This window comes from Oryza brachyantha, chromosome 4 (assembly GCF_000231095.2).
Source record: "Oryza brachyantha chromosome 4, ObraRS2, whole genome shotgun sequence".
NCBI classification, from domain to species: domain Eukaryota; kingdom Viridiplantae; phylum Streptophyta; class Magnoliopsida; order Poales; family Poaceae; genus Oryza; species Oryza brachyantha.
The window spans coordinates 13,183,430-13,313,267 of record NC_023166.2 but is presented as its reverse complement, the minus strand read 5'-3'; the positions used below and the strand labels follow the sequence as shown (position 1 = coordinate 13,313,267).

The following is a 129,838-nucleotide window of genomic DNA, read 5'->3' as shown; positions in this document are numbered from 1 at the left end:
TGTCAGTGGATTGTCTTCGCCTATGATGGCCTATGAGAGCCGATGACTTAGAACAAAACAATATAAGATGATGATGAGGATGTTACACATGTATGAGTTCTCCTTTTACCATGTAGCCTCATGTAGTTAACACATATATATGCACGTAATCAAAGGCACTCATGTTTTCAAAAAAAATATACATATTTTCAGTGCCTCTTAAGTGAATTTCATATTTATTAATAATATAAAAAGAAACCATGCGAAAAAATGATGTCCTTTATATTTTATAACATATACGGTAGGTCTGCACCCTAGCACTAATGAACTAGGGCGCTAAGGTACCAACCTCCACGCCATGGGGACTGGCACAAAGGTGTTGGCACTACTACTAGCAGTCAACTAGCTTGTGTGTTCATGCTCCAGGCTGGCCCACTTGGGGAGTCGAGGTGGCTAAGCTCAACGTCAGGCTTTGCATGAGAATATCCCAGCAATGGAACAACCAATAGTTCTGCCTATCCACGCCCCAAGTTGACCCTCCTAGAGCGTTGAGTTGCCCTACTTCCGCACTAGGGGCTCTGCCGCAGAGGTAGGAGACTTGGTCACTAGGCTACACCCACTCATTAGGGCGCCAACATGGTTATGTATGGGGCCTAAGCCTGGCGTTGAGGTGCCTAACCTCTGCAACATAGAGATTGGCATGAAGACAATGGACTTAACCGCTAGGCCAGGCGCACCCACCAGCGCGCAACATATTATGTACGGGGCATAGGCCTGGCACAACACTGAGCACTATTAGTTGTGGATATTACATGCTGTTCGATTTAGGAAGTTCCACGATAAATGTTCAAAGTTAACACTATTACATCAAGTGCCAAATATAGAGGGATACATTTCGGACAAAGGCAACTATTGGGTGCATCGAGGCCACTTTCCCTTACAGAAGCCCTCGTAGCCGGCTTGCTTCCATGTTTTGCCCTCTCTCTTTATCTCTCTTTCCACCTCTCAAGCTTCCTTCTCCTCCTCCTTAGCCTCTGTCCTAACCCACAATTTTTCGGCCCTTTCTTGCACCCTCCAAATGCAGTCGTGTAACTCTCTCCTCTGATCTTTTTTCCCTGATAAGATTGGCATAGTCCTTAGAGAGTACTTTTGTGTTTATCCACAACACAAAGTCGAAGACTTTCAGGTCATCCAATGTCTAGGGCACCAACAGGTTATGGTCATTGTTCTTGTTCTTTTTTGTTGGGAAGGTTCTTCTTGCATGCATTTCTCACGGTTCCTGGAGTGTTCTTGTTAGGGATGAGGGGTGGAATAGGGAATACAACCGTGCCCTAGGCCACACATGAGGCCACAACTTGCCCAACACTCGAAGCTAACTTCGTAATTGTTGCTTATTTAGACGACCACAATATGACATAAGAATGAGCCATAATTCTTTATGACTAGCAATACATATTGTGAAACTTGACCATAAGACAATAATTACAAAAGATAGCCTTAAGCTTAGAGCTTAAACTTAAGAAATGATATAATAGAATAAACAAATACACAGACAACTAATTTATTTGCCAGAGATAAAAATAAGATTTGGTACATAGATGTGTGATCCAACTTAACATCTTATGTTGCTTTAATCATCGTGTCTCCAACAATATCTTCATTTTCGTTCACCACTTGTCTATTTAGCCAATTAGACAAAAATATCACTGTCCATATTGACTACACATTCTAATATAATCTCTATTTACAACCTTCTATCTATCTGTACTACTATAAAGATGAGTAGCGGTGGTGGTGGGTGGTGGTGAATATCATATAATATTTTTACTATTTTCTACCGTTGCTATAATGTTTTACTGTGTATAATACTGTAAACCAAGACTTATTTTATTGATCATTCATGTAACTTTTGTGAACAAAGTTAGAGAATCCGGATTGACGCCCCAAGCATGACTGCTGAGTGACCGGTGACGTGAGACCATTCAAAACCCATAACACTAGATATGGTTTCCATAAACTCTCCATCATCAAGAAAATAGTACTAGACACTACTCTTCCAATGCAAACACTACTATTCTATACTTCAATTTAATATTACTTATCTCACATGATTTGTTAGATGTTGTGTAGAAACCATGTCTCATGATTTCACTCTCTTTTCTCATTTATTCATTTGATAACAACTTATTTAATATTATGAACATGATCTTAATCATTCGGTTGGAAATAGTCTGAGGCCGTTGAGTTGGCTGATCCGGTCCAGGCGGTGGCGACACCTCACCGCGCTGATCCATACCCAACGGACGCTGACGCGCGTGGACGGACGGAACAACAGATCGGATAACTGCTGAGGCACAGTCAGTCGGGGCGTCGATCGATGGGCGGCGGAGATGTCTTCATCTGAGCATCTGACTGCCCGGGGGCGGCGACAAGTGTCTGTCTGAGGGCAACGCTTTCTCGTCGGTTTCGAAGGGCGGGCCCATGCATCGTGGCCCATCTCGCGGTTCCGTCCAGACATTTTCTCCACGCGCCCCCCAAACGGAACGCAGTTATAATTGCTCTCCTCGATAAAACGGTACCGCTACAGCCAATTTGTAGCTTCTTTCGCTGCCTCCCTTTGGTTTGTAAAATTTCTCTATTTGCAAGTCCACGATCTCTTCTAATCCGTGTGCATAAAGATTATGGAAGTACGTTATGACTTGCATCTGTTCATTCCCATTTTGCATTCTATTTTGGATCATTTCGTTCCCTCCATTTCGTCCACTCGGTATACGGATAAATTTGTCACTTGAATTGTTCTGGTTATACAGGTAATATCACTTAAATTATTATTTAATTATATTTTTTATAATATAAAAACACTATCGGCACATCTGTATGAAATGCTCATGTAGGCGTGTTCTCAAGAGCTCGTTCGGTCTGATCTCTATCTCTTTTTTCACGTACAAGCTTTCCAAACCACTAAATAATACGTCTCTAGATAAAAAAGTTTATATAAAATCTGTTCTAAAAAATCAGATTAATCTATTTTGAAGTTTAAATTTATTAATATTTAATTAATCATATTCTAATGATAATTCTTGTTTTATGTGAGCCATTAATTCCAACCTCAAACCATTCTTGCAAACGCAAACTTCTCGAAGTGTATCAAGGCCGGTGACGCTTCTTTCTATCATCAAACTGTGAAGCAGAGGAGCGATGAACGGTTTCGAGCTTTGACCACGGCGGTGATCTCTCTCACGGAGTCACGGGCTAGTCATGTAGTAGTATGCCTCGTGCGGTTGTGCTGCCCCTCTCCCCTTCCAAATTCCGAATTCCCCGATCCCCACGGTGGCGTCTCCATTTCTTTCGTCCGCCCGGCAAAAGGGAACTCGATGCGTGCCGGCTTCATCATTCGATCGATCATTTCCCCCCAAACAAAAACTCTCCCTTCCAAACTCGCAAGAAGCTCTCTCCACCAGCTCTATCCGATCATTTGCCCACCCCCCCCCCCCCCCCACCAGCCGTGCGTGCAGCCGCAGCTTTCCTATTTAAGCAGCGCCTCGCTGCCGCTGCCTCCCGAACGCCGGTCACTCCTCGTCCTCGCCCCGTCCCCTCGAATCTCTCCCCTTCTATCTTGTCCTGGACCGGCTCCTGAAATCTCTCTCTGTCTCTAGAAATTTCTGCGCGTGTCTTTTGTTGCTCTCCCGGTTTGGTTGGTTCCTGAGCCTGTGTTCCTCGAGGGGTGGTCAAAAGGTTGGATTTTTGGGAGCAGACATACTCGCATCTGGGCAAAGATTGGGTTTTTTGAGCGATTTTGGAGTCCTCGTTTGCCCGGGCATCTATTAAGCTGAAGGCTGGATTCTGGGAGAAGTTTTGGCGGTTCTCTGAGATTTGGTGGCAGCGGAGGACATGACGATCGATTTGTCCATGCCCGGGAGCTCCGGGCTGCTGGACGCCGTAGGGGAGAAGAAGCACATGAAGTTCTTCAGCAACCGGTACGTGCTCGCGCTCACGGGAGCCGCAGGAATCGGCGGGTTCCTCTTTGGCTACGACACAGGTATATGAATTATCTTTGAACCTTTTGCTTGAACATTTGATGATGTTTAGTTATTGTCGATAAAATCCCCCTCCTAGTAAGCGACAAATAATTGGTTGCTTTGGACTTTGCTTTTGGGGGTTTTATACGGCAACATTCGCATGAATTTTGTTCATTTTCTTTTCGGGGATTGTTCAATTTGACTATTTGACAGGATGTTCTGGGTGCTTCTGGCTTGTTCATAAATGATACAAACACGCAAATTGTGCAGTGAAATTTTGAATTAACTTTATGAATAGCGGACGTGATCAGAAATTCAGAATTATTACTACATGACTTCTTTTGTTGTTCTTATTTGCACTATCCCCATAGACTAGTCCATAATGTTTCATAAAAATATCAATTTGGCAGTGCAGCTGAAGCTAATGCTTCCATCATGTTTTTCGAGTTTCTTACAAAAGTTTGGAGCGGGTAACTTTAGTTGAATGCTGTACTCTATAATTTCGCCAGAAAAAAACAGTATGATATATATGTGCTGTTAGCTAAGAAATTTATTCTATCAGGTGTCATATCCGGAGCCCTTCTTTATATTCGGGATGACTTTCCAGCAGTCAAAGACAATTACTTCTTACAGGTTCAATCTAATATACCAATTACTGGTCATTAACCATATAGCACCCCCGCAGCAACTGATTTCAGTTCATCCTTAGGAGACAATCGTTAGCATGGCATTGGTTGGAGCCATGCTTGGAGCAGCTGGGGGTGGCTGGATCAATGATACATATGGCCGTAGAAAGTCTACTCTTGTCGCTGACATGCTGTTTGCACTTGGCTCACTTGTTATGTGTGCTGCTCCTGGTCCTTACATTCTGATTCTGGGAAGGCTTCTTGTTGGATTGGGCGTGGGTATAGCGTCAGTCACAGCACCAGTCTACATTGCTGAAGCTGCTCCTTCAGAAATTAGGGGAGGCTTGGTGTCGACTAATGTACTCATGATTACTGGTGGCCAATTCTTTTCCTACCTTATCAATCTTGGCTTTACTGAGGTAAACATTCAGCCTCTTCTTAATTAGCATACTTTATTCCATTATTCCTACGCATTAGCAATTTTCAGCTTAAGATCTTTCCACATTCAGCTCAAATGAATCGAGTTCAAGCTGAATAGTGTTGCAGTTGAAAAAAAATTATTGAGCTAACTGTTAACTGCAACTAGGGGCGCATATATGAGCTTGCATCATATCTTTGAGGAAAAAAAAGACAAGTTCGTGGGCAATGCTTGTGCACAAGAACCATGAAAAAAGCTGCACCTGTCATTATTCAAGATGAACTCCCTTGAGAAAGGATTTCAACATTAATGCGAAGTTTATCCTACCATATTCTATTTTTCATATATTTTACTTTTATGGTATTAACATTCCTGTTGGTGTTAGTTTATTGTGTAACTCTTGATTAGCAATGAACAAGAGTCAGCCTTCCTTGCCAGCAGCAATGGATGCATTACCAAGTACCAACAAGGTGTTGTTTGGTGCATAGTAACTTTAGTGTTGTTTAAATGCTCCATCTTTATGCTTTAGAAATTCATGTAGTACATCACTCTGATTTTTTAAAAAATGATTTTCCTGTATTTATCTGGAATGCATATTTTACCATCGTTTGGCATGCCATATGAGTTTTTCTACATTTTGTAGCCTATTCACTGTTTGCTTGAATTATTGTACTTTATTCACCTTATGATGAAAAATGATGAGACATCTGAATCAAAAAGTTTAGCCAAGTAAAAACTTCTCAACAAATGGTTAACAGTGTTACAATTGTTATCGTGTGGCTCCTTATAATTTGCACTTGGGGGTCTCATATACTTGATGTCTAACAAATCCTGCATTAAGGGAAAACACTATAGATTATTTTATAAGCAAAAAGGGAGGATATATAACCATCCTTCTTAGAGAGTTGTAGTGGAGATATTTGTAAGTTGGTAATACATTAGTACTAGTTGCAAACTTGCAATGATATGCATGCTACATGTTATAGGTTCCTGGAACATGGCGATGGATGCTCGGAGTTGCTGCTGTGCCTGCAGTTTTACAGTTTGTTCTGATGCTCTTTCTGCCAGAATCTCCCCGCTGGCTTTTCTGGAAGGTTACTATTTTTTGAAGCTTTGATTCAGTCATGTATTATCTCCTTTGATCTGCATTTTGTTCTTACAGTAATTTTCCTTTACAGGATGAGAAGGCAAAAGCTATTGCTGTGCTAGAGAAGATTTATGACTCTGACCGTTTAGAGGAAGAGGTAGAGCTTCTTGCTTCATCCTCAATGCATGAATTTCAGTCCGACTCTACTGGGAGCTATTTGGATATTTTCAAGTCGAAGGAACTAAGGCTAGCATTTTTTGCTGGAGCTGGTCTTCAGGTATGTTCATCATCAAGCCCAGTCACAATTCAGTCTGTCTTAGCTATCAGTGAGACAGATGGTCTACTGTGCTGTGCATCCTGCATGCCGAGTTGGCAATTTCATAGAGTTTTTCCCCCCCTAAGATGTGTTAATCTGTTCAGGCGTTCCAACAATTTACTGGCATCAACACCGTCATGTACTACAGCCCCACAATCGTCCAGATGGCCGGGTTTACCTCCAACAAGTTGGCGTTGCTCCTTTCCCTCATTGTCGCTGGCATGAACGCTTCTGGGACCATAGTTGGAATCTACCTTATTGACCGCTGTGGCCGGCGTCGCTTGGCCCTTACAAGCTTGGCTGGCGTTGTGCTCTCCCTCGTCATTCTCGCAATGGCCTTCATACTACAGTCATCATCAGGTCTCTGTTTGAGCGCACTTGATGGTGCCTGCCAAGGCGCATTGGGATGGTTCGCGGTGGCAGGACTCGCTCTATACATCGCTTTCTTCTCCCCAGGCATGGGACCAGTCCCATGGGCTGTGAACTCCGAGATCTACCCTGAGGCATACCGTGGAATGTGCGGTGGCATGTCAGCCACTGTCAACTGGGTGTCTAACTTGATTGTGGCGCAAACATTCCTCTCAATCGTCGGGTGGGTTGGGACCGGCCCGACCTTCCTGATCATCGCTGGGATAGCGGTGTTGGCCTTCATCTTTGTAGCTATGTACGTGCCAGAGACAAAGGGCCTAAGCTTTGAACAGGTTGAGCTGCTGTGGAAGGAGAGAGCATGGGGAAACCAGGGCAACCGCCAGAGCCTCTTGGGTGCTGCACCGTAGACCATGTGGCAGCTCCCATCCTGCTCGCCGGCAAAGTGGCAAGATGCGGTGGCTCCCTTTTTATGATGGCTGCGCCGCTCTGGTTTCTATCGGTTCTCTAGCTTGTAAGGTTAAAGAAGATCTGGATGCAGATCAAACGTTATTATGTGGTAGTGTCTAGATCACTGGTCTGTCACCTGGTTGCGAGCATTGTGATGGACTGATGGTGGAAAGCTCAGTGTTGAGTGAAGAATCAGGCTATGTGTTGAAGCTTGTACTTACATGCCAAGGGCTATAACCAGCTGCTATACGGGTTGTGCATTGTCGGCGCAAGTGTACAGTTTCTGGGGCTAGATGTTTCGAAGAGAAAGAATTAAATTGTTATGGGAGGTAAAACTTGATTCTTGGAACAGACATTATTGCTTCATATTCTTGTGCAAAGTGAATTTGCTTTATTGCCCTGCCACCAAGAGAATAGAAATGGCACTAATCTATTGCTATTACTCCATGAGGAGTTGTGTTTCCGAGTTCCGACTTGGCAGACCTTCAGGTTTATTAGTACTGACGAGCTGAGCTTCAGACACAAAAGCATCATTAGTTGTGTAAATCTCAAGGTGATGTCACATTGTCACCCGGCTTGTAGTTACATTATCATGGATCTGTTAGTAATGAACGTTTTTATTTGTTTGGACTCTGGAGGCCTTCTAGAGCTCAAGAACTGTTGACAGGAAATGGCCTGTTAAGCAGACCAGGACATTACATAGAACATGATGATAAATTATTCTAGCTAAGAGGCTTTTTGGTGTTACTATGTGCACTAGGATTTTCCAGCTTCAGTAAATAAGTAGCAGTCACCACTGCTGATTCAGACGAAGCACACAACTAGGCCTAGATTGGAACAACATTCAGAATTTCAGACGATATATATTATTGGAATATATAGTGGTCCAAATCAGGAGCATTTCTGTAAAATTTTAGGGCTACTATCCATGTATGGACATATAGGAGTAGTAGACAAATTAGCGGTCCAAATAAGGGTCGATTAAATGGGTGAATGTTCGTGCATCCATTAACCCGCGTGAACATCTTTATATGACTGCAAAATTTATACGTATAAACTTTTTACACTTTGTGTTTGTATATATAAATTTCTTTCTTATATAGAAAGTTTTTATATAGAAAATTTATATATAGAAAAAGAATTTTACTATATAAAGTATAGAAATATCTACCATGAAAAATATCATCTTATAAAAGGGTATCTACAAGGATATACACTAACAAAGTTGTATTCCATCCGCTCCAAATTTAAGCATTTATATTATTTAAATCTTGCACGAAATATAATTATTTATAGTATTATTCATGAAACTTATTATCCTACCAATCGCTTCTCATTCAATTTTTTCTTACTTTATCCCCACTTATCCTCTTACTTTCGTTCATTCCCCATTTATTAAATGACAATGTAGCCTTTTCGTCTGAACCAACACTTATATTTTAGAACCAAAGTAGCATATATAGAGTTCATATATACATAATCTATATATAGAAAATTGTTTGTGTGGAATAACGCGAGCGGGAGCACACGTCCTTCAGACTTTTTGTCCGAATCAGGGGCTAGATTGGAAAAGAAATCGTCACGTCGGTGGGACCGTGGGTACCCCGGCCCGTTCCTCGGACAAACTGGTGGGCCGGCACATTCTCGGGAATCCCGTTCCAGCCCAATCCAGCGGGCCGGCGCGTCTGGAGGCAACGCCTGGACAAATTCGTGAAGACGCTTTCGTGTCCAGCCTTTCCCGGCCCAGCTTGTGCAACCGAGGCCCAGCCGATCACCCCCCCACTTCCCGGAGGCCGGAGCGACGGCGAGCGGCGAGCCTCAAGGGGAGGGAGAGGAGAAGCGATCTCCAGCCAGCTTCCATGGAGAAGGGAAGGGAGCGCGCGCGGCGAGCGGTGCGGTGGCCACCCAGCCACAGCCCCTCACGCTTCCCCGGGCGGCTGCAGGCGCTGTCGCACTGAAACGACCAACCGCGTGCGGAGCGAGTCGCAGACAGGCAGTGCTGCAACTTTGCCCGTGCCCGGCCCTTCTTCCACGGCGAGGAGCAGAGGCAGGGGCGCGTCTCTCTAGTCCTGTGCATGTCAATGGGAGATCATGGCCCCTTGCTTCTTCCGTCGTGCGCTGATGAGCGTGTGCGTGTCAACCCCAACATTCGGGGTTGGTTTGCTGGGTGGGAAGAAACGCACTTTAGGTGTTCGACGAAATGCTTCGCCAGTAGCCTCCTGCCTGGCACCTTTCGAGGCGACATTTCCTGAGAGGAGGAGAAATTTGGGGTCACCGCATGAGAACCATGTCTTCTTTATAGTGCACTCTTGGCAGTTGGGCTGCGGTGTGTAGACTCATGGATGGCAACTAGGGGTGCTTTTAGTTGATAGTCAAGTTGGGATGAGATATGGCCATCATATTTTTAGGATATTATGATCTATGTTTGGTTAGATGGATGTGATGATTTAATTTTTTGTTTGGTTAGATGGATAAGGATGGATGTGATAGACATATTGAATTACTAATAAATAATAATATAAATTAATCATAATAGATTTTATCGTAATTAATATAAATTATCAAGTAAATATATCTATCATCATTAATTAACATTAATTTAAACTTGGTAATTACTAATTAATGTAAAACAAGCTAATTATCACTAAATAATCACTAATGATCATGGTCCACGAAGGTCCGGTCAATTTGGCCGGATGCACCATCCACCATCCAGCATCTTCATAGAATATTCCTTTTCTAGATCATCATATCCAGTTTTACGCACGAATCAAACGCGTCAAAAACCTGGATGGCCATCTCCCATCTAGTCATATCCCACCAACCAAATACACCCTAGGCAGACGGGACGTGGGGTCCTGACCGCGTAGGCTAACTGTTGAAATTACCGCACGGGTATTTCCTTTACGCTGCCCACTGTTGACATTCACTTTGCTTTGTAACAGGAAGCTGATTTGATGCTGAATAAAGTCAAAGCAGCATGGAGGTTAGCAAATGCTAGCATCGGTGGTTGCGAGAGAAGCTGGATTGCTGGCAAGTATGTTATCAGGGCTGTTCACCTGCTGAAAGAAGATCGGTAATTGTTTAAATTGAGAATACCTAACCCAAGGCTTATGCTTCTTCTTGGGCTAGAGGAGGACCAAAAATGTGGTTGAAATCAGACTGATAAGGGTAGCTGATGGGTGAGACAAATAGAACATTTTAATATCAGCATCGCTTCTTACTGTGAGAAAATTCTGTGTTATCATGTTGTTTTTGTCTTTCCATGCTAAGCCTTTTGTCTGATCTCCCCTACCGTAAATAATTTTTTTCATGATGAACTTATTCTAGGTGTGAAAGTTTAATCCTTCTGACTCACTTCTTGAAATGAAGTGTCCTGTCCTGTATCTGTAATACATAATAGTTGGATGCGTTAAGACTTGCATCGAGTGTCATGATGCCAGTGTTTACTGCAAAAGGGGCATAATTAGCAAGGCTAAACATATCACTACCTAAACTGCAGTTACAGAGAACATCTGTCCAAGCTAGTATAGATTCTCCGGCATGTTTGTTTCCATAAAATTTATTGAATTTCTATGTTTGTTTTTGTTTCTTGGGTGCTTTCAGTTTGTCACTATTTGACTGTGGAATGAGAAAGTTAACTTTGCAGAAGACTTTCTATGTAAAAAAACAGAAAAGCAATTAAAAAAAAGAATCTTAGAGTTCTGTTATAATTTATGGCAGTCCATTTAAGAATTGCTAGCATGTTGGCTGTGTATTGCGACAAGGTTTTAATTAAAGAAAATGATCATTAACCCTTTATTACCATCGTTTTTCATATAATATCTATTAATTAATGTATATATTGCCTCCAAAATATTTTTTTCTTAGTATATAAAGTAAAGAGTTGGTGGAGGACGGCTGACATGTGGGTCCTCTGCCACCTTTTTAAAAAAGATGAGAGTTGGTTGTGGGGGTGACAGATTTATTATCACCACTGCTCTATTTTAAAGGAGTATGGACAGTGTGCTAATAACACCGCTTCTGTTTTCTACTTGCAGATTTCCTTTCATCGTACATGTTCTGAGCTGTTCACGTTTCTATAAATAAAGTATAATACCCATTAAGTCAGTTTTTAGTAGGTACATTATAAGTCAACAATTGTCTGTTGTTGGTACTGTTGGGACAATATCTATTGCATAAAATAGATTATTATGTTTCACTTATCATATTTCTTTATTTTCTGATAGAAGCTATCAAGCTATGATGTTAACACTGCTTTGAATTCGGATGTTTCTCCTCTTCAATAGAATGGAGCCCAGTTTAGCTGGGGCCACTGCGAAAAAAAAGGATACTTATATGTCTATATATACCTCCTATGATTGAAGTATACAATGAACAGGTAGTAGTAAAGTGTGGGAAGACGTTCATTAGTAGCTGATGGCAGTTGTAGGCTTTGTGGACTGGAGGGGAAACCCGATAGACAGAAAGGTTCATGGAGGAGTCAGAGCGGCATGTTTTATGTTCTGTAAGTTTCTCTACCGAGTCCATTGATTGATATATTGTTCCTGGCTTCCCCTGTTATTTGGGTAATTACTCATTAACAGTATGTCTGCGTATTGACATCAAAAGCGTTTTTTATGCCTGTTCTCTCTTACAGTTCTGTCAGTGATGACGAACATGGTGAATGTTCCAAACATATTGAATTTGGTTACATATCTCCATGGAACCATGCATATGGGAGTCTCAAGCTCTGCAACCACGGCTACTAACTTCTTTGGCGCCACATCTGCATTTGCTTTATTAGGAGCTTTCCTCTCAGACTCTTACATTACTCGCTCTAGAACCATACTCCTCTTTGGTCCCTTGGAGTTTCTGGTAATTTTCCTCATGGCCTATTTAATGGTCTAAATATATTGTGTATTATCCAAGGAAGTTCTTGATTGCACTTTCTTTTTATATTTAGTAGTGACAGCCTTCCAAGGAAAGAAAAAACCATAACACTCATCACAGTATTTTAGTCACAGCGTCACAGTTAATGAATGCAAAAGTATAACTAAGAGCATCATATAGGTTGAAACCCCATCAAAATTATTTCACATGTTTCCTTTGTTCCTTTTATTTTTTTCTAACATTACTCTCATCTGTGATGACACCAATATTGAAAAGTTTGCAGATTGTCTAAAATTTCAAAGCTGACTGCCCAACCTCAAAGTAGCTGGGAGTTTAGGATACATGCTATCGTACAAAACAATATTCTTACAATTTGCCAAGGAAAACAATGTTTAATATTTATGTCGCTTTCAGGATTAGTTAGATGTGAATTATGCCATGCATTCCTAACAGAAACAGCGACATGCTTCTAAAATATTTGAAAAACCACATTAATTCAAAACTCCAGACTATATTCTCTCTTTTTTTTTCCCAACTATGATTGATTATCACAAGGAAAGCAACTACCTACTGTGGGTCTGTGTCATAACCTTGAACTGATGTCCACTGATAAAGATATTAAAGGACCTCTATGTAAAAGTGTACATTGGCATCTTCTTGTTTGCTTGTGGTTAAATTAACATTGATGTTCTTCATGTTATTTACTTATAGATGCCTTCACTATTTTAAAACATAATATCTGGACATAAATTTCCATGTTTGCCACAAGCCATAAAATAAGTAGTTTCTGCTCTGTAGTGGTTTAAGTTCCAAGGTAACATTCTACTTGTGCAGAGTATTGGATTGCTCGCTCTGCAAGCCTACCTTCCCTCTCTTCATCCACCGCCTTGCAATACTGAAGCAGATCTAAGCAACTGCGAAGAGGTTCATGGCTTGAACTCTGTCATATTGCACATAGGCTTGTATGCCTGGGCATTCAGTGAAGGCTGTATCCGTGCTTGCATGCCATCACTTGGAGCAGACCAGTTCGACCATGAAGATTCCTCTGAATCCCGTCAACAATCCAGTTTCTTCAACTGGTTCACCTTTGGAATCTCCTTTGGAAGTTTTATAGGATTGATTCTAATAGTGTGGCTTCAGAACTACAAGGGGTGGGACATTGGACTTGGTGTGTGTGCACTCCTAATTCTTCTTGGATTGCTCCTAGTTGCTGCTGGTCTCCCTTTCTACCGCAACCAAATACCAGAAGGGAGCCCTCTAACTCGGATACTGCAGGTTATAAACTTAAATTGCCATCTCTTGGAAGAAAATCGTTTTTCAATATCTGCTATTTATCTGAAAGCTTGCATTTTTCAGGTTCTTGTGGCTGCATTCAGGAACAGGAACTATGAACTTCCCGAGAAACTTGAGGAAGCACAAGAAAACAGTAATGGACTGAATTCTATTGAAGTACCCTGTAATACAGATTGTCTGAAGTAAGCTCCAGTGAAATATACATCCCTCTTTTGTTAAGGGTATTTGGCATAAAGTTTAAGAGAGTATGATCCTTTAATAAATGTTATAATATCTTCTATGAACTTGGTTGCCAGATTTCTTGACAAGGCCTCCATCAACCATGGCGAAGATGGAGCCTGGTCAGTTTGCAGCACAATGAAGGTGGAGGAGACAAAGGTTGTTCTTCGAATGCTCCCCCTCTTCATCAGCTCCATGGTCGGCTATATCTCAAACCCTCTCCTCCTCACATTCACGGTGCAACAAGGCAGCATGACGAACACAAGGCTGGGCAAGATACATATCCCCCCCGCAACGCTCTTTGTGATCCCCATCACGTTCCAGATGCTAATGCTCGCCGTCTACGACCGCTTCCTTGTCCCTTTCCTCCGCAAGCGCACGGGGTATGCCTCCGGCATCACTCACCTGCAGCGCGTTGGCCTGGGCTTTGGCTGCATGATCGTCGCGTCGGTCGTCGCGGGGGTCGTCGAGAGGAAGAGGAAAGCAGCAGCCGTGCAGATGTCCCTCTTCTGGCTCGCCCCTCAGTTCTTCCTGCTCGGCGTGTCGGACGTGACGTCGTTCGTGGGCCTGCTCGAGTTCTTCAACAGCGAGGCGCCGAAGGACATGAAGTCGATCGGCACGGCGCTGTTCTGGTGCGAGCTGGGCCTCGCTTCATGGATGGGCACGTTCCTGGTGCAGCTGGTGAACAGGGCCACACGGCATGGGCACCGTGCAGGGTGGCTCGAGGGTGCAAGCTTGAACAGCAGCCGCCTCGACCTGTTTTACTGGGTGGTTGCTGTCGTCGGGCTGGTTGGCTTCTTGAATTTCCTCTACTGGGCGAAGAAGTACGTGTACCGCCATGATCCGCGCATGGTCACCCCATCAGTTGATCAGGATTCACCATGATAGGTTGCACTTGAAGCACCATTTAGGTACAGTACTCCACAGAAAATAAAACCTGCGGGTTTACAAATCAAAAGCGTAACCATGTACTGATGTAAGTTGCACTATTAATATGTTATTTGTGTTGAGATGATTGGCTGGATTTGATCATTGATCATTCCGATCTCAATTTACATTTAGATTAATTGCTTATCCTGAAAGAAGCTATTACCTCCGTTTTATATTGTAAGACTTTTTAGTCTTATCTAAATTCATCAATTGATGAGTGTATATAATTTTATATATGTTTAGATTTATTAGCATCTATATGAATGTATGTAACACTGAAAGTTAAGTCTTACATTGTAAATTTACAAAGAGTAATTAAGTATTATAGGTCATGTAAAATGGTGGCTTTCGGTGGCAAAGTATCTCTCATCCAGAGACAACTCGAATACAACTGAATGTCTAGGACCGTACGGAACATGTCCACTTACATCTCTTTCCATTTTTCTGGCATCTCTTCGAATTAATCGTGCATGGGTATATCTTGCTGCCCGCGATACAAGAAACTAGCAAGAGCAGTATTAATTCGATCAGAGGATCTTCCGAATCACAGTCACAACGAAAGCAGTACTGCACTGCCTTTTATAATCGCTACAAATAGAAGCAACCAGCACATAAAGATATACTATTATATACTTAAACAAGGTATTGTTATGGTATCTTCCGTAGAAAGGGTAGTAGTATAGTAAAATTTAAATCTAACCATATATTTTTATAAGTATATTAAATAATTTATTTGAAATTTTGTTAAGATATACTTAGCAATTTATCTATTTTAATATGAAATATTATACACAAATTTATTGCAATGTTATATATTTTAGTTCTAATTTACCTCTATAAAATTTTTACTATACTACTACACACCGTAGTATAAGAAAATCAGATCCGTTAGACCTAAAAACAAAGGACCACGTGCCAAGGACGGAATATCAATTTGTCAAAGCAGCATGTGAATCACAATTTTTATAAAGCCATTTCAGTCTAGAGCTTGACTGCATTACTTTCTACGGGTAACATTGTACTATCATTATTATCATCGATATAAGAATATTAACGTTGATTTAAAGTTCAACTACCAATAAAAAAATCTATTATTTGTAATTGTTGTGGTAATATAAATAAATCCGATATATTGTATTAGAAAAAATAAAAGGTCTAGATTAATTCCGAACACATATTCAGTTTATTGACACTCTCCTAGAAGTAATTCTGTACCTCACCACCTCCTTCCAACAACCTCGATCCTTCTCTTTTCAATCTGCACAGGAAGTGCGCACGAGATGTGTGCGGCGACCGTCCTGTGCAGCAGGAGATGTGTGTGGCGACCACTCCAAGGTCCAAATTATTCGGACAGATCTGCAGCGGTAGCTGACAAATCCACGTAGCAACGCGCGCGCATGGAGAGATGCGAGATCTTTGGCCGCCACGCGCATCACGTCACCTGGAGAAATGCGAGGCATGCATCAGGCCACGTGAGTATCATCAAGCTAAGACCTCACATTTGCCATCGATCCCATCATCATCATCGCGTCGCCTATATGTAACCTCTCTCCCAGCAGTCTCCAGGCTGCTTCTCTCTAGCTCGATCGTCAGGCTCAAGAACACGTACTACTCAAAATATATAGGAACAGGAGAAGCCTGTTTAACTGTTCCGTATGTCCAATGGGAGTGACATGATGCTGTAATTACTTACAATAGAGCATATATCGCCTGAGAAGATCAGTGTGCATATATATGCTTGTGTACTGGAGAGGTTTAAGTCTGGAGAAGCATAAATAGATGGCACCTGATGAAGGCCATGTAGATTGGAGAGGGAATGCGGTGGACGCAGGGACGCATGGAGGCACCAAGGCAGCACTCTTTCTGTATGGTAAGCCACACTGCACTAATTAAGTACTCCATTTGTTTCACGATATAAGACTTTTTAACCTCATCTAGGTTTATATGGATGCTAATGAATCTAGACATATATATAAGTTCTATACATTCATCAATTAATAAATTTAGACAAGGCTAGAAAGCCTTACAGTATGAAACGGAGGTAGTACTGTTTATATTGTTGTGAAAGGTAGTGAAACACGGGACAGGGACAGCGATACTAAATGCATCTCAACAGTGCAGAAGAACATGCAACTTAAGCAATGCAAAACACGAAGAAATGGAGAGTTGTCATCATATCTTCAGTGAGTGTGCATACACAGTGCACGTCTGGGCGGAAGCAAAAGGAAGAATGGGCATAAACCAGCCGGCTCCGGACAGGGACCTTCAAGAATGGTGGATTGCTGCTCGCCATCGGGTCGTTAAAAAGGACAGAAAAACCTTCGACGCCGGAGTAATCTTGATCACCTGGCTCATCTGGAAGGAGCGTAATGCACGGATCTTCGAAGACAAGGAAGTAACCGTGCGAAACCTGAGCGCGGCAATAGAAGGAGAGTGGAGAACCTGGGCAGCAGCAGGCTTGCTCACGTTGCCAAGCGATTTTGCCGGACCGCCTACAGTAGCCTTTCTCTGTGTTCCGCAGCCCGCCCCGGAGTCCGGGCGGCTGTGCTTGTACAGTCTCTCCCCCTTCCTGTAAAATTTTGTACCCCTTCCTAAGTCTTAATAAAATCTTGGACGGCATTCAAGCCGTCCCCGCGAAAAAAAAACACGAATGGCTAAGTATATATTAGTACAAACTAGTGGGCGGGAAATTATGAGTTTGTTGTATATTAATGTGTCCTTGAAACCTTTTCAGTTTTTCTATGTTTCTTTTGTAATGTTGCTTACCCTGATCAGCTCCATAGAACAAGAGGTATCTTGAGTAATAACTTTGTAGGCTCCATTATGCTGGATGTGGAGTAACCATTTTCAATCTTAAAAAGCCGGAAAATTTTATCCATTTCAGCATTAGTTGGGGGAAAAAATGCTGCTATTGCTCATTAACTTGAGCATCGAATGGAGCAATTTTATTACTCCCTCCTCGACATGAAGATTTTATTTCTACCGATTCTTAGACACATTAGTAGCGAGAAAAAATTACTATGATACTCTCACTAATACTCTTTGGTTGTGCATTCTTACTATGATTGGTCATAGCACTAGAGATCAAATCATTGTGGGACAAATTTTGAACGCTAGTGCCAATGTTATCATTTTTTTGCTACTTGATTTTTTGAATCAGTAAGCTACCCGTGCTTGCAACGGGAGATTGAATTATAATATAGTATTGATTACTTTATAGGTTCATTAAAATTGGACAGACATATCAAATAGAAAAATAAAAGTACGTTGTTTATTTGTTGTGTTTTTTTTTATGAACGTGATGCACTGCTGGTGGGGAAGCGGTTGATTCTTTTTCAGTTTCTTAAGGTGGGGGAGCGGTTTTTTTTTTTTTTTTTTTGGAGAGAGGAGAGTGGGACAGACAACTGTATACTCCGTACTTTTTAGCAGGAGAGATATCAAGGAGACCTCTCCTACTTAAACATTATCTTTTTGCTACTTGAACATTATCTTTATTACTGCTTATGTGGTGTTTTGAGGCGCCATTGCAAGATGCATGGGTTACGAACATGCTAACCATTTTTAAAAGAACCCAATGACAACAACCAGAACATATATTTAACTGCATCCCCACAGCAGCACGAAGCGCTAGTACATCCAAAACCTGCTGCTCTCTTTGACACACGAAAAATCAGCTAAAAAGACCTGTGCTGAAAACAAGAAACTTGCGAAAGGGTTACAAATGCCTCAGTAGCACCTGAGGTCCTGGGTTCGACTCTTCATTGAAGCGAATTTTCCAGGATTTTCTAATGGCTTTGTGTTTTCAGTGGGAGTTGAATGGGCACATCAAGCGGGGATGCAGAAGGTGTGTGTGGAGACTGACTGCCAGACAGTGGTTTCAGCATGGCAGGAGGAGAAGGAACAGCGGTCAGCTGTGTTCCAGATTGTGCAAGAAATGAAGCAGTTATGCTCCGTGTTCCAGGGTTTTGAATTTCTTTTTGTTCGAAGAGAAGCAAACAGAGCGGCACATGTGTGTGCACGCCATGCTCTTAGCTCTAGTATCACTGAACTTTGCTTCGATGTAAGCCTATGTCTGACTAGGTCGCAGGCAGAACTTTTTCAGGATTTTCTAATGGCTTTGTGCTTTCAGTGGGAGTCGACATGCTCGTGATTTGAGATTCTCTAGATTTACCGGTCAGTCTTCGGAGGTGCTCATAGAGAGGGTATTCTTAGGGGAGAGTGTGCCTTGGATGGATGTGTCCTGAAAAGCGGGAGTAAGTCATGCAGAAAGATCTTAAGATCATGGATATCATACCAAAAAAAAGGGATACGGAGTAGCAGTTTCGCAGCAATAATAATATAATGTCACAAAATGTTTGTCATGATTTACACGCCGGCCGAATACGGAACAGCTGCAAAATATAAAATATAAGTGTAATACTTAGAACGTGCAGTGGTTGATCTGATGCTAACTGTATTAAAATTGAATAATAGCGGGAGTGCAGGACACATCCAATACATCAACATCTGGGAGTCAGTATAGCAGTAGGATTATATTCCAATCTTCCACATGGCAAATGAGTAAAGTATTAATACACGTTGGGCAAATTGATACTACACGTATATGGCTGAAAGTTAAAGAACCTACAAAGTTCTTCCTTTATTACGCACCCATCTAATAAAAATCTGACGAAAATCTCATCTTCAGAAAAAAAAAATTCCTTCTGTCTCCTTCCGGTTGGACCAAAATATATCTTTCACTTATTTGGTGCGTGCAACGCAGCTACTGAAGGCAACGCCTAAAAGAATATATACTGAAGGCAACAACAGAAGTAAACGGAAACGACATCACAACTGACAAAGTATTAGATACAGACCATAGCTGCAACTGCAACCAGTGCAACATTGACCATCTCTACTTAAGTAAATTCTTTCCCGAAGATGTACAAGTAGGATGACAGGATCCTACTCTAAATTTTGACCCCACGGCACACAAACAAGTGGTAATTAAAGTTGTAGAGAAGCGATAGAAAATCACCTGCTGCACAGAATATTGAGTCCAGAAGATTTCGATCAGAATTCAGAAGCAGAACTCACACTTTATAGCCTCAAATTCAGAAAGAAATGAGTAAATTCGAGCAAGTTAGGTAAGCCCGCACACACTTATCTTCAGAAACTGACGGCTGGCGTTAGCTAGGCATGCAGGAGTGATATACTTGCATTTGTGACCATGTGGACTGAATCCTATTTTCTGATGGACTTTCATACATGATGCATTCTTGAGCTGAATCCTTTGTCCACAATATATTACTCCTGTTTCGCAGTTTTGATGGCGCTGCGCAGCTGTCCCAGCGGCGCAAACTTCAGCTTGGTGGCCTACTTCCATGGGACCTTGCATCTAGATATCGTCACCTCGTCGTCAGTGATCACCTATCTCGCCGGCGCCGTGTCATTCTTCGCTGCACTGATGAACATCCTCTCGACTGCACATATCAAGCCAACCGCTGCTATCTTTGTGTCTGGCCCCTTCCCAGTCATGGTAATTTCTCTTTCCCAGCTTGATTTAGAGAATTATAATTTCTTTCAATAGTTACTTGCATGTATGTCACTGGAAATGGCCAATTTTAGTTATTCCTTCTGTTTCGTATCGAAAGGTTTTCTCACCTAGATTCATCCACAGAGGAATACATATGTTATGTCTAATTTATTAGCATCTATAAAAATTTAAATAGGGCTATGAGATCTTACAATATTACAACAGGGAACATATAGAATATAAATTTTTAGTTGAGAATAATAAGTTACAGCATGCGAAAAGTTCAAATTAATCAAGTTTCACCGGTAAGGCTCTATTTATTAGTTGGCTAGCTAATCAATTCAAGTTAGAAATTTTGATTTGAATATTAAAGTTAGTATTTCAAATTCACACATAAAGCTAAACTCTATATTATTTGTTGAAAGTATCTTCTTTTTAAGTTTCAGTTGTGATTTTGATTCGTTAGTTAGCTACAGCTCACATTTATAGTTAATTGTTCTTTTAAGTACTACTGCCGCCTGCCTTTCTAAGTACTGCTACTCACTCTCCATTCTAAAATATAATTATTTTTAAAATAGTTACCAGTTAAATATTTTAAACTTTAACCATCGATAAAAAAACAAGAAGATAGTAAGAATGATGCTATTAGATTTATCATTAAACACTATGACATGCAACTTTGTTTTATAAATATTATTGGGTCAAACTAATCTCAAAACCACGTCAAAATTTAAAATTAATTATATTTACAAAGGATTAAAGTACCTCTAATTTTTGTATTTGATACCATTAAATTTGCATCTATGCATGACCAATTATCTTCAAAATTTATATAATGTTTAATTATTTTTTGTGGTTTATTTTATCTTAAAAATACATTAAACATAATTTATAATATCATGCATATGTATTTATTAAGATAATAAATAATTAAACATACGTTCCTCCGTCTCGATAAAATAAGGGTGGATAAGCGAACTGAGTATGGAGTATTGATTATCTACCACTCTTATACGTGTAATTAATCTTCGGACTCATATGTCATATAGACATGATAGCAAATAGTTGGGTCCTTCCGTCCCATCTCTTCATCTCCGTCAACTTCCGTGGAGATGGGAGGGAGTTTGGGCCGGTCGCCGGATTTCTCAGAGCTCTTGCCGGTCGCTGCCACCGAGCCTCATCTTCACCGCGACGTGGGCTGCCCTGCCCTGGGAGCCAACCTACCGTTGCCACCTCGGTCCAGATCTGCCTTCGCTGACCCGGAGGAATAGGATCAAGTGAGAGTGTAGCAGAAGGGCGATCGCTGGTGCTCACGAGAAGAGTTCGCCCTTCGCCGGAGGAGGAGCCAGTTGGGAGCGGCAGCGGCCACACCGTCATCGCCACATGGATGGGCAGGGAGATGGTCGAGTTTCGGGGCAATGGGAGGGAAGGTGGAGGAGGGCTCCCCGGAGGTGGAGCAGGTGGGAGCGGTCATGCCGCCACTACGGCTCGCTGGAGGAGGTGCAGGAGGAGAGTTCGTGCCACTGCAAGGAAGAGTTCGCCGGAGGGTGTGGATGAGGGGTAAGTGAGGACGAGACGGCGAGGATAAGGAAGACGGGAAAAGGCAGAATTGGGGGAAATTTCGTACTAGAACGGAGGTGAGTTTACGAATACGATGCGATGTTAGATTAGAGCATATTATTCTTGTCACTTTGGATTCGGTAATTCTGTTCCAATGATCAATCCATTCGAAGCTTTCAGGAAATTTAAGCTTCAAAGATGAGGAAGTAGAGGCAAAATGCTGAGTTATAACCATTTTGTGTTTGAAATGCAGGGCTATATGTTGCTACCATTGCAGGCACACCTGCCTTCATTACATCCTCCGATTTGTGAGATAAGCAAAGATCCAAGCAAATGCGAGCCAGCTCAAGTTTGGAGCTTAACATTGCTCTACTTGAGCTTGTTAGTGTTTGCCATTGGGGAGGGCTGCATGCGCGCTTGCGTACCGATCCTTGGTGAGGATCAGTTCGGCAATGATGGTCCACAGGAATCACATCTCAGGAGTAAATTCTTGAGCTGGCTCAACCTTGCAAACTCTCTTGGAGCACTTATTGGATTGGTATTCCTAGTGTGGATCGAGAATAATTTGGGTTGGGACATTGGCTTTATGCTGTGTGCCGTTACTGTTCTTGTAGGTCTGCTAATCACAGCCGGTGGACTGCCTTTCTATGGAATGCGCAAGCCCAACGGAAGTCCTCTAACTAGAATATTGCAGGTAAATATTCATATGCCACGATTATGTATGTCTATCAGTATAATTTGGTAGCATGATAATTATAATGAATTCATGTATGATCTCCTGCTTTATATTATCCATGCTTTTTTCTGGATAAAGATAGGTTGAGACCTCCCCCATTTCATTAACAAAATGAGAATAGAGTATCTGGCAAGACAATAGCAAGCAGACCTGCTACAGCACTACAGCAGATAAAGGAAAACACAATCAGCAGGAAAAAGAAAGAAAAAAAAACTGGCTCTCCTCCTACATAATGGAGTTTTCTCAGATACTACTAAAGACCACCAAGACACAGAAAACATCCAGTTTTTTTTTTTCGCATCAACATAACTGTCTTCCATCCTCCTGTACCTCCACTTTCAATTCTTCATTTCAGCCTCTTGATGTGAGGTCTACATCCATGACTGGAGCTATAGATCTCAGCAGCTACTTTCCTTAACATCATCATGCCCCACTGTAGCTTTGTTCTATCTTCCTCCGTTGTCTACAGAATAGACCACATTAGCAATTGTATCCAATGACACAAATTAGCAATTAGCTCAATTGGGTCATCTGACATTTTAATTTTAAAGCAAGCTTCATTTCTTGTTTTCCAAATCATCCATATTACTGCTGAATAAGAGAAGATTTCTTTGGTGGTTGGCTGAGTGGTATTCATGATTAATTATGTGGAAGTCAAATCTATACAAGAAGGATATTGTTATCCAAACACTATTGCTTGGTAGCATTACATTGCATTATTCTACCTTCAATGCTTATGTCTATAAAGTCACCATGCCTATATTTATAAATTTCAGACAGCAGATTAATTACACATCAACAAATAAAGAAATAGAACACTCCTTTCCGCTCATTAACCTAAAACAAAGTCGAATGTATCAAGATAAAACAAGAAAAACAGAAGATCATATGGTTCTCAAGGTGTATTGCTGATACCTCTCCAGGTTTTTGTCACTTCATCAAAGAAGAGGCATGCTGCCATTTTTGATGTTGTTGAGCTGCAAGAGATCAGCACATCAGATCATGTAGATGGTGACGGGGACAACAAATCTGACAGCAACAATATTTGGTAAGTTCTCTGATAATAAAAAATTCCCAGAAAACTTGCTTATAGCACACTGTTGCACATGTATTTCTTGTTAACTTTTAAATAAAATGAAGGGCGAACAATATAATTCTTAATCATAGCAATACCATAAAACAGATTTTTGGATAAATCCTGGGGGCTTGCTTGGCAAATGGGTTTGGGAAAAGATATTCCAACCATTATTTTCATCTTATTTAATCCTAGTCATCCACTCAATTCCATTTCTTGTAACTTTTCTTCCTATCTTAATTACATTGAATGACCTCCTTCGGTCATTCCGGCATACAAACAGGGCCTGAATGCATGATGGGAATAAATCAATGACAATTCGTCTTTTGTGCAGCACCACTCGAGTTGATCAGGGAACTGGGGTTATGACCCAGATGCTTCCAATCTTCATCAGCTGCGTACTCATCTACTTGCCTTTTACGTTGCTCATGACATTAACCATACAAGTTGGCAGCACGATGGACACAGGGATAGGAATGATCAAGATACCATCTGCCTCTCTCATCGCGATCCCAACAGCATTTCACATGCTGATGCAACCATGCTACAGGCAAATCTTGACACCGCTGCTGAGATTCACAGGCCACACCAATGGTATTGCCCCTCTGCAGCACATTGGTGTTGGCTCTGCATTTGGGGCAGTGGCAGCGTGCATTGCCACGTTGGTGGAGGCAAAGAGGCTGATGGTGGTGGAGCAGAAAGGGCTAACGTTAGCAGCAGCCGGCGTCCCGATGTCCATCTTCTGGCTGGTGATGCAGTTCTTCCTCCTAAGCATCATGGATATAGCATGTATTGGTGGTCTGGTTGAGTTCATAAAGAGCGAGGCACCTGATCCAAAAGCAAAACATATCGCACAAGCAGTGCAGTCTCTTCTTGTTGGAATAGCAACCTGGTCAGGATGTGCCTTTGTCCAGTTCGTCAATAGAGTGACAAGGCACGGAGACAACGGAAGAGGATGGTTAGATGGAACAAACTTCAACAGGACACACCTTGATCGCTTCTTCTTTTTATTGGCAACCCTCGAGCTTGTGGCATTTATCAATTATGCATTCTGGGCAAGGAGATATGCCAACAAGAAAGGAGTCAGTACCATTAGATTAGATAGCAATAATTTGGGAGCTTAAATATCCAAACAGTATGCAATAGATAGGTGAGAGAAAACAAAGACTTGTGATTAAATTTCTCCTAGAATCTCCATTGGTTTATGGCGGCTTGACAGAACTTGCAATCAATACAGAGTAGCACACAGTTTTTCTATCTGTCGCTATCTTGACAGGCAGAAAATAACTTTCCAATCGTGCCTTTGAATCCAGTAACTTACATTGAAAGTAGATGTGTAAACTGTCTTAGGAAGAACATCAATATCCAGTGTACCAGAAGTTATATACTGATGACTGACACGTCTTGTAGAAATAGTATAGCTTACGGTTATTTAAGAATGAGAGTATGTGCTGTATTGAGTATTGACATAAAACGCATCATTTCTGCCTGGCTTTCAAGCTTCAGTTAGCTCATGTCATAAGCAAATGCAATTTTATACTAAGAACTGTATTTGTTTCTTTCAAATTAAAACCAAGTACTGTTGAAACCAAGTTCCGCTTGATAAAATTTAATTGCTTCTGAAACCATTTGCAAACGGACAAGCAAATCATTGTTTAGTATGGTTAATTGTGATGATTGAATTTCAAACCTTTTCTTTTTACTACTTGGTGCATTTTAAACAAGTTATATAATTGTGTTGGTCAATGATTAAACTTAATAGTTAGCAAATATGTTTTATTTTTTTCATAAAAAATTTTATAGCTTTAGGTTTCAGTTTTCCAATGTATACTTTTCATATGTGTATCAGGACTGAGTTGACGTCATCTCCATGAAGCGCTTTGTAGAGGCTTACAAACACAACTAGGTTTTTTCCATGATGGTTAATATGTGGGAAATCAATTGTAAGTTACCATCTCCATTTCATAATGTAAAACTTTTTAGCATTATCTAGATTTATATGGATGCTAATGAATCTAGACATATATACAAACAATATACATTGATCTATAGATAAATCTAGACATAACTAAATGTCTTACCATATGAAATAGGGGAGTACAAAACTTACTTTTGGAGTGATAATCAAGAGACTCTTAAATCACTAAAAGTTTAACCTAATTGGTAGAGTTTATTATGTTTCTTATGCATAAGAATTTCTTACTCATAATTTGAACATCAATGCTTATCTTATCTTAAAACTTCTGCTCAAACAACTATTAAATTAAGAGCTTAGTTCCAAAATATCATCCACAATTGTTGACTTCTAATACTCCATGAATCTTTATATATATACTATCTAAATATCCGTACTTTGCTAGGAAGAAATATGAATCATACACGAGTTATTATTGTTTGAAACTTGTTTTTTAAAAATAAAAATAGAGTCAATACATATTTTAAAATATTTTATACATAAAGGAATAGTTATTAAGGCTATATATATATATATATATATATATATATATATATATATATATATATATATATATAGTTAGTGGATAATCGATTCGTTGCGGCCACCACTATCTTATTTTATATTTTATAGTAGTATAGAGTATAGATCTGTACGTCAGTTTCGATGGAGGCCAGTGATAGATTGCTTCCCTGCTTCGAAAAAAAACTCGGTGCTTAGCCGCCATAATTTGACCAGCTGGGAATAGGAACTCTCAATTTGAAAGTCAACGTTGGACTGTTAGTAGCTGATACGGTTTGTTCTCGCCATCTGCAAATTGCAATAGCGACAGCATATATACTAGTCAGGACTCCCTTTAGGAAAAACTATAGGTTTTTAGTTTCTATGTTTATTTTTTCTTTATAAATATTACCAATAGCATATCAGTTAGTACCAACCGAGTATTAGTTGTGTCACCCGAATACTAGTTGAATACTAGTTGATACCAACTAAATATCTTCTGATACCCCATAGATATCTGTTCGTACGAACGCAATATCAAAACTGGTAATACCAGTGAAGTATCAGGTATTACCAGTGAAGCATCATGTTTGTTAACTCGTAGAAATCATTCCGTTTCACAACGAGATACCATATAATAATAGCAGCTTCTTTTTTATTTGATTTCGTTGTTTTGACATCTGCAAATTTGACTTATCCATCTATGATTAATACACATGGGCCCTGACTTCGACTACCCATATGTGATTTATACCCCCTCGACGCTGCAATGGATGCAATGGGTAGGCACTAATCAAGAGGGAGAGACTTGCAAACGCATCAGCAAAAACCATGGCAGTCGGAGGCTTTGTGGACTGGAGGGGAAATCCAATCAACAGAAAGGTGCATGGAGGGGTCAGAGCAGCATGGTTTGTATACTGTAAGTGATTGCCTGTTGAATTGCTTTATCTATGTTTCCTGAATTACTATGTAATTATGCCTAGTTAGTAGTATCATGTCAGACATGTCAGGCATGCGACGATTTACTGTTTCCATCTCAAGCTTATTTTTCTTATTTTAAATCACTGAAGCATGTTATACATGTTTCTCTTGCAGTTCTGACTGTGGTAACAAGCATAGTCAATGTCCCAAACATGCTGAATATGGTTACCTATCTCCATGGAACAATGCATATGGGAGTCTCAAGCTCCTCCACTACGGTCACTAACGTTCTTGGCGCCACATCTGGGTTTGCTCTGTTAGGAGCTTTCCTCTCAGACTCTTACATAACTCGAGCTAGAACAATACTCCTCTTTGGTCCATTGGAATTTCTGGTAATTTGCTTCTTGCCTCTTGGTCTATTCAACTATCTGCATAAAGCATAATATGATCAAAAGAAACTAATATATTTTTTATTTTCTGTTGCTAATTATTGAGCAAAAATCTACCAATAACAGAGAAGTTAGCAATGTTTCTGGCAATTTTGTCAATGAAAGAACTAAACAAAAATCATCAAGATTGCACTAATAAACACTGAAAACTGCTTTACTCCTTGCATAATCCAGTCTCATCAAGATTTGAAGAGATCTGCTAAAAATGTGCTGTGCCCAAGCTGAAGTTCCTGGAATAATTCTACAAAGCTCACATGCATTTGGAATATGTGCAAAAAGTTTAGGTTTATACAATTTCAAGAGTAACAAACAAGAATCACATACCTGAGAAAAGCAGCGATCTGGTCTTTTTTAAAGATTTTTAAACAACTGTGGATATTTAAAACTCTGGCTTTTAAACTTGCAAAATCTTACTTGATTCAGTTACAGAAGGATTTTCTCCCATCTCAGGTGTAAAAGGTCTATCATCAGGAGCTTTTCCTTTGTTGGACTATTCATTCCGAGAGAATATAATTATATCCTGTTTAGGCTGCACATTCTTTTAACCATCGTCTTTTCACTTATGCTTACGCTTATAAGCTAACATTTGAATTTTTAACTATAAATTTAGAGTTTATCTTAAGAGGGTTTTTCACCGAAGTTTATTTTTCAGCCTAGACTTTAAGATCACTAAGAATAAGTATATAGAAGTTTTCTTCACAAATTATTTTCCATTTACAAAATTACCTTCAATCATGTATGCAGGGGTACGGCCTGCTCGCGCTGCAAGCACACCTTCCCTCGCTCCGTCCACCGCCCTGCGACGCCGAAGCGGAGGCAAGCAGCTGCGAAGAGATCCATGGCAGGAACGCCGTCCTGCTGTACGCAGCCCTGTACGTAGGCGCCTTCGGCGATGGCTTCATGCGCGCCTGCATGCCGCCGCTGGGAGCAGACCAGTTCGACCGCGGGGACCCCTCCGAGTCCCGGCAGCAGTCGAGCTTCTTCAACTGGTACACCTTCGGGATCTCCTTGGGGGGTTCCGTTGGGCTGGTCCTCGTAGTCTGGCTCGAGAACAGCGAAGGGTGGGACATTGGGTTTGGGGCGTGCGCGCTCCTGATTTTGCTTGGGCTGCTCGTGGTTGCGGCTGGTCTCCCTCTGTACCGCAACCATGTACCGGAAGGGAGCCCGCTGACTCGCATACTGCAGGTTGTTGTTCTTCCCTTTTCTTGAGTCCAAATATGATGGTAACATTAGTTCTCGGGAGAAGGATTCTTGTTCATTTTAGTTGACTGCGATCTTATCTTATCTGTATGTCCCAGGTTCTTGTGGTTGCATTCAAGAACAGGAAGCTTCAGCATCCTGAGAAGCTGGAAGAAGCGCGGGAAGGAAGCGTCACTGAACAAGTCTTAACTGAGGCACCTTCTCAAACAAGTAGTAGTCTCAAGTATGTTTCAGCAAAATACAGAGTAGACACTATTGAGCATTTCAGCATGAACCTCTTAGTAGAGTTGAATACTAAAAAAATCTTATCTTTGGGTGCATCTTGCCAGATTCCTCGACAAAGCTTGCATCAATGGAGGCAGAGATGGGGCCTGGTCAGTCTGCAGCAGGAAGAAGGTGGAGGAGACGAAGGCCGTGCTCCGCGTGCTCCCCGTCTTCATCAGCTCCCTGATCGGCTACATGTCGAACCCCCTCCTCTTCACCTTCACCGTACAGCAGGGCGGCATGATGAACACCCGGCTGGGCAAGATCCACGTGTCGCCGGCGACGCTCTTCATCATCCCGAGCGCGTTCCAGATGGCGCTGCTCCCGGTCTACGATCGCTTCCTCGTGCCGCTCCTGCGGCGGCGCACGGGATACGCCAGCGGCGTCACCCACCTGCAGCGCGTCGGCGCCGGGTTCGCCGCCGTGGTCCTGGCCTCGGCCATCGCGGCCATCGTCGAGAGGAAGAGGAAGGCCGACCCGGAGCAGATGTCGCTGTTCTGGCTGGCGCCGCAGTTCTTCCTGCTCGGCGTCTCCGACGTGACGTCGTTCCCGGGGCTCCTCGAGCTCTTCAGCAGCGAGGCGCCCCGCGGCATGAAGTCCATCGCGTCGGCGCTCTTCTGGTGCGAGCTCGGCCTCTCGTCGTGGCTGGCCACGCTGCTGGTGCAGGTGGTGAACAGGGCCACGAGGCGGCGGGGCGGCGGCGGCCGCGGCGGGTGGCTCGAGGGCGCCACCCTCAACAGCAGCCGCCTCGACCTCTTCTACTGGGTCGTCGCCGCCGTCGGCTTGCTCGGCTTCCTCAACTACCTCTTCTGGGCGAGCAGGTACAAATACCGGCAAGATCCACGGCTCGTTGATGAGCCATCGGCGGATCAGGATTCACCTTGAAAATCACGGCGGCAGCCGTGGCATGGACTAGTCAAGTTTGGGGTTTGGATCCTCTGCCATTCTATACTAAGGTTTGCATCGTTGTGATGTCGCGTAGTGATAATTTGTCGGACTTCCATCCATTACTCCTAGTAATGTGTACATGCTATAGCTCTAGTGTGTATTTTGTGTTGTATGCATAAGGAAAGTCATGTAGTAGTGATACCTGATTTTGAAACAGTGGTGTATCTGTGGGGAGTTTTGCTTAACATAGTCGGCAAAGACAAGTTTTACTCCCTTTTGAGAAAATATTTAGAAGTGTCAAATTTAAGCGTAAAATTTTGATAGCGTAAATTTAAGTCTAAAATTTTGATAGCGTGTAACATGTGTAGCATGCTAAGGAAAAGTTAGGTAGCTATAACAGATTTAGCTCGAATACGCATCGTTGTAGTTGTTGAGAGCTTAATATTTAGAAGTATTAAATTTCAATATAAAAATTTGGTATTCTTAGATATTTAATATCTCAGTGCATCTAGTTTTTATACTATAAATATAATAATTTCAGATATTATGTAAAACAGTAAAAGGATGGTAAAATATCACGGCAATAAAATGATTTCTCTTTACACAAAACTTGCCAACGATGGCACGCAATCTAGCTGCAACTACGGCCTTGCCGGATGCCCCTCTTCTCGCGACCGGCGGCATCGTCAAAATCGAGCATGTGATCGCCAAATATGTGGCTCCTTCCCGCTTGGCTTGAAAGCGCATCCTGGTGCAGCAAGTCGAGCTCAAATCATCTTAAAAAACATAGCGAAAATTTAACTCAAATCTTAATTTAGCCAGTTATATAAAAAGACTTTATCTTTAAATTGAAGTGTACTCCAATAAACTTTTCATTTTCACTCTCCAAATTCTACGGTTAGAGCATCTAGACTACCTATTTGACTTGTCATACCAAATTTAGCAATTATATTAAAAAATTATTCAATAAACATGTTATTTAAATGACTAAACGTGCATCCTTAATACCTAAATCTAACAAATCATCCTCCCAAACAACATGATTGTTATTCGTAGATACCACATGGCTCTAGGTTGGACTGTCTGTGCAGAACATGAACAAAATTTTTGTTGTCATTGTGTGATTCTGGATGTAGCTCTTGCTATTCTGGTGCTAGTGGTAGTCGAGAGAATTATTGACAATGGGTTTGCAATATTGTGATTATCATTGCAATAATCGGCCATACCGACATGGCACGATAGCGATAAACCACAGTCTGATTTGATAAATATTGTGAGAATTCAAAAATTTTGAAACAATTTAGAAGAAAAATCTAAAAAAATCATGATGATATATTACGATAATTGTGACATATATCATGATAATCACAACATATCGTGTGGTTTACATATAAAAACCGTGATTACTGATATTGCAAAAATCGCTAAGATTATCGTCTCCGAAACGTGATTATCATTTCCACTATAACTGTAGTGATAATCACCCCTACCACAAATTTGATCCCAAAACCACAACAGTTTTATTTATAAAATTTGAATTCAAATTGTGTCGTTTTTACGTGATTATCGCTGACAATCGTGGCATCGCTAGCGCTTGGTTTTGACCAGTGAAATGATAAATGATAAGTGAAACCCTGGTTACCTCTGGCTGTTCCACCACCGCATCACAGAGATATAGAGAGGTGGTGTGTGGGAACGATGCCATGCCATGGACGTTCATGGCTCTCCTACATCTCCTGGAATTTTGGATAGATTTGCTTTCATCCAGTAGGTAGGCCTGGGCACAAAAAGATCGACACCGAGAGACCGAACCGAATAGATTGAGACCGAGACCGAGAAATTCGGTCCCAGTCTCAGGTGGAGGAGGTGAAAGACCAAAAAATTCGGTCCGGTCTTCGGGTACCGGTCTCGGGAACCCGAAATACCTGAACAGACCGAATTTCGTTGCCTCCCCTCCGTCGCCTCCTCCCGCCCGCCTCCCCGCCTCCTCCTGCCGGCCTCCGGGTAACCGAAATTTCGGGCACTTCGGTCAGGACTGAGACCAAACAAGACCGAGACCGAATTTCTCGGTCTTGCGTTTTTTTCAAGACCAATTGGGCTCGAGTTTTAAAAGACCGAATTTTCTCTAGAGACTGAACACCGAGACCGAGATCGAACCGAAGATCGAATGTCCAGGCCTACCAGTAGGTAGCCTGGTATATGATTATGATCCCAATACCAAATCTTGGCTCTTCATTCTACCCGGTAAGACAGTGGGCATGATGCAGTACCTCCAGGCATATATTTGCCCATGAGATGGTACCGACAGTGTTAACGGTGGTAGAAGGATAATTGTATTTTCGTGTAGTCCCCACGTGTCGAGGAGAATCGTAGTCCCCACGGGCCGAGGCGTTGTCACGATGGATGGACGGATTTGTTTCCATGTAGTGGGGCATTTAATTTTTTGACACTCTTAGAATAAGATGATAACAAATTTGTTACCCGTTTCATATAACATATGCGACCTCATATGTCTATAACACGTGGGTTTGATAACAAATCTATTATGATAAAATATAAAAGTGATAAAAAGTTAATTATTTGGACACTCCGGACGGAAGTAAATCTCAATTTTGGATGTTTGGATTGAGCCATCGAGACGATCAGACGAGGTGGGACAAACGATGGGCTGGGCCTCCTCATCAGTCGTCACCTCGTGCTATATTCGGCCTTCAGTTTGGCATCAACGCGCTCCGAAGTTTGAAAACGAGTCGAGACGAACAGTGTCATCCGCAAAGACTGAAGTATTGAACGAGTTGCTAGCATCTTTACTGTTCCCATTTGTGAATTCTAGGAGTAGATAACTTCCCTCCGTCCCAAAATAAGTTTATTTTTTAATTTGTTGGATATAATTTTTGACTATTTATCTTATTTAAATTTTTTATTTTTATTGTTATTGTTATTATATAATAAAACATGAATATTGACTAATTTTTGAGTTTTTTATAAGTTCTCTAAATAAGACGGATGGTCAAACGTTTGACACATAAATCAAAAAATAAAATCTTTTTGGAACGGATGCAGCCATAGGTAGAAAACTATTACAACCTTGTTCTTTATCCTGGTTAAATAACCCAGATTCTCTTGTTTTCACACACACAATTTTCAAACGTTGTATTTTTTGCGAAAATTTTATATAAAAAAGTTGATTTAAAAAATCATAACCATCGAAGAACACGGGCTACCTCTGTCTCAGGATACCTCTGTTGTAATCTCAAGATATTTCCATAGTTGTACTTCATATCTTTCATGTTATCGTATCCTTATTAATATGAGAAAATCAAACTATCTTATAACTTATTATAAGTTAAAACAGAGGTAATAAGTAATATTCTACAGAAGTATTTTAATAGTATTCCATTTCTACTCCCTACAGTAACACCGGTGGCTAGCCCGGTTAATTATTTATGGATAATTATTTGGACGAATGACAGTTGTACGATCATATTTGTGATGTTTCATATTACGATAGTATATACGGAGTATTTATTTTTTTAGTTTTCTATAAATTTTCATTTTACAATACAATGATAGAAGTATTTTCAATAGTATTCCATTTCTACTCCCTACAGTAACACCGGTGGCTAGCCCGTCTCACTTTAACCGTAAATTATTTATGGATAATTATAATACGATGGACAAACGGCAGTTGTACGATCATATTTGTGAGGTTTCATATTACGATAGTATATACGAAGTATGTTTTTAGTTTTCTATAAATTTTCAGTAAAAAGAAACTCTTGTACTGTAGGAGTTAAATGCTTAAAGTTTACGCTTGAATAGTGCTAGTGTCAATTATTTCAAAAGGGGAGTACAGGATTTGCTCCAAGTTAGCGCTCGCGTTCAATTTGAATGAACCATCAGCACGTCCAGCAGAGCGGGTTGTGCGCCTTGAACGCCTCCACGACGCCGGCGATGGAGCCGGCCGAGGCGGCGACGGACACGACGAGGCACCCGGCGCTGAGCGCCTGGAGCGACACCCACTGCGCGCTCCCCCGCGGCACCCGGCGCTGCGCGATGAACATCTCGACGGGGAAGTAGACGGTGAGCGGCCAGAACGAGGCCGCCCCGATGAGCCCCACCATGGAGCCGAAGAACGGCAGCAGCGTGGACGCCGCGGTGGTCACGCACACGAACGCCGTCCGCCACACCAGCCGGAACGGGCTCACCGTGAGCGACAGGGAGCCCACGCGCACCACCCGCTTCCGGCCGAGCGCCGTGCTCCCCGGCCACGCGGCGGCGGCGGCGCGCCGGTCGAGGAAGGCGAAGACCGGCTGCGCCACCACCTGGTACGTGCCGACGAGGTGCACCACGACGCCGGCGTTGGCCAGGTCGAGCAGCCAGAAGGGCTCGAAGAACCCGAAGCCCGTGAGGAGGTTGTCCGGCGACTCGCTGCCGAACGCCGCGTACCCCACGCACCCGCACATCAGGTAGACCACTGTCGTCGTGGCCACGCTCACCGCCACCGCCTTCCTCATCACCTTCGTCTCCGTCGACGGCGGCGGCACCGCCTTCACCGTGTCCTAATGGAACATGGCGAAACAGAAAATACACGTGCAGACAGTAAGCAAAACCCAAGAAGGCAAGAAGCATCGCAAGATCAAACAGGCGAGTGATCCGGATGGGTGGCGATCGACTTGCCTGGATCTCGAGGAGGATGAACGAGAAGCCGTATGCAAAAGCGATGTTCCCGAAGGCCTGGAAGCTACGCCAAACCTTCTGCATCGAGGTGACGCCGGCGCCGGCGCCGACGAAGACGCCCGTGAGGGTGCCCCTGACTTCCCCGTTCGCTGCAGCCCGATCTCACAAATACGTAAGCACTTCAAATCTTCCACAAAATTCTGGCGCGCCCTTCACGCGCTTCTTCAGACGAGTCCTCGCTTGGCTTACCTACGATCTGCGCGACGCCGAGGGCGATGCCAATGGCGGAGTAGGACAGCGACATGATGGAGGCGAGGGTGGAGAGCCACGACATGTCGTGGATGTCGGGGATCTGCGAGAACACGACCTGCAACCCGCCGTAGATGAGCATGTACGGCCGGCTCGAGCCGCCGCACGCCTCCCTCTGGTCGTGCCCTCTCACGTGGAAGCACCCCGCCCTCCTGACCGCCCTGCTCGCCGCCGCCGCCGCGCGCACAAAAGCAAAAACAAGAAGCAGAAGAGAGCGTAAAGATTCACACACGGCGGAGCGCACGGGCGGGCGCGGCGGGAGGGGAGAAGGGCTCGATCGGTTTACTATACAGCATGCTGACGGAGGAGGCGATGGTGATGCCGACGCAGACGCCGAAGAAGTTGGCGAACTGCAGCACGCCGCAGAGCCTCACCTTGAACCCGCCGAGGCTGGCGCGGACGGCGTCCATGTAGGTCCGGTTGCGCGGGCCGGTGGCCGGGTCGCCGGACCGGTAGCACTCGACGAGGAGCACGGAGCAGCAGTAGATGACGGCGCCGAACAGCACCATCACGGCGGGGCCGCCCACCCACCCCAGCTGCGCCACCCCCCACGCCAACGACAGCACCCCGGACCCGATCACCGCCGTGATGATGTGCGCGCTCGCCGTCCACATGGTCCCCGTGCGCCGCGGCTGCCCGTCCTCGCCGCCTCCCACCTTGAGCACCTGATCCATCTCTGGCGGCGGCGGTGGCATGCACTTCGCCGCCGGCGCCGGAGATCGAGGAAATGAGACCAGGTGGATTAACTTCAAAGCGTGGCCAAGCCTGGGGATTTAAGAGAGTGGAGATTTGAAGGCTGAATGAGATTGGTCCTAGGTGGAAGCATTTATGGAGCAATAATAACCAGCCATATTGCCATACTTGGAATCTTGGACAGTGGATGATCATCCACGATTAAGGTGAAACAAGGGGTCATCATTTCGATCTTTAAATAAAAAAAATTCAAATGAAATATTTACAAACTTGCAAATAAAAAATAATTTATGAGTAAAATTTTTATATATATGTGTTCGTGGCGATTTAAAAGTCAATGCTGAAAAATATACTATGATAAAAAAACTATAAAATTAACTTTAAAATTAAGGCTGAAATTTAAATTTTGGCATAAGATCGTAAGGGAAAGTGAAAAAAATAGGGTGTAAATAAGTCACCAGACTTGACTGATATTGACATTATAAGAGTAAAACAGTGTGTGAGGAGACAAACCGATACATGTACCACTCATCTTTATCAGCAACTACCCTAGTATTCTTTTTCCTCGCATATATGCATCTATACCTCCATAATTCACACAAAAAAAGGGTAGTTTGATTTTATCGGTTTTCTTAATCCTAGTGTCAGGTGTTTTTTTAAGAGAATGGAATTGATTCAAGGCTTCAGCGTGAAGCTTCTAGCCATAACTTATTACAAAAGATCAGCATTCAAGTTGTACAATCGTATATTACCTACATATATAAGTTTTAGTGGAGAGTCGTCGAAAAGTAAAAACAGCATCATTCACACGCGCTATAGCTCAAGCTAAAAATTCATGTTACTCCATTTATGAGAAGCACCTCACATAACCAGAAAAGGAAGTTTGACATCAATTATATATAGTTTAATGTCCTATCACTTCTGAAGTCGATCAAATACTCCCTCTACTTAAATATATAACGATGGTCGCTTTGAATATGACGTTGAACAATCCATTTTATCAGAAATTTAGTGTAAATATAAAAGAAATAAGTCACGCTGAAAGTATACAATAATAAAACTAGCCACGTACAACAAAATCAATAATATCCATATTATTTTTAAAATAAGACAAAGGATAATCGCTATATTTAAAAGTCTATAGCGTCGTACCTTTGAAAACAGAGATGGTGTACGTTTTCGTCGAAAGAAAAGTTGGACTGTTGTCCACTAGCCAGCACAGCCATATATTACTATAATTAATACTGGAGCAATAAAACGAGCTAGCGATAAAGCACGCCGAGTATTAGAGGTCAAACCAACACTTTTGCTCCTGACCTTTCTTTCAAAAAGGAAAAACTTTTGCTCCCAACCACTGAAACTCATGAGTATATATATTAAACAAAACAACAACAGCATGCAATATCGATCATTAAGTAATGTATATGATATATTTACCGACAAAAGTGGGGCATCTTACAAAGGCTGAAAAATGACACAGGCGCACAGCGTATAGCAACTTTGAAAATTACAACATGAATGTTATGGGGATCAAGAAGAGTAAAACAAATGGAGAATTGATGTAACTGGTGAAGATCAGGAAATATGTGGAAAAGTTAAATAAGCGGTGGCTGTAATAGTTTGAGTTGAATTAATGGTATAGGTAAATAAATTGCTATACTCTAAACCAAAATTTGAATGCTATATGTTATAAAATATTTGGAGTGATCTCATCCATACAGGAGGGTACCCGAAGGAGAGCATGATTCACGAGTATATTTCTCTAATAAGCGTCTCTCTGGAATAAGTACGATGTTTCTCAAATGCCATACTTCACGGTTCACACAGTATCCCCTATATATATTGAATTGATGATGAACGAGAAGATTGACATATTCCTTTTCCTCTGTCATACTTTTTCATCTAAACACGTACAACATACAGGGGGATTTTAAATTGGATATTATTTGTATATCCATTTAAACTAGTATACTCAATTTAAAACATCTAGTAAAAAGGCTCATAGAATTGAAGTAACTATAGATACAGAGAAAAAATCTACTTAACTGCGTGGACTGCTAGGGTTGGTTCGCTTAACCCCTGAAATATAAAACTTGTTATTCAACCCCATAGATCAAATCGGTTCAAATAATCCCCTAGAATGGTTTATATTGGACCTGTGAATAATAATGTGGCAATGAAGTGTGCTAATTATTTTTGAAATAAGCAGAAAGGTTTGGAAAGTAAGCACATTAATGATAATATACAATTCTTGGGCTAGTCGATCAATGAAAATAATGCATCGATTGGATAGATTCGGGCCAAATTAACTAATGTACGTATATGTCACAAAGCAATACCACTTGCCTGAAGAACTGATATCATATCATCGTCCACATGGACAAAACCACTTACAAAATCATTTTAGATGGTTGTTTGATCTGGTTTGAATACTTCATGATATATAATTTCGGTTTCATACTTCAGGGTTTAGATCAACCCCTATAATTCAGGGGTTTATGTATACTTTTTTCTATATAAAAATAGGAGTAAGCTAGCCTCCGTATCATCAAAAATAACTATATTATGGAAGAGTAAAAACAATTAACCGGTGAAGGAAATTCACAAGTAAAATTTAGTAATCATTATATTATTTTGTAAGAAAAGTTGTTTCACGTCATATGGCAAGTAACTCTAAGATATGAAAAATAGCTATTCATGTTATTAGAAGTAACAATACTGGTAGAAGGAAAAGGAGAAGTAACTCTAAAAAATATAAGTAACTTGTTATAATATTAGAAGTTACGAGTCTGCTAGAAAAAATAGAAACAATAATAAATTTAAATAATTTATGGATGTGGTAAAACTTCAGGCAAGAAACATAACCCTTGGGATTAAAGAGATGGATATTGATTTGATAATTTTACGGTGCGGTTTGTTCTGTTTTGTTGTGTTTACTTATGTCGTTTTACATGAGTTGGCATAGACTTAAGGGAAATGATATCTTTTTCTGATGTAACATACATAATACTTAGATGTAATCATATGTACTTGTTACTTGAAAAACTAATATTTTGATGCAAGATATCGATGTGACCAGCTTTGCATTGCATGCACAAAAAACACACGTGGCCACACAGCGGAAGCGATACATGCACGCTGCTTTATTATATGTTGGAACGGTCCCGTTTTATATTATATTGATATTTTAATAATATTTATATTTATCTATATATTAATATATATCTTTTACATATGTCTCGATTTATTAGTATTTATATAAATTTAGAAACAATCAAAACATATTATAATATGTATAAATGCAGCGTGTAGTTATAACCGAAAAATAATTTATGAATACAATTTTTATATACGTATTCTTAGTGATATAAAAGCCAATTCTAGAATATAAAATTTGATGAAAAAACTTCAAAATTATTTAAATTTTGGTTTAAAAACATAATTAGAAGTAAAAAAAATGAGGGTGCCAGTATCGTACGAAAATTAAACTAGTCAAAGGGAGCACCGGGTATAGAAGGGTTAGTACGAGAACCACACAGAGAAAGCTTGAAAAAACAAAATGGAGTGCAAATCAAATACTATATTGTTACTTCTATATAGAACAAACAGAGCGTATTATATGATCCTGTAAATTCCGTGCCTTCAACTTACTCACATAACTACTCTTTATATTCCTACACAGATTACTCAATTCTTTACTGTTATTTAAACTTTGAGCGCTAATAGTAATTTGGAAAGTGTTGGCTTCTAAGAGCGTCCCCAACAGCTTATCTAAATTTAGTCATTTATATCTTTATTTGGATGATCATCTAAAACACTTTCATCCTTCATATCCCTTTGTACTCTAGCAGATCATCTATATATGGTATCATTTATATCTATTTGGAGGATTGGAGAGAGAACATCTAAATATAGAGTTTCTCTCTCCTAATATGGATGACATCCAAAAATAGATGATAAGATAGATGATCTGCTGGAGCTCAACTTTTACTCTTCATCCTCTATTTCTAGGATGGGATGGATGAGCTGTTGGGATGCTCTAATAAACGAAATCTCAGTGCTTATATTTAACATATAATACACTTCAAAAATATTGAACGTTTATTTTTTAAAAAAAACATGACAGTCAAGTTTAATACGAATAGTGGCTGTTATCATCTATAATTCAACCAATGGAGCCAGGGGACAAACTGACAATCCAACCTGAATCCAACCCAACCAAAATAAGACAGTGGCAAAAATATCTACCAATCCAATCCATGAAATTCTCTTGGCTAACCAAACGCCAACCCAATCCACGGTGCACCTCAAACCAAATTCAGTCCAATCCATGGTTGTACCCATTTCCCAACCCTAAGCCAATCCATGGACAAAGTTCAACCCTTGTCACACCTAGCACCCATGGTTTGTCGGTGAGGAGCTCGATCCATGAGTCTATTCTGCATGCGAAGCTCGTGGTGATGACGATTTTTTAGGTTGTTCTTGCATCCTCTATCTCTCGATTAGTTCAATTAGTCACTACAACTTCTTAGGAGCCAATCGATCAGTTGAATCGATAGAGAATTGCTGACATTTTTTTTTGAAACAATTTCCACGCAACCAAACTAAATCCATTTGATCCATTTCCACCCACTCTATTAGCGCACTCTTAGATTTAGTGAGTACATATAGGCTGCGTTTGCAAGTGCTAGCAGAGTAAAACTTTTACATCGTTTTCCGTGCATGCGTTTTTCCTAAACAGTTAAACGAGATATTTTTTATAAAAAAATATATGAAAGTTGTTTAAAAAATCAGATTAATCCAATTTTCAAGTTTGCAAAAGTTAATATTCAATTAATCATATATTAATAACTTTTCTCGTTTTACGTGCTTTGATTTGACTAGTGGCCGCTACATAATCATATACTAATGATTTTTCTCATTCCACGTGCTTTCATTTAACTAGCGGTCCCTGCCAACCTCGAACTCGGCCATAACCTGGCACAACTCTCCGACCAAAATTCCCCTATTTGAAACTGGCCACGAAACTAAACCACCCAAAACCTTCACGGAAATTACACTCATATGCCCAAGACTTTTGTGCCAATCCACCGTGTTCCTCCTCCCACCGACCTGAGCCTCACAAACCGCCCGTGCCAACGTGCCATTTGTTTCCCTTCCCAACTCGGAACACCAGCCCACAACCCCAAATCCCTAATCCCCTCTTCTCTCTCTTCCCAGCCACAAATCGTCTCACAACACAAAGCAGCAGCAGCAGCACTACACATACATGGCACAGTAGGCGTGCCGTTGCAATTGCGGGAAACCGAAACGCCACCAACCAACCAAACAAACAAACGCCACCGGATAAAGGAAAAAAAAAAAGTAAGCGATGCTCCTGACGCGCGCCTCCCCCACCTTCCTCCCCTCCACCTCCGCCGCCTCGCCCTCGCCGCAGGCGCCCCCGGCGCCGATCTTCGGGAGGAGCCACCGCCGTGGCGTCGTCCAGCTGGTGTCCTCTTGTTCTCCGGTGGCCGGGCAGCGCAGTGGCAGTGCGGCCAGGAGGTCCGTGATGGCGGCGGCCGGAGCGGTCCCGGCGGCGAAGCTGGAGGACGCCGACGCGCTCATCGACTCCGTCGAGACGTTCATATTCGACTGCGACGGTGAGATTATGCCTGATCGATGATCGCTCGACGGTTCAATGCTCGTGATTTTGTGATGAATTGGAGCGTTCTTTTTTTTGTTTTTTGGCGTACGTAGGTGTGATTTGGAAGGGCGACAAGCTGATCGATGGAGTGCCAGAGACGCTCGACATGCTCAGATCAAAGGTTTGTTGCCAAACTGCAATGATGTTTTCGAGCTCCCATGGCATCTTGTCAATCTGTTGAAGTTGCTGGGATTGTGGTGTTGCAGGGCAAGAGGCTGGTGTTTGTGACGAACAACTCGACCAAGTCGAGGAAGCAGTACGGGAAGAAGTTTGAGACGCTTGGACTAAACGTCAATGAGGTAGGGTTCTTGGACATGGACTGACAGTTTCTCTTATCCAGATAATTTGGCCTGATGATCCTGGAATGCCCTATTTATGCAGGAAGAGATCTTTGCCTCCTCGTTCGCAGCTGCTGCATACCTGCAGTCCATCGATTTCCCCAAAGACAAGAAGGTATCCAATTTATATCGTCATCATCTTTGGAAAATTTAACATGGTTTGGTACAAATATACGTGAGCAAAGTTAACATGTTTTAGTGTTCATGTTTAGTGACTTTGGTAGATAATATGTGCTCGAAGTGAACATTTGCTATTGTTCAGGTTTATGTGATTGGAGAGGACGGGATTCTGAAGGAGCTGGAGCTGGCTGGATTTCAGTACCTCGGCGGGCCAGTAAGTTAAAAAAGACGCTCTTTTTTATGTGGAAATCCTGATTAGTTAACAACTCTGAACCAATGTTCAGTGCTGCATTCCTGGCACAGACTAACACACATAACAATGTCTTGGCAGTCCGATGGGGACAAGAAGATAGAGCTGAAGCCTGGATTTTACATGGAGCATGACAAAGATGTAACTACGATCCCTATTCTAGTTTACAGTACGATACGATCAGTGCACTGAGAGCCATTTGGATTTTTGTCACAGGTTGGAGCAGTTGTTGTCGGATTTGATCGCTATTTTAACTACTACAAAGTACAGTAAGTTTCTGGTTCCTCCTTTCCTCCATTATTAGAAACATATACTAACCTTTCCTATAAGGCAATTAGGTTTACTGTCTGTAAGTTGGAGTATTGCAGAATCATATAGTAATTCTGTCATAACCATGCACCCAGTTGGTCATTGATAAATGCAAGAAATCTCAGATGATGACTGCAGTTCTTTTATACCAAATGATGACTACTGTTGTCTGCCTGTGTTTCAAAATTACATTTTTAGTTCTGATTAAAATAGTCATACAAATTAAGTTTGGTACGAATACAAGAGATTTGTTAACTTTCTTCTAATCACCTTATGAAGGTACGGGACTCTCTGCATTCGTGAGAATCCAGGTTGCCTTTTCATTGCAACTAACCGGGATGCAGTTACCCATCTTACTGATGCCCAAGAGTGGGCAGGTTAGTCAGGAATTCCAGCACTTCCTATATATACATATTAGAATATGGTGAATGAACGCATACCAGATATGCTTAAAATCATGAATATTTTGTCTTCACCAGGTGGAGGATCAATGGTTGGTGCAATCCTTGGTTCAACTAAACAAGAACCACTCGTCGTCGGAAAGCCGTCAACATTCATGATGGACTACCTGGCAAAGAAGTGAGGGACTTCCATCCATCAGTATCGGAAATGTGACTGGATTAATCATTGATGGTTGCAAATTGTTACCTTTTTCTTGTTTACTCTGTGTCAGGTTTGGAATCACCACATCTCAGATATGCATGGTTGGTGACCGTTTGGATACCGACATCTTGTTTGGCCAAAACGGAGGCTGCAAAACTCTTCTGGTTCTTTCAGGTCCCTTGATCATTCTCTTCTCAACCATAAATGCTTTGCTGATTCTATGTTAGTACAATCACCAAGTGTTGGATGCATTTTGCAGGTGTCACTTCTGTGCAGATGCTTCAGAGCCCCGACAACTCGATCCAGCCAGATTTCTACACAAACCAAATATCTGATTTTCTCACCCTCAAAGCAGCAACTGTCTGAAGAAATGGGAAGGAGCTGTGTTTTAGATGGGCAAGGCCCCTTACTTTTGTTTTAGGCGGCATCCGACAATTTTTAGCAACCAACACCAAAGGTGCTTTTCTTTGCACATTGTTTTGTAACCGCGAGACATATGCTTTATACTATTATATGTAACACAAGTGCATATCAATGTCAATAATGAGCAAACATAATTGTTTCTGATAAAGAGAATGGCAATCAAGTACATACATAAGCTTTAAGTCAACACGGAGTGAGCAAAAGAAAGGGGCAAGCAGAGATATGCTGTTATTCACGAGACTGATTACCAGGCATGGGAAAATATGAACACAAATAGAACAGCCAACACAATCTGATTCTTCTTTTCCGTGCGGAACAAACAAATTTCTTAAAGAGAAGCATTACTGCCCAACCTCTGAGCTTTGGTAGCATTTCTAGGTGGTATGTATTTCACGTAGACCTTTACAGGTAACCGTGCCCAACCTCTGAACTTTGACAGTATTTCCACGTGGTATATATTTCACTTTGACCTTCCCAGATAAATGTTTCATATTCTTATTGGTATGGACACAGACTAAGGAATTACTGAATAAACATGTCGGAGAGAGAACATTAGAGATACCAATTAAGCATATCTTGAATATATGTATGTACAGAGGAGGTGGGTTAATACTTAATATGGATAAGTGGTCCGAATGCTGGTAGAACTGCCCAAAACACATTTTGGGAATTCCATTATATCAGTAAAAGCAAGAAGAATGCACTGTACAGAAGGTAACAAAAAACGCTATCTAACAACAAAATTGCATGATGAAAATCTATACAGTCTCAGTTATACTTTGGTGTGCCTTTATTTTGCTTTCTTTAAGTTACTCATCAACCCTCCCAAAGCTTCCTTCACATGTTGGCCCCTTGTTTGCCTCACTTCCTGGGATGTGAGGCGTAGGCTCTCAAGACCACGTCCCAGAGTAGCAATCATGGGAACGGACGGTGCGGCCTCAGCAGCACATTCAATCCCATCTCCATGCATCAGGAGACCAGCACATGCAGCCATGCTGCAACCGAATGTTGCCCAAGGAGTGATCCTGAAAGGTTGCTTTTGCCTCTTCTGCATTATTTCATAGAATGAAGTTCGCATAGCCATCAAGCTAGTTCTCTTCGCTGATGAAATTACAGTGTGCGTAACTGCTCGAATTTTCTCTGATGAAGCTGTCAGTTGTAAAACTGATGCCTTCGAACTAGCACCAAAAACACCATTTGACAGGACCTTGCTTAACACAATGGCAGCATGCCTTTGCAGCTGTATCAAGCCATACTTCAAGATCATCGGTGTTTTATATGGAGCCAACTTAAGAAAAGCAGATGCATGCACAGTTTTTGACAAAGATGAAAATCCCAGAAGAGCTGTTCCTCCTGCACCAACTACGACCACAGGTTTATCAGCTACCCACCTCTTTTTATCTGTGTTGTCAACTGATAGAACCTCATTCTCCTCACTATCATTTCCATTGCTGTAATGCTTGAAGCAACTGCTGGCTAACTGTGCAATCTCTGGAGGAACAGGGGTGTCCCAGTGTCTCCTTATTCCAGCTAAGCAACTAGCATCGACTATAGCAACCACAGAACCAGACTCCCTTAGCTGGCTTCTGAGGGCTTGCACAAGAAGGATATGGCACTTCTCCTCAGAACTGAGTTCTGAAAAATCTAATGCTTTTGAACCATGATTGTCTCTGGTGTCAATGTGGCTTCTTCCAGCGTTGTTTAAACCTATCCTGAGGGCTTCTATTGCGATTCTAAATACATACACATCAGACAGCATTTCACTGGTAATTGGCTTCCCATCATGAACTTGTTTGAGCAATTCCTGAGCAGAAGCCATAGCTTTCCCAATTGATGGGATGTCCACAAATATATCATAAAGATCAGCAAGCAAAGGATAAACAGACTCTGCAAAAGGTGGAACCTTGTATCTGTTTGCTGGCATGCATTCAGTCCGTTTGCACTCTGAAACACCATCAGAAGAGATAGCTTCAGACATCAACAGATTAACGCTAGGCACTAGCGACTTCACGAGTTGTCCCCCAATGTCATCCATAAGGCATATCTTTCTAACGCGTGAGCTTACAATTGAAGTGGTACTCTGGGCAAGCAAGCAGCTACCCTGTACCTGTCCACATGTGTCACAATCTGTGGCACTTTGAGAGAGCGAGCAGCTGCTCGCCAATTGCTGACCTGAGCTTTCTTCCATAGTAGTTTGGCTACCCGATGCACCGCCATTGCAACTCCTTTCATAAGGAGACTCGAGCAAAAGAAAACATGACCCAGCCTCCTCGGCGGCTCTCTTTGCAGCCAAGAGATGGCCGTAGAACCCGACCCCGAAAATCTCCTGCAAGACCTGGCACGCCGCGGCCTTGACGTACTGATCCTTGCTCCTCTTCTCCGTGACGCACCTCTTGATCACCTGGAACGGGGAAGCCGGCACGCCGGCGGCCCCGCCTCCTTCCAGGCAATCCTCCTCGACCCGGACGTCGTCGGCCGCCGTGTGTGCCACCTGGGTGACCACGACCCTGGGGCGCACCTGCCTGATCAAGCTGTCGGCGTCGGAGGCCGACCGCTCGGACAGGTTCTGCGCCGCGAGGATGTATATCACGCCCCGCGAGTCGGGCTCGCGGAGCGCGAGCACGAACTGCTTCGTCTCCTCCGGCACGGGGAGGCCCCGCATCAGCCGCGCGGACGCGCGCAGGTCGTCCTCCTTCAGGAGGGCGGAGATCGGCCACACGCTCCGCAGGTAGGAGAGCACCCCCGCGGCCATGGGCGCCGCATCAGCGGTCGCGCCGCCGCCGGCGACGAGGCCGATCAGAGAGAGAGAGGCCTGAATCGCGGGACCGAGAGTAATGCCTCGCCTGCTCGAACCGCCGGCCCGCCGCCGCCGCGGGGCGGCGCCGAGGAAGTCGAGAGAGGAAGCTACGGGAAATTGGGAATTTTGGGTGGCGTGCGTGAGCGGAGACGACTTGCCCTAGGATTTCCTTTTCCTTTCTTTTTTTTTTCCCCTCCTCTTTTCGGCTTTTCTCCGGACGCGCCGGACGGATTCCAGAGTCCAGACTCGGTTCGTCTCGGGCTCACCAGGTGGCCCGTCGACGTGACCAGGTGGAACTTCGGTCGGTGGAGCACGGAAAGATTGCATGCAGAGCCACGTCGGCAACCTTCCGGACTTCGAATAAACAAAATCACATTATTTTGGCTAAATTATTACTTATTCAGTTTCTTATTGGATGTCGTTGGCTTTTAGATTTACGTTTTACTGATTATTTTATTTAAAATTTTTGTGTAAATATACTAGAGTATAAGTCATACATAAAATGTCTTTACTAATAAATCAAATCACAATTAAATAATAATTATGATTTTTTAATAAAACGAATGGTCTAAGTAAACAAAAAACAACGTCATATTAAAAATAGTGAAAGGAGTACAAAATATATATTTAAGACATTGGCTCATAAAACTATGGATTTATAATTAAATATAAATTAAATGTCAAATAACACCAAGTTACAGATCTAATATTGAAGGTATCATAAAGTTATAGATTTTATAATTTAAATACCTATAGTACTATTAGAGATATAAAACATTATGATTTTGGGATAATTTTGTGATGCTTCAGCTTAAGTCTATAATTTTGAAATAATTTTGGTGCTAAATACATAGTTCTGGGATATAACGGCTTAAATGTATCTTTGTATAGTTTGGTTGAAATATATAGATTTGATGTAATTTATACCTAAAATTTATAGTAATATGTTGTTACAATGAGGAGGAACATTGACATAGTACTACTACCTCCATCCATAAATATTAGAAATTCCAGAGATAAATATAGACATGCATTTGACCATATTGATGCTCAGTAATGTACAATGGGAGTAGCTAGGGGCGACATGAAATCAACCAGGGCAGTGGCAACATGATACGATGGACTAACAATAGGTGCCAACTCCCTCTATTTCCTATTATGGTTAGTTTAAGTCAAAGTTCTTTGAATTTGATCATTTTTATAGAAAAGTGTAGCATTTTTAACCTAAAACAATACTACGAAAATATATTTAATGCAGGATTTAGTTATACTAATTTGATGCTATAGATGTTACATTTATATGTAAACTTGATCTAATTTATAAAAAAGTTTGACTTACGATAAACCAAAAGATAGAGTATGTTAGAGGCAACGCGACAAGTTAAAGCTATTCTTAAGCGTTGTTTGGTAAGATAGAGATTTTGATAAACAACTATTGAATCTGAGAAGTCTAGGTTTCTCATATAGCTACTTTCTTAAAACCTATGCAAGAATCTAGATTTTGAAGGAACTCTGAGATTCTAGCAGAAGCTGCAATTGCCACTTAGCCACAAAGTCCTCAAAGTGGGTCTCATTGTCTCTATTGTTTGAGTTATATACAACCAGAAATTAAAAAATAAGATACTATTACTGCCCTCTCGGATGCCAAATATAAAGGATAAAAACACTTAAAACTTGTCCTAAAATATAACCTATATTGGAGTATTATTGTCTCACAATCATTTCCAAGTCAATTACTCTCTAAATTACCCATATGTCCTTCCATTCTCTGCATACCATCATTTAATGAGCATTATAATATATTCCTTTCTTCCTTAATTTCTTCAAAACTATCTAGAATACTCTATTATTGGGACAGATAGAGTGGTTGTTAAGAAGAAACCAAATGACATTACTCATGATCATATACGTGACAAGGATCTGATTTTGCTATATGAAATTTTGTTTGACTCTGAAAAAAATATCTTAAAAGAAAATTTCTTGGCTTTTGTATGTGGAGAGGCTAGACTGATACTCTATATCAAGCTCGGAGTGAAAAACACAACAATGCATTCATCTTTATAAAATATGTGAAAGAATAATATAAGAGCAAATGCAAATAATTGGAAAATTGTTGTGTGCACTCTTGCCCAACCTACACCCCACTTCAAACAAAGACATGCCATCTAAAACTTTATTAGGATTACCTTTATCCACTTATAAAAAGTTTACCTATGCCTTTGAATTTGTATCTTTCTATAGTTGGTATATGGGTTCACCAAAAGGGAAGGGAAATAACATTGGTCGGATGGACCACATTTGAACACATGACATGACTGACATGACATGTTGGTTGATATTATGTAAAAATTCCATCAAAAATTCCAATCAATTATTGGACAACATAGATTTCACCAATTTTTTTGAATCTTGTATTTTTCCTATCATTCCCTCCACCATCTCCCAACGACAACCATATGCTTGGCCTATGGGCCGCCGCACTCCTTTCCACAACCACGCGTCAATAGCGTTAGTGAGCCTCATCCGATTAGCCACCTTCCTCCCCCTTCCCTCCTCTCTTCGTTGTTTTTCTCCCCTGACTTCAGCAACGTGAGGCCTCTCGCCCTGCTAACCCTTCCTCGTCTCGAGTGACTTGCACATCCGGATCCTCCTTCTAACCACTCACGTGGATTCATAGTTTTTGTCCCCGCCGAACCCTACCCACGATCGACCCCAACTTTGCAGACTTGTCATGCACCGCTAGTCTTTCGATCTTCTTCTTAGTCCATGCAAATTGTTAGCTTATCCTCTCCAACCCTAACTCTAAAAACATAAGCCTAACCTATAGGTTGCCAAAGTAGGATGTTGTTAGCAATACAGAAGATGAAGGTATTATCAAGAAGTTCACCTATGTTGTCATTAATAAGCCATGGCTTTCTCTTATATTATTGTCTCCCTTGATCTAGGGGTTCAAGATGATACGCGAATCCTAGCATTTTTCTATAGAGTTCATTGAATATAATACTAGGATTAATTCTTAATATATCTTTTCTAGACACATAAAAAATAACCACGGTCGAACTCCACTTTGTTTTCGTACCAGAATGATATTTTATACGATATAAAAATGATAAAGGGAATAGGGCTAGCAGTACATCAATAAATCGCACACTAGTACATAACAATCTCCTTTGGTACTCACTAATGAAAATATTAGTGGACAGTGGTCCAAGCAAATTGCACATGAGCACTCGAAGAAAGGCAAGGCCGAAGGTTCAATTCGACGAGCTTTTAAGAGTTACAACGCCGCTGTTAACGATTGTTAGCTGGTGTGGCTGTGTCAGCCGCTCATGCTTGCAAAAAAAGAAAAAAAAGGAATCAAAACTAGAATATCCCCTAGTATTTGCAACTTGCCATTTGTGTTTGGACCTGGACCAAACATGCGAGGAAACATTCGAATATGCGTGCTGGCAACGTGCTGCAATAGGAGGCGAGGAAATAATGTCATAGAAAAATGTTAGAGAGAGTGAAAGGCTACTAGCAAGTAGCAACCCCCAAATCGCATGGAGAGAAGAAATAACGCGTCAAAAATTATCACAAACAAACTATTCTGGGTACCTCTCCCATGTACGTATTCCACCCGTTAATTTCCCTTTTTTTTCCTACAAAGAATAAATCACGATATATACAAAACCATCGTATGTCCAGATTCATCCTTATATATAGGTTCTTTTAGACATAGAAAGTAGGTGTATTACGTACCATTTAAATATAATTTGTATATCCATAATTTATGGGGCAAAATTTAGTATGGGTCGTCTTTTATTATCATTGTTTCGCTTTGAAACTTTATTTAACCAATGTTTTTACTTTAGACCCAATGATTTTACCTTTGTTACACTTTTTTATCAAGCTTAATATTTTATCTATATCCTTGTCATATTCAGAAATACCCAACAAACATCCGTAGGGGTTTATTAATAAGTACGAGCCGATGTTCTTGAGATAGTTATATGTCTAATAAGAGAGTCGGATAGTCTAATAGGTAACAAATATAATATTACCCTGTCCAAAATAAAAATATTAGTTAAAGATAATCCAAAATGAAACATTAGCAGGTCAAAGTAAAATTTACTATAACTTATATAACCACTCGCAAATATCTTTAGAACATACCAGCGAGTTCTCCTATAAATACCGACCTTTAGTGTTTTTATTTGCAACCAAAAACACTATCCAAACTCCTAACTCATACTATATCAGATCGACCGTAGTGTGGTGGTGTAGTTAAATTCTTGTTTAGATTTATATGTATATCATTGTCCCAGTCTCAAAAGTAATTCGATTTTAGCTCATGTTGCTCTCACAAAAACTTTATTTTTATCTATTGAAGTTTGGTAAAATAAGAGATAAATATATCTAGTTTGAAAAGGTAGGATATATATGCATTAAGGTTTAAAAAAGTGAAAAATATTAGTCTTTGTACAGATGTACGTGAGTTAGACTAAAAATAAAGTATTGAGGATTGATAGAGTACGAAATCTATATATACCATATATTATATATGGTTAGTAGATAAATCTAGTTAAAATCAGAAAGTTGTAATATAAAATAGAGGCAATATCTCTATTATAAAAATATTTTCTCCTTCCCATATTATAAGATGGTCCGGTCATGTTTAGTTTTTTTATAGGTGATAATGAATTTAGACACGTATATAAAATAAGTACATTAATATATGGATGAATCTAAATAAATTTAGAAAGTCTTTTAATATGAAACGGAGAAAAACATGTATTTTTTTACTGATCCAGACATATTCTATACTCCTATAAAAAAGAAAAAGAAAGAGTACCATCACTATATTTCTACAATTTAGCCCTTAAATTTAAATTAAGATGATTATTTCATATAAGAAAGTTAATAACGCATCATAAAATTAGTAGCAAAACACAGATATCTAACTAGTATTACGTAGATTTATAATTTAAAATGAGTTTTCGAACCAAGAGACGAGAGACGGTGTGAAGTTGAAATACTGGACATTTTCATTACAAACAACCGGAGAACATGGCACAGATACAAATGTCAACAGGACAAATCACGAATATCTTGGAACAACAAAAAAATAAATAAATCATGAATAAATACACGCGAAGCGCCCCCGCCTTCCTTCTGCTGCTCCTCTCCCTCCCACCTCCCTCCCCTTCCCCCTCCTCGCCGGAGCTCGACGAAATCTTCGCGGCGAGCCAGGGAGAGGGGAGGCCCTGCGCCACCGCCCGATCTCCGCGTTGGCGGTGCCGGGGGGGGGGGGTGCCGAGCGGAACCCGACCGCGGCCGATCCGGACAGGGCCCAGATTCGCCGCGCGGCCGGTCTCCCCAGGCGGCGCAGATCCCGCGACCCGGCCCCAACTTTCGCCCGTGGTACAGTACCGGATACGAGGTCCTCGGATCTCTCCACCGTTCAGCTCACCTTTGATTTTGTACTTTTTTGTGTGCGTGTGTGGTGTTGATTGGGTGTATCTGGGTCGAAGCACGCGTTTGCTGCATTTGATCGTGATTTAGTTATCTGCATGGTCTAACTATTTTTTGTGTTTTTATTGGCGAGGTTAGCTTCCAGTGATCTGATATGTATTATCTAGATGATTTGGTTGATTGGGCGATTTGAGGTTTACTTCGGTCGATGCTGTCGGCCATGGTGTTTTTGGTGAACTGGGTAGCTCGCAGCGGTGGTACACAGGAACTTGCGAGATTATGTGAATTTGGGGAGAAATATATTCAGTGTCTGTTTGTGCTGTGTTTTCATCGATTGGTTTGCTTAGTTCAAGTGTGTTTTTTTTGCTGCAGGCATGCAAAGGGATCAGAAGCCACGGCTATAGAGTGATATAGATATCTTGCTGCTGCAGTGCTGCAATTTTGGGCCTCTGGTCCTGCATATTTAGAGGAGATGCAGAGGAACGGAGGGATGGAGTGCAGCGTATGCCACTCCAAGGTGGTGGCCCCAAGCCCCCGGAGTGTGTCAAGGGCATATGACAAGCACCGCAGCAAGATATCATCCAAGTACCGCGCGCTTCACTTCCTTCTTGTGTCAGGGGACTGCATTTTGGTTGGTCTCCAGGTAGTTCACTCTATTAAAGACTTTTGACTTCAATGTGGATATGTTACTGCCAAACTATAGGATATACCTGATTGCCAACTTATTTGAACCTAGCTAATTTTTACTTTGTGTCTGCAGCCTATTCTAGTCTTCATGTCCAAGGTTGATGGGAAATTTCAGTTCAGTCCTATCAGTGTCAACTTTCTGACGGAAGTTACAAAAGTTATTTTTGCCATCGTAATGCTAATAATCCAGGTTAGTTCTTGCTGTTGATGATCCATGCTTTCTACAACTGTTATTGTGTGTTTCACCTCTTGTGAGCATGCAAAATCCTTCTGTGTAATGTCAATATTTTTCATGCATATTTTCTGGAATGGCCAATCAAGGTATTGTTAAGAATTCATCATCATCAGTAGACCAGCAGTGCAATCATGGCTTTACTATTGGCAACCTTTCTGCCTCTTGTTATGTTAAGTATTTTCCACTAAAGTTGTTATTTTTGTTTGACAGTCCAGAAAGCAAAAGGTTGGGGAGAAGCCACTTCTGTCTCTTTCAACCTTTGTACAGGTGATTTATCTTGTCCATGCTAGCACAGAATGCACTCTTTGTTGACTGTGGCCAACATGGGCACAGATTGGATATATGACTCAATGTCATTTTCACAATGTTAACCACGAACTGTATTTGTCTATTTGTTTTTAATTCCTTAGAAGAAGTGTTGTTTCTCTTATTTGTAGTTTTTATTCCTTAATGACTTGCTTCCAGCTTTCCTGTAATTAATTATTTATTTATAGCTTTATGCATCAAATTGCTCTAAATTCCACCTTTTAAGATATGACAACTAATTATTTGATTCTCGAATACTTCTCCTTTTTAGGCAGCCCGTAATAATGTACTCTTAGCTGTGCCTGCTCTCCTATATGCCATCAACAACTACCTAAAGTTCATCATGCAGGTAAAGGAGTATATATATATGAATGCAAAAGACATGGCCTTTCTTAAGTGTTTCTCAAGACCTCTTGAGCTATTAATTACATTTGCAACTTGTCCAATCACTTGATTAGCTAATATAAAATTTAATACTTATCAATGCTTCCAAGCTGTTGCACTAGGATACCTATCTAATGAGAGACCAAATGGTTTTTAAGAAATTATTTCCTAGAGTTCATACTTAGTCTTCCTATCTGATCTAGATTTTGGTCTTGGTTTTAATTTAATTTGTTGTACTGCACATGCAGTTATACTTCAACCCTGCAACTGTGAAGATGCTAAGCAACCTGAAGGTACCCTCTTTTGCTATTTTCCCATGCTTTATTCATGTGGTTTGGGCAAGATGTGAATGTGTATTTTCTCTATTTTTGACAAGAAGCAAGATTACTAATATCATATTCTTTTCCTGATCAAGGTACTTGTCATAGCTATCCTCCTAAAATTCATAATGAGAAGGAAATTCTCTATAATTCAGGTGAGACTGAGGTTGGCGTTGGGGGAAAATATTGCATCTAGTCATTGCATGCTAGAATGCAGCAGCACACAGCAAAGAAATTCTCTCATTTAGATGGTTTTTCTGAAGAGGCTATTTTGTTTGTTATTGTGAATATAATGCATGCAGTTTCCATGTTTTTCTACTGCTAAGATTTCAGAAATCAATAGACAATTTGCTTCTTTTCTCAAGATTCCCCCCTTCCCCTTTTGCTGACTATATTTTTTACTAACTCTGTTAGTACTATTACAAAATTGTAGGTAGCAATACTGGTTAACAGTTTTAGATGCAATGTAAAAAATGTAAATTATGAAAAATGGACTTGAAATCCAGAATTGGTTCTACAACTTAAAACTGAATCAAATCCTAGGAAAAATATAGAGCATTATGTGTTCTGGAAATGTTTTCAACAATGCTGACCTATGACCCTGTTCTTTTCTGGTGGCTATCAGTGGGAAGCCCTTGCTCTGTTGCTTATTGGAATCAGTGTCAATCAACTAAGCTCCATACCTGATGGAACCAAATCTTTTGGTCTTGCAGTCACCACTATTGCATACATATATACATTTATTTTTGTAAGTTTCTATTCAACTACATGTATGTTGATCTTTATATTTTTTTACTATTTTCTCAACCATCTGAACAAATTTTGGATCCAGAAGCTCATATTCTATATACATGTGAGATTGTAGGTTACTGTCCCATCACTTGCCTCAGTCTACAATGAGTATGCTTTGAAAAGCCAGTTTGACACTAGCATCTATCTACAGGTACTGATGTGCACTAAAAAAGTTTGCCTTACAGCTCGTTGAAACTATTATAACACATGCACATAATGCTTAAAACAATAAGCTGGAAAGATCTAGTCCCTTATATTTATCTGCCACATATTCACATATTTTTCCTTTACTGTTTTCTCCCTTCATTCACACTAACTCTAGGAACAACGTGCAGAATTTGTTTCTATATGGTTATGGTGCAATTTTCAACTTCCTTGGCATCCTGGGGACTGTCATATTTCAAGGTAGGCAAAAGGCAACTTAATGAGGTGATGAATAAAGCTGTTATGCATGATATTGTTTTTCAAAGTCTGCATGTGGGGTGGCTGAGGCCTGATGGAAAAATGGCATGGCTGTGTTCTTTTGGGGGATTATTCCTCATCTTTGCGTGCACGCTTCTCAAACTGCTAAATGGTGCATTTTTTTTTGCAAAAAGTTTCCATATAGAAATTCACCATCTCACCTTTATAGAGTAGATTTTTAATTTTATAGTAGTTAATTTCATTGTTTATACTATTAGTATTAAATAGCTATAAAAATATCATATAATCTTTATCTTTCATCAACAAAAAGAACACAATTTCTCAATATTCTCCTTAGTTTTCAAGTGTAGCAAACCACAGATGTGTTACCCAAGAGGACTCGTGCGTCTTTTGTGTTACAAAGTAAAGGAAATTGGATGTTCGTTAAGAGCTTATAGTTTACAGATGATGAGATGAATGTGTAGGCCAGTGAAACCAGTGCATCTCGTCATCCCGTAATTTTGCAATGCTATTAGTCGGAAACTGAAAATCATTTTCTGTATCATGTTTTGTTATTATATTTAAAGCATCATTCAACAGTGGTGTTCAAGCTGGTTTTCCAATCTGCTGGAACCCATAAATCCTGTTCATGCATCATCTTCTTCCATGCACCCAGACAGACATTGCTTTGCAAGTGCATGTTAATGTTCTGGGTTTTCTAAACTATTGAGTTGGCCAAACCATTGATGAACAACCGTACTACCTTCCATCAGTGTCTTACTGTGTCTTACGCTTTCTTTCTGACTGTTAGCTATTTCAGCATAATGTCTATGATATAACTTTACCCCATCTGTAGGGCCAGAGAGTTTTGACATCCTTCGAGGGCATTCAAGAGCCACAATGTTTCTCATTTGTAACAATGCTGCACAAGGCATTCTCTCTTCGTTCTTCTTTAAGTATGCAGGTAAAGGATGGCTCTGTGTTTCAGTTACATGATGGTTGATTTCCCATGCTTTAGCAACAATTGACTAAAATCATAATGCAGACACAATTTTGAAGAAGTATTCATCAACCGTGGCCACAATATTTACTGGTCTAGCATCTGCTGCATTTTTGGGACATACCTTAACAATTAACTTTCTCCTAGGCATCTCCATAGTGTTTATTTCAATGCACCAGGTATTTGTTATTGTCCATTCTTTTGCTTTCTACTTATTGTGCAAAGTCATATTCAGTCTCAGGACTGTCAGCTGAGCATATATAAGTGGCTTAAGTGCAGCTTTTCTTTTCAGTTTTTCTCCCCACTGGCAAAGGTCAAAGATGACAAACCGGCTGGAACATTAGAGCCAGAAGATGCACAGAATCACAAGTAAACATCCCTTCTCCCTTTCATTTCTACTACATTTTTATGATATCTCAGTGAAAGTGTCACAATCTTATGAAATATTCTTTTTTTTTTGTGATTTTTGGTTGATGTTCTGATGCTACCAGAAGTGTAGGAGGTTTTAGGAGCAAATGTTATTAACTGGTGTTAGTATGCATAGTTGGTGTCCATAATACTTCAGAACATCTAGTCTCATAAGACAGTTTCTGTTTGGCAGGTTATCTGACTCTTCTTTTGTAAATATGACTGCCAGTGCTGCTGCTGATGTAAGTGGCATATTGTTTTGTTAAATAAAATCAAGAACTACAATTTTTTTTCTGATGGACTTATTTCCTGTGTTGACTGTTTTTTCAGGCCAGCCATCTTGACGCAACTGATGAGAGAAAACCATTGTTGCCAATTTAATATTCTGTTTGAGGTAATTTTGTACTTTTGACCTTTTTTTATTCAGAGATGCCATTGTTTTACTTTGTAAATGTTGCAATTGATTGCTGTGATAATTCAAACCTTGAATGGAATGGTTTGAAGTTGTTCATATGTTGCTGCGTCATTTTGGCTGTTGTATGAAACAAACACTCTGCTGCAACTGAAGTTAAGCCAGTTTTTCCAGTGAACTGCTTTCGCAAGGAACTGCTTAGGATCAGTTTGTATATTAATGTTAACGTTAAGTTCAAAACATGAGTTTCTTGGGTGGGTGAAGGGTCACTGATTAGAAAGTTAGAATATGGTATGAGGTGATTCTACAGACCTGGTTGCTGCAACCTGCAGCTGCCATAATTGAGACTGATAAGTCATAGAGACAGGTGATGATGTGATGTTGGGATATTTAATCACTTGTAGTGTATGCAATATTATCAGTAGCTTCTCGTTTGTTTAGAGTAGAGATGGATGCTACAAGAGATGCTTGTGCTTGGAAGGCAGGAGTGGAGAATCTGTTGAATGTAATATAGTTGCAATTGGAGTTGTACATCATATGACAGTAAGATTGGTATATAGCACAACAACTTAGCCAGTATTATTCAGGGTGTAAAGCAACAGGTACCTAATGGAATACAAGTCCTTAGCACCAAATAAACCTAAAACTTTTGAGAACCAAATAGTTTACAGCAATGGAAAAATATTTATTGTTGTTGCAAATAATTTATATTTCTGTTAATTGACATACATCAACAGGTAGCTGTGTAAGACATGCATCGTCAGTAGCTCTGATAAATTCTTCCATTTGATTCTGCAGGTAGGTATAGAAGACATTCTTTTTGCCATGAATCATACAGAACTTATGTAGCATGATGAGTACAATAAACACTTGTAAACTATAGAAGGAAACGATATATTCATAGCTTCGTTTCAGGTCATCCTATTCTTTTTCTTTTTTTTTTTCACCCCAACATTTTTGGGGCAAACATTCGGATGGCAAGACTTCCGATCCTATACAAATTCACTGATATTATACGAAAGTTCTATCTGTTCTTTTGTCAAAATCGATGTACTCACAATTGTTAACGGGGCACATATTCGTGCTGAGCATACTACTGAACTGCTTTTTCCTGATAAGCTCAGTCTTCTGCTCAGTATACATTTTTATTCCCTGTATGGTGCATCCTCAGTAAAAACAAAAGAGAATTCCGTCCTAAAATGAGCGATTTACCCATACTAGCATGTACTACTAGTACAGATGTGTGCGTTTTCACATATGGCCTTAAGGGGTTCTGTTCTGTTTCTTCCCTACTTTTATATCAACCAGAGGAGCTTTTTGGATATTATCTCTCTCTAATCTCTTCACAGTTCCACTGTTACGGTGCATCTCTTACATAGTTACATATCTAACTAGCTTGCACAACAGGATTGATTTAGCAGGAACGAATCAAATGGACAAGGGCAAAAATCCTCGTGTCAACCGTACACGATTCAGACGACGCCTTGCTGGTCTCGCACGACGGCGTAGTTGATGACGCGGGCGACGGTGCCCATCGACGGCCGGAATGTGGGGTCGTACTGCAGGCACTGCACCGCAATCCTCCCCAGCTGCAGGTGAGGTGACAATGCCACATCTTGACGGTTAGAACTATTGCTTGCAATGCAATGCAGATGCGTTAGCCGAAATGGTTAGGGAGAGAGACCTTGAGAGCTCCGGTTGGAGGATACTGGTCGCCAAGCTTGGGGTCGATGCAGTCCTGGACTCTGTCTTCGGTCAGCATTGGAGTTGCCTGGCACATCAAAATATCGATCGAATGGAGCAGGGGATATGTGCGTCAAGTCAGACTGCCAGTTGATTTCGTCAGAACTTTGTGTGATAGTAACGCTATCTTGCTCCAAGATAAATTATGCTGAGTATGCTCCTACTGTCACAGCTTTTTTGTGTTTAGCTGGATTGTGTTGTTCAGTTAAGAGAGAAACAGGTGTAGTTTATTTGCTGCGTCATGGCAGAAATTTCTCCTGCTCGATTGTTTTATCGCCGTTGGAAAGTGACCCCCATAAAATTTTAATCGAGGGGCTAGAAGCTACTGGTTTCAGATTTTCAGCTAGCTAACTACCTGATAAATCAGTCACTGAAAAGCTTTTCAGCTGCCTTCTTAGGTAAGAAATGGAAAAATTGGATAAGAAATAGACGAGGCAGGTGACCAATATTCTAAGCAATGTTCTTTGGGGTAGCTAACCAATTAATTATACAAGTTAGAGACGTCCACCCTTTGTACTGAGATTGAGATGTGAATCAAGTGATTAAGACAAAGAAAGAGGAAATGTGAAAACCAGGAAAAAAAACATACTTACCCAGTTAACCAGGCTTCTCTGACCCTGCGGCAGCGTCCTGTCCAGCGGCTTCCTCCCCGTCAAGAGCTCCAGGAGAACGATCCCAAAGCTGTACACGTCGCTCTTGTCGTTCATCTGGCCCGTCATGGCATACCTGAACATTCACAGCGCGACGACGAAAAGTTCAGCGGTTAATTCGACCGGTCAAATCCCAACGAGAAACAGAGGTGGAAACGGCAGTGCGATATCGATCGATCGTTCGATCAGCCATGGCGAGACGTGCGACGTACTCCGGCGCCTGGTAGCCGAAGGAGCCGAGGGTGTGGGTGGAGCGGTTGAGGCGCGCCATGTCGGCGGCCTGGCTGAACATGTTGTAGTCGGCGATCTTGGCCCTGAACCCCTCGAACAGCAGCACGTTGGTGGACCGGACGTCCTTGTGCGTCACCGCCGGCTGCACCTTCTCGTGCAGGTACTCCAGCCCGCGCGCCGCGTCCAGCGCGATCCGCACCCGGTGCTCCCAGCTCAGCGCCGGCGACGTCGCCACCGCCGCCGCCTGCCCGCCGGTGCCCTCCGCCTGCCCCCACCCCTGTCCATCCCTCGGCCCTGCACACACGGTCACACGTACGGAATGGTTCAGTCGTCTCAGGTTGGCAGGTCGGTCGATGCAACGACGCGGGGAGGCCGGGAAGAATGGGTTGCACCGTGTAGGACGTCGTGGAGGGTGCCCATGGAGGCGTACTCGTAGACCAGCACGCGGAGGTCGCCGCTGATCGTGTACCCGAGCAACCTGACGAAGTTCTCGTGCTTCAGCCGCGACGCCACCGACAGCTGCAGGTAGTCTCATCGATTGGTAAAAACTGCATGCCAGAGAGAGCACCGAGCACCGTGCACCGACCGAGTCGAGCGAGAGGAGAGCACCTGCTTGAGGAAGACGATGTTGGAGGCGTGCTTGGATGGCTTCTCGAGCTTCTTGACGACGGCGGGCCTCGCCCCGCGCATCAGGACCCTGTACACCTTCGCGTAGGAGCCCTGCCCGATCAGGTTCTCGCTCGAGAAGAAGCTTGTGATCTCGTTCAGCTCGCGGACCGGCACCTCCGGCACCTCCACGGTCACCACTTCCTCCGGCGCAGCACTGTCCGATCCTTTCCGTTTCTCTGAACACAAATACAACCTTAATTAAGTTACGAAGCGGGTATGAAAGCAGATATTCGTAACCGATCCCTTATTGTTTCCTCTTTCCTGTTTAGTCAATAGTAGCATGATTAAAGAACACAAGAACGCGAGGTTAAGGGCACGACGAAATCCTGCAATTGAACCGATCATACAGCTAACCAGGAGCAGAGAAACCGACTGTAAAATTCAATGTAACCAGACGCAGCATGGCCGAATTGCCAGCAGAATGGATCAGCAAGGAACCAGACAAGAACAAGAAACAAATATACCATGGTCCATCGGATAAGAGTGAAGATCCTTGCTGGACCCCTTCTTCCCAATCCGAGGTAGGCAGCCGAGATTGCCTCCCTCGCCGAACAAGGTCCGGACGCTCTCCCACAGCCCCATCGCTCTTCAGTCTACTCCTGGTTTTCGAACAAGCTGGGCAAAGCTGTAGTCGCCTGCTTATGTATTCGCACGGAATATATCGATCGCGTTGCAAGCTGGTGAAGTTTCGAGCCAGCCTGTGGACGACATCGCTGCAAGGAGGCCCAGGGCGAGAGGAAGTAGACAAATCTCCGAGACTTTTGAAGTGAACCGGCGATATTTTAGTCAAGCTAGCCGCCGTGACATGTCGCCGCGGACTTCTTCGCGTGCCCATGGGGGCAGCGGGGCCGGGCCCCGGCGATCAGCTACCGGCGTTGGAGTTGAGCGACCAGGTCTCGGGCTCTTCTCTAGTACGTGCGCTGTCGTCGGCAGCGTCGCTCTTGCTGGGTGGGACACCGGTATTCTTCTTCTGCCCTTTTTGTGTCATCCCGATCGACTCTGATGACTTGGCATCGACGCGTACCGGCTCAGCAGCGGAGGAAGCGTGCGTCGCTTATGGAGAGTGTATTAATCCCGCGCGTCCTACCGCACGTACGGTCTCGGTCTGGGGCATGTCGCCGATTTTACCGTCGCTTTTGCGTGCGGCTGCGCTGCACGTTGTGTTCCGCATCGGCGTGCGTCACCGGGCGTTGCAGCGGACGGGGGTAGCAAGCGGCTCGATCGCGTGATCGATCAGCCGAGCCGCCCACCCGCGGGCACCGGAACGGCACGGGCACGGCACCCGCGGGATGCGGTACCGGACGCAGCGAACGATCGACCGCAACCCATCGGCGCCGGACGCTGGCTGCACGGCCCGTTAGCCGTTCGACGCTGTGAATCTGTGACTGACACGCGGGGTTATCTTTTCGCTTTTCAAATAAAAAGCCAAACAACGTATTAATAAACGAAAAATATTTTACGAATAAACTTCTACATACGAGTACTCATAAAGTTAAAAGCGAGGGCTGAAACATAAGCTACAATTTTTCATTACGACTATGTTTTATTACATTATTTTTCATTAGCACATGTTTCAAACTAAATAAGTTTCGTCTAAAAAACTACCAAAAAAATATATTTTGTGAAAAAAATATAAGTTGTTTAAAAAGTCAAATAAAATTAATTTTCAAGTTTATAATATTAATACGTATTTAAAGTAGTAATGATGTTCTTCGTTTAACGTGTTAAAAGAAAACACTCCAGCTGTAAGCTGTTTAGAACGGGCCCGTAGTCATGGTCTCAAGTGGAGTTGTGGACTAGTACGTAGTCCGTAGTCCATACGAAACCGCAGAACGTCTGATGGTCAGCCCGTTGGCCCAACGCGCCTAGTCCAATTGTGTGGGCCTTGTTACAAGTAACGGTTGGGTTTTCTCTTAACGATAGTTGACTAACTTCCAAAATATGGTCCCAAGCATTAGTGGAGTTAGGAGGACGGTCAAAAATACAACGTGCTAGACTATCAACGTTGAAGCAACCCTTTTTCGAAGAGTTTTTTTTTTCTTTTGAGCTTCGACTTTCAGGGCTGCTTGGCTGTTGATTAGACACATTTCGTAACCATCAGTGGCTAATTTTTTTTATGCTCGTACTTATAAGCTAAAATTTAAATTTTTTAACCCTAAATTTAAAATTAATTTTATATTTTTTATTAAAGTTTATTTTCTAAATTTAGCTTCTTGATCGTTAATAATGCATATAAAAGTTTTATTTATAAATTAGCCTCATTCGTAAATATGTCATTTTATTTTTTACATAAAAAAGTTTAATCAATCGCCCCCATGATCCCTGGACACAAAAGCTGCACACGATGAGACGGTAGAAGTAGGCAGATGAAATGTTTAGGGCTCGTCCAGATTCTTGAAGGAAAAATTAAGGGTTTTAAATTTCTTTAGAAAATGGTACATATCATCCCTTTGGAACAGAGGATTTGTGCGTAGGAAAAATATTGAAAGATTTCCTATTGTGTTGATTTTATTTCTAGAAAAATAATAGGGAAAAAATTCTAGTTCGAGCTCTATATTTTCATTTCATGTGTTTTTTCCACGGTTCATCCAAACATCCATTCCTATGAAAATTTCGTGTATTTTTTCAAAACCTAGGTTTTGTATATACATTTTTTTATCTCATGTTTTTTTTGATCCACTGATCTGAGCGAGCTCTCAATGGATTAAGCTAAAATAGAAGTTATTCCCCGTTCATGAGGCCAAACCACCTTCGAGATCAAGCTCGTAAGTGGTTCCCCTTTGTTTCGAAAACCTTTGATTTCAGATGAAATTCAACCTTTTTTTCAAAAAAAATACATTTTAAAAGTTTCTGAAATTGATATATCTATATAGGCGGTATGTGAGCTCAAGCAATCTCCAGTATTAAGTAAAACCATGAGGTTTCTGTTGGTTTTGTAAGCAGTAAACCTTGCATAAAATGGATTTTTTTTTTGAAATATTGAATCTTAATATTTAAAAAAGGTTGATATTCAAATAAGGGACTCATATGCAAACATCCAATACGTGACTGAGACTACAATATGAGATGTCGTCCGAACAGGACAAGTTAATGAAACTTTTGAACATATTAAATATAGACATAGACATTTTGGTCGTCACGCTCGTGACACCCCTTTCATGCCATTACGCTCTAAGAAGAGTCGCCTAGGTTCCGTGCGTCTCCACATGCTCAACTTTGCATATGAGCTCTCATTCCACTGTCATGTGATACCTCGTTGACACAATCGCTGGTGACGTCGTGTGGCGAGAGAACATGGCTCGGTTTTGCATGCCTCCACGTGTGATACCTCACTAGCGCAATTGGCTTCAACACTGTATGAGAAAGAGTATGGTTTGTTTTCATGTGCCTCCCCACGTGCTTACCTCACTGACATAGCTATCGTTGACATCTTAGTGGTATATGTTATTATTAGGAGAAAATCTACTCCATACCATTAAGCTTGTATCGATTTAACGATCTGCCATTGACTTTGTCGAGTTCTAAGATATACACTCGGTTAGTAGTTTTCTCTACAATATATACTTGGATCCTATGTATTTATAATAAATATCTAAAATACTCTTTAGACATACAAGATTGACTATTAATTTATCATGTTAGAAAATCGAATAAATTATAAAACATCCAGTACAGGACGTCGAGCGGCCGTCACCGTTGGATAGAAGCGAGTGGCTAGGATTGACACGCGAGGGATATTTGCGGAAAACACCCTAACATAACATCTAAGAGACGAACTATCTGTCAAAGTCTACGGCCGCAAAAAAGGCGGAGCAAAACCCATCAAAACCCTCGTTCGTCGCCGCCGCCGCCGCCGCCGCCGTAGCTCGCCGGCGAAGAAGCCCTGAAGACTTCGATACGCACTAGTAGACGGAGCCCGAGCACCCTACCTCATGGCGCTCTTCCTGCGTCGAGGCGCGGCCCTTGCTGCCCGCTCCATCCGCGCCGCCGCCTCCTCCTCCGCTTCCACCTCCGTCCACCGCCTGCCGTCCGTCGGATCCCTTGCCGGCGCGGGGGAGTTGGCCCCCACGAAGCTCTTCCTACTGGAGGCCCGGAGAGGCTTTGCGAAGGGGAAGAAATCGAGTAAGATAGCGATCCGCTCTCCCCGTGTACTCCCCACCCTACATTCCTCACTAGGTTTCTGTTTGTTGTTGAAAGGTTACTCTTTGAGTCTTTTTCCTGCCTGTGAATTACTTGTATTAGATGTAGTTTTATTGAGTTAATAATTATCAAATTAGGTTAATGCAGCTGTATGGTTTGGACAAAATAACTCTGTAAGGCCTAAATGGAAGCACTCGCTTATGAATCATCCACATTTCTTTGTCTTTGAGTGGCTAGAGGATGATGGTCGAGGTGATACCGTTCAAGACACCCCTGACATTGGACCGACTGTCAAATCGGCTGCGACACAGCAGATGGAAGCAGCTGTTGTTGCGCTGTCACGAGAACTTAGTAAATTACGAACAGGAAGAGCTTCCCCTGGTACCGTATTATCACAATTTCAATCTTTGGCATGTCACAGTTTCTTCTGGATAGTTCTGTCTCTTGAACATAAGATGCGGCAAATTTCTTCTGCAGGTATACTTGATCACATCATGGTGGAGACTGCAGATGTTAAGGTTGCGTTGAATCACATAGCTGTTGTTTCTGTCCTTGATGCACATACCCTGTCGGTGATGCCTTACGATCCGAGTGTAAGAGCTTTTCTTGCTTCCTATAAATTTGCTTTGACAAGTCAATAGATTTTGTTGTCACTCTTGTCTTGTCATTTTGTAATCCATATTTTATACGTAGAGGAACATGACTAATTGGCTCAAAATATCATGCTTTGCCCTTGTCATTTTAATCACAAGTTACACAGAAGCCCAATATTCTGCCTTTGTGCAAATGTGTGCTATACTGCTATATCTCTCTTGAAGAGCAGCATTACAGTGGATCTCTGTTTCCACTTGTGTGTCTGTTAGGACTTCCTTTGATTTGTTCTAATGTAATCTTGTAGTCAATGAAGTCTATCGAGCATGCAATTATCTCATCTCCATTGGGCATTAATCCAACACCTGATGGCAACAGGATCATTGCAAACATCCCTCCGTAAGTCATGCTTATACTGTTCCATTTATTATTTATCCTAGTTTTCTATTCCATATGTATTGCTGTGAGATTGCTTTTCCAACCATACCAGTGATGTTCTGCTGAGTGCTGCCACCTGATAAACCAGCAACTTGGATCTTGTACACCGTCATATGAGAATGTATTGATTTCCATGCTTATTTTGTACTCATAGAAATGTTTAAAGATTCAATTCATTGGTTAACTTGGCCCACAAACTTTCTGGACTTAGCATTGAATAGCATTTTTCTTCTGTATATTCTCCTTCTGTTTCATAGAAATTAGCATTCTTTTCTTTAGCTAATTTATTTTTGTGCATGTCCAGGTTGACAAAGGAGAATATACAGGTGAGATTCTAAACTTGCACTTCTTTTGTATTTCCTGAAATGCTGATTATTTTCAACATCCACAATATAGGCACTGTGTAAGGTCGTCACTAAATCTGCGGAGGATTTCAAACAAAGTATTAGACGAGCGCGCCAAAAGGTAATAATAATACGTTAGCTTCGTTTCTTTGTTATATTTTATTATGGCACTGGCACCAGTTTACATATGTCACAAACTTGTGGCAGATCTTGATTGCTATTGTGGCGTGTTCAGAATTTTTAGCTGATTAATGTTTTCAAGCCTTTACAGCTCTACTTGGCAATTGGCATTTCTAGGTGTGGGACATACATTTTGTTAATACAACTAGATATTTGTTTCCATTTGAAATTGGCATCTAATAGGCTAGTGCGGTGCACCGCCTTAATTTGTAGCATATTCTTGTGTACTCTCTTCTCTTTAAATCGATAGCATTTTGCCACGCATTAAAAAGGGAAGTAGTTATAGCTAGTTTAACAAGTTATTTTCTTAATTTGTTGGGGCTAGGATTGAGTAATTAAAGATCATCTGATATTTTACTCTTCTGTAAATCTAGTTAAACTCTCATCATAGAGTTCTGAAAACAGAATATTCTATAGCTTCTGATTATTGGCACCAAATATAGAGTAAGCACTTATTCTCTAATTATAAATATCATTATTGGGTAGTTGCCTCCAATGCTTTGTGCTGATGTACTGATGTAGATGTTGCATTGTGTATCTAAATTCTGAATTCTCCTTTGTCTCTAGGCACTTGATACGATAAAGAAATCTGCGTCTGGTATGCCAAAGGATGATGTAAAACGGCTTGAGAAGGAGGTGAGTAACTCAACTTCGGTTTCCTAGAAGTAAAAAGTCTGTATGGTAACAAACTTGTACTTTTTATGTACCAGGTTGAAGAATTGACCAAGAAGTTCATAAAGTCAGCAGATGATATGTGCAAGGCTAAGGAGAAGGAAATCTCTGGAAACTGAGCATATTAATCTGGCAGAAGCTTTTAGTTTGCCTTACACAACTTTGGTAACAAGGAGTTCACGGGCTGCAATTTCTGCAGCAGCCGGGCGGATATTTTTTGTATGTGCACGTTGTAACCATGATGCTAGAAATTCGAAACAATCTGATGCCAAGGGCGAGCAAGGCCGTCAGTAATTGTGACGAAGCATTGATTCTGTTGCAAGGCCGTCAGGAATTCACGAATTGAGAATGTGTTGTGTTTACCTTGATGTGTTCAATGCACATCGATGAGTTTATTTACCATAAATCATTAGTATTTCTTTTATCCTATCTTGACTTTTGAGGTGATTAATTACATTAGCAGTGTTTATTTTCTCTTTGTCGAATTCTCAGGAGAAATATTGATTTCTCTCCTGCCTGTTCTCTATTCAGCTACCTTTCAACCTCTTTGTTAAAACTGATGAATCGCCCTGAGAAATTTAGGAAACGATACTGACATTTCTCAGGGGAAAGCAGCTACAAACAGTCAGCTAAAGCAAGTTTAGCCAAGCAAACATCAACCAAAGGCTATACAAACTCCAGGCCCCTGAACCAAAAAAAAACATCATGGCAAGCCAACCCAAGTGCCCAACCCAGCCTTCGAGCTGAAGGCCAGCAGCTGAGCACACCCACTACTACACTCTTTCACGTCGTCGCTGCCTCTACGCCCCTACTCTTTACAGGCACGCGCGCTGCAAGCTACAGAAACCACCAGAAACCGTTTCACTCTTTCCCTCTCTTGCCGTACACCGCCCTCGTCACCGCCCGGATGCCCCGCACCCACAGCTCCGCCGCCTCCTCGCCGCCCTGGCACACGAAGTGCACCTCCCTCCCCGTCGCCGTCACCACGCGGAACAGCCCGGGCTCGTAGGCGTCGCAGCCCCGCCTCTGCCGGTGCAGCTGGAACGCCGAGCTGCCCCCGACTTCGGCCTCCCGGCACACCACGTTGCGCCGCGCCGACCCGCCCCACCGGAGCACGCCCGCGGCGGCGACCATCCGCAGGGGCTTGCCGTGCGGCTTGCCGCGGCCGCACTTGGTGTGCTTCTTGACGTGCGCGCCCTCGACGACGAGCCGCCGGCCCAGCTCGTCCATGATCACGTCCTCGGCCTTGTTGAACGCCGCGGTGGCCAGCGCCGCCCTCGCCAGGGAGAGCGCCGTCTCCCCCCGCGGGGTCCGGATGTCGCACCGCGCGCCGTAGGAGATGAGGAGCTCGCACACGGACGCGTGCCCTTCCCTCGCCGCCAGCATGAGCGGGGTGTAGCCGTCGCCGTCTGGGATGTTGACGTCGCAGCCCGTGCTGGCCAGGTGGCGCACCGCGGCGGTGTCGCCGCGCCGGGAAGCGCAGTGGAGCGCGTAAAAGCCACCGGGTATGCCCTTCTCCAGCACGAACTCGAGCATGACCTGCTCGAACAGGTCCCTCTTCTTGCTCTGCTGGGCGAGCCCGATGGCCGTCTCGCCACGCTTGTTGCTCAGCTTCACATTGGCACCGGCGAACACGAGCGCGCGGAAGGCGTCGACGTTTCCCTCCTTGGCGGCGGCGATGATGGGGGAGCACCCGTCCACGTCCTGCTCGTCGACGTCCACGTCTGGCTGGGCCAGGAGCACTTCCATGGCGGCGGAGTCACCGCAGCGCGCCGCGAACATCATCGGTGAGAACACGTTCCGGTCGCTCGACCGAGGAATCATCCCGGAGCGAATCACACCAAGAACGATGCTCTCGAAGCCGCCCTTCCAGCCCCCGGAGCAAGCAACGGAAGGCGCAGACTCACCGGCCGAGTTCAGCAGCGCGACGTCTGCTCCGGCGGACACGAGAACCCTCAGGCAATCCTCGCGCTTGTGTCGCGCGGCGAGTATGGCAGCAACGTCCCCGCCCTCCGCCCTCGCGTTCACGTCGCAGCCCTTGGCGATCAGCATCTCCAGGATTTCCGGCTGGCCGAGGCGCGCGGCCATGTGGACCGGCCTGGACCTCGAGCTCCGGGACGTCTTCACCGGCGCTTCGTGGTCCACGCCGGACGCCAGCAGCGTCTGCACGGCGCCGGCGCTCCCGCAGAGGACGGCGTGGTGGAGGAGCGTCCGTCCGAGATGGGTGGCGCCGCCCGACGAGTAGCCGTTCTGGAGGAGCATGCGGAGGATGGAGCCGGTGGACTCGTAGTACTCCACGGCGCACCAGACCGCGTCGTAGGGATCCGCGAGGCCGGCGCCGACGCGCAGCTCCTCGCCGGTGGCCGTGTCCCAGGACCACGCTCCCAGCCTCACCTTGGTGTCCCTCCTCACTCCGGCCTGGACAGGAGTCAAAAAGACGGTGTTAGTTCAGCTCCGGCTGCTGAAGGGCAACCGTGTAGTGGTGGATACCTGAAGTAGCTGACGGACGACGGCGACTTGCCGGCTCACAATTGCGGCGAAGAGCGCTGTGCAGTCGACATTGGCATGGAGAGACGGCTTCAGGGAGCGCAGGAGGACCCGGGAAGTAGCATTTGGGTCAGCTCCACACTGAGAAAATCAGGTGAAATTAGCTACTGCGATTTGGTTTTCCTCTGAATTCAATCAATGACGCCCGCAAATTTCCAGTTTAGAGGTGTTGCACAGGACTGCACAATAATGGCTTATGCTTACCGGCCATAATTTAAATTTTAAACTTTAAATTTAGATTTTATTTTAAGGTTTATCTATTATAGTTTATAATTTGATATTTACTTTTAAATGGTTAAAAACACGTATAAAATTTTTTGTTTATAAATTATTTTTCTGATGCCCCCTCGCTAGTGATAAAAGTGACTTATCGAGTGCAAAGGTAAAATATGTGAAGGGCCTAGATGCAAAAAAAAATTTGGGAAAGATCCGCCGAAGCGGGTAGCCTTAACCGCAATGTGCTAGAGGAAAGTCCGAAGACTGTTCCCGTCCCTTTCAGGGGAGATGCCAACCGTCTCTCCTTTCTACGAACACGGAAAGGGCTGTACTGATTCGCCTTATAAACAAGCCTAAACGGACAAGTAGTATCGAGGTGGGACTAAACCAAAAAGACATGCCCCTCTAGTATGGTGTGTGTACTGCTCCCCACAGCCCGTGGGCCCATGTGACGGCACCCTGGGCTCGCAGCATCTGGACTCTGCAAAACGGTTCAACACCATCCGCACCTCCCGCTCTCGGTTATCAAATCGATTATCCTACTACAGTAAAGGTGTGTAGCAACAAGTGACGTACCTTGATGAGCGAGTCCACCACGTCCACGAAGCCGCGGGCGGCGGCCGACACGAGCGCGTGGACGGCGACGCGCGGGCGGACGAGGTCGGAGCCCATGAAGATGGCGGCGAGTGTGGCCTGCCCCTGCAGCGCCGCCTCCACGACGGCCTCCTCGCACGCCGGCTGCGACGCCCCGGCGCGCACCAGCAGCGCCGCCACCTCCGCGCGCCCCTCACGCGCCGCGGCCGTCGCAGGGTAGCCCCGGAACACCTTGCCGTTCACATCCGCCCCCTTCACCTGCACGCGATGCACATTTGTTAAGAAAACGTACGGAGTAATACTTGTAGCTAAACATAAGAATCTGCTATAATAAGATATAAACAAAGAACTACAGAAATTCATAAACCATCTTCCATTAACAACATTAGAACAAAGTTAGCACAATTTGATCAGACACTTTTCTGAAATTTATTAGATTGTTCAAACAAAGAATTGCTATGCTTTCACTTTCACCTGCAGCGCTCCAGTAGTAATATCCTATCAGTATGGACCAACACAGTTGCACAGAACAGGGCGACAATAGTCATCGGGACTTGGAAAAATAGGTGCTCAAGTAACAAATGCCGCTTTTACTAACTGCTGTGCCAAAATATAACCAAAGCTAACAACCCGGATTAAGAAAGTAGTATGTAAGAATGATTGAAGAAATTTTGTTGAGAAGAGATAGTGCATGAGAAAATTAAATGAGAAATGAATTTGATTGGTCGAAATGATGAACTAGGTGGACAGATGATGGATAATAGAAATAACTTTATTTTGGAAGGTACATGTCTGGTCAGGTCGGTGATGGGGGGACTTGTAGGTGAACCAATGGACTGGGTGGCCAGCCTGTGCAGGTCCTGTTGCAATGGCACTGTACCATGATTCATTTGGCAAGAGACAGAAGGGACCTCCTACTGGAAGAAGGCATCTGGTCAAAATTCTGCAGGGTGATGCTATCCATCGATATATGAAATCTTGATGTGTGGTTGCACCGTAATGTCAGCTCAGCCTCGCTGAATAGACTGAAATCCGTTTTCCCTTTCAACATCTATGCAAGAAAATATATTTTTTCTTGTTTGTACAGTTAGATGTTCAATGACAGACAAACTATATTCTGGTATGTTCAGAAAATCTATCAAGAAATGAACAACGCAGGCAAGAATCAAGAAACAAAAGATGGTACTCCTTGCTACATTCTGATACTGATGAATCCACCGTCAGGTCAATAATGTGGTAAGAACATAGCAGTGGAAACAAAATGTGGTGACGCCGAATTTAACCAGCCCTTCGCATTTTATCACATGATCCATCAGGCAACAAGACAAAGAGACGCATTCAATTCTACATCCAGGATTCTCATCGCACAATAAATTCACTCGTCACCACAACGACGACGAGTACAGTGCTCCTGCTATGCTACCACAGAGGCCATGTTTAGTTTCTAAATTTTTTTCAAAAATATCGCATTGAATCTTTGGACACCTAAATAAAGTATTAAATATACATAAACACTAAAACTAATTACACAGTTACGGAGAAAATTATGAGACGGATCTTTTGAGCCTAATTAGACCATAAGTGCTACAGTAACCAACATATGCTAATGATGGATTAATTAGACTCAAAAGATTCGTCTTGCGGTTTTCAGTCGGAATCTGAAATTTTTTTTTCATTCGTGTCCGAAACCCCTTCCGACATCCGGTTAAACGTTCGATGTGATCCTTTAGCAAAAATTTTTGCCAACTAAACAAGGCCTCAAAGTCTGAACCCGAGGTGATGTTCTCAAACAGCACTTACGTGGCACACTGGCGTCCCCATACCACCACATTCAATTCTCCACCGGGGGCCATGAACACGCAGGGCGTTGCAGGGCAGCGGCCGGCACACGCAGATAGATGCCCGATCGCGAAGCCCCACGGGCGGCCGTAGGCGCTGTGCATTGCATGGGCGCCAGGTGCGAGCAGCAGGAGAGAGAGAGAGAGAGGGAGAGGGGGCGATACAGCTGGCCGGTGGCAGGGGGAGCAGATGGCTACAGGGGCAAAGGACACGACACCGGCTATCCGTACAGCGTCGGCCCAAGCACGGCCGGCCGCACGCACGAACCGCACACTCGCTAGGCGGCGGGGCGGGGGCTCCGTGCCGCGACGAACGTGCGCGTTGCTGTCGATTAATAGGGAGGCGCTTGGCGATGCCCGCCGCGGAGGAGGCCGGGGCGGATCGGGGGCTTATACTGGGGATCTACTCCTACCAACCAACCACGACGAGGAGCAGTACATGGGCCTTGTTTTTCTTTAATTTGTAAGGCGTGATCAAATACAGCTGGTGCGGCTTGGACGTATTGGAGCGGCGGGCATCGGATCCGGTTAGCTTGGCTGTGTACCCAGCTGCAGCAGATCATGTGACCTTCACTGGTATGCGCATGGCCGGAAGCCCCGCAACGGAGACACGGCATCATGAGCTGCTGAAGCGACGCTGGCCTGGACGGATGGATGGCCACCTGACCTCGGACTCCCGGAGTTCAATACAGGGATAGCTCAGTTCACGACTGATTCCGCAGTCTGTGGACTGTAGGAGACAGGGAGAGGTTCCAAACTTCCCAACGACGAAGATGGAACAGAAAACCCCGCAATTTGCTGATCAGATAGTGCAGGGAGCAGTGATTAGTGATGGACACAGGTAGCATGACATGCACGCATGCATTCCCTGCTCCGCCAAATACGGGTTCAGATCAACTGAGGTCGTTCAGTTTTTATCTCTGAAGAAAAAAAAAACGACCCTTCAGATTTTTTTTTTCGCCTATGCGTTTGGGGATAAAAGCCATGGCCATGGGGCTGCCGTCCTTGGCAATGGCACTTAATGATCTTTGCAGAGGCCATGGAACGCGCCGGGTATAGTCCTCGTGCAAGGCAAAAAAAAGTACACGCATGGCCGTGCCCGGGGGTGCTCCCCTGCCACTACCATTCAATGGCGCCCCATGACATCGGCGGAACACCCGGCCTGCGCAGCACGCCTCGCCAGTATCACTCTCCAACACAACCCATCAGATAGTCAGGGAGCACTCCTAGCCGTCCGATCGCGATGACGCGATCAGGATCACAAGAGCGACGGGCATGTGGGACCCCCCCGGGGAGTTCGAGTGATTGTGATTAGGATAGGAGGGCCCAAGGCAAAGTACCATAGGATCCAGCACCAAGGCGTAACTACTCAAGATAACCGGAGTAGTAGTACATGTCATGAACATAGCAAGGGATCATCAAATGAGGGAGACCGGGAGCTGAGCAGCTCACGTGATCCCCCACCCCGACCGAGCTCACGAGGGGAATATATTGGTTTCTACCAAAGCGCTGAGCTGGTACCTCTGATTCTACTACGACGACTAGCCCAGTACACCAGTGCCCTCTGATGCTATACAGGTTCATTACATTACATTATCAATTGCTAAAAGAAATATTCATTATGCTATCAGCAGCAGTAAACAAAGCAGGGCTTAGTCAGGTTAAAGTCAAACCCATCTATCCCTGTCCCCCAAATCAGAGTCCTCTCAAGCTAAATATACTAACCACCCCACGCAGTGTATATAATTAGGCTTGGCTTCTAGTCGCAGCATGCATGATGCTGGAAGCAGCAGGGAGAAGTTACTGGAAAGCAGAATCTCAAGCAGGGTACTTGCACACAATATTCTTACTTAAAACTACATTTGCTAATAGGAAATGTTTTTTTGATGGTTCTACTACTAAAATACAGGCATATACCGTATGTATGTGTGTACCCACCTTGATCAATGTGTACACGTATTTCTAGACAATAAAGAGTGCCAAGGAAGCTTCCCTGCCTAGTTGCTTGTCTAAATTCCACTTTTTGTCATGGGTATAGAACAAATACTATGTCCGTACGCATTAAAGACGAACTGCAAATCTGCAATATAAAGCATGGTCCCATTGCAGCCATGCGGGGCTGGTACTTGGTAGCTTCTCTTCCGGAAAATAATAGTGATAATTGCAAAAACACATGTCCCATTGTAGTACTTTGCTAATGCCTATAAAAAATAACTTGACAATGAATCGTATAATTCTATCTAGAACTTACTTGAAAACATCTCATGATGGCCAACTTTTTTTTCCTTATGATTTCCACAAGAAAATTTGAAAGAAGTGCCAATATCATAAGACACTTGACAATAGAAGTTGAGGGTGAAGTTATCGAGTGCTTCTTTTCCCTTTCCAATTAAACAAGTCCTACTCATAATTTGGACTTATTTAAATGGCAACAAAAACTTTAAAAAAAGGGATAAATTTTGTCTAGCGCGTGCATTTATACAGTACATTGAATCATCATGGGCTCACAGAAAAAACAATACAGTACTACCTGAGCAACCATGAAAATAAATCATTAGAATGAACAGTGGACAACTTTTATCTAGCACCTATTGGGTATGGAGATGGCACTTGGCCGTGCCGCTAAGCGCACTCGAAAACGTCGTAGAAAATTTCCACCAACTCGAATGGTGCAGGAGAAAGTGAGCTAAGCGGCCTAAACCTAGTTTTGTAAAACTGCAAATTTTGAGAAGCACGAGTATTCAGTGCTTCCTTACGAAAACTAAATAGAGAGGTAAATAAACGTGTTCGAGCTATGCAAATTGACGCAAATTAGCCGCCGACACCAAAAACTAATTTTACGGGGGAAATGCAACAATTACATAAAATGCAACAATCGAGAATGCGGATGGCCAAGCATTCAAGCCGCAACAAGCGACAGCATCCACCAAGCAACGAACAGATCATCGTAATTCGGCGAAGTTGACGAACAGGGCAGGAAACAGGGGAGGGCACTCACAAGAAGGGCGCGGACGAGGGCGGCGTCCCCATTGCCGGCGGCGAGGAAGAGCGGCGACACGTCGGCCCGGATCTCCTCGTGCGTCTCCCGCATGTCGGCGGCGGCGCCGTCCCGCAGAGCCGCCTCCGCCACCCGGCGCGCCTTCAGCCACACCACGCCCGCGTAGTTCACGTCCGCGCGGCCGGACGCGAGCAGCTCCCCGGCCTCCCTCGCGTCCCCCCGCGCCACCGCCTCCACCAGCCGCTGCGACGCGGCCTCCGCCTCCGCCTCGTCTAGCAGCTGCTGGTGGTGGTCCTCCGCCACCGGCCACACCTGCCGCCCGCCGGCGATCGCCGCCGGCCGCAGCAGCACCGCCATCACTAGGACACTCTAGGAGCTTCTCGAAGCAATCTCTCGCTCCTCCACTCTTTCTCTCCCCCTCCCCCCCAACTCGCTTCGATCTCCCTGTGCGGCTGCTGCTCTGGGCGTTCTGGGGAAACTTGAAGCGGCAGGGCGCGACGGGACGCAGCAATATATAGGTGGGGACTCAGGTCGCTCTCGCTCGGCTCGGCTCGTCCAAGCCAAGCCCGCCGGCACCAGGGACGGGGACGGTGGAGTTACCGTGTGGGTGAAAAGGAGAAATGTGGGGGCCCACCTGTAAGCCTGCGGGGATGCGCTGCTGATGCGGTAATCATGAGATGATGCTTTTTGGTGGGGTAAAAATGGTGCAGACGTGGAGCGGAGGGTGGGCCCCAATGGTCATGGTGTGTGCCTGACGCCGGGGACGGCGTGCATGACTGTGAGGATATGAAACGAATATAGGAGTAGGGCTGGGGCTAAACTTTTTAGCCACATGTCATATTGAATGTTTGAATACTAATTTAAAGTATTAAACATAGACTAATAAAAAAACTAATTTTATAAATAAGTGGTAATCCGTGAGAGAAATTTTTTAAGTCTAATCTATAATTAGAGCATATTTACTGTAGCATCATATAGATTAATCATAAATTAATAGATTCGTCTCGCGAAAGCGAGACATCGCACGCTCCTCCTCACGGCTCGGCTGCTCCAGTCCGGGCCCCTTCGCGGCAACGCACAAGCGGCTTTTTTTGTCACGCCTGGCTCGGTATATCGTATCGGCGATCCACGCGCCGCCGGGGGGCCGTGCGCCGTGGTGATCACGAGCACGGCGCGACGCAACCTCGCCTAGCCGAGAACGAGTCACCGCGCCCGGGCGCATAGCTGGAGCCGTGCCGCACGGCGCACGCGCGATTCGTGGGCGCGGGGGCGAGGAGATGACGGGCACGCGGGTGGGCGGGTGGCTTTTCTCGCTGCGGATGAGTGGTGGTCGGCTCTCGGCTGGACGGCGTACGGCCCCGATCTTCTTTGGGGTTTGGACTGAGGTAATCATCGTTTTTATTTAGTTAGTTTTTTAGACCATTAAATGATAATTTTCATGTGAATACATAAAAATTACTATAACAAATCAAATAATTCGTTTTCAGCTTTTCAATAATTAATACTTAAATAATCCTACAATAATTATGTTTTTCGTTTTGCCAGCTAAAAAAAACGAAAAGAAAGCAGCCCAATGTGGCTTTGGCGTCGCGCTCGTCGTGGCCCCCGATAAAGCCGGTGCCGCCGCGGCCGCCGGCGCTGCGAGGGAGGGAAGGAAGCCTCGCTATCTCTCTTTCCCCGCACTCCGCGCTGCTCCCGCTGCCGCGCTGCCGCCTCCGCCTCCGCCTCCGCCTCCGCTTAAAGAAAAACACTGTCGCTACAAAAGCTGCCGCTGGTGTCTGTGCTCCTCCTCCCGTCACGCCGGTTTTACCGTTTTACTACTCTCGCGTATACATACATGCAAACCAGAAGTCAAGTCCCTGGGTAGATAAGAGAGATACATACATACGGACGGCTGTACATTTGTACTGCCTACGTAAGTAGCATTCACTCCTCTCGCACGTATTTCTCGCTCGTTTACTGCCGCGGCTACAGTGCTCCTACTGCCGCTGCTGCTGCTCTGGAGTCCGGAGATCGATCGATCGATCCCTAGAGCCTGGGCGGGCAGCGTATGGGTTCCGCCTGCCGCTGCGTCAGACCGATCGCCTACCAGAGTCTAGCTAGTCCGTACGAGTCAATGCAGGGCTACCCGTGGCCGTAACACGTACGTGTCGGAGCCGAGGCTATCCATACGTCCATACCACCGGCTGCCCTGCGTTATCTGCTCCTGCACCTTGCCGCGCAGGTGGTCCCATTGCATTTGCAGGAGAGGGAGATGAGATGATGAGATAGAGAGTCAGGTCAGCCGGTGCCCAGGAAGCGAGGAACGGGTCTCGCCTGCAGTTGTTTGCGGGTGGAGTTGGCAGGAGAAAGGATATGGTGATGTTGTCGTAGCGACGGTACGTGTAAGTACGTACCCCCCCCCCCCCCCCCCCCCCCCGCCTCCCGCCCGTCTCGTGATGCATGATGCATGTGTTGCGTTGCTCCCCTCTCTGGCTGCTCTTTTGGCTGTTGTCTCAACGGAGGCAGTCTGCGCTTTGCTGCTTGCTCTTGCCGTGTCCTCTTACTCTTAGCACGGCGATTTCCCCGATTCATTTGTTCTTTTTTTTCTATGTTTTGCTCAGTGGCGGAGCCATCTCCCGGACAGGAACGTCCATGATCCATCACCGATATTTTTACTATATTTATGTTACAATACATATAAAAAATTGTACATAGTTAATGTTAAGACATGCAAAGTTCAATATATATAATCGTTATCTCATGTGGTCCGGCTATAACAACTCCTGGATAGATGCGTTTGTGATGATAGAGATAGAGGAGATTAATTACGGCTGGATTACCATTAGATGTAACGCCATGGTATCGGCTATTCATACCGCATATAAATACAATTGCAGCACTGGAGAAAGGTGACCGCTTCTGGCACCTCAAATTATGTGATTTCGCAGTTAGCACACAATCGTCCGGACAATTACTCCACCACTGGCTTTTGCTCATCGGCAAAGTTGAAAAGATACCCCCGGGCGGCGTCATTTCTTCTTTCCCGTGAAAGCGTAACGGGGCGGTTAATTGCGTTTTACACCCTTGAGTAAAACGGGTCCCCAGTTGGCATGTGTTCTTTTAGCTAACATTACGTGGCTGGCTCTACGTACGTACAACTAGGCCATTTTGCTTTGTCATTTTCGATGGAACAGCACGAGCAGCAGCATCTACTTGCGTTACTCCGTGGCGTGCCATTTGTCAACTTGTCAAGCACACACATATATATATATATACACGACGCACTTGCCGGTGTCCGACGGCATGGCGACGGCGAAGAGGTGTATCGAGGCAGCCAAAACAAAGCCTCGGAGAGCTCGCCCCATTTGCTCCGATCGTGCCAAATACTCGCATTATACTGTAGTAGTACTGATCGCTATTATACTCGCGTTGATGCTACTATTTCGTAAGCTGGAGTGTTGATGCAGCATCAAGTGCTGGCCAGTTGCTTCGCTAATTAAATTGCCACTCTTACGTGCTAGAGATCACACGATCTGTGGAGGAACGTGCATGCAAAAATCGCAAATGGTGCGAGCGCTAGCAGACAAGCGCTGGCTGCGCCGTACTCCCCCGTCTGGTTCGATCCGTGCATGTCGCGGCGGGTTTTCCCTTTCTCTTTCGCTTTCTCTTACCTGCACAGATATTCTCCGCTTCTCGCCACTAGCCATGACCCAGATCGGCAGATCCACACATACTCCTACCAATGGGAGGAAAAAAAAGAAAAGAGGAAACGAAAAGAAAAGAAAAGAAAAGGAGATTTAAAAAAGAGAGGGAAAGCTGTCGACTGCATGTCTACTGTCTAGGCAATTCATCACGTATATCGATCTGGTTGGGCTTTTTTCTCCTTGGTTTTGTGTGAGATGGAAGAGATGAATGATAGGCAGCCACTCAGCCTTGCACCCATGTTAGTAATAACCGTCGAGCCAAATCAAGTACGGATGGTCAGTAGAAAGTGAAAAGTAGTACACGGAGGAGATATGTGATGGAACAAAAGGAAGATTTGTGCAGGTTTTTTGCAGAGGAGAGAACCGGCACGAGTCAACTCTTGCTGGGGAACGGACCATAATCGTCTGTTTGCTTGTGTCCGGAGGCACACGCAGCATTCAACGATCGATTACTGGGTCTCCAATTGGAAGGCCACAATTTACGATAAATGTTTCAGTGCTTGCACGGACAAATAAAATATACTCCCTCCATTTCGCAACATAAGATCATTCGTATAAATGCTAATGAATATATATATATATACACACACACATATATATATATATATAATACATTCATCAGTGAATAAATTTAAGAATGACGAGAAAGTCTTACAATATAAAACAATGCAAAACAGAGTTAGTAGCAGTACAATACAGAAATGTACTATCTTCGTCCCATAAAAACTTCAATTTTTTATTTGTATCTAGCGTTTGACCATCCATTTTATTTCAAAATTTTATAAAAAAAACTTAAAAAATTAGTCACACGTAAAATATTATTCATGTTTTATCATCTAATGACAATAAAAATATTAATCGTAAAAAAATTCAAATAAGACGAATAGTCAAAGATTATATTTAAAAACTAAAAGATAACTTATTTTGGGATAGACAAAGTATTGATTTACATTATACTATTGTTAGAGTGAAAAGGAAATGCATCATGCTATCATAGGGTGCGGCCAATGCATGGATTGCGTGCTTTAGCTACTCAATTTTTAATCCTTTTGTTTTGGTAAGTTGATGAAGTCAAGTGGTATACATGTGTATTAGCTAGCCCAAATTCCTTAGCTAGTTAGCTAGCTCATGGGTGGATCGAATCATCATGAGCATGACTGCATCCATGCATGTTGACATGTTGCAGCAGCTATCAGATAGCGTTTACAGTTTGTTAATCTGCCATGAAGCATAGTTGCATTAGGTGCACACGGTTGATAGATACGGTGTTCGAATATTCGAGGAAACATCATTGAAGGGCTTAAGGCTGACTAGGGAAATCGGTCCAATGGTTGGGAAAATCCAGTGTTTAAGCCACAGGTATTTTCTGTCCTTTTTGGTTATTATATTCGATCATTTCCAGCTGAGTATACCAAACAGCATGATTATACCTTTTCTTTCTTTGGTTTTAATAAAACAATGTTAGAGCAAGTATAATAGAAGGCTATAAGCTGACTAAATGCTTATGTAGAGGAGAGAGGAGATGAGAGAGAGTGTAAGCGGGTTGTAAGTTTATAGCTAGCTCAGGCAAAAGAACCAAAAAATTCTGTGAGAGTAACATGTGGGTTCTGCATTAATGCTGAAAAGCTAACTATTATATAGGTGGGCTAAGAAAAAGCTATAAAAAATCTTATAGCCAGCTTGTTGGTTATATTATTAGCACTATATTATTAGCCTTGCTCTTACGCACCATTACAAATCTTACATTTCTTTCGGGACACCTTCTTGCAGTACTAATTATGTATGAAAATACACATTCTTCCAAATGCACGTTTCAGCGCACTAGACAGGAGCAAGAGGGGACAACAGTAAAACATGCACAGGGATGCTTCAGTCCAACAGCTACCAAACCATGCATATACCAACAAATAGCTCGCAGATACATAACAAGAACTGTTAGTCCTCGAGCACATATCCAATTATTATGCGTGCTGTAAACAGTTCAAATGCTTTATCTCCTTGTCATTGGCAAGCTAGCTAGGTAGCTCCTTGTCATTGGCAAGCTAGCTAGGTAGCTAGCTATAGGTAATAGAGCATCGAACCTAGCTGCTGTTTTCTACTACTATAGTAGTATGGTTTTAGCTGGGCTATTGTGCATTTTTTGAGGGGCTACATTGCTTGTAGCCATGTGCCACAAGGAGCTTGAGGATGAGGATATTCATCCACACAATCAGTCGTACATATATGGGATATATAGGACGATGATGTGTTCACTAACAGTATTTTCATTTATGGCTCTCTGTTTATCTATTTGGCGCACTGGCCCAAAAGATTTCTCACCATGTTGGCTATACACTCCAACATCTATATTCATATCTCTCTAGGTGCGTAGAGAAAGATAATATGTGTGGACCCATAATTGGCCAAACAATTTTAAATAACCAAATTTGATAAGTAGGAGAGGCAGTTTGGGCGGCAGGATGGCTTGACCTAAGGGTGTAAGTGGGCCGGTCTGCGAACCCGCTTATAGGTCAATTAAACAGGTAACCCGGTGGACAACCCGCTTAATTAACCTATAAGCGAGTTAGCGGGTTTACCTACTTACACCCTTACACCCCTAGCCTGACCATCCGGTTAGCAAGTATATCGAAGCTTAAATTTTTATCAAAATTACTAAAATTTAGTCTGAAGAGCCATGTAGCAAGGAGATACTCTAACCAACCCAGTCGTGGGTAGTAGCTTGCTATTTTTAACTATACTAGACACTGCTTGCCCTCTACCGCTACTCCGCTAGCCATGTTCGAAATGGTTAGCCACCAAGCTCAACTCCTGTCGAGACTCGTTTGTTGCTAATGCTAGGTACTAGGCACACTAGCTTTCGAGGCCTGAGCAGTTCTTGGTCATTGGCATTGAACAAATCAAAATCGGCTTGGACTGAATAAAACATAGGCTTCGTACGCAAGATTAATTTTAAGTATTTCTACGATGATTCTTGCTTTTGCTTACAATAATATATGAAACAGAGAAGAACCATTTGGCACTTGACCAAAACCCAGGCCGTGGACGGCATTGGATGAGGCTGACTGACTCATTGTTTCGCTCTTCTGCATACGCTTATAAGAACGAGTTTAGCAAACTATAAACTACTTATAAGCTTATGTGAAGGAGAGAATGAATGAAAAAGAATTGGGGTGGACTCTTATACAAGAGCTAACTCTACCATACTTTAAGAAAAATACATTAAATGCATATGTTAGAGAAAAAATAAGATAAAAAATTAGATCCAACCTTACATCCAATCAATTATATATATTAGCTTTACCATGAGCTTATAGCTATCAAGTTGGTTCTACAATTTAACTTACTCTAAGCCAATATTTAAAATTTCAACATTAAATTAGAGTTGATTTTGTTTTTCTAATCGTAGTTTATTTTTCAGTCTTTCTTTTCGATTGCCAAGAACTCGTATATAAAAGTTTAATTTATAAATTATTTTTCGTTTGCAAATATACCATTGTACTTTTTCAATAAAATGACAAACGATAACCCCAAGTAAAGAATCACTACTCACTGTTTCTATGTCAACATAAGCAGGAACTTGTGTGATTGAAGGCGCCAAAGGCAGTCCAAATGCAAACTAAAATGCATAGCTTCAGACAAACAACACAAGTACAAAACACACCAGAAGCTCCATTCTCCATGGATAAGGTCCATCCGTTCCAGTCCTTCAGGCATGGAGAAGATAAATAAGAGCGTGCCTGGCCTTTGGATTTCCTATGGAGTAGCTCCTTTATGGCCAGTGGCCGCCATGCTCATACAATACTATTTGGGTGTGCCCAAAAGGAAAAGCGCAATGGAAGACATAAAGCCTCCAGGAGTACCCTACTCATGTTTGCTTGTGCCCTAAAGTTCCCAGGTCTAAGCAAATGCCCCTCTGTTTTTTTTTTCTTACACCAAGCTCAAGCAAGTATCATTTCAGACAACAAAAAATTGCCCCAATGTCTCCTATCGTTCCCACTGTCACTCTTGCTTCCTTATTTTAGAGAAGTTTATTAGTAGAGCCAACTATTAGCTATAAATTTATATTAAATCTAACATGTATAATAGATTAGCTATAATGTTGGCTCAAATATTTTTCTAATGCATTTATCTTAAAGCATGTGTAGAGCTAGCTCTTACAAAAGAGCCAAAACACTATATTTTTATTTTCTCTCTCCTCCACGTAGACTTGTAGTTCGTTTGCACAGCATGCTATTGTACTTGCTCTTAGGTGGTTGCACTAATGCAAACCTTGTCTTGCATGTGTTCTTTTCTGATTGAACTGGGGCTATTGCACTTTGGCATGAACATGTCTATCAAAAAATAGATAAATGATGTAGTTATAGTGCATACACATGGACCAAAACCAAGCTTCAAGCATCATATAATCCTGTGTGGCCCATGGTAGTTATGGAGTACTCTAAGACTTCAAAGAAGGACAGCAAAGATAAAAGAGACAAACAGCATAATAATGCACACATCAAGTGGAGCACGCAGATGGTACATGCGTATCTTTACCTGGATTCTCCCAATGCCTAGTTTTGTTTGCAAACTGAGCCGAGCGGACCTTTAGTACTTCGGTCAATTGGAGTGTCAAACTGTGGCTCCAAGAGGGAATCTATGGCCTAAAGTTAGTACTGGTGATATAGTAATAGTGATTGGGTTGATTGACAGTATATTTGCAAACGAAAAATAATTTCTGTACAAAAGAATATATATACATTTTTCTTAGCGATCTATAAACCAAAGCTGGAAAATAACTTCGGTGAAAAAAACCTAAAATTAACTCCAAATTTAAGGTTAAAAATTCAAATTTTGGCTTATAAGCATAAGCAAAAACGACAAGATATGGTGAATAAGTGGTATAAACCTAGTATTAATAAATTCTCCCTGTCCGGATTCATAGCACTCAATAGTGTCTAACCCTTGTACTAGGTAGCTACGTATTTGAGTATGTACCATGATTAGGAAAACCTCTTTTGCCTATCCTAGAATAGTAGAATGGATTGATGAGACATCACAAAATTAAGTCAGAAATGGCTGTTGATGTCAAACACAGTAGGAGATGTATGTTTTACTTCATAAAGGACAATGGCAGGGAAATAATTCTAAAGCCTGGTCAGTAAAACATGGATGACTATTGTTCATAGGGTATATGGTAAAAGCTAGTAAGCTATACAGGAATGTTAATTATAAGGGGACAAGATTGAAAGATAACAAAAGTATTGAGGCTGAAGCAATCCGGTAACTGTACTGCTTAAAAACAAACTGGCCAAGATGTACATGCCAATATGCCATTTTCTGAGAACACTTTGAGAAATTTATTTTGTCATCAAAACAGTACATGACAAGGATGATTGTTCAAAACAACATAAGAGCATTTCGAGCCAACAGAATGTATTTTAAAATTTTCCCATCTTTACATGAATGGATATACTGCAGCACAAAAAAAAACGAAACTGGAAATAATGTGAATGTTTCAAAACTACATAGAAAGGGCCAGAGAGAACCGGGGGGGGGGGGGGGGGGGGGTCTGCCGTTGCTTAAAGACAGGTAAGATACCTTAAACGTTAATTGTCTTGATCTGTGTGAGATTCAAGATACGACAATACAAGCTCAGCAGCCTTACTTCCTGAAGCTATAACATTTCCAACAGCCAACCCATCCTTGTTATTTCCTGAACATATAGAAAAAAACTTTAAATTATTTTTACAAGTTAACTTCAAGGTAAACTATTACTTGCTGGATTACTATTTCTGGCTTGCTACAGGAAACTTGGGCAAGACTGTCTGGATGTTATACATGTTTCCTTTATCTAAGCATCATTCTCAGAAAAGCAAGGGGTAAGACTGCCATGGAAACTACAAATTATTCACATCTGAATCAACAGGAATATGTTTCAAATATCTAGGATTTCTTTTGTACTGTAGGGGTGCCTTCATTGACTTGCCTGCATAGAAGAACCCTGGAAGATTTTTCTCCATTTTTGCTATAGCTTCCAATACCAAATCATAATTGCGGCCATATAAAGGAAAAGCATTTCCCCAATGTACATGCCTGTGTAAACGAACATATTGAATTTGGAAGAGTATGTGGTAGTGCAAAAAAACTTGAATCCTTAAAACTCCCTAGTAACGACAAGCCGTAAAACAGGTGCAAAGGGGGTAGGCGTATAGATATTGTAAAGTCAAGGCAGTAATTTGCTCATCACTTACTTTACAAAAGTAGGTTGTCCCTCAATACCCAAGAGCTTTCTTAGGTCAGAGGTCACAAGCTGTTTCAGAATAGCCCTGCATATGTATATATATAAGAAAAGTCTAGCAAAAACGAAAAGCAAACAAAACATAAACAATATGCAGTATACGTTGAAGCTCCAGCAAGGTCTCTATTATGGCTTCCCCCGATGAACGATGTATATAGATATTGATCATTAGGAGCTCGATTTGGAAACATCATCGAGGAGAAAAGAGTTCCTGTACAATGTATAGATGTAGAGGAAATACAAATAAGAATAAATAACCTGAATACAAGTGGAGCAATATATCAAGGCTAATTTAAATAATGAATCGATATAATTTAATTCGCTGCTCAAATATAAGCAGCTACAAGGCACAACCACACAAGATGAAAAATAAAAATACAAATGTAAAGCTGAGTTAACCTACCAAGGGTTTTCAGACCATGCTTTTGCTGTTCCTTGTAGGGAATCAAGACGCCAAATCCTTCCAATGGTCTTTTGACATCTTCCTTCTTAAAAGCTGTTACCATGAGAGATAGTGGAAGATAATCCACCTGTATATAAAAAATACGTATGGATTAAGGCTTCTATGCATAGTTGATAAGTTCTAATGAATCCAGTTAGGAGCTGCATAGTTTGGGTCTATAAAGTTTTTAATTAATCATCACTATATCATGATAAAAATCAGAGTCCAATATCTCATAATTCTGTAATACAGTAGCACATAGGTTGTAGCAACTAACCACACTGGTTTGGCTGTTACATTTCCAAAATACACGTATATGTACTACAATGCATCTTACATAGCAATTCTTAACATATGGAAGTACAATTCCAATAAGGGAAGAATATCAGAAACAGAAACGAAAGGTCTGCCTACACAGTGTATAAGTAAGCAAACAATAATAACAACATTACAATAAATGTGTGTTCATGCCAGTAAAATAAATCTGATATATCTATCTTCATGTTTCAAATTCACATTCAATACATGATCAACATATATGTTACTTGTTTTGATTGGAAATGCAAAATTTACTTAGGCCTAATCTTTTGGCTTTTGACTGAAAAAGCCAAACAACATATTTGCAAACACAAGATAATTCGTGATATTACCTTTATATATGTGTTCTTCAGTTCTTAGATATCTAAAAGCAAAGGCTAAAAAATAAACTACAATGAAAAACCCCTCAAAATCACCTCCAAAGTTAAGGTTGAAATTCAAATTTTGGCATATAACCATAAGCAGAAGTGAAAAGATGAGGCTGTTAAAAATCACCATGTGTTGCCATTACAAACCACTGTTACCAGTGGCGAACCCAGGTGCAGCTTCCCGGGTCCTCGGACCCCGGATAAATTATTCAATTCTTACTAAATTATATCATATTAATTAGTATACAAGTATAAAAATTAGATAATTAGTATGTTAGCTTTGCCCAGGAGTCACTCTCTCACAACACACGCGAGGAAGAAGAACAGTAGCAAAAACAATAGATGAACACCCAGGACTTAGGGTGAACACATCACGTATGAAGCTAACTACATGCTAAGACACAAACCTTGTCAAGATTAGTGCTAACATAGTACGTATTGGACCCCCGGTAATTTTTGTCCTGGGTTTGCCACTGACTGTTACTTTAATACACTGTTCAAAACTGTGTGAAAGTTGAAACATGTGGCCTTTGGAAACAGTAGTTTTGATTGTGTTCTCAGATACACCATATAACTGATGACTATTGATTTGCTGAGATTGAGAGGAGCGGTTATGACTCGTACGAATTCACAAACTAAGAGACAATCTTACATGTATAATAGAAAATTTAGAAGATAAACATAAATATTTTCCATGGCATCGATCCTCTATCGAGTCATGATTCTCATGAAAATAAATGCAATTCGATGGATTAAGAGGAATTTCTCAACAAAAACATGCAAAATTGAATTTGTTAAATCTAAAAGAGTGATCCTAACCTGACCTTAGGAAGAAAGTCAAGTACAAAGGGAGCTCCATTTTTTGTAAACTTCATCCTCTGGACATTAGACAATGGAGCCTAAAGGGGAGAAAAAACACAGGTAAAGTTTTTGGCTTTGTGACTGTTTTCAAATGACTAGGCTTCTAAAAATATGAAAACGGATCATTTTTTTTCTTACAGTCATTATAACAGCATCAAAGGATTGGTTCTTTCTGAGATCTTTCCCTTTAGCATCTCTTGAATCCACCGCAATTGACCAACCACCAGATGAAGAAATTTCATCACAGCTACATGCTAATGACAACACTTCCGTACCAAGCTTCACGTTACCATCTCCAACTTCATTGTGAAGTGCATCTATTAGTGACTGAAAAGAAGTGAATGACATAAAACTTTTAGACACCAGATGTTAAATTGTACATCTACAAAACATTCAGCATGGTTAGCATGCAGTTGTGACTGGCATCACATTCAACTGATAAAGAACACTACATGATTAATATTTCCCAAAATGCATGGGTATCTTCAAAGGTTATTCATTATCACTATCATTCAAACTATTTGGTGGTGTCTAAGGCTCTTGACCTCTTTTTTGTGCATAATAGTTTTGGTTCATGTCATACTTCTATTGCACATCCCGTACTTCTCAGCAGCTAATGTTAAAGATATTAACAACAGGTCCCAATGCTTGGAAAAAAATGTTGAGCCTTTTGTTTGACTTTTCTTCAACCAAACTTATGCAATCTCATGAAATCGCGCTGAGCGGATAAAGAATGATTATGGCACCATCAGGGTGCAGGTGGATGGATAAGTGACTGGATCATGAATATAAACAAGATGGTTTTTCTCTGGCCTGAAAGGCCACTTAAAGCAGCAATGATATTTTACTGATTGGACATATGTCCTAGTTGCAGGAAAATAACTGCTTTTCAATTCGCAACATTTGAATTCCGGCATTCAGTTTTTTTAAGTGACATGAATGGAATTTCTCGAACTAGGGTTCAGGGTTTGACACTTTGTCTTTGATATTTTGATGCTGACAAAAGAAACCGCAGGACATCTGTGGAGTACCTGCATTCCCCCATGAAATGAAAATGACACTCGTTTATTCCTTCCTTTCCCAGGCGTTGCACCTCCTGTCTTCACTGACTCGCCCTTAGTGGATAGTTTGGACAAGATGGCACCAGCAATGACAGAGCCATACCTGAGAGAATTGAAGATGCACGATGCAACAGATTAGGAAAAAGTTGACCAAAGAACATAACTCGGCACAAAGTATTTATTGCAATAGAAATGCTGTAATGCAAATTGAGTTGAACCCAAAGAAGGAATGAGGCCTATTTGACTCTACAAGCTCAAAAAAAGTTAAGTGTCTAGCTAATTAGGGAGAAAATACTTTACAATTATGAGCAAATTCAGCTTCTAGGTACAATGCTCCATATGTAAATCACTGTGTAAGTGTGTATCTGCTAAAATTTAGAAGCCTTTTGAAGTTTGTATAGTTGTTTGAGTGGTACCATAATTTCCTTCCATCTTTAACAGACAAACTTAACTTACGTAGTAGGATTAGATCATATTATGTTCCAACGAATTGAACATATAGCAATTGGACTTTTATTCATGATCTTGATAGATATATGTACTTGTTGTATTTAACATCCTTTTTTTTTGGAAATCGGAGGAGGATCAAAGAAGAATGCAGGTGGGGGTGCGACTAAAAGAGGTGGCAAGTGAGGTGTTTGGGTCAAGCAAGGGCTGGAGATTCAAGACAGCGAAGCTGCAATGAAAGGGATATGAAGGGAAGAAAGAAAGGATGTACAAAAAGTGGTTTTCATAGGAGATGGATCAAATATCTTGAGAGGGTTTTGGTAGCAGGAATGTTTCCGAGAAAAGTTGACTGTTTTTGGCTGAACTTGTAATAAGTTGCAGATTGTTGGGAGTAGAAAATGGTTTAGCCCCTGGGTATTCCTTTAGCAAAGTCAGATGGCAGGGTGGCACCATGTAGAAATGTAAGGAAGATTGTGAGCGTCCTGTTTATTTTTTCGTTTCATTCAGTTTGAAAGTCTCTGTAAGAACCTTGCTGCAATCCTAGTAATAGAATGGGAAAGGGGCCTGCCCTTTCTAGTTTTCATAAAAAAAACATCCATTTTTTGGCGGTGTCTTGATTTTTAGTTTTGATTGCCAAAGAAAGCATTAATGATGCCATCACCGCAGAACAAAAACCATAACCTCAACATCAAGTAGGTGCATATCAGGTAAACAAATAATAAGCAGTAAGGACACCATGAGCCACCAATGAGATGCAAGGAACAAGGACAAATGAAATGGTGAAAATGCACTATGCAGTAAATATGACTATATGAGAACATGGTGTTGTTGACATTTGAATGCATGGGATATAGCACGATCAATGTGGACAAGCCAAATAATGGTAAGGTAAATGTTGAATAAGCATCATGCTCAAACGTCAAACTTACTTATTCTCCAAATTCCATAATGCTGGAAATGCATGACGAATCTGCACAAAAATATATATTACTCAACCAGAACAGTTTTACATAACAAGGTAATATGGTCTGATCAATTTGAACGAGTATTGTTATGAGTTATCATCTCTAAGGACACATGAAAATGCCAAGCATATATGTTGTTTATATCCACATGATTACAGTTTATCATATAAATACAAATAAAACTGTAGATATAAATTTATAAACAATACAAATAAAGGGACAAGTTATAGTAACTTACTGATAGTGACTCGGGATCTCCTCCACTTGTTCCAGCCACAAATGGATCGATAAGATAGTCTACAACCTGTGATAGAACTATAAATTCTTAGCTTCTACTGCTTATAATGGGCATGTAAGTTGCAAAGTGTTGATTGTATTAACAACAATCCATTAATGGCTTCAATAAAAATGAACTTGCCTCTTTTCCAAAGTGACGTTCAAAGAAGCTTGCAACACTGCAAAAGGGAAACCCAATTATCTCTATGGACACATAAGAAAGTCACACTGCAAAGGTATTCCCTATGGTCACAAAAACATGATGTTTTTGACATCAAGGTCTTAGAAGTGCACTTTGACCACTAAATTCTATTGCAAAATATTTGAAAAACCTGGTAACATTATAATATTATGATTAAATACTATTTCCATGCATCATATCCAGTATTAAACTGATTTGATGTCTTAAAGTTTGACATGAAACATGTTCAAAGAAACGTTTCCATAGCCAAAGGGAAGTATGTGCTATGAAGTCTATATCTGCATTTCCCAAATTCACAAGAATATGCGAATGCAGGAAGCACGCAGGGGGAAAAGAATGTATTGTATTGTCAGAGATTCATATTTAGTTATCTGTAACAACTCAAAATACCATCAGTATGAAGGTTCACCTCTCACTTAAATGCTCATCAGACACTTTTCCAGAGTTTCTTTTGCTAGATTTCTCGTAGAGAAATGGCTCCAGAAACAACTTAAGCTGCAAAGATACGATGTGTTTTACTAAAATCAAAACAGTAACATAATAGGACGATCGCAATCACATAGCTTGAATACGAAAGATAAGGAAATGTACAAATTTGTAATTGTGAACTGAAAACAAGTAATTCAGATCATCTTGGCGAGCATAAGAATTAGCAGTTTAATATGATTGTTTCTACACTAGTCATTTTAATCCATGAATGGCAAGTGGCAACAACAATCAACTCGTCGCAAATAAGTTACGAGGTCATGATACATTATAGCGATCATCACTCAACATACCTTTGATTTTGTAGAAAGAACAGTGCTTTTCATGAGCCCAATGGGGTCTGAGGGAATCTTATATGACCAAAAGGAAGAATAATCAAAATCGAGGCATATAATAGGATAATAGGAAGAGTAAAAGAAGATGCATCATATCATGAAAGTCTATTTACCAGTGTCGGTGCTCCATCTTTGACGATGTAACGCTTGTGTTGGGAGTTAGGCTAAAGGATATTGAAATATTAAACACATTAAGAGTAGTTTATGAAAAGAAAGACATTCAACATAGCTATTTATTCACAGGTAAAATTAGCACATACATACTGTAGTTTGCCTTGTAGGTCAAGATCGTCAATAAGCCTGCCTGCCTCAGATTCACTTTCTGTCTGGACACAAAACAATTAAGTTACAGAGAGAAGCTAATTGGAACAAGCAGGCACGATAAGCTTTTCATGCAGGTAAACACAAATGTGACTAGTATACCATAGTAGCTGCTAATTTGTCAGTGAAGTATTTAAATTAGTTACTGTACTAAGAGTACAAAGTAAACAATATGGTAGAATAATAATTATAACATAACTGTAAGACCAGATCAGGGTGAATGAAATAGAATCAAGCCACGATAAGTTACATAATGGTGTTCGATGATGTTCATAGGAAAAATGGCTCATGTCTATCGTGGAATAGAGGTGGAAGAAGAAGAATTTCTTTCTTTTTGCCGGAATAACTGTGTGCGTCCGTGAGCAGCTTGCATTTCGTCTACAAACACAATCTTCTTCGTCTATGCACCAAGGAGCACGACTCGCTCGTGTGGATACAGGCCACTACTTAACGTACTCCAGCCGTGGACTGGACTAGTGCGGTACCGCCACAATCCAAGACATACGCAAGCAGCATTGCAGTAATGCACTTCAAGACAGCCTGAAATTCCGGTCAAACAGAAGCAGCGACGCACAACAACGCGCTCACCATGGTGTTGGCCCCTTCGTCCCAGATGAACCCGCTCTCGGAGTTGGTCCTTATCTTCCCTCCCGCCCTGTCGGCCGCCTCGAACACCGTCACCTGCACGCCGCGCTTCCTCAGCTTGTACGCCGCAGCCAGCCCACTGCAGGTCCACCACCATTTCATCAGAACACCCTCGCGACGGGGCACCCAAACCTAGGGCGGCGCCAGCCAAACAGGAGCACGCCCAGAGACAGAGACAAGAGAGAGAAGCGGCTCCTCCGCACCTGACGCCGGCGCCGACGACGGCGACGGACCTGGCGGGCGCGGCGCCTCGGGGGTCGTTGTCGGAGGTGGCCATGGCGCGCGCGGGGCGGAACCGTGCGGCGCCCGCGGATGCGGAGCGCGTCGGGGCGTGAGCGCGCGAGGAGTAGGAGCAGTAGGAGGTGGTGGTGGTGGTGGTGGTGGTGGTGGCAGCAGGAGAGAGCATCTGATTTCGGGCCTGGATAGCTATGGACGGGGATTGATTTGCTTGTCTTGTGCCCTTCGTCTCTCTCTCTCTCGATCGGAGACGGTGGGGAAGAGAAGAAGCGAGGCGTGGATCGTGGAGGGCTAGTCGCAGCGGAGCCCTCGGGGTCATAAGTCAAAACCCACGGGCTTTCGCAGTTCGCACGCAGTTTTGACTTCTTTTTTTTTTTGCCTTTCTTTTTGCACATTTTAGAAGCATGAAGATTGCAACCCATAGGCTAACTTGGCCAAGGGCCTGCATACTGGCCCATACGTACATACAATCCATAGTTCGGTTCAGTTGAATCCGGTCAGACATCGGAGTGGCATACCATTTTGTTTGAATTGAGCCCGTTTTGATCGGAGCACATGGTATAATACATGTTTGATATTTAAACTTATATCAAGGTATAATATTATAGGTTGTCATCTATACCATAAACTTGTAAAATACGTGCCTAAATCGTTTATTTGGATTTAATGAATCACCCATGTCCAAAGTGTATAGGAAGAGGAGTGACCATAGGACAAGACGAAGGGAAGGAACGTGACCATGGTCGGCAGCAAGACTTTTAAAAACTAGAAAAATATAACCCTAATGAGTCGATGATGAGTTGACGACAATGTTAAAATTAAAAATCCCAGTGACAACAAAGATGAGTGTTGTGAAGGTAGACAATCAAAGGAGCGTTCGCGTGAAAAATGATTAGGGCTACACAAACAAGCATGCCGAACAAAAGAATTAAAGTTGAAGACATGTCCACAACTCAACTTCGCATAGGATAGAGCTTGAAGTGGCTGGACAATAAATACAAATCAAACAATTTACCAAGCTTACAAGGAAAAGGAGCGACCATAGGGCAAGTCAAAGGCAACAAAGGAGTAGTGCGTCGGTGGTTAGGAGGATTTTTATAACCTATATAAATAGAACACCAATAAGTCGATGATGACTAGGTTTAATTTTTTTAAAAAAATTGAATGACACAAATACGAGGGACGGCCGGTGGGTGGAGAAGTGAATGATCAACACGTTGGCAAAGAAGTAGGACCGTAAAGGTTACACTAGTCTCAAAACTATAAGAAAAAATAGAACTCTAACCTATAAGGTTTGGTTTTTAATGCATAAAAGAACAACAGACACAGTGGGTGAACTAAGCAAGTGGAGGGGAGGGAGCAAGGTGGTGGCAACTGATGTGATGGTAAGGACAATAAAATTGAAAACTATGTGATGATAAGGTTCATTACAAAAAGTACTGAAGCAACAAATCGAATATTTAACAATTCTTAAGACAATCACGAACACAAAAAATATAGGTGGTTTTGTACCATGCTATAAATTTGAGTCCATGATAGTTAGAGTAATGAAACATATTTATATACTTTCACTGGTTTTATAATACTAGTTGTTTTAGATAAAATTAAGGTCAAACGTCTGTAACTTTAATCATGAATAATATAGATTAATCTTGAAATATACTTTAATAAAATTATATATTTGGTCATTATTTATATATGGAAAATAGTGATTAATTTTCTTTTTAGAGACCTTATTATTATTGTGTAAAACGACAAGTATTAGGAGCAGTATGAAACTTCCTCTACCGTAGCGTCGTGTTCGTTAACGCATACAGGTGATTTTGTATAAATCTAGGCATCCATTCATATGCGAAGTTCCCTTTTTTTTCGTCAACAAATAATTATATTAGGAGAGAGTAGATGTTTAGATTTTTTTTTGATGTATGACCGGACATAATCTTTGTTGCAAAGATAAACGTACATTTTTGGTACTCCGTATGCGTTATGCACGTTCAACCCTTCTTTACTAATCTTGCATTATCACAAGGTTACTGACACAGGCACACCGCGACACGGCGCGAGACGAACACAAGTTAAGTCAACCCAGCAGGAAATATTAACACGATACTGCGGTTAGTACACGTTCTTCACAGTAGCCGGCGCACAATTCTCTCGTCGTCGCCGATCAGCGCATGCCCCATTTCCGGAGCAGCCTGACCAACGCCCTCTTGAACCTTCTCAGCTTCGACTTCGACTTGCGCAGCCGCGGCGTCGGCCTCTTGCCGCCGCCGGCCAGCTCGCTGCCTTTCTTCGCGGGCGCCGTCGCTGGTTGCTGCTGTTGCTGCAGCTGCAGTTGCATCTGCTCGTGCTGCGCGGTCGCCTGGCTCACCGCCTCGTGCAGCTCCACCCGCGGCTGCAGCTGCTCGAGCTCGCGCTGCCGCATCCCGCGGAACAGCAGGAGCAGCCTCTGCGCCTTCTCCCTGGTCTTGCCCGTGCCGTTGGCCGTCAGGGACACCAGCGCCGGGATCACGCCTTCCTGGAGCACCATCAGGCTGCCGCCCTCGTCGCCGCTGCAGATGATCCACAGGCAGGACACGGCCTTCTCCTTCTCGGCGGGCTCCCCGTTGTCGAGGATGACGACGATGGCGCCCACCATGTCCGAGTTGGCCGCGATCTCCTTCTTGCCGGCGCGGGTCAGCGCCAGGTTGATCAGCACGGCCAGGGCCTTCTCCGTCATCGGGGAGGACGGCGCCAGGACGCCGTGGAGGCTCTCGATGACGCCGGCGGCGATGAGGGTCGGGATGTTCGACGGCTGCAGCGACACGTTGTACAGCGTCAGGAGGGCGTCGAGGCAGCAGGTCCTGCTCCGGTAGCCGTCTTCTCGCAGGCCGTTGATGAGGACAGGCGTGGCCTTGCTCTGGCCGATGATCACCTGCGCCTCGGGGAGGCAGGAGAGGTTCAGGTACATCGCGACGGCAGCCTCGTAGGTTTCAGGCATCTGTATCATCTGCTCCATCATGGGGATAACCCCACCTGAGAGCAGCTGTTTCTTGTTCCTGAAAAGATCAGATGCAGAGGTGAAAATGTGATATGAAGGCAACTAAGCTCAAATCATCTACCTTGAGTGTTACTTGATTAGAGTGAAGAAAGCAAAGGTAACATTTTACCTGTCATTGCTGACCGCAAGGTTGAAAAGAGCCATTGTTCCAACCACCTGACACTGAAAATCGTCTCTGCAGAGAGCCTTATCCAGAAATTGAATGAGTAGCTCGGTAATGCCACTAGCACCCGCACAGTTCCTGAGCTCGCCGTCATCCTTGAGCAAGAACCTGATCTGCTCGATCACCTCACGTTGCTCGTCGACACACCCCTCGTAGTCCTTGCTCAGCGCGCGAACCCAGAGATCACATGTCGCCCGTGCAACCTTCCCGGAGTTCCCACGAGGGCGCTTCTCCGGCGAGATCTCGACTTCACATATCTCTGATGGAGCCTCACCGGAGTTCTGGCGAGTGCACTTCTCCGAAGCAACCTTGCTGCCTACCTTGGCCTCGTCCTTTGCATCCTCGAACAAGATCGTGCTGACACCGTTGGTCACGAGGCATTTGCTACTTGTCAGGGATGATATCCGCAGGTACTTGAGCTTGGGAGAATCAGGTGGCGCTGATGGAACTAGAACCCCGTTCTGCTCGCACCAGGACGCTATTAAACCCTTGATGCAGTAGTTGGGCGTCATGGAGAGCTGGGACAGTTCGTTGCGAGTCTTTGGGCAGGTTGTGTTGCCGCTGCTAAACCATTTGTCAATGCAGGCCCGCTCGTATGTCTGACCAGATGCAACAATGACAGGGTCATACATGAGCTGCAAGGAGATCGGGCACCTGAGTTCCTCGGGTGGCAATGGCATGCTGCCTGACAAGCCTTTGATCTGCCTGAGATTAAAGGAGCCAACCCTGGACATCGGCTTCTCGATAGCATGGACATTTCCAGGGAGATCGATCGAGCTGGACAGTGAACTGGAAGAGCAAGAAGGGCTTGAGCACAGAGAGGAGTTGGTAAAATCCGTCGTTTCACTCCTAAAAAGGTTTGAGTATTTCCTCATGAGGTGCAGTAGGTAAGATGCAATTGATTCTTTCTTCATATCCTCCGCTGCATGAGCCCTCTCAAGTAGCCTTCTAAGCGCTCTTCTCTCAGTAAGAGCTGCTGCTGATGATGCAATGCCAATCCGAAAAGCAGTTTGCCGGAAAAATTCAAGTTCATTGTCATCAAGGAACCCATTGGATTTTGCTTCATTCTGAACTAGTTGATTCACGTCCGCACCAACTTGTCTTTGAATATGATCCAAACAAAAAACTGTTTTCTCCAGATCAGTTGCGATACCTTGTATCTGAATTTTTTTTTAAAATATATATCAGGGGAAAAGCATGCGAAGAAAAGTTAAAGCAAATCATGACGGACTAAAGTAAATCATGATGGCACAATTAGGATGTAGGTTGCAGCACATCAAACTCGTTCATCAATTTGCAAATCAGTTAAAGGTGGTAAAGAAGGATCCTTCTGCAATAGATTATAGGTATCTACTTCAAGACAGAGCTGACAAAAGTTTTGTAACCAGTGATAAGTGACAACCTGAGAACTGGTTGCCTCTGGAAGTGTTTCTTCCAGTTGGTGAAGACTCTCCAGAAGTGCATATCTTGCTTTCTCAAATTTTGTGATGACATTTTCTGTTGTAAGGGCCTGCAGTGCAGTCAGGATGTTAAGTATGAAAATTATCTATTTTTGTAATAACAAATAAATTTTACAATATTTGCTATCTGTATATGATGAAACATATTCAGCATCCCGGTCGGGGAAAAAAACATATCCATCATAGTTGATGACAACTGTGAAAATATCCAACTATGTCAGGCGAAAAATATCCAACTAACATCAGTAATATGTGTATCCATACTCCATACATTTTTATTTCTCAAACAAGGAAATGAAAATATGTTTGCACTTATGAAAGCTGTATACCAAGTAAAACTTGCTACATTCTGAGCAATACTGAAGTAGATTCTTGGCCTTCTCAACAGCTATACGCAAGGAACTCAATGCAAGAAGTCCGGAACTGTTTCTAGGCCTTGTAGCCTCAAGGACCGGAATAGCATCCAAAACTTCAAGAACTATTTTGTGAAGTTGCTTACATAGTGCTCCATGCAGCTGCATAAAGATGTAAAGAACAAACCAGCTTAATCTACCATACTACACATTATCGATCAGGTAAAATATCAAATCAAACAGCATTGCTAAAGAAAATTAAAAGGAAGAGTGGATGTGATCTGCTATCATCACAATACCAAAAACAAGTGGTAACTTTATAACATCAAATGTTTCCACATTAAAAAAGGGGGGTATTTTCTTTTTGCCAATCGTTATAGGTTTATTCTCTCTTACGCCATCGAAAAAGTGCATTTATCCTTTTTAACACTCTTCTGTTCGTGCGCATTTTTGTTTTTCCATTACCATCCAGTCAACGTTTGTAATGGAAAAATCATTATGATATTATAGCACTTTAGATGTTCCGGAAAAATCATTATGCCCTTTAGATGTTCCAAGATATTGTAGCACTTGGAATTTTAACAATTACCATAAAATTAACAATTGTAGATTTCCATAAAAACATAAAGTTAGGAATTATGATATTATTATTGTTGTTATTATTAATAATAAATTCACTAGTGTAATGATGTGGCTCTTCATTGTTTCATGAAATAGTTTAGACCACATAGATATGTGTGTTAATTTACTCAATATTTTTTTGTAATAGCGGTACCTATGCTATAGCTATATGTGGATATAAAATAAACATTGCCTTTCTAAGCTACATTTCGAACTAAATGAAAATTTTCATCTACCATAATTTTTTCATACAACCTTTAAAAACTAAAAAGATAAATTGTATTTCCCTTGTTTTTAGATTTTCTTATGTCCTTTTAAATTCTGCAAGGGTATAATAGTCATTTAAAGACAATTTTGATGGTCAACTGATGTTGACCAATAATAGTGGCAAAAAAGAAAAAGAATACTAATAAAATAGTGGTAAAAGATATAAATGCAAAATTTTGATGGCGGAAAAGAGAAAGCAGGTTTGTCAAGTGGCAAAAAGAAAATTTTCCCTAAAAAATATCACATATATGCTCCAACTATGATATGATTTCTCTAATTTTTTGTTGAACCAGTGGTGGACTGATAGTATTGTGATGTTTACAGGAGGTGACTGTTTTTGTTTTTAAAGGGTGGTTATATATTACATATATACAGTTACAGAAGCATCACAAAAACACCAGGGCAGTGTCTGAAAGGTCCCTACATTTTAAATGATCTCAGAACAACGCAATTAATCATAGTTTTGGCTGCCGAGCAATTAATCATATTAACATTGCAGAACAATTAGCTTTCAGTGCAACGAGGTCAGGTGAATTACCTTCCAATTACCAGAAGCAATGAAGTTCCCATCGACCTCGACTTTATCCATGGTGCCTTCTTAGTCAAATTTCATCAGCTGAGCAACAAGATACAAGAGAGATTATAAAATGATGAAATTATTTGTCCTACAAGAAATAGATTCAGCAAAAGTATGTGTCCTGGAATCAAGATGCTGCATTCCATGTTCATGCACGAACTGAAATATCCAACACTAAAAACAAAAGGCTTAAATTCTCGCCATACGTAAAACTTGATTCTATAACCCCATTTTCTTATATTGATGAAATTTCACCTGAAACATGCAAAATGAACATGTAAGTTGCATATCTTATCACTATAAATAAACACAAATGCAAAATAACACCCTTTTTTTTTTTCATTTTTTCAACTGAGCCAACCTTTTCTCCTTGTTGTTTATAAGATGATGAATTCTTTTGAATGGTTTAAAGGTGACGACGTGATGTTAGTGAGTTCATCGCCGGAGCACCTTGATACAGTAATATTATCGATTTGATAATTCAGAAACTACCAGGACTCCTTTGTACTGACCCGGCGGAGATCGCAGCAACCGATCGACATGCCCAGGTCCCAACTCTACGGGTAGGGGCTAATCCGCCAGTGAGAAGCCGGTTTGGGGCCTAGAGCTTCCAGCCGAGGAGGCAGCTGCGATTCCCATGTTGGGGAAAGGGGAATGGCGTGGCTTCTCTGCCTCCAGGCTCCAGCGACGGCGAGGAGCCGATGAGGCCATCGGCGTCGTCGGCGGAAGGGAAGGCGAGCGAGGGCCCAAACGAGTAATTTAAGACCTAGTCAGTCGTTTTTTAGCGGTCCCCAAAAAATGGGTTGTTTTTCGCAAATTTATCGACCCGCCATTAGGTTGTGCTGCATTGCGGCCCATTCGAGAATTGAAGGCCCAAATCTTATCCACCAGCCGTTCAAGGCCTCACGCTGAATTGCTGATGAGAAACGTGCAGGTCAACGTGTAGGCTGAACTGAATTGCATTGTTGCAAACGAACCGGCTTCCTTTCCGGTTGTTTTCTTCTTCAGCGGATTAGTTTAGGCTTGAACAGCAGAATCAAACTGTAAAACCATGCAGCACAAGATAAAAAAAACTTGCCGTGCATTTGCCGAGGCAAATTCGATGAGACTGTGTTTTGGATAAGGGGGTTAGAGCCTTTGTTTAGTTGTATACCGTGTAGAATTCTGTTCAGCTACTACGTGATGACCAAGATTATTTGTGTTATTGCATAGCACGTTATAACCAACACCATGTTTTGGGGTATGCAAAATCACACACACGCACGAAGCTTTGCAGACGCCTGAAATGCTACTGAACACCGCCTGTGTCAAAGAATGCAAATGCTGAGAGTTCGAGTAAAAAGCAAGGGGCATAGCATATACATCTGTGTAACTCCAACCATGAATGATCAACAAACCATAAGATCCAACGGATCCAATCATGGAACAGAGATCAATCGTTCATACCCGAGGGAGACAAGGCGACGAAGGAGCGAGCCTTGAATTCCTCCATGGCTCGGCAGCTCGTCCCCTTGCCCGATCGGGAGGCTGCAGGAACTGCGAGTCTGGGCGAGGCACGAGGGGGGGAGGGAAGAAGAAGAGAGAAAACGGTGGCTTAATTTGCCCTCGGCCGCGAAAAATAGCATGGCCATGCAAGCGAGTCGTTGGCGGTTGTGGTGGCGCTCCTATTCTCGTCGTCGTCGTCGGGTCCGGAGCCTCCCGCCCTGTGGTCGCGGAGGGGGCACAAATTTAGGGTGACCCGAGCCCGCGACTGCGTCGTGTTTCCCTGAGCAGAGCAGCGGCCGGAGCTACAGTGCAACGAGCCCACCCCTGATCACCTCCGGCGAAACACTGTTTAGTTAACGAAGATATATGACACTACAAATTGAGCAGGTCTAGCTTACTCTGACGTCGATGACACCGGTGAATTAATTTTTCCTTTTAGCTCCACCAGCGAGCAGCCAGTGCTCGATCGGTGAGGGATCACAGGGTGAACGGCGCACCGGTGTATGTAGGGGCAGAACCAACCACGAGCAATATCCTGGACTCAAATCAATTGTCTTGTTCTAAATCTTTATAAGTTTAATATTTTTCTAAAATTTGTATAACATTTATATGCAATTTGGATTCTAGGCCTGGATCATGAGCCCAAGCTGCTCTAAAGATAAACGTGGATATGCTCGGGCCCCGTCCTGGCCGTGGGTTACGGCTTGGGAGTTGTGATGGGCGTCACGGGCCCGTGCGCTGCGGCGCAGTCGCGCGGAGAGGTGACTCGGTTTAGGGAACTTGCGTACGCGCGTCTGCCTGTTTCATGCGATGAACGGCGTATGAGAAAGAAACGGACGACCAACTCGCGATCCTTTGGTTTCTTCTTATCCTTATATCTAATTATCTTCCAAATTTAACGTAAGCTGGTTTGCCCGAGTGGTTAAGGGGGAAGACTTAAGATCTTCTGCACAGCAGTGCGCGTGGGTTCGAACCCCACAGCCAGCATTTTTTAAATAATTTTATTTTCAGCTGAAATTTTTTGAACCATTTGAAATTTGATTTTTCAACTATTTTGAACAATTTTATTTTCTGCTGAAATTTTTTTGAACCATTTTGTTTTCCTGTCCTAAAATTTGATTTTTAAACTATTTTATTTTTAGTGAATTTTTTAATTTTTTGAACCATTTTCTACTGATATTTTTGAACCATTTGTTTTTCTGTCCTAAATTTTTATTTTTGAACCATTTTGTTTTCTAGTGAAATTTTAAATTTTTGAACCCTTTTGTTCTTCTGTCCTAAAAGTTGATTTTTGAGCCAATTTGTATGCTATTGAAAATTTTAAATTTGTGGACACCCTTTTGATTTTTGGAACCTAATAAACTTTAATTCTTCAGTGAAAATTTTGACTTTTGAATCATTTTGTATTCTAGTGAAAATTTTAATTTTTAACACCCTTTTGTTTTTAGTGGAATTTTGACTTTTGGAATCTAAAATCTAATTCTTCAGTGAAACATTTGCTTTTTGAACCATTTTCTATTCTAGTGAAAATTTTGCTTTTTGGACCCTGAAACCATCTCCGTGCTGTTGATTTTTTTATAAAAAATTGAACCCTAAAATCATTTTCATGCTAGAGTTACTTTTCGAAAAGACACTTACCCTACTGTATAATAATAATCAATAAATATATATACTTCATATATTATATATATAAAAACATTTAAATAATATTCAGAACTAGTATTTATATAGAAAATATTGTACATGTTACTTCAAAAAAATTTATGGATAGCCCCAGCGATTTTGTTAGGGGCACTCTAATCAACTGATGAGGGCACTCTAGCATGAAGATTTTGTTAGAGGCACTCTAATCAACATGTGATCATTCAAAAAGGAAATTCTTCTTGAAAATTGTCCAAAATTCTGAACTAAACATGATATCACTGAATCTTGCTAGATGGTGGGGAATACCGTGAAACCGACAATCAGCTTATTTTGTCAACGGCCGACTAAACCAATCACTATTTACCACAGCAACAGGCTAGCTAGAACATACAAGAAAAAAAAAAGGAAATTCCAGAGCAGCTGCGCCCCTTGTTAACGGAAGAAATTTCTAGTTCTAGTTCCAATCTTTTACAGATCAACAAAAGGGGTGATCGCTCACACGACAAAAAAAGAAGAAGAAAAGATTGGACTGACGCACTGATAAAGGTTTCAGACGACTTGATTCGGTTGGAAGAAACAGGTGCCCCTTGTCCCGCTAGGCTGCCTGTTAATTATACCTTTCCTGCTGCCTGGGCAAACATGTTTTGGGGACCAAGGAGAAAATGCCATCAAAGCCAACGCTGCAGTTTGCGGCACGGTGCTTTTTAGTCGGCCGATGATCTGTTCCGTGATGCTTGCCTGTTGCAGCTGCAGGTGCACTTCTCCTTATCTTCCTTCAGAGTCTGCAGACAAGAAAATTTCAGTGCTGTTCCTGGTTCTCTGCTTTACAGTGCAACATATTGGCAACTCAAATGATCAAATCTAGCTATTCCTCAGTTTTTGCCTTGCTGAACATGCAACACACATATGCCAGCGTGCCATTATACCTTTAGCTGACTCTGCAGTCCCTTGATGTGCTCAACTGCTAGGTCCAGCATGTCTGAGGTACTTGTTTGCTGCAAAATTTGGGAAGAAAAGGAAATTAAAAATAACATTAATTCAATAGAATCTCAACCGTAAAATTTTTGTCTGACGAAAAAAAAATCAGACAAGGACTGCTAACATATACTGCACACAAAACGAAACACGTATGGCACACCTTGTCCATGTTAGGCACCAGGGCCTGCAACTTCCTGAGCTTCTCACTGATCCTTGTTCTTCGCTCCTGTATATCACCATCGATCATACACCTGAACATTAGTCTCACATGCACGAATCGCGATCACAAAGAGGAGCTACGTAAAGAAATGCTAGTAGGACCTAAAAAACTATAATTTTTGAGCATGTTTCTCATCCTTGAGCAACTATTTTCTATATAAAATCTAGTACCTTCTGGTATCAAATTTTACACAGAAAACACTGATATCTTCTGATGCATTCTTATGGATTTAAAATTTCTCATAATTTTTATGGACGACAGATTAAACGTCTAGTATTCACTTCATTTATTGGGAGAGAAAACGAGGAAGAGGAGAAAGTACAATTAGTTCGATGGCTAAAACATGAAGAAAACATTATCAAAAAATTGAGCATTTTTCTTTTACCAAATTTTACATAAAAAATAGTGGTACCTAATCAAGGATGGAAAAAATAATGTTCCAAAAAATTAGGTTAATGTATACTAGCTGATCTTGAAGATCATCTTGAAAGATTACCGATACTATCTATCGTTTTATACTAGCTGATCTATAGCACACATTACTCCAACCAAGCTAGGTTAATCAATGCTTCGTCCAGCTACACGAAAACTTAGTGCAAGAATAGTAGAATAATTAATGCGTAGAATCAGTGAAGAAAGTGTAAGTATGTATACGTACCCTCTCCGCGATGCTCCGGGGGTGCGTCGCGCATCCACGCTTGGCCCGTACTCTGAATGGCACCTGGTCGTGCTGCATCTGCAAGTATTTCTCCACGCCAGCCATCTCCCTAGGCGCAACAAGCTGCATTGCAGATTTATATACAAAACATGACATCACTACATATCCATATATCCACATATCTCTCTCACACATATAGTACATAGATATGCAGATTAAATATAATTCCTAGTTTAATTTAGTTCTAGCTAGTATAATTCTAGGTATCAGTTTAGAACCGAAGAAACTATACCTTCAGAGGTTGATCTTGCTTTCTAGCTTGCTAATGTGTAGCATATGCATTTATGCAGAAATCACTATATATGTTATTTGGAACCTATATATATTCCGGATTTTAAGTTTAAACAGCTTTGCAACAAGGATTCAACTAATGGCATTCAGATTAATCAATGCAGGAGAAATTTATATATATCATATATCATTCCACTGAACACACACAAAAGAAAAGAAAGAAAATGAATTAAGATAAATTAAACAGCTACCTACCTGTGACTCATAGTTGCTAAGGGTGGCAATGATGTCGTCATTGCCGTGCACACCGGATTTGCCCGTCGACGTGGAGAACACAATGGAGTTGGAGTCCTCCCATGATCCGATGGAGAACCCACCGGAGAAGGAGCGGACGACATGGTCGGTGGAGACGTTCTCTTCCGAGCGCCCATGAGCGCCGCCGTGCATGTTGTCGGTGAGGTCCGGGATGCCATCCTCGGATATCTGGGAGAGGGAGCCCTGCCTGCTAGCGAAGTTCAACGGGGCCTTCATCTTCTTGTTGTTGCTGCTGCTACTCATGGCGGCATGGCGAACCTCACCAAGCGACCCTGCTCTACCACTCGATGAGAAACCTGTTCCATAGATAAGAGACATATGGTGATCACTGTGTTAATATAATCCGCACATTTTTTTAATAAAAAAATGCTAAACTGTGTCCGCCCACACGATCGACATCTGGAAATTCGCTACATGTGTTAAATTGTTTCGACACATAATTTATCAAAGTGTAGCATAATTGATCAAAAGTGTAGCATTAGTTTCCCCCAAAAAAATTTCACATAATTGATCAATGTGTAGTTCAGAAACACCCCAATAATATTAATGTTGTAAAGAAACATGCACCCAAATACTAACTTGTTCTATAAAGGAGAAATAACTCAGCATATGCCCTCTGAACTTTGTAATATTATCTATATGACCTTTAGTGGTTTTCTCTAAGTGACATACACACGATTGGTAGTCTTGCTTAGAATCCATAATCATCGAAAAACACATCAAAATATTTCCTTATCTAACCATCTTTCTCTAAATACGACCAAGGACCAACACAATGCCAACAAGTGTCACATATGGTCAAATTGAGGGCAGAAGTTCGCAAAGTGTCATTATGTCATCCTAGTCTGTCAAAACCACTAATTTAAGCTTCCACATAATTATGAGAAAGTTTGGGGCTTACAAAAAAAATACCCCACAACTAACTTTAGGGGTTTATGAGAACAATAAATATTTCAACGCATCGAGAGACTAGAACTTTTGTTTTAAAGTTCAAGGTGCTAAGTCTGACTTCCATTCAAAATTATAGGTGTGGTGTGTGGATTTTTCATTCCATAAAATATCACATATTTTGATGTTAATACTACTTTCATATCAAAATATAGGTACTTGCAGGCTTAAAATTTGTCCCAAGATACAACTATTTATCCACCTACTTCCCTATCTCAACTAATCATAAAAATTTATCATTTAATCTCTTCACACAATTTCTCATATCAACCAATCACAACTATTTATTATCTAAACCTTAATTCCTACAAACAATATCATAACTAGTTATATACAAATGAATCTTCGTTAAAATGCTGTGTTCACCGTAAATCTTTGTATTCACTTTTGCGACCAAATATTATGCCGAAGATTGAGACTTCTATCCTCCTGTCTTATGTTAAATATAAGAGCAATTTTACCATCCTTAAGGAGGTACCAAGAGGTACCACTGTTCTCTATGTAAAATTTGGTACCTTTTGATACCTTAGGTACTAGAAGATACCAAATTTTACATAGAAAAGAGTGGTATCTTATACCTCCTCAAGAATAGAAAAAAAAGCTCTAAATATAATTAAGTGTTCAATTAAATCGACTAACCCATGCATGATAGTCATCAAATACATTATAGCGTCTCATGCATGTGCATTTTACTTGATGTTATTTGTGGTTACACTGCTAACTCACATGCATGGCTAGCATGATCTGACGCTAATTAACCAAAATGTAGAACATTACATAGACTACATAGTGGAGGGTGACTCCCCAGGGAAGTGGTTTGGCTAGACCGAATGTGTGAATAGCACTATTCCATTAATAATCTTTATCCGCATGGTTGAACACCCTCTATGCAGATCCTATTTACAATAGTGTACAATCGAGAAACATTTTCATCAAACTGCAGTTTTTCTATAATAAACACACCAAGCCACACCCATATGTATGCTGTATGCACGATGCTTCATCTATCGAGTAATAAAAGCATTTCTAGTTTGTTTAGCAAAAATTAAGATCAGAGAGAAATATTTTTTATGCCCACGAGGGATGTTTAGTGATGGAAATAGTGGTGGGGTAAGATGAAAAAAAGTTAAATGGAAGACGATTAGGGGATAAAAATTACTTCACGTACCTGTCCTAAAATATAAGTCAATATTTGAAAATTTTGACTAAAAGTTAAGCTAGCAATAAATATATGTTTGTGTCATGTATATTACTTTATTAGATCCGCATATATGATGTTAGTTTTATAATTATGGACTATAAGTTAAACATTGAGGTTTTGGAGACGGTGTGAAAAGACATCTTATATTTTTTAATCTAAGTGAGCAATAGTATAGGAATATTTATTTCTTTGATAAAATTAAAACGTTTCTATATTATTGGACGGAGAAAATATATGCACTTATCGCCCTAAAATATAACTACTTATATCTTGATTTGGAGGAATAAACAAATGGGCCGAAAATTTCATTCATTAATGCAAGATGAGATAGAGCCTTGGAAGGAGCAAGGTCGGTGGTAGAGGTATGATGGACATAATAGCATCAAACTAGCGAGAAATAGTTTCATTTTGGATCGAAACTTGAATGTAATAAATAACTTTACGTTGAGATGGAAGGATTAGTATACTAGGTTTATGCTTGATGTGACGGATGCTGGATATACTCCCTTCATCTCATATATAACGAATTTAGCCATTAAATGTTGTTTCAAAATACAAGGGATTTTCTAACCCCGATTCAACACTTTATTTCTTATCCATTATTAAAATATTATATTCTACACAAATCAACTTCGTACTATATTATTCCTCCAACTACACCTTGTTGATATGACTTATTTTTTTTCTATTTTCCTAATTTTTGCATAAAAGAATATAATCTTTATATTATAGGAGGGACAAAGCATATATCAGATGCAGTTGTATGTGTGCAACTTTTCGATAAATTGAATTATTTCTCCTTGACTGTTCTATGAAATCATGAGTTTCTCTTGAGTTAAAGTTATCCCTACCGTATGTTAATCAACTTAACGGACACAAACAACCTCCTAATATATCCATACTAACCACCAACGCTACGCAAGAAACCTGACCGTTAGTTCCTAGCCCTTGTAAACCATAGGGAAAGAATTTGTTCCCTTAGGTTTGTAAAGAGGAGGACTCAAGGGAAACCCCACAAAAGACTTTCTCTTGATGTTGTTCCCTGGTGTAATAAGAAGGAGAATAATATCCATATATAGTCTTTTTCTGGTTCCCTAGAGTATATGTCACTAGCTAGTGGTTGCTCGGACCCATGCATGGTCGACATCACCTCCTTGATTTTGGTTGGCTGCGGTACATGTACATGCACGGAGGATAGAGATCAACTGAACCTAGACGGCGGATGGCGGAACTTTCAATTCGTATGCGAGTGAGGTTAGTGGACCCGACGTAACCTAAGCTAGCTTACGTTTTTAAAACATTAACTTTTTTGAAGACTTATGCCAAACAATTCAAAAACAAGTTTTTCTAAAAATATCATATCGAATTTTTGGACATTTAAATGGGGCATTAAAACTAATTATACAGTTACGGAGAAAATCATGATACAAATCTTTTGAGCCTAATTAGTATGTAATTAGCCTTAAGTACTACAGTAACCTAGCTACATGTGCTAATGATAGATTAATTAGGCTCAAAAGATTTGTTTTGCAGTTTCTTGGCGAAATCTATAATTTATTTTATAATTAGACTACATTTAATATTTTAAATGTGTATTCGTATATCTGATATGATGTTTTTTTAAAAAAAAATTTGTAAACTGAACAAGGCGTATGCTAGCTTACGTTCGACAATATCAAGTGGCCGTAGTCCAGCCCCCGGCGCTAGCTCCTGGGTTTGGGTCTCCGTCGGCCTTCAGCTAGGTTGACGTACTCATTAGTTAATCAATCTCTAGAGTCTACTCCCTCCCTCTGTTAAAAAAAAAACCAATTCTCCGGTTTCTATGTCTAATGTTTAATCATCCGTCTTATTTAAAAAAATTTCAGAAAATTAGAAAAAAATTAGTCACATGTAAAGTACTATTTATGATTTATCATCTAATAAAAATAAAAATATCAATCATAAAAAAATTTGAATAAGACGAGGATAAAAAGTGAAAGATTGGTTTATTTTGGGATGGAGGGAGCAGACACTGCGACTATCAGCGCATCATCTTGGCCTACTTGAGACACTGAATTTGAGACTAGCTAGCTAGAGAGAATTCAAGGAAAAGCGACCTTTTCTTCAAGGATAAGGATATGCAAGCAACTTGATCAACGGCATAATTCAGCATTGTCGTGTATGTTCACATGCATGAGGCCCTGCATGGTGTTCTCCCTATTAGCTTGAGCGTCACTGTTTGTTCCTAACAAAAAGTTATGGATACGATAAGTAAGCAGAAAAAACGGTCTCTTAAAGTGTAGGCCATATGTGTTACAAATGGACAGGTTTGACGAACCACCAATAAAAGCGGATATTTGGGGAAAAAAAAGTGTTGGCTCTTTCTCCCACACGGTAGATATACATATTTCAAACAAGTTGTGTATTAATTGAATTTTATATCTAGTGGAGGGTGAAGAATACGTATTATAAACAAGTTATATGTTCAATTTTATATCTAATGAGAGACGGAAAGTACACACACATTAAATAGATCTTTACTAAGATAAGGACAAGTGGACAACATATTGTGTTAGTTTTAGATAATCTAGTGGAGGGTTGATAGGCCACGTTAAGTAAAACCTACTATATAAAGAGGACGTACAACTGATCTCCTCGAACATTGAGGAGAGAGGAGAGTGGTAGAATGGCGTTAGGCTATCAGCGAAGCAAATGCTATATTAATATTAATAATATATTAAAATAGTTAGTTTAGTAAGTTCAAATAAAAAAACATGCGGAAGAAAGCATGCGGTTACACAATGCTAAGGACCCACACATTTTTCTCTTTTGCGTGGGCCCCCACCACAAAACCACCGTAACTATGCATGCAGCCCGTAGTTTCTCCATCCAATAATTCTAGCCGGTTTGAAAGCAACCCATAAGATATCATGTAAATAAAACAAATCAAAGACAAAACATGGGATATAGTTGGTGAAATCAGCAGATTGCAGAATCAAATTAGGTCCACTCTTATCGGTCAAAGAGTGAAATTCAAGGGGCACACGTACAGTACATATATATACTCGGATATACTTTTTATATATATATATATATATATATATATATATACTTTGATTATCGACATCTTTAATTTAAAAACTTATAGATAGGACACATATAAATAATATTATGTGTGTATATATATCTATTCGTTTTAATGTAATTAATTTGTTTACGATATTATTGTGGTTTTGTTAGCACTAGCTACAAAAGTAACACATTAGAATGCGATGACATTAAGAAAATAAAGATACTAGGACATGGATATAAAACCACTTGTTTCTTACATAGGCTATAATATATATGCATATATTTTAATTGCGGATGGCTTACAAACAAGATAATTTGTTGATCATATATATTTCACTTCTGTAAGGTACGTAATTGATCATATTTCACTTTGTACGGTACATAGTAATTATCTTGATCAAAATAGGGCCTGGGTTTTCAAATTGAAAAGCATGCGCATATATAGCAAGGTATTATTGGGCGAAGCAACTTGAGTTTGCACTTGGTAACATCGAACACCCTTTGGTATTCTAAACCCTCGCTAGACTGATCGGCCTGCTTTTTTTTTCAGCATAAAATGGAGTAAAAAATAATTGTTGCCCCCTGAAAGAATATTGCACTAATCGGTGTGGGCAGCTGCTAATAATGAACACATGCATGCGGCGTAAATATAACAGAAAAAACGAAGGCGCTGTTGCAAATGTATTGGACGACTACATTGCACAGTAATACACCCAGAAACATTCCTCAAAGGCACTCAAATCTCAAGAAAATGAGGAAAAAAAAGAATGACAAGCTAGATCACTCTTGATTAGACTCACACCATAACAGAAACTACAGTAAAAGGAGCAGGAATGATATGATGCAAAGTCATATATATGCGTGAAGAAATCTGGCGAGAAACAGTAGCTAGGTAAACCGAAGAGTGAACAAATCGAAATACCAATCACTCAACTGAAAGAACAACCGTGGTTAGATCATTGCAAACTCGAATTAAGACGGCGAAATCGAAGGCACACAAGAATGGACTAAATGAGTAGAGAGTGCATCAGTTACCGTTATCCATGACGGGGCTCGAGAAGAACCCGGGCGGCGAGCTGTTGTGCCGCGCCAGAAACGCCGACTGGTCGGCGCCGCCGCCGCCGCCACCGTCCTTCGCCTCGACGCCGAACTGATGGAAATGGTGGCCGTGCCCCAGCGAGATCTCGGCACCGCTCCCGCCGCCGTAGTGCTGGTGCTGCCTCATCCCGCGCTCCGTAGGCTGCTCCCCTCCGCCGCCCGGCACCGGGAAGAACGTCCTCGCGGTGGCAGCAGCCCCGCCGCCCCGCTCCACCACCGGCGGCGGCGCGTCAGCGAAGAACTGCAGGCCGCCGCCGCCAACCTGCTCCGAGGCGCCGCCGCCGCCGCCGTAGCGCGACGGCATCCCCCCTCCTCTCTGCCGCTGCGGCCTCGACGGCGCCGGGTTCATGTGCTATAGTATAGCTAGCTACCTTCTCCGCGCGCGCGAGGGGAGGGCGCCGCTGCTCGGTGTCGCTTTTGAGGCCGGCCTTTTCGTCGCGTGCCGGGTGAGCGCAGCAAAGCGAGCGGGCGGGGCGCAGTCAAGCGAGGAAGCGCGAGCGAGCGAGCGCAGCGAGCCAGCCAACGAACGACTACTGATCAGCGAGAGCGGGGGTGCAGCGACCGGATTGGTTGGTGGCTTTTCGCGAGAGAAAAGAGGAAATAAAGGATGGAGAGGGAGGGAAAAAAAAACTCGCTCGTGATACGGTCTCGGGGGCCGGGGCGTGTGGAGGCCGTGCGCGCGCGGGACGCGGGTGCGGGCGACGTGGACGACAAGTGGACGCGGATCGTCCTATGCGGGCTACAGTGCTACACCCCCCACCTCCCCCTCTTGCTGAAAGCGGCAAGTGGGCGTCGTCTCGTCCCGGCGACGCGGGACCCCCACGCTGCGCATTTGGAAACCGCGGCCACCACGCACCCCACCACCGGGCACCGCCGCGCGCAACCGCGGCGAGCGCGCGCGGGAGAGAGAGAGAGAGAGAGAGGCTAGCTTTGCGCAGGCGCAGCCGCCGCCGGTTTGGGTGATCCAGCCGGTGGTTGGCCGCGCGCCCGCCGGGGCCCGCGTGTTAAGGGACGCGATCGATCATATCGGCACCGCGCCCGCGCGGCTGGCACGGCAGGGGGGGGGGGGGGGGGGGGGTTCGTTCGTTGCATTTGGATCGTCAATTATCCGTTTATGCGTCAGCCGTTCTTATCGGTATTTATAGGCTCGTAAATAATGGAAGAGTTGTTTATTTGGGTCTTCTCCAACTTGCACCCCGTGGTCTGCACAGTCGATCTCTCTCTCCGTGTCTAAACGTGCGCGCGTTGTGTTGGGCTAGACGTGTGGTAGAAGAAACGGTTTATAGAATCACAGCCAGCGAGCATCTAGTGTACGTACACTGATCACAGTATCACACTGCAGTAGTACTTGGTCAAGTGGCAAGGTTAGCGGTGTGCCGGTGGTCGATCGATCGGTGTCCAGACTTAACTACTACTACTATACTCCAACTCCGTACATGCAAAACGGGAAATTCCGTCCAAGCTCTCGAGACTGTATATGTACTTCGTATAATAGTTCTCGTGTACTATATATTATGCTCACTCCCGTGGTCTCGTATGACTATCGTCTATCTATCCCCAAAGCTTTCAGAACCAGTACAGGCGCGCGCTAGCTGACACGTGATTTTTTTCCATGTATCCTCGTCAGTCGGGGCTAGTATCCTAGGGACTTGGGAGTCGGGTCTCTCTCGTACTACTATCACCAGTGCACTGTAATCGTCCCCCCATGCATGGACGCTGCACACGCACAGCACACCCGGAAGCAGAGGGCCCAGATTTCTTGTCACGCACGAGCGCTGCTCCCGCGCCGCGGCCACAACTCGCGGGAGCGTGTACTCGTACGCGAGAGAAGATCCATCGGCTAGTGCTGGTAGCTTCCGATGACTGGACGAGGCGGGGAGAGCCAAGCAGAGAGAGAGAGAGGGGACGGGGACAGTGAGAGAGAGGGGGAAAGAAATGCAAAAGACCGCGCTTTTGGAGTCTCTCTCCATGCATCCCCCCTAGCCGTGGTCTTAGCCACCACACACGCCCAAGTTGGCGAATTGATTTATGCCCACCTGGTACGGAGCGTTGCGATAAACAAGGGCCAAGTTGGCTGGCGACTAGCGAGAGAGCGCGCGAGGACAGACAGGAGGACGACGCCCGGTGCGCTCGCGGCCAACCATCTGACGGCAACGTGCGGGCCATCTATTATCCTACGGAGTATTTATCTCTCCCCCGTCGCGTACGTACGTAGCGCGCGTGAAAGCGGAGGTAACGCAGTGCCCGCGCGGCCGCTGCTTCGGGGAGACGTATGTTTCTCTCCACCGATCGATCGACCACCGGCCGGCGCCACCCAACCGATTGCCTAGCTTCTTATACTTAGCTAGCTAGCGCTCTCTCTTCCTTAAAAAAGTTTTTCCAGAAACATCACATCGAATTTTTGATATTTAAATAGAGTATTAAACATAGATAAAATAAAAAAACTAATTGTACAGTTATGGGAGAAATCTTGAGATGAATCTTTTAAGCCTAATTAGTTCATTATTAGCCATAAGTACTACAGTAACCTACATGTGCTAATGACGGCTTAATTAGGCTCAAAAAATTCGTCTTGTAGTTTCCCGCCGAGCCGTGAAATTCGTATTTTTATTCGTGTCCGAAAACTCCTTTCAACATCCGATCAAATATTCGATGTGACCCCTTCTCCAAAAAAAAATGTCATCTAAACAGAACCTCAGACCCCCTCTCTCTCACACTCTCTCTCTCTCTCAAAGGAAGCTAGCTTGAACGGATGGTGCTTTGTTCGATCGCATCGGTTGGCCCTGACCAGTACGGGAAACTCTTTTAGGCTGAGTTGGATCCAGCAGAAACCCGTGGCAACTTCATGACACACAGAATAAGATATTAGTGTATGATTAATTAAATATTAATTATTTTAAACTTAGAAGATGGCTTTACTTAATTGTTTAAAGCAACCTTTTGTAAAAAAAAAGAGAGACTATTTAGCAGCTTGGGAATTATGGTAACGAAATACAAGGAAGTTTATCAGGTGAATAAGTGAATTGATACATCGAACTGATCAACCTTAAACGCTCGAGATAATATACAATTATTTCTTACATGTCCTATAAATGGTTGTGAAATTAAATTGAAAATATGACGATTAATTAATGCGTGATATGTCATAACACAAGCATACAGGATAAAATTTAACTTATAAAAATTATATGACTCTTAATACTGTTATAGTTATCAGAGTTCAATTCTTTTTGCTATTTGTAGAGACTGAATTTAAATGTGCATATTTATAGAGTGATATGTCACATAGAAATATACTCCCTCCGTTCCAAAATAAACCAATTTTTCACTTTTTACTTATAATTTTTTCTTCGTCTTATTTAAATTTATTTTACGATTGATATTTTTGTTTTATTAGATGATAAATCATGAATAGTACTTTATGCGTGACTAGTTTTTTTCTAATTTTCTGAAAATTTTTCAAATAAGACGGATGGTCAAACGTTGGACATGGAAACCGGAGAATTGGTTTTTTTTGGGGGACAGAGGGAGTATCTTGTTATTTTTATAATTATTTGGATAACATGTAAAAATGACGAGATATCCATTTAAGGAATTAGAATCAATTTCTAAAGTACCCGGTACATTTTTAAATAACCGACCGCATAACCGCATACACTATTCATTTTCACTTTTTTTTTTTGAAATTTCCCCCGGGGGGGGGGGGGGGGGAGGGGTTTCCCACCTGCATTGCAACTGAAATAAACGGGAGTGCGGTACAGAGATCGGTTACATTGCCGTATTAGCTACAGAGCAAGGCTCAGGACAGATTTTCAGAGGTCGGTTATGTTTCAAAATAATTACATTCCCCACCTGCATTTTCACATTTTGATTACTCGTCTATGTTTCAAAATAATTACAAACTATAAAAATGACAGCCCTATGTTATTAAAGTATAAGATGATCTAAACATAAGCAGGGATTTTTTTTTGTTAACTTTAGTCTAATCAGCTAGGTGATTACAGTTTAAATAGAAAGTTAAAGCGAACAGTGATTTATTATGTTCTAAAAAATATAAGGATTTAATAGCGTTGGAAGTAAGAAATAATGGTTTCTTGCAGCATACAAGTTTCATGCACATGACCATGTGACAGAATGCATACATCTTTATCTTTTCGCTTCAATTTATACTTATAAGCTAAAATTTAACTTTTTAACTTTAATTTAAATTTATAGTTGATTTTAACATTTTTTATTATAAGTTACTGGAAAACTTTTAAATCGATAAGAATACATATATAAAAAGTTTTATTCCTAAGTTATTTTTATTTACAAATATATTTTTATTTTTTTTATAAAAAAACAGTCACCCCTATAGCCTAAGCATATGGAGCCGCCGAGCCGCCGTCCTCGATCGTCCTAGGATATGTGATTGGTAAGACGGAATCATGGTTCCAATCAAAGATGCAAATCTTAAATTCTAAGCCAAGCAAATGAAAGGAAAGCTTAGGACAGATCGAGATCGATCGAATATTGCTTGGACTTTGCAGAGGAGGAACCGAGGAAGGGAGGGTCACGCGAGGGGGAAAAAATGGAAAAAATGGTACGAGATTGAGGAGCTGACGAAGACCAGCATCAGCACGCACGTAACCTTGCAAACGCATGGAAAGAAAGAAAATAATACTCGTGAATAAATAAACTGCGAATTCAGCTGAAAGAATCCTTTACGAAAGCCACTTGCCGTGCCATCCGAAAGGCAGATCAAACAGAGAGAGAGAGAGAGCAACGCCGGCTATATAGTATATCCCCTTTTCTACGACGAAACGCAAAGATTAAATGTATATATATCATGATGGCACAACCGAACTTCAAACTGTTTTGCTCTTAATTAGGTTGACGAGAACTTGAAAGCGACGCAACTGGATTAAATAGATCCATAAGCAGAAATTCGCAAGCTACCGACGTGTCACACACAAGAAAATCATTTGTGTTGCTGCTGAGTGCCGTCCAGCCAATGGCACCGGCACGTTCCCTAATTTGGAAATCTAGATCTTTCTTTTATCAGTGCTCTTCCAAGTTCCAACGTAGCTCAACTGCTCATGAGTCGTCAACATATTTGATTTCAGTGGTTAGTAATTTGATTTCAACGGTTAGATAGAAATCCTACGATCTAGAATAATACAGGTTAATCCAACGGCTCGGATCTATCTTTAATTACAAAATTGTGTACAAGATAAAATATAGATTTTTCAATTAGATATTATATATATATAATTATCTTACCAATTATATAATTTATATGCGTTAGAAATTATATTTCTAATTAGAAACAAGGCAAACATTTTATACATATTAGAAACTTTATGTAAACATAAAGATATAAACTTTTTAATTATAAATTTCTATAAATATATGCTATATATCTTAAAATCAAAGTTCAACCATATCATCAGTGCGGCTAGCGTAGGAGGACAAGTCGACATGAAACGCCGTTGGCACGCTGACGATGATACCAAGACAATGAAATGTGTGTTCATCATCACGCCCCAATTGGGTTTATCATCATATCAATCAACACTATAGCCCACTATTGTTGCTCAAACAGCCAAATCACTATAATAACATCAAGTAAATCTCTAATGAATAGGAATAGATATTTAGGATTCTAAGAAAGACACCATATTTAGTAAAATAAGTGAATTTCTTGATATGTCAATGATACACAGATATAGGATATTTTTAATCACGAAAGAATATGTGCATCTCTTCAGATAATATTGAACAAGAAACACAACCAGTGAAAGCATTGAGGTAATTTCACTTTGTTAAAAATATATGTGACACATTTTTCTAACTAAACTAAGATGATAAAATTTGCTATGTATTGCACGGAGTTAATATTTGATTAACTTTTCTTTTTATATAATATAAGGAGATAATGATATTTGTTTTTAAACTTACATAAGATTTAGATGTTGATTGTGTGTTATTTGAGAGTTGCACAGTTGCTTTATTCATTTGATATAGTACTAGCTAAATGGCTATGTGTTCCAGCAAGTTATTGAAAATAGAAAAAATATGTTCTTTTATAAAATATTTTTAATTGTTTAAAACAACATCGTTTGTGTTTTATATTGTCTTTAAAAACTTCACAAAAAACATTCACTTGAATAGATTTTTAATGCAATGCACGGGCATTTTTGCTACTAAATAAATAAAGGCGGGGGTACATTGAGATAGAATAGACAACCCGGCTGGCCCATCCATCTGTGAACATTCTTGGGCCTTCACTGGGCTAGCCTGTCAGCGTCTCGCGGTCTCGGCCCCAACAGAGTACGAAAGACGCTTCCTCCTTTCCAGGCTTCCAGCCAGGCAGCCAGCCTTTGTGGAGAGACTGCGCTCGAATAGATGCCTCACTTCCCGCGAGATCGACCCTCCAATCCTCCATCCACCGACCACCGACGGTCCGACCGTCCGACGCCAAGCTCTAGCCTCTGTCGATGCGCTCACCTGTGCAAACGACCCACCTGTCAGCCACCCGCCTTGCTCGATTACCCATCCAGTCAGCCCGCCCCAGCTCCCCCCTCTCGGGCCGCATCTCTGCACACACTGCCACACCTCCGTCTTACGTTTGGCAAATGCATCGCATGCATGCACCTCGGATCAAGCAAACGCGGCGTCCTATTGGCAGGGGCAACGTACGTACACACGCACGAATGTGATAATATTCTATTCTGCCTCGGCGTCTCCAAGCAAAGAACCGTCCTACTGGCTGCCGCTCGCTGACACACGTCTCCCACCCCCGCGCGCGCGTTACAAAACGTCGTGCCACGGTGCACTAGCTAGAACAAAACGGCGCCGGCCTCACCTCGGCGGCGTCGGCGCCGCGTGCCACACCATGCGGCTGCCGTTCCGGGTCCGCGGGTTGAGGCGCATGTCCGCGGCGCTGGCGGCCGTGAACGTGGCCGTCGCGGCAGTCGGGGTGGCGGCTGAGTGGGCGGGCGCGTCGGAGAACTGCGGGCGGAAGGAGGAGGCCGCGGTCGGGGCCGCGGTCGCGCTCGCGGCGGTGAGGGTCGCGGCCATGGTCGGCACGGCGCGCGCGCAGGAGGTGACCGCGGTCTCCGTCGTCGACTCTGGCGCCGACGGCGCGCCGACGGTGGAGTTCGCCAAGCGCGAAACCAGGGTAGGTGGTCTGTGGTCATCGTCGTGAGTTTACGTTGTCTCTCTGCGGCTTCGGCCTCTCTCCCTCTCGTTGGTTTAGCTTGTGCACTTGTGTGTTTACGCAGCACACTGTGTGCCAACTCGCGTGACTTGACTTCGATAGTGCAGCTGCAGTTGCACGCACAGCAGCACGAGCGCTGAGACAGCCAACGATACGTACGACGCGCGCGTCTAGCTCAGACCCTCGAAGCGTGACGTGACGACACGCACTTGTCATGGGCTCATGGCCGGCCTTCTATTTCGTTTCGATAGGAAATTTTGGCGAAAGGTGAGCGACGAGCCACAAGTGTTTTCCTTTGAATTGGCGTCAAAGCCGTGTCAAGCAGGGACAGAGCTGTCTAGAAGTTTAATCTGTGCAAGTAGGGCGAAACCAGAAAATTTTAAAGAGTAGTACTAAACTAATGTAATGCTAACTATTTTTAAAATTTATATGCTAATTTTATATAATTTTAAAGGGATTATTGACCTAGGCCTAGGGCTTCAGCCATAGCTACCGTAGGCCTAGTACCGCCCCTGTGTGCAAGGGTTGACGAGTTGATCGTTTGGCAAGCCAAACAACAAATTATATATGCAGATCATAAAGTCAAGATCATTGAAATGCATACTTGTGAAGTGATATATCTTAAAGGGACATCCTCTCGTTTATTGCATACCATCTAAACAGTTAAAAAAACAAATTTAAAAATGACTATAGATTAATATTAAATATACAACTTCACAAACATGCAAGTTAAATATGACTTCTATAATCCGTAACAAAAACAACAAATTAAAATCTAAACAGCATGCGTATACTCAAAATCATATTTGTTCTTTTTTGTTGCGGATTATAGAAGTCTTACATGCTTGTGAAGTGATATATCTCATATTACTCTATCTTCACAATTTTTTTCAACCAGTGTTCACTTCCTCATTCAGGTCATAAAGAGAAAATTACAAACAGTGTTTTTATTAATGAAGATAAGTCCAATTAAATTAAGGGCTCCTCCATATCACATAAATTTTATATGATTTTCACATGAAACCACCGTTCACTTCTTCCAAACCGAATAGGCTTTAAACGAGTTCAACTTGCTTGCTACAATCTAGGCCATTTAAATACCTGTAAAATGACTTATTTTGAGAAAGTAAAAGTAGATAAAGAATGCCATATTGGTGGGTGAGAGGATAAGCAATGATCAACGCATTGGAAAGTGTCTTTAAGGCATACTAATTAACTCAATTCATAAAATACTACTTTTTTTAAAAAAATATAAGCATTTATAGTTTGTTTAGCATATACTAATATGGAGATATTAAAAGATTCCTTTTTAAGCATTTGTTTGGCTCTAAAATCATTGGAATGATTGAAATAATAAGAACCAATACATAAATGTTTATATTATAGTATAAAATTTAAATTCTGAAAGTGTTTACATTTTAAAACGGATGTAGTATATTGTTTTAGAATTGGTGCAGTCAGTATAGACTTTTTTAAAAATAGCTGTGGTCTAAAGTATAGGTTTGGGCATATAAAAGCAACACATCCGTTTTTCATATTTTATAATACTATATTGTGTATTTTTTTAATTTATATGGAAGCATCAAGCGGTTAGAGTTATGTCTTTTTATCACGAAAGGCTAAAATGACATTCTCTTATGACTAGAGGGAGTATCTAGCATGTGGGAAAACATGGTCCTTGCTCAGTTGCTCTCACTGAAAAAGTTGAAAACACGGGGTTGATATTTGGTAGAATTATTTTTTTATCAATTTACTTCACAAGAAAATGTTTAGTTGGTGAAGTGGGTGTCGATACATCAGTGCAGATTAGTTTGACGTTGTACTAAATTTGATAGTGCTAAATCTTGCTCAAACTTTGGCACACTAAAGTTCAGCAAGGGTAGGTTAAAAAATGATTCGATTTGATGTGAGACTGTGAACATGAGACAGATCGATACTACTGGCAAGTTAGTTATGCTTTGCAATACGGCACTAGTTATAGTATACAGCATAGTATAGTATTGAATATTTTATGGATCTAAATGAAACATGCCTAATAAATCGATCGAATAGAAAAGGAATGTTTATGTGTTTTGTTTTTCTCGTAAACATAATGCAATGTGCGTGCAGGAAGTGGTTTGTTTTTTTTCTTTTTTTTTTGTGAGGGAGCAATTTCCCCCCAAATTTCTCAGGGTGGAAGAATGATACACGTGAGGGGAGAGCGATCACGGACAACTGAGTTTTTTAAGTGGCAAATATACAAAGATTAAGTGTTATAGATTTTTTGAAGGGTGGCAGACCAAACTAACACGTAATTTTCCCTGCTTCTGCATTACACATTGCACTTAAAATATTATAAAGAAGACAATGTAGTTATAAATATAATAACAACTCATATTATAACATCTATAGTGACAGACGAAGGTGACTCAAATATATAGAAAAAGGAGACTAAATCTGAACCACTTCAAATCAAGAAATAGTGGAGCATCTTTCTTTTCTTTCAGGGCCGGTCCTGTGTCATGTTTGGATAGGAGAATGAATGAGGGATTTTTTTTATTTTTTTTAACATTTTAATAAATAATTTTATTACTAAACCTATAAAACAAATATTTTTATCATCTGAATATTTTGACTACGCCACCACATTTGGTGTGGTAACGCTTCCTGTCACACCACTGGTGGTAGTGTGACAACCTTGCCACCCAGCTTGATGTGATAACCCTTTATGCCATGTCACGAGGGATGACATAGCAAAAAATGTTTAAATAGTAAAAAATTTAACTAAAAAGATTAATAATAAAATATTTATTTAAAAGGTTTGAAAATAAAAAATCATGAATGAGCTAAATAGTTTGCATGTTGGCTAAGTACCCAAGTATTCTCGAAGAACTGAGAAACTATAAAATTCCTAACTTGCAAAATTAACAAGAAGATGCATTAGCCATGATGTAGCATAATTCCATACCATATTAGTTATGTTTTAAAATTGTGTTGTAGCACCGTGTTTTTCAAACTTTAGCTATATCATTATTATTCTTCTTTTTTTCACCAGAGGGGGGCACACTGCCCATATAAATATAACTCAACGTGGTGCACTCTAATCTTTTCGTTTCTGTTTATTTTTATAAGCCAAAATTAAATTTTTAGCCTTAAATTTAAAGTTGATTTTATGATTTTTTTCATCATAGTTTTGTTTTATTTTCCAGTAGTTACTTTCAATAGCTAAGAAACACATATATATAATTTTTATTTATAAATAAATTTTCGTTCGCTAATAACATATGATTTTGTTTAAAAACATGATTGTAAACTTGGAGTTTATTGGTGTCCATCAAATTCACCTGTGCGTTGAAACTCCCTAGCTCTTTCAAAATCACGCAAACGCATCCGGAACAACAAAAGGGAGAAAACAGACTATTGCTTCGAATGAACGTCACGTACTCACGTGGTCCATGGAAAATTAAAGCCCAGATCTACACGAGCGAATTCCAAAGGACAACCGCATGCAGAGGGAGAAAAGAAAGAGCAGATTTGAACCAGACACCACTTGCCAGTCATCCGCCAGCAGCTCCAGCCTCCAGCTCCCACCAGAACAATCCGCGGGCGAAGGCGGCGACTCCGGCTCTGACTCCTCTAGTCGTCCGCGCCCGCGCCGCATCGACCGCGAGCGATCCGCGACCCAACCAACCAGCCGAGGAGGAGGGAAGAGAGCCTCTTCCTTCCTCCTCCCCCGTGTCTATTTCCGTGCCCGCCTCCAACCACCCGCGAGGCCGCGACCCCCCGCTTTCCATGGCCGCCGCGGCAGGGGCGAAGGATGCATAGAAAGCCCCTCCTCCCCACCCTCGCCACCCGCGGGCCGCCCAGCAGCAGCCTCGCCCCCCGTCCCCCGCTCCTCCTTTCGCTTCGCCGCCTCCTCTTCCCGCGCCGCCGCGCGCCCTCCTCGCCGCCGCCTGCTGCCCGACGGAGGCCCGCTGCCGCCGCCATGGCGGGCGCCGCTGGCGACCCCGTGGCCTCCGCGGCGGCGGCGGCGGGTGGGGCCGCCTCGTTCCGGGTCGGGATGGTGCGGGTGGTCTCGTTCCTCGTCGGGGGCCTCAACGTGGCCGTGCTGCTGCTCGGGCTGTACCTCATCGACGGCGTCCTCCCGCCGGGGTGCGGCGGGGGGCTCGCGCTCGCCGCCGCGCCCGCGCTGGCGGGGGTCCGCGTGCTCTCCATGATCGGCGCCGCGCGCGCGCAGCACGCTACAGCGGATGCCATCGCGAGGCTCCACCTCGACGAGGGCGCCGCGTCCGTCGCCGCTGATGCCGTAGCGCGCCACGATATCAGGGTGAGAACTCGAGTTCCTTGCAGGTTAAGCTTAGGCCACTTTAGGTGGGTGGTTTGCTCGGCTTAACTTTGAGGCATTGCGATAAATTGAGCTTAGATTTCAGTTGGTTTAAGGACAAACGCATTTTGTTTTGCTTGTCTAGGAGTGGTAACAATTCTGGACATTTTTGCTTTGCTTGTCTAGAAGTGGTAAACAATTCGTGGTTATCTGATACACGACCAGTATGAACTGGTGGACCTGGTTTCACCATTGATCAGAATTTTGAGGCAGCTTGGATGCAAATGCGAATTACTGATGGTAGTTGTCAACGTTGCTAAGATACAGTGTATTAAGCTTAGAAGAACTGTCAATACATCTTATTAGGAGCTTTATCTGATGCATATGGCTGTTACTGTGAAGCGACTTGGTGTTACACTGTTTCTGTGAGCTTGACCTGTACCCTTTTATTAGATCACAGAGGCCGATGAAGGTAGGGCCACGATTTAGAATTGGAACCTAATTTCATACATGTGTATTTGAATTATTTTCCTGTCACTTGTTGGCATTCTGCATTGTTCGAATTGAGTACATTCTTGCTTTGTAATCGTGTTTACTCCATTGATATAGGTGATCATACTTTTTTTTACAAGAAACAACACATGATAATAGCATCACAGATCTGGAAAATATTGTTGATGATGCATCAATGAGAATTATGGATTCATGGTTCTCAACTCTCTAGCATAGCCTCATAAATCTGTAGTCTGGATAATATCCTTCAAGATGTATCAATGAGGGAGGGTTGGGGCTTAGAATACTTTTTATGGATAGTGATGGGATATTTGAATTCTGCCAAATAAGCTAGAATAGATCTAAGAAGAGTAGAGTTGAGCACTGATTCATCATATTGATATTTCTGTTTTGTTTTGCTGAACAGGTGAGGTATAAACGCTGGTTGTGGTGGACTAGATTCGGCATGGCAGTGGGTGCAATGCAATTGGTTGGGGCGATTTATCTCATGTTTGTCATTGTGAGAGATCTTTCAAATGAAAGAAGAGCCACTTCCTGTTTCTTTGGTATGTTTTGAGTCAGATGATCAGATCATATCATATATCTGTAATGCATTTTAGCTACGAATGGTGAACATTTACAGTGCCAAGTAAAATTTATACATACTCAAACATTACTGGAGCCTTCTATCCTTGAGAGATTCCGGTTGAAATTTTTTTGGGTAAACAGTACCAAGGGCATGATGAGTACCTTGGTCAGCAACTTCCTCCTTTACTTAATATAGTACTAATTATGATAGGTTTTGATGGCACTAGTATTTATCCACAGCCTACTTGCTTATGATTTTTCCCTACTCCATCAGTCCTGTTCAATAATTGGCTTGCCTTGCTCTCAATCTAGGACAGGATGAAGCAGATCAAGTCTCAAGACGGGCATTAGTTGCTTTGTTTCTTATTCTTTCCTGGGTTGTGGTCATTGTCCAATGCTTCACGGGTTCTGATATATTAAGGTGGCGATCATTCTATGCAACACATGACATGGCTTGGAAAGCTCATTACAGGGAAGTGTTTGATCATGGAATTCGAGAAGCTTTATGCTGCCTAGGGCGTGCAAAGTATCTGTAAGTCACTGTCCTTTTTATGCTGAGAAATATCACACTCTTTTTACCTATTTGAGCTAGTTGTCTTACATACTGATGTAGAACCGTATTGGAAGAGGATGAGGTTTACTCTGTGGCAAGACTTCTGGGTGATTTGGTTGCATATCGTGCTTCTGGGACAGGACATTTGGAACTTTTAGCAGGTCAGTTTTCAATTTCACTTCTTTCATATCGAATATGTTATGTGTCCTATTTGAACTTTGAAACTTAAATTTGATGCCAACACACATAATAACATATTCTAAAATTTCGTCACTGACCTTCATAAAGACATGCATAGCTATTTAGGTGTTTAGGCGTTCAATAAACAGTGAGTAAATTTTACTAGGCTCAGTTGTACCATTCAGAACTTAAACATGTACTTCTGTTTTAGTTACCATCTATCTGTAATCATATTTGTGCAACTTGTCCATCTCCTAAAAAGACAATTTCTGTACAAAATCTAGAAAGAAATCTATTTAGCACAGAAAATTAGAGGAAAGTAAGTTGTATTACTGTTTGTTAGAATTCTAGATGAAAGTCCTTTGACTGCAAAAATCTGTAATACATATGTTGTGATTCCAGATGTTTAAATGAATATGTATAAGTTACGTTCTTCATATGATATAAATGTGTTTTGTGCAATTTACTTGATAGACAACACGGAGATTTCAATATTGCAAAGAGTACAGAGTTTAAAGTGCTGACCCGTTTAGAGTTAAATTATTTAGTCACCCTCATTTTGTCTTTTCTAGTTTATGTAGTTGCCTACTAGTACTGGTTGGATTATTCTAAAGTGTTTACTGTTATCCATGCATGGTTAACTAAAAAGGCCAGATTCTCTATGCTGGTTGTATTGCCGTGTCACTTTATGGCAAACCATGTATCTGTATAATTTAGACTGTTATGAGTGTACAAACGTCAAATATGATTACTTTTTATGTAGACCATTGTTATTGTTACTGAGAGCATACTGAGGATCCATTTTATGGTGCATGTTCTAGGGCTTGCACTACTGCAGAAAAATGAGAATTTGCCTCATTTACAAAATAACCTTACGGAGGCACCTCGTAATATTATGCAAGAAGCTGCTGTTCTGCACCCCTTTGCTGAAGCATGTTACACGGTTGGAGACACTGTCTAACTGGGAACAAGTAAAATACCTGCCTGCCTTGTATAATTGTATTTGACATGGTATTCTTTCAGGGACCTCTCCTTGATGTTGGGAGAAACCCTATTTTGTTTCCCTGTGCATGGCTTTACAGACAAGGTGTTTTAACTCCATGGTCGCGCAGAAGGTATCTCCTGAACTGTCTTATACTCGGTTGTGTGTTCCGAACATCCGTATGGTTGGCGATCCTCTTTTTAGCTAGTTCAGCTGGAAGTTTTGTTTGATAAAATGTGAAGTAAACTAAAATTTGATTACCATTTTACTTGATCCTCCTGAATAGGAGCAACTGTTACATTGAGATAAGGTAGAACATCTTATGCTGTTCTTTCCTTATATAACAACCACATATTGGTCTTCATTCAGACGCCCTGCACTTGATGGTGACAACTGGTGGCGAGGGCATGCTGCAGCTTTCCTTAGATTTGTTCACATACCAGCTAAAGCACTTCTACGAGGTCGAGTTTGCCAGGTAACTTGATTTTTGATAAAACTGAAATTTATAAACTAAAATTGCAATGATGAAACTATTTCAGCCAATTATGCTTAGCATTTCAAATTACAACGAAAACCAGTCATACCTGATAAGGAGCATAACCCAATTGGTTTTGTCGTAATATTTGACATGCATAAAGTTCAAGGGAGGAAATGAAAATCAGCCATGCTTGATAAAGAGCATAACACGGTGGTTTTTAAGTAAAAGCATTGATCTTATTTGAACCTTTTCATGTCTGCAGAGCAAGAGGGAAGCTGCTTACTTTGTCGTGGTCCTGCATGACAAAAAAACAGTTGTTATAGCAGTTCGTGGAACCGAAACACCAGAAGATCTCATAACTGATGGATTATGCAGAGAATGTGCATTTACTATGGAGGATTTGGATGGACTAGTAAAGTAATTCCCTTGTAATTTTCATCTCTTATGTTCCGATCTAACATCTTTATACTCTTCTGGTCAAAATTAACCTTTTGTTCCACACTGACTACTTGTTGCAAGCCATTTGCTGGTACCTAAATACCAATAGTCAGCCCTGTTAGGCTCTGATTAGCATCCACATGACTAGAATATGAACAATCACAGATTTTTTTAGTGTTTAAATTTCATAATTATTATTCTGATACTTATACTCCTGTTCTTTTGAATATATTCTTCTCATTTGCTCATTTCGTTGTACTTGTCAATTTTTTCCATCGGATCAGTTTTCTCAACAGAACACCATGCAATGCAAGTTGTTTTGTAGCGCTCAAATAAAAATGTTTGTATACTGGAGGGTTTATTATGTCAATCAATTGGTGTTTGTGGTAAATATGATTATAATGGCATAAAATTCTATTGAAGGCTCATAAGAAAATGCATCTGAAGATCACCATTTGACAAAGCCCACAGCATGTATGCCCAAGCTTTATGTTACTGCCAATTATATAAGATAATTTGATCTTAGTGATGAATGTAGGTTTGTCCAGTTGATCTACTCCTCTTAATTGGCTGTTCACTTTCCATTTAATTTGGTAGTCCACTTTGTTTACATCCTTGACTTGTTTGTGAAGTAATAGGGTATTTGACTTACTGTAGACCTGTAGTGCAGTGTATGAGTGTATAGTATCTTGAAGTAAAACTGATAGAAGGATAACAATTGATAGGTGCATGAGTTTGTGGTACCAGTTTAGAAATTGTGGGCCGTTTCAGGGAGCAACCTTATATATTTGCTGCCATTTTATTGTGCTTTTTACCGTCCTCAATATGTTTTGTTGACACTGCTTATTCTCCAGATGCGAACAATTACCTGCAACTACAAGGGAGAGAGTTATTTCTACATTTCCACATTATGGACATGGTGGAATTCTAGAGTCTGCTAGGGAGCTTTTCATGCAACTCCATGAGTGCACAGGAGGTGCTAGTCTAGTACTGTTTGTTGTCTTATATTGCAACATTTGACTATTTTCAACAGAATATTTACCCTTTGTTTTTAGGAAACTAGTGCCTCGCATGGAGGCAATTCAAGTATTAATCTGATGATAATTTGTTCTTGTCATAATGCCAACTCAGATAATTTGTCATCCAGAACAGTTGGATTTCTTCCTACACTGGTGGGGGAAGGCAGTGAATGTCATGGATATAAAATTCGACTTGTTGGGCATTCTTTAGGGGGTGCTGTTGCTGCAGTTCTTGGAATGATGGTAATGCTGGCGGAACCCTCACCTTTTATCTTTAGCATAGCATGTTGGTATTAATCATACTACTTCTGCAGCTTGCTATTCTCCTTTTCTGATTTCCTTATCGACCAACATCCTTCTCCACCGCTATAAAGTGGGTTACTATAGTGTACCCATTACATCTACGATTTTCACATTAAGATTGTCTCTGACTATGGAAACATCAGAGTGATCTCACACACACACACACACACACACACACACACACACACACACACACACACACACACACACAGCGTGCGTGCATGTGTTCCCCAAAAGGTCAAAATTTCTTGGTGGAGCTTATCTGGACCAGGCCATCATATGGTTGTTGATTTGTGTTTGTATTTTTGACTTTGTTTAGTTCCCCGCCTATAATTCCTCATTTGTGTTACTGTTATTTGGAGTGTGTCCATGGTTCTCTATAGTGTAACTTTGTTCCCTCGCAGCTTTTTGGCAGATACCCAGACGTGCATGTATATGCATACGGACCACTACCTTGTGTGGACTTTGTAATAGCTGAAGCCTGTTCGCAATTTGTTACAACGTAAGACTAAGCTAAGAATCGATTACAATATTCATTTGTTAATGGCCTTCAATTCTTGGTTTGCTACTCTCTTACTACCTCCGTTTCGCAATGTAAGACTTTCTAGCATTGTCTAAATTCATATGGATGCCAATGAATCTAGACATATATATAAATTATATACATTCATCAATGGATGAATTTAGATAAGGCTAGAAAGTGTTACGATATAAAACAGTAGTAACAATTTGTTAAATTCTTTGAGTTAATTTTTCCTCTTCCTTTTCAGCATCGTGTGCAATGATGAGTTTTCTTCTCGACTTTCAATCAACTCAATCCTGAGGCTGCGTGCTGCTGCAATAAGGGCTCTTTCAGATAACTCTCCAGCTGATACAGCAATGATTCAGAAACTTGCTCGCAGAATTTTGCATGTTAACAAGTATCATGATAGTGGTACTGATGGTGGCATAATGGAGGACCAAACTGATAGTCGTAAAAGGGCCACAGCGAGGCACACATTTGAAGGAAAGTCTTTTAGCTTACCCTCTGTTCCTTTTGAACAAATATACAAGAACTGATGACTTGAATCAATCTTCTATTATTGCTCAGAACCTTGTTTTTTCTATCTCATTTGAGTCTTCAACAAATTTCTTTCTGAATGCCATTTTCGCTATTACAGGGAGGGCAGTATCTACTGATCGACGGTTTCCACATCAGGATGCATCTTATACTAGTACTTCTGAACCAGACCTCCTAAATTTACAAAATGGCTTCAATGGTTATAATGGGTCTAATTCATCCATAGACGAGTATATGAGCTCTCGGATTCCAGATACTGATTGTGATGTCCAGACGATTTCCCTTCACGGGCTTGATTCTGGTTCAGAACAGCATCACACTTCTTATAGGGATATACCAGTTGAGCCTCCTGAGATGTTTCTTGCAGGCTTAGTTATTCATATAGTGCGGCAAAGAAGAAGCCTCTTTCCTCTTTGGAAATGCTGGAGCTTTCAGGGAAGTGAACCACCGTATAAAGCTTTTTTGGCAAAAAGAGAGAACTTCACGGATCTTGCTGTTACTCCTGCGATGTTTACGGATCACCTACCATGGAGGTAAATTTTGAACAATATTTAATTATAAGCAATGCACATGATACATCATATTTTAGGTACCTTATGTAGTAGCCAATGCACTGTTGCTAGAAGATCTTCCATGACTATGCTGCTAAGAATTCGTCTGAACTATATAGCATTTCCATCTGGAGGTTTTTGTTGGTGATGACCAGCATATGACAACGGAACAACACGTGAAGAATGAATTGAACTTTTAGTTACTCCCTGTTTTGTTCTTATGTTTAATGTGTCTCAGTCAAGTATGCTTGTATGTTTGTCATGTGAAATATAATTTAGTTGGTATCTTATGTGAAGTATGAACACTCTGAATATGAGCTCCATTTTTAGGGTCTCAGTGGATTTTTCTTCTAGCGTCATGTTGATTTGAGATACTTCCTCCGTTCCAAGACTTTCTGGACTTGACTAGATTCATCCTTGTATTAATGTATATGTTGAATCTAGGCAAAACTATAAAGTCTTATAATATGGAACGGAGGGAATAGTTAACTTTTTGAAAAAGGACTCCATTGAAGTGTGCTCGGATTACAACTACAAGCAATTTTTGTCAGCAGCTATTGACGGTATAACTTTGCTAGTTGGCTTTTGTCAAACTACCCCTTTTATCTGCTCAAGAAAGTTGCATGCTCACTCAGTTGCCGTTACATTTGCATTCATTTCTCCACCTAGAGCTACTCTTAACAGACTATTCTTTTTAAATTTTAGGTGTCACTATGCTATGCAGAGAATTCTGGAAGCGCAAACGTCAGCAAGTTGCACTAATTCTGATTCACCGGTAGAACGCTTGGTATGACCAGGACAGACAACAGAGTTGTGACAGTTTGACGACTGAAGGAACTTTTCGCATACTGCCGACATATTTCTATAAAAAGCAGTTATGTCTGTTTCCATGAGATCTCTGTGACGACATATCCTGAGCTTACTGACAGTGCTATACTGCCAAGGCAGGACGAATGGATCATATGAAATCTGACGACTTACATACACAGCAAAGCAACAATATCTTATCTTATTTCGATCTACTTTGCAATGCCCTGTGCATGTACATGATCATCTGGTGCAGCCTTACACCTTGCTAGTAGCGGTTTGTTTCTCAATTCTTTACTCTGCAGCCATTCCTGCTTGTTCATATCCATTTTTTATATTGTGCCAAGTTAACATGATGTACATATTCACACAATTGTGTTAGATAGATTGACCGATTGGCAAGTGACAATTAAAATGTGAATATTTAACACCGAGATCAACGAAGATGGTTATGACAATTTCTTTTTCTGCTGGCCAGCATTTTTTTTTTGGTCTAATATTGCATAGATTCAGAAATGTATAGTCTGATGATGTTTGTTGAGTAATATGTGGTTTATGTGTAAACTTACTAGCAGTCTCATCATTTCGCTTATGCTTATATAAACCAAAATTTGAATTTTCAATTTTGGAGTTGATTTTGAAGTTTTTTCATCCTAGTTTGTTTTCTAGATTTTGTTTTTAGATCAGTAAGAACACATATATAAAAGTTTTATTCATATTGCATTTGTATATATGTCGTTTGACTTTTTCCTATTGTGCCACTATTTATTCTGGCTTATATGCATATATTTGTTACCTCCAGATGTTTGAGACATGGGGATGATGCCAATTGCCAAATCCTTTAATTCTTTCAATTTCCCTTCGAAGTAGTAGATATTTTGGTTCTTCCATAACAACTATGAGTGTGTGGTCATTTTCTCTCTTTTCTCTTCTCAGTTCACCTTCCCACTCCTTGTGAATGAAGTTTAGATATTCCTTCTGTTAATCATTAATGATTGTTGTGCCGATCACAGTTCATCATGCTTTTACCATGTTCTGGCGATCTGCTTGGATATCATGATCTCATCATGCAACTCAGCTCCAGCGGACCTACACGAAATATTGTGATTGTTTATCGCTTATCCTGTATTCATGTTCCCACTTCTTTTTTAATGATTCGCTCATAAGTAAGATTGAGGCGATGATCTTTTTAACTTTTTGTCTAGGAGCAATTTTATCATTCTTGAGAAGGTATCATACCACTGTTTTCTATATAAAATTTAGTACCTCTTAGTATCTTAGATACTAGAAAGTACCAAATTTTACATACTACCTCCGTTTCATAACGTAAGATGTTTGACTTTTTGATCGTAACGTTGGATCATTTGTCTTACTTAAAAATTTTCTACAAATATAAAAAATAATAAATTATGCTTAAAGTTCTTTCGATTCGATAATAAAGTAAGTCACAAGCAAAATAAATGATATTTTCATAATTTTTTTGAAT

The 129,838-nt window shown here is 41.9% G+C and overlaps 14 protein-coding genes and 2 non-coding genes across 19 annotated transcripts; 9 read left to right on the top strand and 7 right to left on the bottom strand.

Annotated features, from left to right (window-relative positions):
- Positions 1 to 3,188: 3,188 nt before the first annotated feature.
- Positions 3,189 to 8,291, top strand: LOC102710971 (inositol transporter 1). Its single transcript, XM_006652387.3, has 6 exons — positions 3,189 to 4,018; positions 4,561 to 4,631; positions 4,708 to 5,043; positions 6,029 to 6,136; positions 6,221 to 6,406; positions 6,550 to 8,291. The coding sequence occupies exons 1-6, from the start codon at positions 3,871 to 3,873 to the stop codon at positions 7,219 to 7,221; spliced, it is 1,521 nt and encodes a 506-aa protein (XP_006652450.1). The 5' UTR covers positions 3,189 to 3,870; the 3' UTR covers positions 7,222 to 8,291.
- Positions 8,292 to 11,519: 3,228 nt separating this feature from the next.
- Positions 11,520 to 14,736, top strand: LOC102710688 (protein NRT1/ PTR FAMILY 4.5-like). The gene is made up of 5 exons (XM_006652386.3): positions 11,520 to 11,768; positions 11,901 to 12,118; positions 12,968 to 13,408; positions 13,490 to 13,608; positions 13,723 to 14,736. Exons 1-5 carry the CDS (start codon positions 11,681 to 11,683, stop codon positions 14,528 to 14,530), a joined length of 1,674 nt encoding a protein of 557 aa, XP_006652449.1. The 5' UTR covers positions 11,520 to 11,680; the 3' UTR covers positions 14,531 to 14,736.
- A 6,416-nt stretch (positions 14,737 to 21,152) lies between these two features.
- LOC107304049 (protein NRT1/ PTR FAMILY 4.6-like) lies at positions 21,153 to 24,975 on the top strand. Of its 2 annotated transcripts, XM_015836302.2 has the most exons (5): positions 21,153 to 21,727; positions 21,904 to 22,132; positions 22,265 to 22,344; positions 23,310 to 23,434; positions 23,796 to 24,975. In XM_015836302.2, the coding sequence occupies exons 2-5, from the start codon at positions 21,910 to 21,912 to the stop codon at positions 24,583 to 24,585; spliced, it is 1,218 nt and encodes a 405-aa protein (XP_015691788.1). In that variant the 5' UTR covers positions 21,153 to 21,727; positions 21,904 to 21,909; the 3' UTR covers positions 24,586 to 24,975. The 2 variants fall into 2 exon arrangements, with proteins under 2 accessions (XP_015691788.1, XP_015691787.1); XM_015836301.2 differs by having other exon boundaries at positions 21,904 to 22,344.
- Positions 24,976 to 25,318: 343 nt separating this feature from the next.
- On the top strand, positions 25,319 to 29,852 carry LOC102710397 (protein NRT1/ PTR FAMILY 4.5-like). The gene is made up of 6 exons (XM_040523396.1): positions 25,319 to 25,404; positions 26,703 to 26,835; positions 27,012 to 27,229; positions 28,031 to 28,471; positions 28,585 to 28,709; positions 28,816 to 29,852. The coding sequence occupies exons 2-6, from the start codon at positions 26,748 to 26,750 to the stop codon at positions 29,633 to 29,635; spliced, it is 1,692 nt and encodes a 563-aa protein (XP_040379330.1). The 5' UTR covers positions 25,319 to 25,404; positions 26,703 to 26,747; the 3' UTR covers positions 29,636 to 29,852.
- Positions 29,853 to 33,456: 3,604 nt separating this feature from the next.
- On the bottom strand, positions 33,457 to 35,405 carry LOC102718081 (amino acid permease 3-like). Its single transcript, XM_040522964.1, has 4 exons — positions 34,919 to 35,405; positions 34,568 to 34,788; positions 34,319 to 34,467; positions 33,457 to 34,200 (listed from the first exon to the last, which is right to left on the bottom strand). Exons 1-4 carry the CDS (start codon positions 35,320 to 35,322, stop codon positions 33,538 to 33,540), a joined length of 1,437 nt encoding a protein of 478 aa, XP_040378898.1. The 5' UTR covers positions 35,323 to 35,405; the 3' UTR covers positions 33,457 to 33,537.
- Positions 35,406 to 40,621: 5,216 nt separating this feature from the next.
- On the top strand, positions 40,622 to 43,527 carry LOC102709834 (phosphoglycolate phosphatase 1A, chloroplastic-like). Its single transcript, XM_006652383.3, has 11 exons — positions 40,622 to 40,962; positions 41,060 to 41,127; positions 41,213 to 41,305; positions 41,388 to 41,459; positions 41,607 to 41,678; positions 41,796 to 41,855; positions 41,931 to 41,983; positions 42,303 to 42,400; positions 42,503 to 42,602; positions 42,697 to 42,800; positions 42,886 to 43,527. Exons 1-11 carry the CDS (start codon positions 40,692 to 40,694, stop codon positions 42,990 to 42,992), a joined length of 1,098 nt encoding a protein of 365 aa, XP_006652446.1. The 5' UTR covers positions 40,622 to 40,691; the 3' UTR covers positions 42,993 to 43,527.
- A 166-nt stretch (positions 43,528 to 43,693) lies between these two features.
- On the bottom strand, positions 43,694 to 46,011 carry LOC102710115. Its single transcript, XM_006652384.3, has one exon. It carries the CDS (start codon positions 45,799 to 45,801, stop codon positions 43,840 to 43,842), a length of 1,962 nt encoding a protein of 653 aa, XP_006652447.1. The 5' UTR covers positions 45,802 to 46,011; the 3' UTR covers positions 43,694 to 43,839.
- A 4,991-nt stretch (positions 46,012 to 51,002) lies between these two features.
- Positions 51,003 to 57,131, top strand: LOC102709269 (CMP-sialic acid transporter 4). 2 transcript variants are annotated; one of them, XM_006652381.3, is made up of 16 exons: positions 51,003 to 51,249; positions 51,673 to 51,943; positions 52,061 to 52,177; positions 52,433 to 52,489; positions 52,800 to 52,877; positions 53,161 to 53,205; positions 53,328 to 53,387; positions 53,858 to 53,980; positions 54,098 to 54,175; positions 54,360 to 54,429; positions 55,283 to 55,390; positions 55,472 to 55,605; positions 55,719 to 55,795; positions 56,028 to 56,076; positions 56,165 to 56,228; positions 57,045 to 57,131. In XM_006652381.3, exons 2-15 carry the CDS (start codon positions 51,773 to 51,775, stop codon positions 56,213 to 56,215), a joined length of 1,218 nt encoding a protein of 405 aa, XP_006652444.1. In that variant the 5' UTR covers positions 51,003 to 51,249; positions 51,673 to 51,772; the 3' UTR covers positions 56,216 to 56,228; positions 57,045 to 57,131. The 2 variants fall into 2 exon arrangements, with proteins under 2 accessions (XP_006652444.1, XP_015692101.1); XM_015836615.2 differs by having other exon boundaries at positions 51,003 to 51,268.
- A 302-nt stretch (positions 57,132 to 57,433) lies between these two features.
- LOC102709554 (PTI1-like tyrosine-protein kinase 3) lies at positions 57,434 to 60,278 on the bottom strand. Its single transcript, XM_015836616.2, has 7 exons — positions 60,004 to 60,278; positions 59,480 to 59,715; positions 59,263 to 59,389; positions 58,852 to 59,164; positions 58,583 to 58,715; positions 57,931 to 58,017; positions 57,434 to 57,835 (listed from the first exon to the last, which is right to left on the bottom strand). The coding sequence occupies exons 1-7, from the start codon at positions 60,119 to 60,121 to the stop codon at positions 57,719 to 57,721; spliced, it is 1,131 nt and encodes a 376-aa protein (XP_015692102.1). The 5' UTR covers positions 60,122 to 60,278; the 3' UTR covers positions 57,434 to 57,718.
- A 3,030-nt stretch (positions 60,279 to 63,308) lies between these two features.
- LOC102708987 (ribosome-recycling factor) lies at positions 63,309 to 66,246 on the top strand. Its single transcript, XM_006652380.3, has 8 exons — positions 63,309 to 63,661; positions 63,917 to 64,060; positions 64,157 to 64,272; positions 64,578 to 64,669; positions 65,013 to 65,034; positions 65,105 to 65,173; positions 65,800 to 65,868; positions 65,943 to 66,246. Exons 1-8 carry the CDS (start codon positions 63,472 to 63,474, stop codon positions 66,021 to 66,023), a joined length of 783 nt encoding a protein of 260 aa, XP_006652443.1. The 5' UTR covers positions 63,309 to 63,471; the 3' UTR covers positions 66,024 to 66,246.
- Positions 66,247 to 66,485: 239 nt separating this feature from the next.
- On the bottom strand, positions 66,486 to 74,518 carry LOC102708708 (ankyrin-3). The gene is made up of 4 exons (XM_040523579.1): positions 74,098 to 74,518; positions 69,244 to 69,519; positions 68,395 to 68,532; positions 66,486 to 68,322 (listed from the first exon to the last, which is right to left on the bottom strand). The coding sequence occupies exons 1-4, from the start codon at positions 74,452 to 74,454 to the stop codon at positions 66,766 to 66,768; spliced, it is 2,328 nt and encodes a 775-aa protein (XP_040379513.1). The 5' UTR covers positions 74,455 to 74,518; the 3' UTR covers positions 66,486 to 66,765.
- On the bottom strand, positions 68,862 to 68,985 carry LOC121054335. Its single transcript, XR_005811739.1, has one exon. It is a non-coding gene; the product is annotated as a U6atac minor spliceosomal RNA (small nuclear RNA).
- Positions 74,519 to 83,100: 8,582 nt separating the features above from the next.
- On the bottom strand, positions 83,101 to 99,062 carry LOC102717797 (U-box domain-containing protein 6-like). Its single transcript, XM_015836774.2, has 21 exons — positions 98,955 to 99,062; positions 97,470 to 97,547; positions 96,020 to 96,205; positions 95,633 to 95,740; positions 94,177 to 95,390; positions 93,525 to 94,065; positions 90,085 to 90,150; positions 89,938 to 89,988; positions 89,783 to 89,839; positions 89,413 to 89,498; positions 88,944 to 88,980; positions 88,764 to 88,829; positions 88,490 to 88,530; positions 87,084 to 87,216; positions 86,191 to 86,379; positions 86,016 to 86,090; positions 84,467 to 84,593; positions 84,166 to 84,274; positions 84,017 to 84,091; positions 83,752 to 83,858; positions 83,101 to 83,478 (listed from the first exon to the last, which is right to left on the bottom strand). Exons 2-21 carry the CDS (start codon positions 97,518 to 97,520, stop codon positions 83,372 to 83,374), a joined length of 3,426 nt encoding a protein of 1,141 aa, XP_015692260.1. The 5' UTR covers positions 97,521 to 97,547; positions 98,955 to 99,062; the 3' UTR covers positions 83,101 to 83,371.
- An 835-nt stretch (positions 99,063 to 99,897) lies between these two features.
- Positions 99,898 to 99,980, top strand: TRNAL-UAA. Its single transcript has one exon. It is a non-coding gene; the product is annotated as a tRNA-Leu (tRNA).
- Positions 99,981 to 100,893: 913 nt separating this feature from the next.
- On the bottom strand, positions 100,894 to 109,795 carry LOC102717522 (transcription factor bHLH129-like). Its single transcript, XM_006653490.2, has 6 exons — positions 109,335 to 109,795; positions 103,040 to 103,395; positions 102,494 to 102,616; positions 101,776 to 101,841; positions 101,564 to 101,632; positions 100,894 to 101,419 (listed from the first exon to the last, which is right to left on the bottom strand). Exons 1-6 carry the CDS (start codon positions 109,744 to 109,746, stop codon positions 101,342 to 101,344), a joined length of 1,104 nt encoding a protein of 367 aa, XP_006653553.2. The 5' UTR covers positions 109,747 to 109,795; the 3' UTR covers positions 100,894 to 101,341.
- Positions 109,796 to 120,258: 10,463 nt separating this feature from the next.
- On the top strand, positions 120,259 to 128,825 carry LOC102717245. 2 transcript variants are annotated; one of them, XM_040523475.1, is made up of 14 exons: positions 120,259 to 120,904; positions 121,821 to 121,959; positions 122,294 to 122,513; positions 122,595 to 122,695; positions 123,536 to 123,657; positions 123,738 to 123,829; positions 124,066 to 124,171; positions 124,437 to 124,591; positions 125,467 to 125,588; positions 125,744 to 125,874; positions 126,339 to 126,436; positions 126,705 to 126,940; positions 127,095 to 127,527; positions 128,270 to 128,825. In XM_040523475.1, the coding sequence occupies exons 1-14, from the start codon at positions 120,395 to 120,397 to the stop codon at positions 128,322 to 128,324; spliced, it is 2,520 nt and encodes an 839-aa protein (XP_040379409.1). In that variant the 5' UTR covers positions 120,259 to 120,394; the 3' UTR covers positions 128,325 to 128,825. The 2 variants fall into 2 exon arrangements, with proteins under 2 accessions (XP_040379409.1, XP_040379408.1); XM_040523474.1 differs by having other exon boundaries at positions 128,251 to 128,825.
- Positions 128,826 to 129,838: the final 1,013 nt, after the last annotated feature.

What these genes read in the sequence shown, in the direction of transcription:
- LOC102710971 (XM_006652387.3), top strand. Translation starts at nt 3,871, where the DNA reads ATGACGATCGATTTGTCCATGCCCGGGAGCTCCGGGCTGCTGGACGCC. An exon ending in CCCGCTGGCTTTTCTGGAAG is followed by an intron (nt 6,137 to 6,220) that starts GTTACTATTTTT and finishes TTTCCTTTACAG; the next exon opens with GATGAGAAGGCAAAAGCTAT. An exon ending in TTGCTGGAGCTGGTCTTCAG is followed by an intron (nt 6,407 to 6,549) that starts GTATGTTCATCA and finishes TAATCTGTTCAG; the next exon opens with GCGTTCCAACAATTTACTGG.
- LOC102710688 (XM_006652386.3), top strand. Translation starts at nt 11,681, where the DNA reads ATGGCAGTTGTAGGCTTTGTGGACTGGAGGGGAAACCCGATAGACAGA. An exon ending in AGCGGCATGTTTTATGTTCT is followed by an intron (nt 11,769 to 11,900) that starts GTAAGTTTCTCT and finishes TCTCTCTTACAG; the next exon opens with TTCTGTCAGTGATGACGAAC. An exon ending in TGTAATACAGATTGTCTGAA is followed by an intron (nt 13,609 to 13,722) that starts GTAAGCTCCAGT and finishes CTTGGTTGCCAG; the next exon opens with ATTTCTTGACAAGGCCTCCA.
- LOC107304049 (XM_015836301.2), top strand. Translation starts at nt 21,910, where the DNA reads ATGTTGCTACCATTGCAGGCACACCTGCCTTCATTACATCCTCCGATT. An exon ending in CTCTAACTAGAATATTGCAG is followed by an intron (nt 22,345 to 23,309) that starts GTAAATATTCAT and finishes ATACCTCTCCAG; the next exon opens with GTTTTTGTCACTTCATCAAA. An exon ending in TCTGACAGCAACAATATTTG is followed by an intron (nt 23,435 to 23,795) that starts GTAAGTTCTCTG and finishes TCTTTTGTGCAG; the next exon opens with CACCACTCGAGTTGATCAGG.
- LOC102710397 (XM_040523396.1), top strand. Translation starts at nt 26,748, where the DNA reads ATGGCAGTCGGAGGCTTTGTGGACTGGAGGGGAAATCCAATCAACAGA. An exon ending in TTGGTCCATTGGAATTTCTG is followed by an intron (nt 27,230 to 28,030) that starts GTAATTTGCTTC and finishes TCATGTATGCAG; the next exon opens with GGGTACGGCCTGCTCGCGCT. An exon ending in CGCTGACTCGCATACTGCAG is followed by an intron (nt 28,472 to 28,584) that starts GTTGTTGTTCTT and finishes TGTATGTCCCAG; the next exon opens with GTTCTTGTGGTTGCATTCAA.
- LOC102718081 (XM_040522964.1), bottom strand. Translation starts at nt 35,322, where the DNA reads ATGCCACCGCCGCCGCCAGAGATGGATCAGGTGCTCAAGGTGGGAGGC. An exon ending in CGGCGTCGCGCAGATCGTAG is followed by an intron (nt 34,468 to 34,567) that starts GTAAGCCAAGCG and finishes ATCGGGCTGCAG; the next exon opens with CGAACGGGGAAGTCAGGGGC. An exon ending in TCATCCTCCTCGAGATCCAG is followed by an intron (nt 34,201 to 34,318) that starts GCAAGTCGATCG and finishes ATGTTCCATTAG; the next exon opens with GACACGGTGAAGGCGGTGCC.
- LOC102709834 (XM_006652383.3), top strand. Translation starts at nt 40,692, where the DNA reads ATGCTCCTGACGCGCGCCTCCCCCACCTTCCTCCCCTCCACCTCCGCC. An exon ending in TTTAACTACTACAAAGTACA is followed by an intron (nt 41,984 to 42,302) that starts GTAAGTTTCTGG and finishes CACCTTATGAAG; the next exon opens with GTACGGGACTCTCTGCATTC. An exon ending in ATGGACTACCTGGCAAAGAA is followed by an intron (nt 42,603 to 42,696) that starts GTGAGGGACTTC and finishes ACTCTGTGTCAG; the next exon opens with GTTTGGAATCACCACATCTC.
- LOC102710115 (XM_006652384.3), bottom strand. Translation starts at nt 45,801, where the DNA reads ATGGCCGCGGGGGTGCTCTCCTACCTGCGGAGCGTGTGGCCGATCTCC.
- LOC102709269 (XM_006652381.3), top strand. Translation starts at nt 51,773, where the DNA reads ATGCAGAGGAACGGAGGGATGGAGTGCAGCGTATGCCACTCCAAGGTG. An exon ending in TCGTAATGCTAATAATCCAG is followed by an intron (nt 52,178 to 52,432) that starts GTTAGTTCTTGC and finishes TTTGTTTGACAG; the next exon opens with TCCAGAAAGCAAAAGGTTGG. An exon ending in ACATATATACATTTATTTTT is followed by an intron (nt 53,981 to 54,097) that starts GTAAGTTTCTAT and finishes GTGAGATTGTAG; the next exon opens with GTTACTGTCCCATCACTTGC.
- LOC102709554 (XM_015836616.2), bottom strand. Translation starts at nt 60,121, where the DNA reads ATGGGGCTGTGGGAGAGCGTCCGGACCTTGTTCGGCGAGGGAGGCAAT. An exon ending in ACATCGTCTTCCTCAAGCAG is followed by an intron (nt 59,390 to 59,479) that starts GTGCTCTCCTCT and finishes GACTACCTGCAG; the next exon opens with CTGTCGGTGGCGTCGCGGCT. An exon ending in CCTCCACGACGTCCTACACG is followed by an intron (nt 59,165 to 59,262) that starts GTGCAACCCATT and finishes CCGTGTGTGCAG; the next exon opens with GGCCGAGGGATGGACAGGGG.
- LOC102708987 (XM_006652380.3), top strand. Translation starts at nt 63,472, where the DNA reads ATGGCGCTCTTCCTGCGTCGAGGCGCGGCCCTTGCTGCCCGCTCCATC. An exon ending in TGATGCCTTACGATCCGAGT is followed by an intron (nt 64,273 to 64,577) that starts GTAAGAGCTTTT and finishes GTAATCTTGTAG; the next exon opens with TCAATGAAGTCTATCGAGCA. An exon ending in ATCATTGCAAACATCCCTCC is followed by an intron (nt 64,670 to 65,012) that starts GTAAGTCATGCT and finishes GTGCATGTCCAG; the next exon opens with GTTGACAAAGGAGAATATAC.
- LOC102708708 (XM_040523579.1), bottom strand. Translation starts at nt 74,454, where the DNA reads ATGGCGGTGCTGCTGCGGCCGGCGGCGATCGCCGGCGGGCGGCAGGTG. An exon ending in CCCTCGTCCGCGCCCTTCTT is followed by an intron (nt 69,520 to 74,097) that starts GTGAGTGCCCTC and finishes CATCGCGTGCAG; the next exon opens with GTGAAGGGGGCGGATGTGAA. An exon ending in TCGTCCGTCAGCTACTTCAG is followed by an intron (nt 68,323 to 68,394) that starts GTATCCACCACT and finishes ACTCCTGTCCAG; the next exon opens with GCCGGAGTGAGGAGGGACAC.
- LOC102717797 (XM_015836774.2), bottom strand. Translation starts at nt 97,520, where the DNA reads ATGGATAAAGTCGAGGTCGATGGGAACTTCATTGCTTCTGGTAATTGG. An exon ending in TTGCTTCTGGTAATTGGAAG is followed by an intron (nt 96,206 to 97,469) that starts GTAATTCACCTG and finishes ATCTTTATGCAG; the next exon opens with CTGCATGGAGCACTATGTAA. An exon ending in TACAAGGCAAACTACAGTAT is followed by an intron (nt 89,989 to 90,084) that starts GTATGTGCTAAT and finishes AATATCCTTTAG; the next exon opens with CCTAACTCCCAACACAAGCG.
- LOC102717522 (XM_006653490.2), bottom strand. Translation starts at nt 109,746, where the DNA reads ATGAACCCGGCGCCGTCGAGGCCGCAGCGGCAGAGAGGAGGGGGGATG. An exon ending in GAGCCCCGTCATGGATAACG is followed by an intron (nt 103,396 to 109,334) that starts GTAACTGATGCA and finishes TCTATGGAACAG; the next exon opens with GTTTCTCATCGAGTGGTAGA. An exon ending in TTAGCAACTATGAGTCACAG is followed by an intron (nt 102,617 to 103,039) that starts GTAGGTAGCTGT and finishes TCTGCAATGCAG; the next exon opens with CTTGTTGCGCCTAGGGAGAT.
- LOC102717245 (XM_040523474.1), top strand. Translation starts at nt 120,395, where the DNA reads ATGCATAGAAAGCCCCTCCTCCCCACCCTCGCCACCCGCGGGCCGCCC. An exon ending in TACGAGGTCGAGTTTGCCAG is followed by an intron (nt 124,172 to 124,436) that starts GTAACTTGATTT and finishes TCATGTCTGCAG; the next exon opens with AGCAAGAGGGAAGCTGCTTA. An exon ending in GATTTGGATGGACTAGTAAA is followed by an intron (nt 124,592 to 125,466) that starts GTAATTCCCTTG and finishes CTTATTCTCCAG; the next exon opens with ATGCGAACAATTACCTGCAA.